Consider the following 139,954-nt stretch of genomic DNA (forward strand, 5'->3'; position numbering starts at 1 on the left):
GTTTGGTTTCAGCAGAGCTGAGAATGACTTTAACAACCTTGTTAATCACAGATTAAGAATGGAAAGGATCCTGTTTGGCACCAGGTGTGTCATTAATAACACCCAGGGATGCAGGGGAGCTGCAGAATGACCTAGCTCAAACGCCAAGGAGAAGCTCTGTGCTGGAGCTGTGCCATGCCTGAAGCGTGCAGCCTGGGCACGGCAGGACAGAGCAGCTCTTGTGCTTCCACAGCCTGCAGGGACAGGAGCTCTGTAAGCTCTGCTCAGCTCGTTTCAGTCTGAATTCCTGTAACCCTGTGCTAGATTCATTGGAAAAGTCAGCAAATATCCCTGGGAACACAAAACTGTCCCATTCTCCAGCCCTAAGGAAGCCCCCTCCCTTTATGCTGCTTTGTGTTCTGGAGGAAACAGGCACGAAGTTGGTGTTCCTCGGACAGTGGCACCACACAGAATCATAGAATCAACCAGGTTGGAAGAGACCTCAAAGATCATCCAGTCCAACCTATCCCCCAGCCCTAGCCAGTCAACGAGACCACGGCACTAACACTTTGTCCATCTCTGGGCTGAGATCAGTGCTTCAGGAGCACAGGCAGAGGCTGAGCATGGTGGAGCTTCCCAGGCTGGCACAGCTGAGGTTCCTGCCACCCTCCTGCTCCCGAGCACACAGACACCTCCCTCTGCGCTCCCCAAGGCCAGGCTCAGTGCCAGGCACCTGGGCACTTCCCATGGCAGCCACTGACCACCCGGGCATTCCCCTACCTTCTACCCTATCTCTCTCCAGGAACCTCCCCTGAGGTGTTCCACAGTGCTGGTACAGGCACCTGAAACCCTCCAGCTCTCCTCCCCAAGAGCATTTTTCTGCTGGGATGCGAGATCAGCTGCTCTTGGTTTATTCAGGGTCTGGACCATGAGAGCCCTGCAGGCACTATCACCAAACCAGATGTGCTGCAGTAGGGAGGTCCAGGCATGCAGGACTCTGAGCCATTAAGTGAAGCCCCCACAAGATCCTCTTCACTCATCCAAGGCAGAGTGCCAGCACCACAGGCTCTCCAGCCCCACCAAACTCTCAGAGGCAGAAGAGAAAACCTGTTCCACATTAAAATTACCTAAATCATTTTAAAGCACAACCATAAAGGTTTTGCCAGAGCAGCCCTCCTCATCTTCACCTCCCATGCAGCCCCAAAGGTCCCCCCAAAACAGATGGGAGGGAATTTGCACATCAGAGCAGTCTGTTTACAGCAGCTGGCCTGGGGATGAGCACTGGGCAGTGAAAAACTTCCCCAGCAGCAATCCACTAGAGAAGCTCCATAAGCTCATCTTCCAGGCTTCAGTTCTTGCTCTGTCAAACTGAGGTCTGGGTGGCGCCTGGTACATCAGGGTGGTGCCCCAGTATCCAAGTGGCATTGCCAGCCACAGCTCATTTCCAGTGTGCACCAAAGGCAGCACAGCTAACCTGACCACTCAGGAGCAAGTTGTCTCCCAGCTGCCAGTTGTAGGGCAGTCAGAGAAGGCAGGCAGGGTGGACTCTTTCTGGAAGATCTTTGCCATGCATCTGACAAAGGCAAAAAGCAGGAAAAGAGACCTGGACTCCTCCTTTCTGCTGTGCAGAAGATAAGCTGTGATTCAGCAGCAAAGTCCTGAGTTTCTCCCAGCTGCCATTACCACAGTGCCCAACTATCCCATTGTGAAGCAAAGGCTCCCCCAGCGCGGTGCAGAGCCAAGGCACAAGAAGCATCGGGGGGGTTACAGAAGAGCAGAGCAGTCCTGGCGCCTCCTGCTCTGGAAATGCCGCACAGCTGACCTTGGAAAAGCTGTTCCAAAAGCCCTCTCATCACAACAGAGGCTCCTAAAATCACTTCTCATATTTTATGGCATCGGTCAGATCTCTGCCCTGACAGCTCTGCAGTGGAATTTGAGTTTATGATCCGTGCTCCATAGCCTCTACTTGCTGGAATTTAATGCGTGCTTGAGACCCAGGCAGTTGCAGAGAGCATGCACAAAATTCCCTTCCTGCTCATGATGCATGAGTTTTACGTTGTGCAGCCCTTACTGTGTTCCATGCTATTAATGCCTTCTGCTTCTAGAGCACCTCTCAGGTGGAAATCTCAAAACACTCAAGAAATGGGATTGAAGCTGAAGAATACCTTTGAGACTGGCAGAGCCTCCTGCTCTGTAACTGCTTTGATAACTTTAAGTTGTCTTGTAACTACTGAGTGCTGCCTTTCTGCTCTTGCATGAAGTTTTCAGCAAAAGGCAGCCAAACTGGTGCAGGACCAGACTAGTTTATCCCTGCAGTTCCTCTGGCAGGCTCTGGGTAAGTGACTCTGAGTTTTCTACTCTTTTCATAGCACAGAGCCAGGGCCTGCATGTACTGATCTCCTTGGGAAGCTCTGGAAAGGGGCAGAGATGAAAAATACCCTGCTGTGCAGCCAGCCCTGAGCCAGCTCTTCTTGCCCTGTGAGTCTTGAGGGCTCTCCCAGCCTGCTCCTGTCACTACCAGAATAAAGGGAAATTCTCCTGAAGGTGCTGTGAGAGTCTGGGAGCCAGGGCTGAGTGTGCTGCTGCTATTCTCTCTGCACACAGCTGCCCTGTGTTCAGGTTTTCCTTGGCACTTCTTTTTCTCTCACACAATTCATGCCTGGCAGATGCAGAGGACTCTATACACTGCCTAAGAGCCCTTAGATACCCAGTGGCCAGGCTGGGAGCAGTGACTGCTGGACTTCTGGCAACCCTTGGCTTGTCACACCCAGAGGGATCGACTCCACCGCAGATGCGATGCTGCTCCGCGCCCCTGCCGCAATCCCCGCGCCTGAGCTTCCCCTGCCCGTGCGGGTCGGCTGCACACACCCGCTGGGTGCTGCAAGCGCTGCGCTCGCCCTGCCAGCCAGCAGACTTCTGCAAGACTCAGGACCTCAGCTTGGCTTTTCACAAGCCTGCCTGCACCTCAGCCTGTCAGTGGGATGCTGTCATCAATCTACAGAGCTGTGTGAACGCCTAGGACAGGTATCAGTTGAGCTGAATCAAAAAGGTCAGCCCAGAGCAGCGCAGCAACACGGGCAGCTCCATCACGGAGGCATTTGTCAGACCTTGTTGCTGTGTGTTGCTCTCCAACACATCTCTCTCTGGGTTGTGATTGGGCCATCACACTTCTAACCATGCCCCCAGCACTCAGACGTGTGTTCAGCTCCGGATAAATCTGACTTCTTGTCGTGTTATGCAACTGAGCTTTTACTCAGTGTTATCTTTTGATTGACTCCTCCACTATTCCCCTCCCAGGGTATTTATCTGAGGCCAGTGACAGCCAGCAAATACTTAGCAGAACTCTTGTCTCTGGCAGCCTGTTCTGGCAGTAAGTGTTTTCAGGCAGTTTGAGAAGTGGGTGTCACTTACATTAGCTCACTCTCAAACCCTGACTCACCCTTCACACACACAACCCCTCCTGCAGATGCTAGGCTGTGGATTGTAATGGGGTTTCCAAAGGAGGTGTGAGGGCTGCTGGCTGTGCTGATTTACTTCCTATTGATTTATCTTGTCTCTGTTCACGGCAGCAGCTTGTAGCTGCTTCTCCTGCTGCAGTTGGTGCCTGCTCCCTGCATGACAAGTCCCTAGCACTGATGGAATGTGCTGCTGAAAAGTGCCTTGATGCCTGTTTGCAATGGAGACAGAGTCACCATGCAGTGACAGCCCCACTGTGAGAGAGCTGCCTCAGCCAACCGCTGCCTGCTCACTCGAGAGGAAAGCTGTGCTCTGTGACACCTCCATAGTAAAGGACACAAACCAATTTCCACAGCAGATGAAATGAGGCTGTCTTTAGGACTGGAGGTAAAATTAATCCCCTGACCCATCACAGCCTGTTCCATCCCCTGGTGCAGTGGCTAATGTAGTTATAACCACAAATTTCTTTCCCTGAAGTCAAAATCAGCTGTTGCAGGCTGCTTCTGGTCAGCAGCAGAACACACCCAGAGCACTGCCACAGGCCTTAGTCCTTCAGGGCTTCAACTTTAAAGATTAAAATCCAATTTTACCTTCTGTTAGAAGTGGCTAACAACTAAGAGCTCTTGTTTTGTCTCCAGCTGAGCTCCTGTTTCTACAACAGGAACAGAAATGTCCTCTGAAGCTGCTACAGATTGAGAGGGGTGCAGGGAGAGCCTGACCCTCCAGTTCACCCTGAGCCACCACCTTCCTCCAAGGCTTCTACTGAGACCTTCCAGGTAACACTCCCAGTTAGCTGGTGGCAAGTCCTTATGTGTTTATTCCCTGCAGACACCTGTGTGGCAGCTGGAGGCAGCTCTGGGACTGTGCAAAAGGGAAGAAATGGTACTCTGGAAAAGGGCCATCTTGTGTCCAGCAGCCAAGGACTTCACCTTGGGACCCTGTGTCCCAGCCACTAGTTTGAGTGACAGTGCATGACTAGTAGGAATATGTGGCCAGAAGCTGGGAGGCAGATGGAAGAACAGGATCTCCCTCTTCCAGCAGCAGCAAACTATAGTGTGGCTCAAACCACACCAAGAAATCACATTTGAGTTCCTGTTCTCAGGAATCATCTAGGCACCAACCTCCACATCTGCTGAGGGGTGGAGAGGAAATCAGGTGTCTAACCTGCTTTCAGTGCTGGAGCAAGGAAGTGGAGGTGCATGGTACAGGAAAGCTGCCACCTCACTGGTGTGAGCAGAGCCATCTCTGGCTAGCCTGTCACAGGCACCTTTCAGAAGCTCTTGATCTGGGCCTGAGCTGGCTGTCTCACACAAGAAAGGTCTGTTCCAATTGCTTTTAGTTCTCACTTATGACTTGGGCACTTACTTTCTGCACAAACAGCATGAAGTATCCCCTAGGGAAGGGGACCTCTAGCTGGAGCCTGCAAAGAGGATGCCTCTGCTCTTTGGCTGCAATTATATATTAGGTTAATGGTGTTTGTCAATGACCAAAACAAGCAACTTAATCTTTATAATTACACATTTGAAAAGAGAAAAAATGGTTTAGGTGCCCTTTGCAGTCTGCTTCCCCTGCCTACTTCACTGAGAATCCCAGCCTGTGCCTCCGGAACAGATCTGCTGGGGCTGGCACTGGCCAGACCCAAATCCACAAGCTTCTGGTTGTGCCAGTCAGTGAATTACAGACCAGGGTCTGCAAATGACTGGTCTGCAAAGGGAGAACAGCCTTCCTTCCAAGGGCTGAGAGAGAAACATATCATAAATCAGCAGAAGTGGGTTGTATTTATAAAGATCTAATTAAACTGAGTTCTGTAGTGTCAATCTGCAGGACACACACACTGAGTGCTGCCTCTTTCCCCCTGGGCCAGAAACGCCAATAATTTACCTTAAAATGCTCTTCCTGCCTCACGCCCCTGGGTTCTGGGCTGCTCAAGTGACACCTTAGCCTTCTGCAGTGCCCTATAGAATTTTTACTGTATGTTCCAGCCTGGGTTGGCTGCCACCCAGCAAAGAGATCTGCTTCCTTTTACAAAGGAGCAGAAGAGGCTGCATGTTGCTGCTGTGTGTGCAGCCACGCAGCGATCCAGGCAGGGAAAACAAACACAGCACTGCCAGCCCTGAGCACTTAGCAGCCCTGTCCTGGGCCACAAAATCATGAGTTTGCCTTACAAACAGATCTGCAGATTTCACTGAAATGTAATTTTGGGTTTTCTCTATCTGCTTCTCTTCCTTTTAAAACTTTTGGGTCACTTTCAAGGGGCTCTGTGCAGTCACTGAAGCTGTCAGCTCACCTTCAGCTCTACAGAACACTGAAACTCTCAGATAACTGCAGGATAGGAGGAACCAGAGCTTTGAAAAATGACTCTAACATAGCTTGTGGTGAAATGGCAAGAGCTGGTGCTGCTGCAGGCTGAAATCCACTAACTGGCACAGAGCTGACACATCCTCATCCCTGTTAACCCTCACCCCACAGGTGTTCAGAGGAAGAAGCCTGCGCTAAGACTGCCCTGAACAGGTGCAGCTTCTCTCTGCTTTCACTTGAAAATCCTACCTTTTCAGCTTACTCTTTGACAGGCTTTCTGCTACCAAGCCAAACTGCACCCCCAGGCTGAAAGGAGTATTTCAAGACAATGCCAAGTATTTTCTTCACCCTAAAATGTAATTGCCTCTAGCAAAGTTATGGATTTGGTTTTCCTTCCCCAGGTAACACTGGGAACAGGCATTATTGACCAGGCCAATCCATGCACTGCTTTCCCCTAGGTTTTCTGCTCAAGCTTTGCTCTGAAAGCTGCTGTTCTCACTGCTCTTGTGCTTCCGGTGCCTGATGGCAAGTATCACCATGCAGACCCATGTGCTGGGTCAGCTCTCAAGGACAAAGACATCCATGGACTTCCTCAAAGCAAAGCAACAGCCTGATGTCAGCGGGTGCTTGGCTAAGCCACCTGTGTGGTAGGGACTCACTGAAGGACCAGAGCTACATGAGGGGTTCTGGGCTGTTGTGGGTTTGTGTGCAAGAGTCACATGGAGATAGCACAGCTCTACAGGAGACACTTTAGTCACTGGCTTTGTTAAAGGTAAAGAGGTAACATACCCTGTTATACCCACTGCAACGGCTTCTGCAAGGATGGCAGCTCCTGAAGGGCTGGACTGGATTCCCGTCCTCCATCCGCACCCTGATCCCTAAGGTTCAGAGGACAGGCCTGTGTATGGAGTGCTCAGCCTTCCCTGGTGAAGAAAAAAGCACTTCACTGTAGGCAGCGTGGCCAGAGAAACAAGCACCCCGTGATGGCTCATCTGTCCTCTTCAGCCCAGGCAGGACTCGAAGGCAGCGCTAACAACCCAGCTGCCAAGCTCCTCGTCTTGGCTCTGCCCGAGGTGTGTGCAGCCAGCTTCCACAGGCACTAAGAGGGCACCAAATCCTAATGCAGGGCAGGGCACAGGGCTCACTCCAGGAAAGGCTTTCTCAGTTTTCTGAGACCCTGTTAAGTCATTTTAACACCGAGATTTGAACACAAGATCTCTTCCCTTCTGTCTTTCATGACTAGGCAGAGATAGGAAACCCATTCTGGAACATCTCACCCTCTGGCCACTGCCAGGGTTGGACTTGATGCTTTCAAAGGTCTCTTCCAACTTCAGTGACTTAATAATAATTCTATGATTCAAAGGGAAAAGTGGGGGGACACCCAAACCTGCAGTCCTTCAATGCTGGGATCGTGGGAAGGCTTTCTGGAGTGAGAAGGGAAGACAGCAGGAAGCTGGTAATTAAAGGGCATCACTCACCGCAGCCCTCGGTGCCAGCAGATGGGCTGCTACAGCAGACACGCTCTCAGTGTTGACGTGCAAGGGTAGCATTGCTTCAGCAGCGACAGGGAGGTGCTGATGGGATAAAGCCTACCCTCCCAGGAACTCCAGCTCTGTAACCACAGCAAGCCAGGAGCCAGCCCAACAGTTCCACAGTCCCATCATTAACACTAAGCAAGTGCCTAAAGCCCCCACAGAGACCTCCCTGTGTGCTCCCTTTCGCAATGGCGAACCTCACATGCAGGCTGACCAGCAAAAAGCAGATGGGGAAAGGAATGCAGGGTCTGGTTTAGATGCCCAGTTCCTCCTGGCAGATCACCTGGGGTTTGAAGGATGCACGTTCCCTGCAAACTCGGGGCCTCGGGGCTGTTGTGGTGTGGCTCACCCTGACCTCCCTGAGATTGCACAGTGGGGTGCAGCAAAGCAGGGGAAACCAGGCCTGTTCCCTCAGCCTCTTCAAACGACACTGGTGTGAGCCAGACAGGTTCACCCTGAAGGGATGGGGGCAGTGGGCTGGAGTGTTTCAGCAGCTAACAGCACAGCTCCCATGTCCACAGCCATCACAGGGCACCCTGCAGCACACTGTGCCCTGTTCCTGCCAGCTGACAAAGGCCTTTTGCTCCAAGAGAAAAAGATACTACTAAAAAAAGTAGCATGGTTCCCCCTGAGCCTCGTTCTTGCCTAAGTATCCCTCTCGCTCTGCAGCAGAGCACCCAGGAGCCAGCCTGGCACGGCGCAGGGCAGTGTCGCAAGGCTGCGCTATGTGCCACACCGATGTCATCAATCACACAGAGCAAACAACCAGCTCCAACAGCCACCCGGCTCCAGCCAGGGCAAATGCCACCCCTGCGCCAGCAGCAGGCCCTTGAGCCTTCCCACCCACCCAGGGCAGGAGTTCCAAAGCAAATGACAGGATCTGGTAAGAGTTGGACCTCACGAATGTGATCCTAACACCACAGCCGCAAGGATGAGTTTAGTCCTGAAAACACAAAGCAAGTTCAGCCCAGCTTGTGGGCCAGGGCAGCTCAGCCAAGCTGCAAGGCTCCAGAAACTGTCCTAATATTTACCTGTGCTCATGTCAAGTCAAGTCCTGATATTCATTTGGTCTGGGTGGCTAAAGCCTGGAGAAGGAGGCAGCTCCCTGGCTTAGCAGAGCTGCAGCATGCAGGGTGCACGAGGGAAGAGTTTGGGGCCAACGTGGAGTGAAGAACTGTTCAAGAAGCTCTTGGAAGCGACCCTGTCAAATCTGCTAGGCTTTAGTCCCCAGCTTAGGAGGGCAAAGCCACAATTAAAACAGACTGTGAAAAGAGGGAAAACAGCAACACAAAGTGCCACAAACCCCCTGAGAGGAGAAATTCTTCCTCGTGTGTGTGGGCAGAGACTGCACAGATGTAGTGGCAGAGCCTTCCGCAAGGTTTCCTGCTGGTCGCCCAGCAGCAGGGCAGCTCTCCACAGGAGCCTGTCCTGCAGTGGATGGGGCTGGAGATAGATGCAGGGCAGGCTGGGCACTACCTCCAGATCTGCCCTGGGGACAGGCAGGGAGGTGCTTCCAGAACAAGGCTTGTTTCTACAAACCCCTCCAGTGCTTTATGGGCCACATCCAGGTCCCAGCTCAGGGTGGGTGTCTCAGGCCAGGGCCCAGATTTGATGGGGCGAGTAGGACACAAAGCTCAGAAGGTATTTCCAGCACTCCCTTTCCCTCCCAACATGTGAGAGGTTCAACTTGTATCCTCATAACCTCTGCTCTGAACAAAGAGGCAAAATCATTAAGTAAGACAAAAGCAAATAAAAGCTGTGGATGGTGAAAGAGGCCATGTGTGTGTGTGTGGAAAACACAGCACTGACCCAGCTGGGCAGGCAGCAGCAGCTGAAACTGGAGCTTGGGACACCACGGACTGGCCTGACCTGAAGCAACGTCTGGGCTCCTGTGCCCCAACAGCTCCTTCTCTGCAAGCACCATGCAGCAAAATGTGAAGTATGATGCCCAGCAGAACCTGGTGTGAGGATGGCAGAGGTAGGTCCTCTCTGGGCAGAGCCAAATACTCCAGAGAGAGCCCTCTTGCTAATTGAGCAAGCAAAGGCTCTTCTGGAAGAAAAAGCAAATATATTTGCAGACAGACTAAAACAAAGAAGGGAAGTTTAAAGGGCTGAGCAGAGGGACCAGAAAGGCAGTGACAGAAGTTAAAATCTCAGAAGCAGCTGCATGCAAGCAGCTTGCAGAGAACTGGCTCCATCCTCCTGAGGTCCTTCACCTGGGGCGGGGGGAAGAGGAGGTGCAGCAAGAGGCTGCTGGAATCAAAAAGATGTTTCAAACAGCAAGAAATTATCAAAGCCACAATCTGCACCTAGGATTCGAAGGCAGAGAAGTGCTGAAGCTATGAACTCTCCTTGGGGAGGAGCCAAACGCCAGGGAAAGTCAAAGCCACTGGGGTCTGAGCCAGGAAGAGAAGCTCAAGGGGGACCTGGTGACAAGAGATGGCTATGAAGGCACTCATGAGCATGGCAGGAAGCCTGAGTCCCTCCCTGCTCCTGCCCTTAAGAGCAGGAAAGGTCATGAAGCTCCATCACAGGTCTTTCCCATCACAGACTGTTCTTCCTCCACCAGTTTCAAGTCCACAGGGACTAAGGAGGTTTTCTTGTTTCACCACGAGGTGATGGCTGGTGGTGGCGGCACTGAAGATGGCTGCTTGGCAGGGAAAGTCCCAGAGCTCTGTTGTGCTGATTAGGCTAACACAGAACAAGGCTCTCTGCATTCTGCCCTGAGTGATGCAGGAATAAAGACCAAAGAGTGAGACCACCCCTAAAATTAAACCCAGACAAGCAGGCAGGAATCACAGGTACTAATACCCAGTGGACATTTCAGGGCTCAGACCAACTGGTGGTCCTCCTGATGAGGACAACTTGGTGAGTGTCTGTCAGCAAGACTTCCACCCCCAAAACATCACTCTCCAGCCTAGAGCTAGGCAACTGTAGTTCAGTAGCTTGGGCTGTGATTTATGGGATGGTGCAGCAGCCCAAACCTCTCAAACGACCTTAAACTATGAGGGGGAAAAATTAATCACTGCAGTTCTTCTATTATGCATGACCAGCAAAGAAAGTACTGCAAGTTTACATAATGGCCAACTGAAAATTATTTAGTAGCCACAGTGAGACTCAGATTCTTGAAAATGATTTCTTTCATCACCAGGGAGGCCCAGGCAATGTTTCAGCACCAAGTCTGTGTAGGACGAAAGGGAGGGAGCTGCTTTGGTGTATTTCTGCCCTTTCCCACAGGTGACCAGGAGCCAGATCTGCCCTGCTATGCTGTGACAATGTCAAATGTCTCCTCATCTCCCCAGAAAAGTTCTTTATCAGCACTCCACCCCCCAGGTACTTTTAGCAGCAATACAGAACAGGCACTGCATGCCACTAATTAATCTCCAGGCCAACCCTGGGTAGGAATGACTGCTCTTGGTGCTGAGCAGGCTTACCTGCAGGTTTCTCAAACAGGCAAGAGAACATGATGGGACAGGAGCTGCCCTGCAGATACCTGCCCTGCAGGTGCTCCCAAAACCACCGCCTGCACAGGACCCAGCTCTGCCTTTGCCAACCACTCGTTTGGGGATGTCTCTGATACCTGCCTTGCTCCATCAAGGCACCTAAGTGACAAACTGAGCCTCGAAGCAGCAGGCTGGTGCCAGCCAAGCCCTGCCCTGCTGCTGGGGTAAACAACCTGTATCTGCATTCCATGTGCTGTCTTAACACCTCTGTCAGGGAAGTGGATCTGGTGCATCCTCATGGACCTCTGTGACCTCCTCGATTCACTGCAGCATCTGATTACTGAAGAAATGGACTGAACAAACTCCACCCTGAGCTACCTGAGAGGACTCAGAGAGAGACACGGCCACGAGAGGTCCCTTCAGAAACCTCCCCCAGCCTCTTCCCCATGGCCCATCCCCAGCCCTTTCCCAGGGCACACCCTGGCCACCCCTGCCAAGCACAGGAGGTGGGGACCATAAATCACCGTGCGGGACGTGCTGCAGCGCTCACTGAGAACAAAGAGGAGCATATTGACAGGGCTGTCCGCAGTATCAATGCATCAACCCACAGGAGATCCCCTCAAGGTAAAGACAACAACCTCCTTCATCAAATCAGCACTTTAATGAGCCAAGATTGCAAATAAGAGGCAATGGTGTGGGCTAAAGCCTTGGTGTGAAACCAGATAAAACAGAGCATGGGCTGGTGTGAGCCCTGCAAAGCAGCAGGCTGCTGGTACTGCTTCTCCTTAACACCACCGACAGAAAAGTCACCCCTGAGAAAGCACCCAGAAACCAGCCTCATCAAGAGCTCAAGGAGTGCCTGCTAAACCATTACCTGCTGCACTGCATCTGAAAGCTGGCATGGAAAAGGATTGCTCCATGGCAGTCCTCACTACCAATTTCATCACCTGCAAGAACTTGGCCCATGATCACACCAGGCAGAGATCAGCCTGGCTGCTCCTCTCTCGCCCTGCTGAGATGGCTTTCAGCTGTGTGCTGCATGGTGTAGCACTGCTCCTCACTGCTGGTGACGCCACACCAAGAAGCCATTGTGGTGGACTCTAACCAAAAGGCATTCCCAGCCCTCCAGAACTTCAGATGACTTAAAGAGTGGGTATGGTTTTACCATCACTTGCACCTACTGCCTTTGGTGACTGTGGGCGATGATAACAATGATGTCCCTGCCCATGGTGGGGAGGTTGAAGTAGATGATCTCAAAGGTCCCTTACAACCTAAGCCATTCTATGTGCCCATTGGCATGGGCTGCCCAGGGAGGTGGTGGAGTCGCCGCCCCTGGAGGTGTTCAAGCAAAGCTTGGATGGGGCACTTAGTGCCATGGTCTGGTTGATTGGCCAGGGCTGGGTGCTAGGTTGGACTGGAGGAGCTTGGAGGTCTCTTCCAACCTGGTTGATTCTATCATTCTATGGTGAAATGCTACTGGACCAAGGCTCAAAGAGGAAAACAAAGATCTGGAGGCTCAGACTTTGCTGGACCATAGCAGGGAAGAGGAGCTGCAAGCCACTCCAGTATATATTTATACATCACCCTTCAGAGAAGAGCAATGCTCAGTTGTCCTCTTACGTTTGTGTGCCCGGGCAGAGGTTTCCAGTTACACAAATTTATTGCAGGGTGACACTACCAGATCTGGTTTCCTGAGAGAGATAATGAGGCCCAGGAGTTTCTGGCAGGGAGCAGAAATGTCAGTATGAGAAGCTGATCACTTACTATACCATAACTTAATACATCCTGTGCGTGTTTGGGAGGATGTTTTTGATGAACTAGCAACCCAAATTAGCAAACAATTTTTGTCATGTGCCTGGGCTTCTCATACGACAGGTATCAGGATTCACCTTGAACAGGGAAGATCATTCCCTAAGCATGACTCCATTTGCTTCAGCACTGCAACTTATGACTCCAGGATGCTTGGAGGGACAAGTGGAGAGGTGGCAATGCCCACAATTATTCAGGGAAGCAGATGCTGTCCGACAGAGCTGCACCATCAGTTTCCAGATCACACAGCTCTCTAAACTGGGCAGCAGAAAGAGCTCTTGACCAGGGTGAAAAATGGTCAGTCATGCCCTACTCTCCAGCTCTGGAGGGATGTGGAAAGCTGGCTGATCCCAGACACTTAACTAAGTCCTTCTGTAAATATCTACAAGAGCAGGAAGCAAAGTTGATGAATTTTTGCATCCAGCAAAGCAAAGGCCTCTGCAGGGGTAAGTTAAACACTGCAGTGGTGGGGCACAGAGGGGCGAAGCGAGAGTGGCTGGCAGGAGTGTTGGCAGTTCCTAACTCAAGCTGCAGCAGAAGGGGGCAGCTTTGTCCCCTCACTGTAGTCAGACCCTGTTTACAAGACTGATGAACACAACAGCAAGAGAAGTGAAACTGTTTACTTGTGGTAAACTGCTGATGCTCACAGCTTGTGCTCCATGGGCCTCTCATGTTGCTTTCCAGTCCTTCCAAATATAGTCTTCTGCGACAGCCCAGGTCTGGAAGGCTTTTAAGCAGGAGGCTACTCCCAAAGGGCACTGTGCAGTGCAGTCTGGGGACACCAGAACTGGACACAGTTAACTTCTGATCTTGTGTAGCCATAGCAAAGCCCATAGCCATCTTTTCTGATTTTCTTCACTGTGTTACCTGGATTCCAATCCAGAGCAAAATAATTTCCAAGAGTCAGAGAGAAAGAACAGCGATGTGAAGACAGAAAAGGGAGTGATGGATGAGCCAGAAAACACAACCAGCAATTCAACAGCACAGAAAAGGTACCTCAGGGACTGCCAGGTCCTATGAGGCTGCCATGGACTGAATGTGCTCTGAGAAAAGCAGCTGAACAAGCAGACAGCACAGTGACAATAACATACATGCTCCTCACATACAGTACTGAGTGAAATGTTGATCCACTGAAGCCCATGGAGATTTTGCCATTGATTTTTCTGGGGCCACAGTTTCACCCTGGTTCTTCATTTCTCCTGTTGACAACACTGTAAGCAGTCTCCCTGAGTTATAAAGCGGGAACGTGCCCAAGGCACTGCTAGTGATGAGCTATATTGCTGTAGGTGGTAGCTGAACTGTAAATAAAGCTGTAACTCTTTGGACTTTGCCCACAACAGTGTTTTTTTTCCTGAGAAATTCAGGCTTGATACAGAGAGGGAGAACATGCTGACTTTAAAAACCTCCTAGGGCAGACTGACATGGAAGACCAAGCTGATGCCAGGAACACTAGTAACTGACCTCTTCATCTTAGAAAAAGTTATTGGTGCTCTGCAAAGCTCCAGTGGATAAAATGTATATGAGCAGACCTGAAAAATGAACCCAAGGAAACAACAACCCCCACCTCAACTCTGTCATCAGCTGTAAAGAGAACATGCTAGAAAGCAGCTTTCTGGGCCTAGGGCTTTTTCTCCTTTCCACATAGATCTTGCTGAAGATAAGTTGACTTGGTTTTGGAGCTGGCTCCTGAGCCCACACCTCCCACATTGCTGGAGTCTCCAGGAACCTGCCCAATGCCTTGATGGAGAAGACACCAAATTCCCAACTTTGGAAGGGAGAGGAGGGGATAATCAGAGTGATAATTAGGAACTTGGATCTACCTTCCTGCTCTCACAATCTGGGCTTTCTTGGTACAAATTCTTCTCTCCTTTTGTCTCCCAAAGCAGTGCTGCCTGAGCAGGCCAACAGCTGGGTGAAGCCAAGCCTGGGTGCCCTCCTGGGAAGGGATGACCAAACAGCTGCACTCAGAAGTGAGGTACCAGAAGGAGGAGAGGAATGGACCCAGTGTATCTATTAAGGAAGGAACCTGGTTTCAAGTTTTAAACAGCAGAGATGTCAGTAAGAATATTATTTAGGCATTCTGAAAGCTAGCAGAGACCCCTGCAGAATGATGAGGTTTGACATGGTGATCCCTGAAACAAGTCTTTCTCCTCTGTCCATACTGCAAATTCCTGCATTTCCAGCCTGGGTTGCTCAGAAGAGCAGCCTGGTTCCACCAGACAGGTTTGCCAGATGTCATCCTGACCACAAATACTCCTTGAGCTATGTGAGCAAAGCCCTCAGCAGAATGCCAGCAGTACACAAACCTACACCTGAGAGACATACAGGTGTTTAGATCTCCTAATCTGAGCTCCAGATCTCATTCAGAGCCATCTCTGGTTCCTCATGCATCTTTTGATCTAATCCTTGTCCTGACTTGTATGGTGATATTGCCACTGGCGAGAGGCAAAGCCAGGAATATGAGAACAAAGAAGACAGAACAGCCAGAGACCAGCCAGACCAGAAAGGAACTTCAGGAAACACTCACCTGCCTGCAAACTTATCTCTTTCTTCTACCCATTTCTTCTGCCTTGTCAAAGAAAAGCTTTTACACCACACTGTAAGCAGCCTGGCACAGCCATTTTCACCTGCCCAGTGCAAGCTCACCTGCTTGGGTTTTTTCAGTCAAAGAAAAAAATCATATCAATGAGACCAAAATTCAACTGGGGATTTTCAACTTGCAGAGTAACAGAAAACTAAGTTCTTGCTAAAAAATTACTTCACCAGGTGGATGTTGATTTAAGTTTGTGAGTGCTGGTGCAGCTGGGATCTCACAGCCAAGCTTGAAATGATCAGCTATGGCCATAAGAGCTCCACTGGCTTCCCTGACCTTGCATGACCACCCAGCTTCTGTGGATCAGTCACAGACTGGGCATGGTCCATGGAGAGGGAGCCCCTCACTGGCCCTCACACATGCTCCTCAAGGCAGCAAACCATGGAAACACCAACCCTGCCTGTCCAAAGAAGATGAGACAAGTAAGGATGTGCTCTGGCAGTGCTGAGGTATTCCAAACAGGATAGAAACAGGAGCCAGCAAAGCAGACAGAGGAGTCACATCAACCACTCTTTGCTGGGACCCCTCTTCTTTTCAGTAGCATCACACATAAAATGCCTGCTCCTGTTCCCATCAAAGTTATAAGCAGAATCCCCACTGGCAGCCCTGAGGATCAGACCCACTGTATATTAAATCAGCAGCTTTCAAAGTCTCTGGAGGGTTTTTATGATGCTGCCTAATTAATTCAGAAGCAAATAGATTCTTTCTCAGGAGGTGAAAAGCAGGAATTATTTAAAAGCTGCCTTTAGGCAAACTACCAGGGAATAAGAAAAATGTAACTACTGGTTATGTCAGATTTCATTTTCCAGATCAAAATTCATGGTGTCAGCTCCTTTTCTTTGTTATGGTTCTTTTGAGACACAAGAGCCCTGGGAGGGAGAAGGCACTGCTTGCCAGGGCAGTGCAGCTCTGGATACCCAAGGTCCACATTTGACTTTTCCCCACCTAACAAATAACTTCCAAATGGGAGTGTGTGGAGGAGGGCAAGCAGTCAAGGAAAGAGAAGACAAAGGTGCTTTCCCTTCATCCCCAAGTTGCCTCTGCATGGGACAGGAAAGCCTTTCACACACTGACTTGTGCAATGCAGGTGATATTTGGGGTCAATTGTTTAAGCGGCGCCTGACTGCAACCCCTTAGATTAACTCCAGCACAATGCCATAATAAAGGAGTCCTTATCCAGAGGTCTTGTCTGTAAAGACAGAGCTGAGAGGACAGCAGAGCTGCAGATAAAGTCCCACAGTAGCTCAGTGACAGGGCCAGAATTAGCCAAGATCCTCTGTTTTCAGCTGCCCACAAAGGCTGCCTCCAGGTTTGGAGGTGCTGCATTGTGGCAGGGATCTGCCGAATCAGCTGAAACCACTCCTGCCCACACCAGCTCTGGTTTGGGGCTGGGAAGGCAGCAAATGCGTTCAGACGTTATGGCTGGAATACCAGAGAGGCACTGAACACCCCAGTGCGAGTGGAAGCCAATAAAGCCAGCATCCCTTTGAAGCTGCCCGGCCCAGCTGGAGAGGGACAGGAGAGCTCTCACCTCAATACCTCACCCACTGGTGACTTAGAAAAGCTTACTTAGTGTTGGCTCTACAGAAGAGGTTTGTGCTGCTCCATCCCAGCTATGCCTCCTAAGACACTGCTTTTTAGCTCAAGGTTTTACAAGGGAAAGTGTTAAATGCTGTCCTGCCCAGAGAGACAAACAGGGCAGGGCTGGAGATCGAAGGACTCTGAGAGACAAACAGGGCAGGGCTGGAGATCGAAGGACTCTGTGGAAGCACAGCAAGGACACTGCAGAACTCAGCTCTGTGGCAGCCCCCAGAGCTCAGGGTGGAAGGAGACAGCGTTGGTAGGCATGACACAGCCTGGCTGGATCCTGCCAGAGTGAGGGCAGATGGGAAGGGAGGTGGATGCTGCGGTGGCAGGTCCAAGGGGGTGAAAGCCTCCTGTTAACTCCAGCAGCTGCAAAGACAAATGCAGCACTTCAGGCATGGGAACAGGCTGATGGCCACCCAAAAACTACAGCATCTGCCCCAAAGGCTGTTGTACTTTGCGACAGTTTCCCTGCTTTGCTGCAGTACTGCCGCAGAGGCTGTTCAGAAGCGCTGCTTTGCCTGAAGGACGTGGGAATCATTCCTATGCAACAGGACTAGCAGAGGCCTCTGCATTATTCAGTCCCACCACACTGTCAGCCTTGCTGGTTCTCTCCAGCAGCAGGAATTTCACCCACAGCAACATAAGCCCAGCTTCTGGAAACCACCAGGCTGGAACAACAGCATCTCTGCAGCAGCTGCTGACTTCCAACCCCACTCCCAGGCCATGGACTGGCCTTCCCGGGGAGCACTGCTGCTGAGCTGGTTCTGTCTTTGCCATGGGGGTGTTACCTGGGAACTCTGAAGATGCTTAAGTATTCAAATTTGGGCTTAACCAGTCAGAGCCAGAAAGTACTTAGAAAACACCAGGGCCTGGGAGGGCTGGCACAGCCTCCTGTTTTTCTGGGATAGCCTCCAGGTACCTGAGGACTGTAAAGCAGAGAAGAGGGGAGGTAACTCAGGCTTCTGCAGGACACAGTTCAGAGAAGCCTGAGCAAGGCAAGCCAACCATGTCCTCTGCTGGGGCTGAGCTGCTTCAGCCCTTAAATATTTTTGGCTGATGACTTCTTTCAATTCTAAAGGAAAATTAAGCAGCTTGCTGGTTTAAGAGGGTTTGTAAATCTCCTTCCTTTAACTGTCCCCATGCACTCTGCCAGGGTGTGTTCTCATTACAACTAGGAATCATAGAATCATAGAATCATAGAATCAACCAGGTTGGAAGAGACCTCCAAGATCATCGAGTCCAACCTATCACCCAGCCCTAGCCAGTCAACTAGACCATGGCACTAAGTGCCTCATCCAGTCTTTTCTTGAAGACCTCCAGGGACAGTGCCTCCACCACCTCCCTGGGCAGCCCATTCCAATGGGAAATCACTCTCTCTGTGAAAAACTTCCTCCTAACATCCAGCCTATACCTACCCTGGCACAACTTGAGACTGTGTCCCCTTGTTCTATTGCTGGTTACCTGGGAGAAGAGGCCAACCCCCACCCGGCTACAATGTCCCTTCAGGTAGTTGTAGACAGTAATAAGATCACCCCTGAGCCTCCTCTTCTCCAGGCTAAACAGGCCCAGCTCCCTCAGCCTCTCCTCATAGGATTTGTGTTCCAGGCCCCTCACCAGCTTCGTTGCCCTTCTCTGGACATGTTCCAGTACCTCAACATCTTTCTTGAATTGAGGGGCCCAGAACTGGACACAGTACTCAAGGTGTGGCCTGACCAGTGCTGAGTACAGGGGAAGAAAGACCTGAGGATCTTGTTTGCAGGCTCTTCAGTGTGGGGCAGATTTGAATACAAGTCCTAAGAATGTGAAAAGAAAGGAGCTAGGGTTGAAGAATTTCCTTACTCACCAGCTTCACCCAGGCTTGACTCAGATCTTGGTGACTCTACCAATTCCTGCACCTGTTCACAACTATGGAGTCCAAATTGTATTTGATGTGAACGTGCTGGAGATATTTACAGCACTTCTCCACAGAGAAGCCTACATTTGATGCTGCCTGCGCCTTAGGTGGCCTTGAGGAAACAAAGAGCTGAGCTAACACCCATGGAGTCATCAGGACTTGTTTTGGACTATGGTGGGGTTTAGATCTCAAGTCGAGGCAGCAAAGCAAGTACTTTAGCAAGCAAGAGTGAGAGCTGTGACCTCAGCCAGAGATGGTCAGGAGAAAAAGACTAAACTCTTCTGCACAATTCAGTGACAACTCCAGAACATCTAAGAGATGCAAAACTCCTTTGCAAACACCGCACAGGTGGAGCTGTTGTGTAGAGCACAGAACTTTGCAAAGCCACTTTCCTTGTGTCCTCCCAGGATGGGGAAGACAGGACAGTGAACTCCACTGGGTCAGGCAGCTTCCAGCTCTCCTCACTTTCAAAAAGACAGAGAAAATTGAAGAAAAAAAGAAAGAAAACCCCAAACACCAAAATCCAAGCCCTTGCCTGTTGAGAGAAGCCCCTAGTTTAGTCAGTAGTCTAAAGAACATTCAGATGGGGACAGGTACTTATGATTATTTTATAGCCTTCAGAACATTCACAGCAAACTAATGCAAGCAAGGACTCATTTCTGTTACACTCACAGAAGTGTTTGTGTTGGCAGAAAATGCTTCTGCTCAAAGCCTCCTAATGCAGCATTACAAAAGAGAGCAGTGAGTTACTCAAACTGCAGACCAAACCTGTTTGCTCTGATGAAAGAAATGCTTATGGGCAACAAAGGGTGCAGCAGCCGACAGCTCAACTGGCCGAGCCAAATTCTGCCAATCCTTCCTCTTCTGCCCAGACGCCTGAATACCACCAGGAACAGAACAGGCCCAGCAGCTCTGCTATTTCTAGCTGAAGTGAGGAACAAACCCAGGCAGGCCATTTGTCAAGGTGCAGCCATGCAAAGCACGACAGTGTTAGTGAGGCCTAAGGAAAAGACCTTTCCATGAGAGGCTTCGGTGGCTTTAGCCAGGTCTTGGCAGCCTCACTCGCTAGGGTGGGGTTTTGATGGGCTCTGCTGGGAGTGCTGGCCAGCAGGGACACCTCAAGACAGCTGATTTCTGTTCTCCCACTCTCAGGCTCCCTTGGGTGGCTTCTGGAGCAGCCATGTTAGGCCAGAGAAACTTGGGCTGCCGCCAGGCAGGGCAACCTGCTCCAGCAGAGCCCCTTGCTCTGCACCATGTGGATGTGACCCTGCTGCTCTCAGCAGGCAGCCCCAGTGTCTCCGTCCCACATTCCTGACACTGGGACACCACTCCCATGCCAGGATGTGCAGGGCTCAGACATCCAGGCACGTTGTGTGGAGCCAGCCTGGATAGGAATTGCTGGCACTGAGCCAGAGCTAATAAGGCTGGTGAGACCTGAGCTGACTCCCGCAGCCAGGAGCGCAGGCAGCCAGGGCAGCTCCTGCACCAGCTCTGCCCTCACTTGGAGCCAGGAGAGGTGGGACACAGCTCAGAGCAGCTGAGATCCAGCAGGTCACCAGCACCAGCCAGATCTGAGCCATGCAGACCTGCCTGGGTAGTCCAGACTGCTCTTCCCAGGACTCACAGCACCTCATGTCTTCCCTTCCCTGAACTGCCCTGGGCTCCCGCAGGTAACAGTGAGCTGAGCTCGCCTGAAATTCTTTTCTAACAAAAGGAAACTCCCTGATGAGTTCCAGCCAACCTGCAGTGCCAGGGCTCAGCTAGATGGCCAGGCTACCATGACTATCTAGAGTATCTCCTAATGCCCTGGTGGGATTAGCTGTGAGAGCCATTAGTCAACAAAGCATGAGAGCAGCACAGGTCTCCATCACAGAATTAACCAGGTTAGAGAAGACCTTTGGGATCATCAAGTCCAACCTATCACACACATAGAGGCTTGTGTGGTGCCATCAGGCAGGATGGGGATTTTTGTCCAGCAGCCAGCATCAATGCCATGCAAAATGCAGAGGTGCAGAGAGCTCAGAGCACTGACAGTCTGTGGGGAGCTGCAGGAGGGCATCAGCAGCCCCTGCAGCCAGCTCCCACTGACAGGGTGCTAGATGGCAAAGTTCTGCCTCCACTGCAAGGAGATCAAGTGGAGTTTTGCTTAAGTAAGGGCTGAGTCAGTCATGAGTCAGGATTCATGGAGTTGGCCCAAAACACACATACATTCAAAAATAATTGCCTTGAGTGCTTGGATAAGTTTTCAGCAACAGTGGGGAGATGTGAATAATTTGGGGCCAGTAGGAAGATCAAAGCCCACTGAAAACATCCATATTACCCAGCCTTGTGGGCACTTTCCAGCCCAACTACAGGAGCTCTTTGCTTCCCAGGGTGAGAACCTCAACCCATGGGTGTCAGAGTGAAATCATAGCTACTCTTTGATGTATTTATATGGGTGGAGATTCCAGGTCATGCAATGAAATGGAATTGCTCACACCCTTTTGTTCCCAAGGATTAAAGCCTTTATCTTCATATTCTCAGCAGGAATAGCATAATGTTTGGGGAGAGAGACCCTAAGATCTCTACCAGTTATACTCTACTGTTCTTTTAAATATATATGATACGTGGTTAGCCTTCAGGACAGAGTACAGCAGCACAGGAGCAAGCAAACGAATGGAGAGTGAAGAATGGTGTGTTCCTGGGAACAGCTAAGCATGGCCTATCACTATGGACTTCAGCTTTTTTTCTCCTCGCTCCCAGAGCACTCATCACTTGCAGTCATATGGGAAAACTGCACCAGCAAAGAAAAGTATCATTAATATTCCTCTGTTGATTCTTTCCTGCCTGTGATATCTTGCCCTAGCTCGAACAGCCCCAGGCACATCTATTATACTCATCCAATGAGGATAGCTCCTTATGGTTTGAAGGTAATGAGGAGATGCATGAAAGGGTTTGCCTGCTTGGTACCAAGCTCCTGTCAGGTGGTGAGCATGAGCCCAACATATAAAGGATCTTTAGGAACAAGAATAATAACTCCAGTTAACAGGTATCAGCCATTCTGTGCTACCTGCCTTTGGGCTTGCTCTCCCACCTTGCCAAATCCAAAGTAAGCAAAAGAAATTTCCCCCTTCCACAAAAAAGGGGAGAGCTGCATTGCCTCTGCTGGGGGAAGAGCATGAACAAGGCAGCTGTGGTGAAGAAGCTGGCAAGCAGGAGCTTGTTAGGCTGTGGTAACTCTCCTGTACGGCAGAGCCCTTGGCACAGACCCAGAACCAGCGCAGGTCACACGATGAGAATGGAAATCAATCATACTGGGGAGGTAAAGCTAGAGGAGCTCAGCACCTCTGTGCTGGGTCTCACAGGGAAACCCTGGTGCTAGGCACTGAAATGGAGCTCAGCCATTTGGCAGTTCGGGAATGATTTGCTTTGGTGGCACCTCCTTGGGATCTCTCTTGGCTGGCTACAAAGGGTGTGAAGCAGAGCAGCTATTAGAGCTCATTACCAGGACTTGCCATCAGCAGGTGCTGAGAGCCATCCCACGGAGCGCTAGGTGCCATGCAGGGCACAGCAAGGAGCAGCCCATGCCACAGAGAATATGCAACTGTAGTGAGCAGTGTGTCTCAACTCCCAGTTGTAAAACATGTCTTGTGGTATCTATGTGCCTCTCAGTTATTTGGTCAGGTGGAACCAGGTGATCGTTAAGGTCCCTTTCCACCCAAACCATGCCATGATTCTATGATTTAGCAAATCAGACTCCAACCACAGCTTCTGCAGGACTTTACTACACAGCCATAAATGAGACCTTAGCTCTCTTTCCATTCCTCAAGCCAAGCCACTAGGTGAGCACCCTGTATCCACTGCAGAAGAACATCCTGTCTGCTGCTCGTGGTTTCAAGGTAAAGTCTGAGTATCTTGAGCACACCTCAAAGCAGAGCAGCAAATCCCAATTAAAGACTTTCATTTCCAAACCTATTTCATTCCTTTATGGTGAGAGATTGGGGTTTGGGGGATTGGTTTGGTTGATTGTTTGGAGAAGATGTCAAAGAAAACAGCCCTGTGAGCAGTGAGGCCAGCACAGCATGCAGCAGCCATGCCAGCAGTGTCTTCCTCACCACTCAGCATTCTGCAGACCTTATTAAGGGATCCCATTCTGTGCCCCTTCTTTGGACAGCCACAAATCACACTCACCTGCCACCAGAGCAGACCACTGACCACAGGCACAGGAAAATATCTTCACAGAGATCTCAACAAGAGCCTATTCCTTGTCCTGCCATTACTGGGGTAACCAGCATGACCCAGCTCTGACTGTGAGAGGGCCAAGGCCTTACAGCAGACTTAAGCACAAGAGCAGCCTGAGCAAAGGATTTCCTAGAGCTGAGCTGAACATCTGCTGGGTGTTTTTGCTGATTGCATCTGCATCAATAAAAGGATTGTTTCAAGAACAAGCATCAGCTGTGTGTTACATGGAAGGGAAAGGTGAAGGGAAGAGAAACCAAGGAGGAAAGTTGGTTGCTAAGGGGAAATGGAGGTCTGAAGAAAGACTTTTTGCCTCTTCCAGCAATTACAGAACCTCTGCAGCTCCCAGAAGGGAGAGCTCAAGTGAGCTGCCTGTCATAGCTGTGACTCTAGTGCTCATAAAGGTCAGCCTGGCCACAGGAAAACAGGCACAGCCAAATGCCAGGCATTTGCTTGGCTTTAAGAGTCATTTACTGCTTTAAAAGCTACAAATGAAAGGCAGCATGAAGCTGGAGCACCCCAGGACTTGAGCTTTCTCCAGCAGCACGGAGCACGTGGGAGGCTGCCTTGTGCCAGTAGCTCAGGGAGGTAAGGCTGGGTGTGGGCCTGGGCTCCTCACCTCCTCCCAGCTATCACCCAGCCTGCATCCTGCACCAGCCTTGGGAATGCTGGAGAAGACTCAGTGACTGGACAGGGATTAATCTGTGATGGAGAACAGAGGACAAGACAAGCTACTGATATGAGACATGCCACTGGGACCTGACAAGCAGTGTCAGGACTCTCAGGACCTCCTTTTTATTCCCAGCCTGCTGGATGGTCATGAATAGAAGCTCAATTCCTCAGCTTCCCCTCTGTAAAATTGACCTTTGTAAGGCGCTGCTACTGGGATGTTCTCCCTGCTGTGCTCTGCCTAGCATTATTTACACACATTAGGGCACAAATGGCTTTTTCTGGGTGGTGCAGTCATGGAGCTGCTGTCTCCAGTGGGCACTGCCTGTGTTGGGATCTAAGTACTGCATTTAGTCAGTTATTGGAAGGATGACCAGACTGCCACAGGGATTTTATTCTTTCTCTTTCAGGGCAGGCAGCCAAAGGATCAGCATCTACCAAGCGCTGCATGGACAGGGCACCCTGAGCACTCCCACTGGGAAGTGTAAGCCAGGATGGGCCCATGCAGGTCACCCAGACACGGAGCCTGAACTTGAATTGCTGAGCCCAGGGTTTGTCCCCATTCCCTGTGAGCATTTCCAGGGCATCCAGATGAAGCACTGAGCAGATCCCCAGCTCTCACTCTGGCTGGTGGCCAATGGGCAGCTCAGCCCTCCAGAAGCAGGCACTGCACCAATGAGCTAAACTTCTCTCTTGATACCATTAAAAACTTACTTCTGAGTAACTTTAAATTTCTCTTCTCAGCCTTTACTAACTGTTGTGACCCTTCAGTCCTTCCATCCCTTCCTCTAATTTTGTAAGTCCCAGGAGTCAGTGCCTGCTCTGGAAGCCCACACGAGTGCTGAGGGCACAACGCTGCAGCAGGAAGGAGAGCACCATGCTTTGTCTCTCCTCAGCAGTGCAGCTATTCCTAACGTCTCCTGCCTCAGCACCAAGCAGGAACTGGGGTTAGGAAGATCACGCTGTGTGAGAGCACCTTGGTGCCACATTTATCCTTGGTGGGCACAGTTCCTGACACAGCTGGTCTGGGATCAGTACACAGGACCAGACCCAGGGAGGGATTCGCAAGAGGGCAGGGGGCTGGCCGTGGAGTTGCTCAGCCCTGAAGCCTCCCACACTGCCCACTTGCACCGACACTTGCCAGGCAGGGTAAGTTCTCCCCTGCTCAGGAACAGACCAGCTTGGGTTTGCCACAAGAGGGAGCAAAACTGCCAGCTGGGCACGGTGGGCAGAGCTCAGCCCCCAGCCTGGGGACTCCTCGCCAGCCCTCAGCCTCTCATCACACCTCCAGAAGGTCACCAGGCAGCACTTCAGCAGACAACCTCATTTCTACCAAAGAAAGGTCACAGGGAGGCAAACCAGGCACAGGAAGGAGCCATGGAAACTAAGAAAGCAGTGAAGGCCGATGGGCACCTCCAGATTTCCCAGCTCCATGTATCTGTGTCTGGATAAACACATCCCCACACAAACACGTACACATCTGCAGGGAACCTTCCCTTCTGCCCCTAAAGGCGTTTCATTGTTTTGCTAATTCCCAGGATGTAATCTGGTTTGCATTCAGTGGGATGTTAAGCATCTAATTGTCAAGTGCTGATAAGCCATGAGAAATTTTATGACAAGATAGGCATCAGCTGAAAGGAGATAAAACACCTCAGATGTCAAGGTGTGATTTCCAGGTGAGATCAGAGATATTGGAAACAGAGCATGCCAGGGATGAGCTGCTGAAGTGCTACAGGTGGAAATGAGCAGATTGAGAAGTTTTGGATCAAACTCTGCTCTTACCAACTGCTTTGCCTTCCCAGCTGCACCGGGCACCAGCAGCACACACCTGGGTGATGTCACCACTTGGAAAAGGCCTCAAATGTCATGCTTTTCATGTAAAACCTGTCATTTACAGCTGCCACAGGTCTAAAAATGCTGCCAAGCATCCAGAAGTACCAGAGCAGGGCTATAAACATGTTTTTCTGCCTCCTTTCGTCTCTTCAAATGAGATGGAACTCACAGCGCAGCCCCAGCCAGTCCCTCATCAGCCCTGCCTTGTGCCCTTGGAAGTGAAGATCAGACACAGCTTTGCACTTCAAACTGACTTGTTCCAGCCCAAGTAACTTCTTGATCTTGTAATCACCACTGTTACCTTCTGCCCCCTCCTGCCTCTGTACACCACCAGCTCCTACCATGGGCAGCAAGACCTCTGAGCCCACTTCTCATGTCTGCCATAGAGGCCCCGGAGCTGCGTGACTCCCAGCGTGTCCTACCACCAACTTCCAATATGAGGGTGTCAGAGGCCACCCTGGGTCTTGGTCTGTTGCCTTCCCTATTACAATTCTTTAACTGTCAGTAGGCTGTTGAGCAACTTTGTCTGGAGCACCAGAACACAAGGGAAAGGAAAGTGAGTCCCCTTGGCACTGGGGCTTGGGTAAGAGCTTCTCCACCAGACATAGCATTGCATTGGTCAAGTCCTACTTATCTCCATGACCTTCTGATACTTGCTGCTTTCTGCCATGACTTTGGAACAGCAGATGCAGAGATTGGATTCTGTGATACTAACACACTTTGAGCTTTTGAACCTCAAGTACCACTTGTTTTGCTTGGCACTTCCTCTGTGACTGACCACACAGAGGTTGGTCATCTCGAGTAGTTCTGTGGTTAGGAGCTTCCAACCAGAGACGGCAAGTGACTGTGCACCTCTCCTTAATCTGCTTTGTGAGGGGGGAAGCTCAATAGGTAAGGGCCTTAGAAGTGCTGGGAACTTAGTGCAATTACTGGGAGGTGGTGAAGAAGAGGAATCTGCTCTGTGTGCCTCCAGCACCCAGCTGATCAGAGGCTACCTGCTCAGCAGGGACAAATCACCAGCTTGTGCTCTGCAACATTTGCACAAGGGGCTGGACAAGGTGACCTCTGAGGGTCCCTTCCAACCCAAGGCAGGCTGTGATTCTGTGAAATGCTCATCTTAGACACAACAAGAATGAAACAAAAAGGGCAGAGGAAAGATGTTCCAGCCAGTCCCTGGAGGTCAGAGAAAACTGGTGGGGCACACCAGAGAGGAGGAAAAGATGATTTGGTTCCCAGCTTTCTCAGCCTGCCCTTGTAGGAGAGGTGCTTCAGCTGCCTGATCATTTTTGCGGCCTCCTCTGGATCCAGGTCCATGTCCTCCTTGTGTTGGGGGCCCAGAGCTGGGCACAGCACTCAGATGTGCCTGCCATGTCCTGGTTACAGACCACCACAAAGTGGTAGGCAGTGCATCCGCTCCTAGTTCTAAGGAGCTGGTTTTCCCCTGTACTTTCTTTCCTGCTCTTTGCCAGAAGGTGGGAGAGGAAGGTGAGAAAGAAGCACTGTAAAATTCCCACATATTTTCGGGGCACAAAGCAGTTGTCAGTTGAGGAGGGATGTCAGGAGGGATTTTTAGAGCTCTGCTTTCAGCAGGTGCCAGGTGGCTCTGCGTGCAGGCGCTGCAGGCGCACTAACCGCACCGCCTGGCATTAGACTGCACACGAACATAAGCTCCAATTCCCAGCTGAATCAGAGCTGCCTTCAGCCCAGGGCTCCACCAGCCCTGACTGCCACTGGGGGCTGGTGACTCAGCAGCCACGGGTGACTCAGCACCAGAAGGTCGATGGAAGTGCCTGCAGCACTCCGTACCAGAGCTGAATCAGGCCCTAATTGCATTTTAGCCTGGAAAGTGAAACGCTGCTGCCAGCCCCACTCGGCGCTCCCAGGCACTTTGTGTATCTGCTCTAAACCAGCTTCGACTGTCTTTTGACAAAGGCAGCATTTCCCCACTGGCTGCTTGATCCAAAACGGGATGGATTTCAACACTTGGAGCTATTTGAGCTCAGATCTTCTATGTGTTGCCTGCAATTACTGCAGGGATCTGAGAGACTTTTGACATTAAATTCTTTGGCTTCAAATGAGCAGTTAGGGACACAAAGCTTTTTTTTCCTCTCTCCTCTCTTTTTTTTCCCCTTTTGCCTCAAGGTGGAATGTACATTCTTTGGGTCAGAAAAATCTGTGTACAGCCATTAGGACTCTGGGTACCCTCACTTAACATGCAATTAGGCATGGCCACAGCAGGTTTAGCACGACACAATTACTGATTTGAAGCAGACTCATCTGCTCACTCCTCATCTGCTCAGTCCATGGCCCATTCCCTGGCCACTAATCCCCCTTCTCCCTATTTCCACACAAGCCCTCTGCTATGCTAGGTGGATTTTTACTGACAAATAAAATACCTTAACAATACCAAGTTGTAGCTACTGCAAAGTGTTGTTGCTGCATTAACTAGCAGGTCAGGAAGGTTTAGTAAATTCAGATGATGAAGCAATTTCTTGCTTGCCTTCCTTTCAGAGTAAGCCCTCTCCTAGTTTCCTTCCTGGTGAGCTGGAGGTGTACATCTGCCTCTCAGATATCTGCTAGTTTTCTCTTGGATGAAATTCTTAGTGGTAAAAGAAGGTCATTAAAAATGTGACAGGGAGGGAGGTAAAATATTCAGTTGCTTTGCAAATAATTTTGCTCTGCTTTATTGCTCCTGATCATAGAATCATAGAATCAATCAGGTTGGAAGAGGCCTCCAAGATCATCCAGTCCAACCCAGCACCCAGCCCTATCCAGTCAACTAGACCATCATTGGCTTGCAACATCACTAACAGCCCTGCTTGGTTTGACAGAGGTGCCACAGCCTGTGAATTTCAGTCAGTCAGAAATTGACCCCAGTACATGGGATACCAGCAGAAGAAATGTCTACAGCATGTGTTTGTCAGAGGACAAAAGTCATCACAGGTCCTTTTCATTCTAAAAAAGGTATGACTCTGCACTGTGGAGGATTTAAACTGCAGCTCAGCTCTGTGTCTCTTCCCCATGTACAACCCAGAGGCACCCCACAAGCAATGGATCAATGCTGAACTAACCCAAGTAGCTCTGGAGACCTTATAGTTCAAGGGCAAAGTCCTACCACAGCAGTGGGCTCCTGAAAGCCATGTCTGATACCTAAAGCCATCCTTAAGAAGCATCTCCTGCATTTCTGATCAGCTTTGGGTCTGAATGGAGATCATGGAGGCCCTGACATCATTTTTTGCACTTCCAGAGTGGGGTAGTAGCAGGTGTGAGGTGGAGGTGCCACCTCTTAGAGCCTTTAAAAGAGGCAGGCCCAGGCTGTGTGTGCTAGGCAGCCCCTCTTGCAGATGCCAACCCTGCCACTTGGTGCCAGCTCTGACACTCAACCTGCATGTGGAAAAACCACAGCACACCCACACAGAGTCACAGGCTCCAGCCTCAGCTGGGTCAACTCAGCCCCTTATTTCTGCAGAGAAGATAAGCAGAGTCTGATGAAGCTTATCACCTGTGCAAGGGCAGCTCCTTGACATTAAAGAGCAGATAAGGCCATCAAAGTGCCATCTTCAGCCATTGCCTGCTTGCTGCCAGACCTGCTCGCTGGGGAGCTGAGGCTCAGAGCATCTTGCTGCAGTGACCACTGCGACGTGGCTACTGCTCACCACGCCTGCAAGCCTGAGGAGTCAGCACAGCCCTGGGGAGAAGACTCATTCCTGCTGTCTGCTTGCACATCAGCAACACCTTAGTCAGAAGCTTTGCCTGGAGATGCAACTGTTGTACCTACACTGTGTAGTACGCTGAGTGTGGGTAGTGGAAGCCCTTTACTTCCCAAACATATCCAGTTACTATTGCCTCCCCACCCTTCTGTTCCCTACAACATCACGTGGATAGGTTTGGGAAGTAAAGGAGTTGTGTCACATGCCGTGGTCTAGGAGGTGAAGATGGCCACCTGAGGAGAGTCACCTCACTAATCCCATTCCAATACCACAAGTGGAAAGAGAAAGCAGGCAGGTGAGCTGACAAGTTCCCCACCCTGGTGAGAACAGGAGATGGGAGGCACCACCCTTGGAGGCAGATGGGATGCCAGAGAGGAGGCAGAAGTGGATGAAAACAAAGTGAACCTTCTTGGGTGACTCAGGGGCAGGAGCGGGGACAAGACAATTCTCTGCCAAAGGCTTCATTTCACCCAGCACCACCTCGGGAGGACTCAGATGGAAAGAATTTCACTTGTGGGCAGGAGGGCAAGTCAGATACAGTATCTAAGCACCCACCCCACCCTTCCCTAGGCTTGTCCTAGGTTTTGGTACGCTGTGTGCAAATCTGGAATGCATTGGTAAATAGATGTCAAACTCTGAGCTGCATTGTCAGCCCCAAAGACAAGAGCAGCCCTCACTGCAGATCCTACTCTTTCTTTGACTCACGACCTGAGTCACAGCCCCAGCCTGGCTGGGTTTCCTCTAGCGAACACACATGGCACACCAATACAAGCAGTACTTAGCAACTGCAAGAAGCCAGCAGGGAGATACTGCTGCAGAATCCCACCCTGAACCGCAGCAGACAACCAGACCCACAGAGGGCACAGAAGGCCCCCAGCCCTTGCACACTCAATTCGTACTAGCCAGTGTTAGCCTGCGAGAAGGATTCCTCCAAACCACAGCCAGGTGCACCATTTCCATGGCCTTTGGCTAAGGTCTGGTTCAAAGTCCTTCTTTTACCTGGACAACCTCATTCCAGACCCAGACACTGGTTTGTCACAAAGCCAGCAGCTAGCATCCAGTGACTTCAGTAGATGTAAAGCGCATCTGTCACAGGCAGGGTGAAATGGGAGGCTGCAGGCATCACCTATAAGCTTCTGGGTGAGGCATTCTGCTGCTGGGCAGCAAACTCTTTGGAATCACAGATTTGTTTTGGTTGGAAAAGAACTCTGAGATCATCCACCAGGCAGACACAGGCTAGGTAGCCTGCCAGACATATTTCCTATTATTAGAGAGTTGCACCATTTTACTGTATCTTATTGCTCCTAACAAATAAGGCTTACTGTCTTTAAGGCTTGCCACTAGAGAAGAGGCTCTGGTAGCTGCTGCTGATACAGAAGACAAGGACCACAGGCCAGCTGCTGCTGTGGTGACAGCATGTTTCAGCACTGGCAGTGGACGCGTAGGAACAAGCAGAATACACCTTAGCACCTTTGCAAGCTCCACTGCCAGGAAATCGACCTGTTGCAAAATGCTCTCTAAACATCACACAGTTCTAACATCTGCACTGCCCGCTCCTGACCATGGCTGATAAACCCAAACCATCTCCTTGTGCAGAACAGCAATGTGGGCTGTGTTAGGCTGCTGGGAGGAGCTTGGTCCTCCCTGTTCCAAGACATTAGAATTTAGTCATATAAATCTTACTGAAGTGGCTGCACTGTGATACCAGTGTCACCACTTCCCCACAGAGGTTATTTGCCTTCTCATCCAGACACCAGACACACAGTTCCATTTAAAGCACACCAAAGGGCAGTAGAAATTTCCCCATCAAGTTCCAGGGTCCTATCAAAGCAGAACTCACTGCCCCTTTTTTGGTTTTGTTGTTGTTTTTCTGCTAGACATGATTTCACCCAAACCAAGCTGAAGCTCAGCAGGCTCAGTTCAGCACATGGGCATGAGCTTTAGTCCCAAGATTTCAGAATGTGCTTAAAAGCTTGGCTGGTACCAGAATTGAGCATCATTTCATTCATTATTTGTGGCCCCAAGAGTACTTGAGCTGTCTCTGGAGCTTGCCTGCTCCCCAGTACTGCTTTTGGCCTGTGGAGTTGCTTGCAACAGCAGCAATCCTCCTCCATTCCATTAATTATGGAGCTTGGATACGAGTGGACTTCCTCACGGTTTCTCCTCTCGCTGTGGAGAAAGCAGAGCCCCTAACAGGACTCAGTGGGGCTATTTCCTACTTCCAAAATAGAGAAAACAAAAACTCAGTGATTTAGTCCACTGTGAACCTATTGAAGACCGAAGGTCAGGCTCTAACCTCAGCTCCTCCACTGCTCGCCCAGGACGCATGCTGAAAACTTAATGGACTTGCTTCAGACGTTCCCCGGCACGGCTGAGATCAGACACTGGCCCACACGGTCTGGGCTGTGGATATTCTGAGCCAGACTCTTCACCCTCAGCCTTGGGAACGTTTTCATAATGGAGCATGATGTTTGCAAAAAGAACCAGTCCGAAGGTGGCTTCTCCCTCTGTAAAGATGCCGAGAGCGAAGGGGCACGGCGAGGGCTCCGTCCCCGCAGCGCGCAGGAGATAGCTGTACCTGCACCCGTCCGTAGGACAGACAGCTTCATTCCCACCGCCCAGAGGGGCTCTGCCGTGCCGTGCTCTCCGCAGCACCGAGAGAGGCCCTAACACACCCCGGCAAGGGCTTTCAGAGCTCAGCCCAAGCGCTTCATTAGGAGCTCATTAAAAGATGCCTGTTCCCTCAGCCTGGCTGCGGGCAGGCAGCAGAACAGGAGGTAATTGGAACCACTTCCCCGCTCTTGTATAAATGTGTAATGTAGCAGTCAACGTAAACCTTCGCCTCGCCTGCCAATGTTGCCATACAAATCAGCACACCAGACTTGGCAGCGGCTCAGCCGCGTTTGGCACAGGCTCTCAGCCAGTTCGTTTCACAGTTGTTAAGAAAAACAAATCTGTATCATGAACGTGCTTCACAGCACTCACGTTTCTGCTTTGCTGCTGCGGAACAGAAATGCAAACAGCAACAACAGCAACAACAAAAAGGAGGCAGATTCTGCCCTGATTTACTTTGGTGCAAAGCCAGAGCAACTCCACTGGTTTGATTTTTCCCGGTTGAGGCTGCGCTGTCCTTAATCACACTGTGGCTCTGGCTCTGACATAAGGGATGATTCAATTAGGTGAGATCAGCCTTGAGTTGGGTTTCTTTTTTCCCACCGTGTCATTAGCATCAAAATCTTATTCACAGAAATTAACAGCATTCCTAACAGGGTTATTGATTTTGCTACATTCCGCGGCAGAACTTTTCACAACCTCATTTCAAAAGTTCATTAACTGCTGGCAATGCTCTGCTCTCCGTTAAGACAAGCAAGAAAGAAGATCATTTGGTTTTAACTTTGAAATCATTTTCTAATTTGCATCCACTCAGGAAAAGTGTTTTGATTTGATTTTTTTTTTTTGTCTTGTGGTTTGTTGTTTTTTTTTTCTCAGCAAATATCCTCAGCTCTCTGTGAAAAGCTATCACTGCCTTAAATCTGGTTATTCTTTGTAAGGAGAGAGATACTGCAGACTCTTCTGTTATAATTTGCAGCATCAGATAAAAGAAAGTTAAGGATCAGATGGTACAAAGTAATGTTGTTTGTAAGAGGTTTTAAGAGGAATCAAAGCTATGTTCAGTCCTAGGGCGTGCATACAGCCAGCAATTTGTCACTCTGCCAGTAACAAGGGTAACTTCAATAGCCAATAAAGTAAGTTCAATTTCATTTAGAGTCTAATTAATTTCGATGGTGAGGACTGGATGCTATTTGAATCACATATACTTAATTTAATGTTAATTAAAAGCCTAATACTACACTTTGTCCACCAGCCAGCTACTGACAGCACTACACGGTGGCAGTTGGAAGCTTATGATAAAATCCAACACATGTACCTCCTGAAATCATGTCCTTCCTACATTTAGGACATGGATTTTCTATACTTTAGCTGCTTACAAACAATACTGCCTGTAAACTCTGCCCACTTCAGAGCCCTATCAGGAGAGCCTGAGGGAGCTGGGGGTGTGCAGCCTGCAGAAGAGGAGGCTCAAGGGTGACCTCATTACTCTCTACAGCTATCTGAAAGGAGGCTGTAGCCAGGTGTGGTTGCTCTCTTCTCCCAGGCACCCAGCAACAGAACAAGGGGACACAGTGGTGTCCAGGGGAGGTAGAGGCTGGGTGTTAGGAGGAAGTTGTTGGCAGAGAGAGTGATTAGCATTGGAATGGGCTGCCCAGGGAGGTGGTGGAGTCACCATCCCTGGAGGTGTTGAAGCCAAGTCTGGAGGGAGCACTTAGTGCCATGATCTGGTTGCTTGGCTAGGGATGCGTGCTAGGTTGGAGTAGATGAGCTTGGAGGTCTCTTCCAACCTATGATCCTTCTTTGCATGGCTGGAGGCTGAGGGTTTACCAATACTGCATGCCACAATGCTCTGCAGAGCCCACAGCAACTCCTCCTCCAGCTCCATGGCAGTACACAGACAGACCCCTCCTTGAAAATGCAAAGTGAAACACAGCAAAGGAGCAGAAGCTTTGAGGAAGAAGATGAGTCTGGGAAAGCAGAGAGGATCCTGGCCCAGCCACATCAAAGCTGGTTGCAAGACACAGCCACAAAACCTGAACATCACCAAACTTTAGTTCAGCCACAGGGGCCTTAAGAAAGAGGTGTTTTAAGCATGTGGTCTGCAATGAAATGCACCATGCCTGGAAATCACACACCCCAGTAGAAAGCCATTGCAGAGGAAGCATCAGCCAGCCTGGTGGGTCTGTAAGGCCTGTCAGTAGCCTCTGCCACACAACAGCCCCCAACAGTCAGTGATTTGGACATGTCTCATCTCCTGGAAATGAAGCTAGGTCAGAAGTGAAGAACAGTAGTTGCCTAAAATAGGGTTTTCTGCACAGCAGTTACGGGAAAAGAAGGAATGTGGCAGGCCAATGCCCTTTGCCTGGCTGCTGGGTGGGAAGGGTCCAGGGACCTTTTCTTAGCTACTACACACCCAACACCTTACAAAGGGAAGGCTTCTTCTTAGCTCAATCAAAGCTCCACCTTACTAAGACATTCCTTCCCCTCCCCTTTTGCTGGAGGTGGCTCAGAACCTCTCTGCTCTTTACTTGGAGCCTGTCCTCTAGCTTCCAGCTTAAATCCATCCAGGGCCAGTTAGAAATCCTTGTCCTCTGGCCAGAACTGGGGTTCAAACTGATTCAACCCCATAGAAATTAATGAGGGTTTGTTCCCCATTGACTTCAACGAGCCTTGAATTAAGGCCCTGTGTGTGGACAAAAAGGTTTAGGGCAGTTTTTGTAAAAGGAGAGTTTTATCCTGTTGATCTTGGCCTCTTTCCTCAGCCTGCTGTGAACTGTCTGCCTTATTTTAATGCTGGATTCTCGTCCCTCTCTAGTGCAGAACTCCAACTGAAATGCAGGACAGGCTTGCCAAGTTGTTATTAATTACTCTAGTTCTCCAGGCTTAGTCCTGGAAACTGATCTGCATGAGCTCAGAGGTCTCTCTTCAAGGATCTCCTTTCAGGACCTAGGCTGTAGGACTACAAAACCCAGCACCAAAGGGACCAATCTGATACCATTCCACTCTGTCACTGCAGTGCCACTGTGACTCAGAGGAGCACACAAGCACAGCATGGCTGTTTTCATTGGAAAGGAGGAAACCAGCAGGGAAATGGTCCTGTCCAGGCAGCCTTGCCCTGGAACTGAGCTCTCCATGCCAAAGAACCAAGCCTTTTCACTTGTCAGGGTCTCAGCACAACTCGGTCGTGCTGGAGGAGGGCACAGCTGAGCTGGGCTGTGTTCTCTGCCAGGCCTGCCAGCTGAGGAAGGGAACAACTACTGTGGAATTTGACTTCTATGGCTGGAGCACAGAATCCTTCTTATGCTAGGGAACAGCAAGCTGTGGCACAGGATGCAGTGAGGTCAGGGGTGTATCAAAGACTGGATGAGGCACTCGGTGCCATGGTCTAGGTGACTGGACAGGGCTGGGTGCTAGGTTGGACTGAATGATATTGGAGGTCTCTTCCAACGTGGTTGATTCTATGATTCTATGAATATGTGGGCACTGGGAAATCCTCCTTTAATTACAGAATGGGATTGGCTTGCCCTGCCATCACTGTTGTGCCCAGTACTTGGTGGTGCCAGGACCACATTAAAAGCAAGTCTTGGATACATTTGGGTTGTTCATTTTAGGTGAGTGGGGGAGGAAAGGGGGGAAAAACCTGCTTTGCAGTAGAAACAGAAAAGTCTCAACTAGTTTAGAGAAGTCGTGAGCTCCTCAGCTAGGCCACAGGCATTTTCTAAGGCAGGTCAGCATGTACTTTGCTCCCCAAACCTGAAATGCAGAAGTAGCCACGTTAGGTATTTGCACAGTTACGTAGGCTGAGCTTAGACCTCACTTGTCCAGCAGGTCAGATGTCTGCAAAAATAAGTAAGAACCCAAAAAAGCATGACATCAGCCAGAACTGCTTATTCTGCTCCAGATTTGGCAGGTAAAAATCAGCAAGAAACCAAGTGCATTATGCTGCCTGGGCTCTATGCCTGTTTCCCATCATGTAGGGAGACAGGCCAAATCCTTGACACAATAGCAATTTTTGCCCCATGCCAACTATTCCCAGCCCAGCAGCGTGAATGCAGAGCTGTCTCCTGAGGTCATGGAACTCTAACGGCATCCAAACTTCAACGACCATCCCTGCTGGGGAAGGTGAAATGGCTCTTACACGTGAGACTGTTCCCACCAAGCCTTTGGATTCATGCACAAGCTGTCAGAAGAGATGTTAGAGTGACAACAGACCAGGACACCCTTGGCAGAGCCATGGCTCACGCCAAGCCTCATGTAATGCATGGACCAGTGGCCTGCAGAGAGCCTGGAAAACAACTGGGTCAGAAGCACTGCTAAGCAGCCCAAGATCAGGTATCTGTGAGATGTGACATCACAACTGTCAGTCAAGTGACAAATGACTTCTATTTCAATGTGCTCCACTTGGTGCTGTGATAACAAAAGCACTGTACTGTGATCTGCCATGGGGACAGGGACATCTGACAATGGCACAGAGAAGAGTTCAGCTGCTTAACTGCTATTCCCTGCAAGCACAGAGAGCTCTTCCTCACCTTTCTGGCTTATCATCATGTTCTCCCCGGTAAAACTTGAGGCCATTTGCTCTGGTCCTGCTACTTGTTACTAGGGAAGAAGAGACCAACACCCACTTCACTACAACCTGCTAGGGAAGAAGAGACCAACACCCACTTCACTACAACCTGCTTTCAGGTGACTGCAGATGCTGGCCACAGCAGGTGTGCACAAGGCCAGCTTATGCCAAGGGACTGCAACCTGCCTGCACAGCAGAAGGGAGCAGCCAGGCTGCTTGAGTCTCATACCTCCAGGACACAGCATCCAAAATATGCTCCTTCTGGTTAGGAAGCTCCTGTCCTCCACTCTTTCCACTCAGTTGAGTCAGCTGGGAAAGGGTTCCCAACACCAAATAAGCCTCAGGCAGACATCCAGATTTCCAAGCCCTTTGCCGAAGGGGAAACTGTGCTGCTGCTCTTCTAAGTGCTCTGTGATCTTGCACTTGCAAGGCTTCTGGAGGCTTTTTCCTCCCACTGCACATTAGCAATTCGTTGAGTGGTTTCTAGAGGTCTGAAAGAGAGCAGACAGGCAAACTTCTACCACAGGGCAGGACAGCATGGAAGCACTACAGAAACTTCCCCCAGAGACCATCAGTAAGGCCAGAGCAGGAGTCAGTGGCCTCTGCACCCTCCCAGAGATGGCACAGCCAGAGAGAGTGGAGATGGGCACAGGTAAAAAGCCTGCATCTCCCCAGGGAGAAGAGCTGTGCATCTTTCAAAGCTCCTCAGACATCCTATGTGACCTCGGGTAAGTCACTTCACTCGCCCAGGTTCTCTCCAGGTAAAGCAGTAATAAGGCTTCACAGGAGACTCAATTCATTAACTCTGAAAGGATTCAAATACAGCAGCAAAGATTCTTTCTGAATATGCAAATCCACAAATGAAGCAGCACTGGCAGAGGAGGAGAAAGCATGGGTGGGGCTGGGAACCTCCAGAATCTGAAGTCTCCCCCAGCACCCTCCTCCTGTGACAGGTTCCTGGAAAAGGTTGTTCTGATACACACACTGCTCTGGAAATGGGAATTTGGTTCAACAGCTCAGTATTACCAATTACCACTTCTAAATTTACTAATCCTGGACACAAACCCATCTGTGCTCAGCAAAACCTGCAAGCTCCCAAGCTCTCACACACAAACAGAAGCCATTCCAAACACCCTGCTACATTTAGAAGGCTGCTCTGAAAATCTGCCTCTTAGGATCACCTTCGGTTGCTAAATAAACTTGTCTGGAGATTAAGCATAGCCTGCACAAAAATAGTTACAAACCAGCTTTATGACTCTGAGCAGAAATGGGGGTTGGGAAAGAAGCTTGCTGCATTCTTTTCACTTAAGTTGAAATGGTAAAAAAAAAAACAAACCAAAACCCAACAATATAAACTCTGTAAGCAGATTCTTCATGGTAAATAAATATGCAGAGATGCAGAGAATGCTAAGTGATCGTTTTTAGAACATTTATTTTTGGCAGGATAAACACTTTCAGACCCCAAGCAACTTCTCAGTGTGTACAGAATCTCTCACTGTGAAAAGAAAACAAATAGCTGAGTTCCATTTGTTGAAAGCAGGACTTCTTTTCCTGACTGTTTAGAATGAAGCTGGCTCACATTTGGAGTGCCTTGGACCTTCATTGTTTAGGCATCAGTCCCCAGTGGTAAACATCCTACAATATGTGTATAATACAGCAACTATTTTTGTACTTCAAAGCCTTCCCTCATAATTTGGGAAGGTGCAGGATACAAACAACCTCTTCTTTCCCCTTCTAGGGCACAGTGGCTTCATTGCTTGTCTTGACCTAGCAGAGATCCTTTGTTGTCCCACACTGGACTCCAACTACTCAGAAATTAAACACAAACACCAGAGAGCAAATGGCACTTGAGAACTGCAACTCTCTTGAGAAGCAGCAGTGGAATCCAAGAATCCTAGAATGGTGGGGTTGGAAGGGACCTCTGGAGATCATCCACTCCAACTCCCCTGCCAATCCCTACAAGGTCACCTAGGGCAGGTCACACAGGAATGCACCCAGATGGGTCTTGAAAGCCTCTAGCGAAGGAGATTCCACAACCTCCCTGGGCAGCCTGCTCCAGGACTCCAGCACCCTCACAGTAAGTAAGTTTCACTCTTGTTGAGGTGGAACTTTCTGTGCTGCAGTTTGTATCCATTACCCCTTGTCCTGTCACAGGACACCACTGACAAGAGTGCCCCACTCCTCTGTGCACAGGGAGGTTTAACACTGGAACTCACTGTTGACTCTTCAGGATTGAATATCCTGCAGATGAGGAAATCTGGGACAACAAGGAGAAGTGCTTGGCTGGTATGGAAGATCACAGCTCCATGGGCAGTGCCCAACCACAGTACCAGCTACCATCACTCCCCTCTCAGAGGACGCAACTTTCTTCACGTTAGGTAGAGGAACACAAAGCTCAGGAGCAAGGTTGAGAAATGCATCTTCTTATTTGGAGCAGCCCAGTGGAAATCTGGCTGCTCAACACTCCTGCAAACACCCAGCTGAACTGTCCCATGCGGCGTGGCCAGGCAACCAACAGCCAACATCAGGCAGGGATCTGGGAGCCATGGGCTTGCCAGGAGAAGTAACAGGATCGTCTGGCACTTCTCCTGCTTCTCAGCCACAAAACCTTCTACCTCTCCTAACAATTACATATGTGGGTTTCCTTAACAGTTTCGTTTTACATTCCTGTTTAAACAGCACAGGGAAAAGGAAGAGGAGACCTGATGTGGAAGATTGGTTTTGGAAATGTTGAGCAGTGTGGACTTGCCAACTCCTGCTCCTCCACTCAGCTCACTGCAGACACACTGGGCTCTCACCGAAGCGCTATTTTTAGACTGGACGTCAGATTTCACAGCAGAGACTGACAAGGCTTTTCCCTGAGAAAAAAAACAACCTGGAAAATCTGCTTCCCTCCTTGTGCTGCTGGGAGCTCCACCACTGCCACGCCAAGCAAAGCTCCAAAGGACCCAGCTCCACAGGAGTGGCTTGTTCAGCAAGCATCAGGAGGTTCCCAGCACTAGGGAGATTTGTAGGTCCTTTACACCTGAGACCTGTGGAACCTGAAAACGCTCTGGGGAGATACTCTGCACCAAAACCCAGCACAGAAGCCAAGCAGGGCTTCAGAAAATGCAGCTTCCCAACAAAATCCTTCAGCTGCAGCCAGAGTTTCCAGGCAGCTCCTCTGGGGCACAGGTAGCTGTGGAGCCACAGCGTCAGAAGTTTTTGCTGCTGCTGCTCCCAACCCAGCTTGGGCACCTCCCAGATCTTGACCACCACTTTTTCACACTGCTCAGTGGTGTGGCCCTTAAATGAGAAGGCCATAAATGCAGAGCTGGCACCTTCTGTAGCACTGGAAGAGCAGCAAAGCCTCTGGCAGCAAGAGCCACCTCCACTGCGCCACTGGGTGAGCATTTGTCACGCTGGAGACGCGCATTAAGGAATTACAGTCTCTGCATGGTTGCTTCCTGAAGCCAACAGGTGTCTAAAGACAGCTTCCAGCTCTGCTTGCCATCCAAATCTAAGGAACTTGAGCAGGTTAAACTTTTGGGTTAGGGATTTTTCCTAGAGAGAGACTTTGTGCTTCAGATCCTTGCCATGGCTGTTTTGATCAGGCGTGCTGAGTGTACTCAGTATCCACATGGACACTTGCACCTGCCTGATGATAATGCAGATTTCTTCCAAAATTCCAGGACCATTTATCCATAAGAGGCTTTGGAGAAGTAATCCATTGAGATTGGAGTTTGCAGATCAATGTGTCTGGATATTTGATTGCACAGAGGAAATGGAGTGTGTCTATGCTAGATGAGGCTGGTGAGTCCACACAGGTGTGACTGAGCACAGAATCCACCTCTCGAGGGTTTTCTGGTGCTTCCTGAAGCTGACAAGATTGATTTAGTGATCTGGAAAGCTCTTGCCAAGCCAAAGTCCCCAGAAGACTGGAGAAGATTAAAAGCAGATGGTTCAGCAACCATGGTTTTATAGTGAAACTTTTAGCAGACATAAAATTCCTGGACTTCATATCATCATCATCGTCTTCATTCTTTGCTTCAGTGCCACATATGTTAGTATCTTCGAAGCCCTTCCCCGGGAGGTGAAGCCAAGCACATCTTGCTAACAATATGACCTCAAAAAAACATAGTACCTTTATGACAAGCTTAATGAGAGGTTAAGGAAATGTTGACTCTAGCTCAAGCAAGGCTCTGTGCAATTAGGCCATCTCCATGGCATTGTTAACTTCCACAAAAGGATGCTGGAATGTAAAGTACGAAGCGAGAACATTTCCGGGAGCAGCTTTAGCAGCTGAGCCTGTGACACAAATTAAACAAAAACCTCCTCATTAAAGTGAGGCTTTTGGGAAGGGGAAGGGTGGCCCCAGGGAGCCGACAGCACCACACTGCTCCCAAGTTCCCATTCCCACCAGAACCACTGGAACCCTCTGTTGAGGGCAGCAGGAGCAGGGGTGAGGCTATTGGCACCCCCAGACCTCTGGAGATCTGCGAGGGAGAGGAGCAAGCTGGGAGCAGCCAGAAACAGGAACAGTTCTGGAAATGACCTCTGCCTGGCCTGGGCACTCTCCTCTCCCACTGTCCTCCCACTGTCCCAGGCCAGCTCCGTCACTGTTGTGCCAAGGTCCCTACTTCAGGCTCCTCTCCAGGTAAGCAGGAGCTGGATCCCAGCCGATGCAGCTGCAAACCTCAGCATGCTGCAGTGATCTCCTCTCTACATCTCCCAGTCTCTGCTGCTAATCCTGAGCACTCGCGTGAGTGGGACAGAAAGCGAGGCAGGTCCGAGCCAAGAACGTGCCTGGCTTAATCCTCAGCGACTTGGGCCAACCCCCAGTTAGTATCAGAAATGAAAGCAGAGCAAGTGTCTCCCATCTGTCAAGTCAAACTCTCCCCTCTCTGCAGAAGTGGCAGTTAAACCACCCCCCAGACCGTGCACATGAGGCCCAACAAACATCAAACATACTGAAAATCTCTTCCCTTTCTGGATCTCAGGAAGCACCTTTACAACACAAGCCCAGGACCACAACTGACCTTGTGGCCACCCCACACAGAAGCTGAAAGCTGATGCAGAGCCACCAGGAGCACAATGCCTCTTTCTTCACGTTGTCTGCACTGAGCAGCCTTGGGGTGTGGTTGCAGAGGTCATTTCAGTTGCCTCTCATGAAGGCACTTGGGGGACCAAGCAACACCTATTTCTCTCACAAATGACAAAAAAGAGCTCAGCTTTAGCAGCCTTTCTTGCTCAGAGCACCCTGTGATCCCAAAGCAGACTTCCACACTACCAGCCTCAGGGTGCCCAGCTGCAGAGACAGGTTTCCATCCCACAGGTCATGCCCACACCAGCACCCCCTTCGCTTCAGTGCAAAGCATGAGAAGCATCTGCAGCACCTGGTAGTGAAGCCTTCGGCCAGAGGGCACAGCTGGTCTGATCTCTGCCATCCCTGCAGAGGTTTGCAGAAAGGTTTCAAAGCCACCCCAGGTGCCTGGATGCCCTTGGGCTGCTCTGCAGGCTGTGCTGAGCCCTCTCCAAACATCACTCTGAAGGTAGCATTTGTTGCAAGGACAAAAACCTGCACCTGCAAAAGCTGAGAGGCCTGCCTTGAAAACCCAAACTCCAGAATACTTTTGGACACATAAACAGAGTGGCCAAACCTCAACTTAAATCTTCCATATGAAGTGTAAGGAATCAAATAACCACCCAGAAAAGATGTCTGCAAAAGAACTTGGCTCAAAATAGTCTCATTTGGGTTAAATTAAAACAATTGTAAATCTTGGGCACGCAGCACAAGAGCTCCATTCCCTGTAGCACTCTCCATATCCCAGCAACCTTTGTACTCACTTCAGGCCCCCAAAAATGCTTTGAACCCCAGACTTGAGTTGTCTATCCTTGGGCAGCTGACTACAAAACTGCAAGAAAGAATGAGCTCCACGAGTGAACTTCCTCCACTGCAGTTAACCAGAGCTGAAAGGGGCAGGGGCACAGAGGGGCAAAAGAAACATCACTTGGAACAAAGTGGCAAAGCATCAGGGTTTATGCAATGATCCATTTGTAATGGCTTCTAAGTTGTGACTTTGTGGGCATCCTGGGGGTTTAAGGACAGAAGATTTCCCACCTCCATCCTTACACACAAAGGAATTGAGCCCTGCTGACTGTGGCTCAGCTCTGTGGACAACATTTGCCAGCCTTTTTGCTCAATCCAAAGGATCAAGAAAAAGCAAAGGAGGTGAAAAATCAGCTCCAGGCACAACCCTGCTCAATCACTGCTCACCACTACAGACCAGATTTTAGTAACACATCAGAAAGCTCAATCCAGACATTGGAAGGGGAACTTACAACACAACACACATGCAGATGCCTGTGAAAACCACACTGATTCCTGCTGCTCCTCCCCTCATTTAAGATCATTTTGTCTCCACCATCCTGTCTTGACAACCTGACCCCTGAGGGCTCCCACAGAACCAGTGTGGGTGAAGCACGGAAGGCAGAAGGGTGTTTGCAGACCCTGCCTTCACTACCCAAGGATGGTCCCAGCTGGGGGAATACAGCCATGTGCTGGGACCCCTTGGCTCCTTCCCATACACAGTACAGTCATGTCTGACCCTGTGGGATGAATCCACATGGCATTGCCTGTGTGTCATGGATCACCAACAGATCACCTGAGCTCTGATCTTCATGCAGTACAGGAAGCTGCCATGGAGGTCAACCTGACAACGCTTGGCCCTGTATAACAAGGAAATTGGATCAGGCACAGCACTCTCCTTGCACCCTGTGCTTGCACTGCACAGGGAGCTGCAGCTCGCTCTCCAACATCCTGACATTCCCTGTGCCACTCCTGAGCGTCAGTTTGAGCTCTCCTGGAACCTCTCAACTCTTTTCCACAGCACCACATTTTGTAGGAGCTCAGTCCCCGCCACACAGGTAGAGAAGAGTCATCACCCATGCTGGGTCTCACTGAAGCTCTCATTGACTGTGTGAGGCCTGGAGTTATCACTCCATTTACATTCCAGCTGTAAACAGAGTGTTAAAATTCCCTCCCCACAGCTGTACTGGCACCAAGTGCCAACCTCAGAGAGGGTTTAGGAATCTTTGTTAAAGGTGGCAGAGAAGGGTAAAGGTTAATGATTAACTGGCACAACTCTGCTCATTAGTTCTTGTAGAGGAAGAGTTCAGAGTACGTTAAACCCAAAGACGTGAATTCATTTCCAGAGCTCTCTCTGAAATTGCTCCTTCGTATTGGTGCCAATAAATCTGACATTCCAGCCATGCCTCTCTAATAGATACAGGCATAAATTCTTATTTCTAGCTGCCCAGATTCGTGACAAAGAAAAATGGAAGAATGAAGCAAAAGCTGCAGCTAGCATTTATCTGTCTTCGTGCTGCAGCCTTCTTTCTTCATTACTCCTGCAGCTCTCCACTTCAGAGACAGCTCTCCCCATGCTGCTTTACTGCAACACCTCTCCCTCAGCATCTGACTGCAGCGTTCAGCTGGGACCACAGCTGCAGACAAAACCCATCGTACACTTCCTGAGCAAACACAGCAATGCCAACAATACCTCCTAGTGCTAAAACCAGAGCCATCCAAAGATTTCAAAGTGCTCTAAACCATTCATCATTGAAGACAATCCACACCCTCCTAGAGGTGACACTTTGCAGATGGAGAATGGAGGCATTAAAGGATTAAGGGATTGAGCGGCACAGAAGAGGAAGGCAGCACTGAAGAGGGCACTGCTCACAAGCCCAGCCAGCAGCTGGACTTTGGGATAGCTTCTGCAGGCGCTGTAACCATCACCATAGGCTTCTAACATTTGCTTTACCACTGCTCTCTCTTCTTTCCTGGATTGCACTCATGGATAAATCCCCCCCTATTACCCTCATCATCTTCTCTGATCTGAACCCTGCTGTTTTCCACCAGTAGCAATTAAACAGTCTCTATTACACTGGCTGAAAATTACTGGTGACACTGGAGACCAAGGGCATCTGCTGCCTGATTATCAGGCAGGCAGGAGCTGCTTTGCTGAAACAGTGATGAAGTTTTAGCTCTTAGCTGTACCTCAGGTATCACTGACAACTTATTTCACACACCCTGCTTTTGCTGACTTTCCTGCCCAGGCTGTTTCCACTCCAACACTGCACAAGCTGTGGCTTTAATGAGCTGAGCCTGTCCTCTCCAGAAGGGAACTGGGAAACCAGCCTTGTTAAACAGGGGCTGCTCTAGCCCAGGGTTTTCACTCAGTACAGGTTCTGTTCCCTGAACAACCCCCAGGTTAAAAGCTTTAATTGATGCACACACAGTGGTTTGATGAGGTGCTGTCTCCTGATGGATCTCTCCCTGAAGACCATGGGACTGGGGAGTTTAAAAGCAAAGATTTTGCTCTTCCACTTGACTGCCGTGCAACAATTCTTCTCCCTCTGTAATTAATCCCAGGGAGATGAAGCAGCCTGATGGATCCACCTGTTGTGGTGCACAGTGCAAAAAGGCTGATGGAATAGACAACTCCAGAGGTGCAGTTCAGCTTTTCCCATGCACCTCTTTAACAAGCATCTTGATGAACACCACAGAGCACAGGACAGGCCAGAGAGACAACAACAAGAAGCTTCTACGGCACAAAGCAGAGGAGAAGCAGCACTGCAGTATGCTGAATTATAAATGAGCAAAGCCACGGTAAGAACTCTCTGTCTCACCAACAGCCAGAGCCGAACACAAGGCTCACTCTAGCCAAAGCAAGCTGAAAACAGACAACCCAGTTCACTTCTGAGCCGACCTGAAACAAAAAGCTCTCCCTTTCCCCACATCTCACCACAGGAATAACTCCCCACAGGGATTGTTCTAGCTCAAATCTCAGGCCCACGACTCTGGCTGAACAAGCAGAGTGATGTATTAATGAGGTGATGAGGGCACAGCCCTCCCCTGCCCAGGAGTGTCCAACCTCTAACTTGCACGCTAGGACAAGGGCACAACCAAGCACACACCAAGGACTAGAGGAGCAGATCAATGCATTGTGCTGGGCACCCTGTGCCCTGTGCTTTTACCCTGAGCAGCTCCAAGAGCACTCCAGAAACTACCTGTCCGCCTCTGCTCTTATCCAGAACACATCCTTCAGATGACCATTTCTTCAAGGAAGAACAGTACCTGAGACCACACAGAAACCAGGTAGCAGTTGATGGAGCTTGAGAGCATGCCCTAAAAGACAGAACTCTGCCCACCAGAAATCAAGGAAAAGTTCTTCCTCAAGGTTACACTGGCACTGTGCTGAGGACATATTCACCGAACCAAAGAATGGTGAGGGTTGGAAGGGACCTCTGGAGACCATCTAGTCCAGCTCTCACCTAAAGAAAGTTCACTCAGAGTAGATTGCACAGGATCATGTCCAGGTGGGTTTTGACTCTTCAGAGATGGGGACTCCACGACCCATCACCCTTAAAGTAATTCACCAGGGTAAGGCATAGACTGACAGCTCAAATTCAACTGCAATGCCTACACCTCAGCTCTTGATAAACACAGACAAAAAATGATCCTCCAGATGCTGCTAGAGACAAAAGGCAGTATGATGGAAATAAAAAATGCTATTTTATAGTCCAAATGAGTGAGACACAAAGCTGAGATTCTACTGATGGACTTTAGGTACGGAATCAGTCACCATTAGCCAACAGCAATTTGAATGTCCCAGTAGAGAACGTGTGTCAAGAAAATCCAGTCAAAGCCTGGCTGCATCTGAGCTCTACCAGTTGAGCTCTACCAGTTGAAGTTGTACAACATAGCAAAGCTTCAGAGACCAAAACTGAGTACTTAGTGCTATTAAACAACAAGGATTTGGTTTAATTGGAGAGTAAATGGAGCTGGAGGTTGCTAAAGGAGTTTCTAGCAACTGAGAAGATCACTGGAGCAGAACAAATTGTTTTCCTGTTTTGTGTGTCTGTATCTGAAGCCTTCCAGGCACTGCACTGAGTGTAATAACAACTCTGTATAACAAAGAGGAGTTGGAATAAAGAGTTTGGGGTGAGGGGGTGAAGCTGTGACTTGTGCAGCAGTATTTCACCAGGGAAGTGGAGAGAAGCTGACAGTTTCTTCCTGGAGAAAGATGAGGAAAAGTGAATGACTGGGATAAACCAATGGAAATCCTCCAGAAGCAAAGGCAGCAGTTGAGATGTGTAGGGCCAGCTTGACCCAGACCCAGCAAGCTGCTGCAGTACCAAGAAAGCTTAGTGGTACAGCAGGCAAAAGTCAAAACTCCAGGAGATGGTGAAAAAGGCTTGGACAAATCCAGAACTCTCACAAACTTCCATGCAGCACTCACTCGAGCGGACAAGGCACAGCAGCACCATCCTTTCCAGCAGAGCCAGCCCAGAGCCAAGCTCAGGAGGCTGCTCTCCTAGCATGAACACATCCTCACGAACACTGAACACTTCCCTCAGCATCTCTGTTAGCAAAGCTCTGCTCCTCCACACCTCCAAAAGAAGCTGCAAACACCATCTGAACAGATCTATGGGCCAAGTTAATTCACCAGCTGGAAATCTGACCCAGCTCTTGAACGCAAGGGAACAGGCATCACTCCTGCTGCACTGACTGAACTCTCCCTACCCAGAGCTCTCTAGGCACTGGAATATCAACCACAGCAACCCGAGTGGAAATCCCCAGCTAGGAATAAAACATATGTTTAATAACAGATTCTTCAGGGGGAATAAAAATGAAAGAGGAGGAAGAAAGGAAAAGGTTTGTAGCTGTGAGATCATAGGACTCCAGCCACAGAAGTGATGACTAAGTGTAACCTTGTGTTTCAGCAAGATGAATTAAAACATGGTTTAGACACTGTTGAGTTTGGTGTTCCCTGCCAACAGATATTCTTTTATTGGCCTGCAAGTGACCCTTTCAGCTTGGGCTTTCCTCCAGCCTGTGGGTCCATGGCAATGATTGGAGAGCCAAAAACCCCTGCTACTGGCCAGCTGTGCTCCAAATTACCTTACTCAGCCAAGCCTATAAATGTAATTGCTTGTTTCTATGGAATTACAGCAGAGTGACCTGCTCACCTCTCGCATAATTCATCTATCTGCGGTCTCTGTCTCTGCAGATAAAAATCTTCCTTTTGCACACGTCTGAAAGCATTGTGAGGACAGAGTCAGTTGCTCACTGGGCAGGGAAATGGAGACAGCAGATAGTTACAGCAAAAGTGTGCCAAGCACAGGTAGAGAATGTGCCAAAATGTCCAACAGGAAGAGGGAAATAGGGAATTGTTTAGCACTGCTGCTGAGTAGAGACATCAACTAGAGACTGGCAGGTCTACACCAGGCAGCACAGCACCCGTGGCCATGGCATGTTGAGCCCAGCTCATCAATAACCAGAGACTGGCAGGTCTACACCAGGCACACAGCACCTGTGGCCATGGCATGTTGAGCCCAGCTCAATGTCTCTAGTAGTTGAAGGACAGTCTCTCTAGGGGTAATTACAGCTTTGGCTGGGGGTGTACAAGCCATGTGGACAGACACTGTAAAAAACCCAAGTCCCAGTTGAGGTGAGGGCAGAAATGCCTCCTGCTCCCCCAGAGGAAGGGTTCTCCAAACTGGGTAACTCAGTGCTCACAACTCTGCCTCTTCTTCCCAATTCACTCCTTCTCATGCCTCTTTTCTCCCTCCCTATTCTTCCACCACATGCTGAAGGAACTGCTACTCCTCAGCCAATTCTCAATGAGTGCTGTTCCACCCTAAAGCAGCCCACAGCAGAACAGGCCCTCCCATGGTCCAAGCAAAGGCGATAGTCAAGTACAAGCAGAGACAAAGGAGGATGTTTTGGTGGCTTCAATGATAGCAGAGTGCCCTGGTGCAACCTGCAGTTTGGGCCACTCCATAGGAGGAGAAAGAGAAGACTACGAAGCTGTTTGGCAAGAGTCTGGGTGGGCTAAGCAGAAAATGTTGGATCTAAGACAGAGAAAACCCAAGGTTCAGTTTCAAGATGGGTCAGGTCAGCCACGAAAAGAGATGGAGACAGAGAGGAGGTAAGACCTCACCTCCTTTGTTCTTAGAAGTCAGAGAAAAGTCACCTACATGCAACAACCAACAGAGTAAGTCAAACATATGGGAGGAGATCTCTGTATCAGGACAGAAATGTGACTCCCACAAAGATATAAGTGAACTCTCTCCTTTCAAAGGCTGCCATAGGATGGATATTTTCATGGCACCCTCTCCCTGCCCCACCAGACCACCACCATCTCCTGTCAGGCCCTTGGCCCAGCAGGGCAATCCCACTCCTGACAATGACTGAGGCTCAGGACTATTGTAAGCAAAAAATCAAACACGTTCTCATTAAAAGCCATGGATGATAGCAATTAATTCCACATTTTGGTGAATAAATATCATGTGGTTTGTGCCAGAGCAATTTGGCTTCTCCACAGCAGCCCAGTGTGACACATAAATCTGTTTTCCCTGTTGCTCAACAGCCCAGCTCACTCTGCCCACCACACCGTGCAGTGCCAGAGCTCTTCTCTTTCTATCTTCAGTCAGCACCTTCAATGGTGCTTGCTACCCATCACCACATCGACCTGTGGGTGGCAAAACCTACTCAAAGCTGCTGAAGTCAAGGTAGTCCTGTGACTGCTTGGGGTTTTCACCAGCCACTGACACCAGTTGCTTTGCTTCCACTGTTTCCCAGCAGTGATGTCACTCAACGGGAGTCAATGCCCAGGATTTCTCCCTTCCTGCAGCCAAACCCAGCAGAAGAAAGGTGCTGTGAGCATCCCTGCCACCATGGCTGTGCTGAGGTGCTCATCCTGCAGAAGAAAATGCTTCCCCAGCAGAAGAGATAGGTGGGCAGCTAGGGCCTGTCAGCTAGAAGATATCACGCTGTAGGGAAAGATAGGGCCCCTCTCCATACTGCCATAACCAATAACATTCAGCTTATGCTGTAAGCAGACAGAAATGATTTATTGAGCCACACTATATAACCCAGCACTGCCCACTAATAAACTGGAAACAGAATCACAGAACCATAGAATGGTTTAGGTTGGAAGAGACCTCAAGGATCATCCAGTCCTGCCCCCCTGCCATAGGCAGGGATACCTGGCACTAGAACAGGCTGCTGAAGGCCTCCCAGGGGAAGCAGTGGATACCTCTACATGGGACAATTTGAAGACTCAGCTTGCCAGGGTGCTGGGCCAGCTCATTCAACTCCACTATCACCTGGAAAGGTTAGACCAGATGCTCCTTGAGGTCCCTTCCAACCTGGCATTCTGTGATCCTGCTCTCCGTGTCACACAGCTGTGAAAGAGCTCTCCCCTGGCACTGTGCTGCTGCCAGTGAGGAGCAGCACCCGAGCAGGGCTGGTCAGCCCACTCAGATAACAGCTAATCCAGCCTTGTCCTTCCCAGCTGTAATTGCGTTGTCTGACTCCACTGATTCCAGCACACTGAACTGCAGAAGTGCAAAACCAAGGTGAAGCTGTATGGATTGGACTAGATGATCTTGAAGATCTCTTCCAACCAAGTGCATTCTGTGGATTCTGGCTGCTTTGAAGCTTCACAGATGTTTGCTGGCCCTACGTGGGAGAAGCATCACTATTATATTGACCAAACTACTTTTTGTTGTTTTAATATGGAAAATCTCAGCAGCACTTTGCTCTGTTTGTCTTCTTTCTCCTTCCCCCCTCTTCTTTAGTCATATGATAATGTACACTTAAGAGCAGTGAATCATCCCCCCAAAAAGTCATACAGAGAAAAATAGCTGGTAGGGCTTGCATGCCTCAGCGGTCAATGAATCACTGCCGACAGGTACAGTGGGAATAATTATCCAGGGCTGAGAAACTTCCCCCAAAGCCCAGCTCAGAAGGCTAAGTTTCAAAACTTCAGAGCCCTGCAGTTGGATCCAAGGTTGTGAGTGCCAGGTTAGGAAACAGTCCAGGAGAATTGCAGATTTGTGTTGCTGCAAGGAAATAGCCTCTCAAGTGTCTGTTATGTGTTGACAAATTGTTTATACTCAACCAAGCAATAATAATGAACAGCCTAAATAGACATTGATTGTTGTGTTTTTAATTCACTTTTAGTGGGAAAATCTCCTGGCAACAGAAAGATGGGTGTTGAGCTTTGGATGCCAGCCACTGCTTTAGAACTAAGCTATTTTAAGCACTACTATGGATTATTTAGTACAACAACATATATTTTTAGGGGCTAAACCTGGAAGTTCTTACTCCAATGAGCTCCAGTCTTCCAGTCAAGGTTTCTGGGATTACACATATGAATGTGAATTGGTAGCAGACAGTATCCAGACATAAAAAGGTTTTAGTCTTCATGCAGTTTCCCTGCTGCCTCCTAGAAATAGTCAAAATACAGATGTGAGGCAATTGCTCCAGAACCCAGGTGTAAAACCCTTCCCTAAGGCAGCTCAGAGCAGACATGTCCATGGTATCAAGTGCAGCAGCAGAAGGATCTGATATCCCAATGCAGCAACATTACTTGTTTTGAAGGGTGAATGTTGCACACAGTAGGCAGGATCTGCCTTAGCAGCCTGCAAGAACTGCTGACTCCGTTTCTCCACTGGCTCTGTGTCCTGGGCTGAGCTCGGCCCCAGTGCCAGCTCTCGTTGCCCCAAGGTCTTGCACATCAGTGTGGAGCCAGGTCCCACAATCAGCCTTGAGAGCAAAGACAGCAGCTATTTTGTTCTCAGACCTGCTGAAGCCTGTCAGAGAGAAGGGATGCAGATGTGTGTCCAGCACTGTCAGTCTGCAATAGGAATGACTTCAAAGTGCAGAATTCCTCACACAGGGAAAACGAACCACATGGTCTGTGGATGGATTAGATCTGCCATGTGCAGCAGGGGCCCAGCCATCTGCCAGTGGCAAACCCTAAGCACCAATTATGCTCTTCCTCCCAAACACCTCAGTGGCACGAGAAAATAGGGCCCAGCACCATCCTGCTCCCACCACAGCAGTGCAGAGATGAATGCAGCACCAGCACTTCAGTCAGTGAAGCTGTAATGCTCATGGCCTAGGAGGAGAAGGTGTTTACAGGAACTCCTTCAGTGGAGAGAGAGAGAAAGAGAGAGGCACTTTCTGAGAGCCACCAGATCAGTCTGAGGTGTCAGCTTTAGGATAAGTTGAATCACCCTCTGGGGATTCCCATTTCTTCTTGTCACCTGCAAAGGAAGTAGAGCTCTGGCCACAACCAGCTCAAACACCAATGTCTGTGCTCTGGATGCCTTGAGTTAGAGCAGAAATATCTCCCTCTCAGCTGGGAATGCAGCTGAAAAGAGATGAGTGCTTGCTGTTGCATTTCTGGGAAATGTGAGATATTATATGACCTGTTAATTTATTCCAGAGTTTCCCTTCATGCTTCAACAATACTGCTCAGTGCTCAATTCAAGCTGCAACACTTAATGGCTTGTGGTCAGCTCAGCTTATCCTGCATTTCTGTGCCAGCTTCAAAAATAAACAAAGCCCTGTCTCCTGAATAGCACAATTAGAGGGATTTATCCTGCTCTTACCCCAAAACCTGTACCAGGACATACAAATATTGCTTCAGTTCAATCCAGAGAAGAGGGGGAAGTCCTTTACATCTTGCCGTGATCATGAGAGATGGTTTGGAAGAGACCAGCTGGATGGGGACCCAAGTACTGGGGACACCTTCAAATGAACACTACTTCACAAACATCTAGTGGCTTCAGGTAAGACTGAAGCAGCAATGTGCTAGGGGCTGCACAGTGACTTAGGACTTGTTTCTGCCACTGAGTTAACTCAGCTAATGCCATGAGTCTTGTCCCCACTCAAAGTACTACTCACACAGGAATGTTTTGAGTCTGGGGCAGTGTGGCATCACCACTCTGTCAATTCCCTGTATGGCTCACTGGAGAAGAGCTAACTCCACTGCAGAGTTAACTCTGCTGCAGGTAATCACTTTAGTGAGAGACAACCTGAAGAACTTACAACCAAAACCCTCACACAAGGGGTGGCAGGAAGCACACAGGCATACAGAGGTGCAGCAGCTCTTACAAAAGCCTGTTGGTTGCACAGCTGGGAGCAGTATTTAATACCCAGCTGGCAAAGAAAATAAAACAAGCAACCCCCAAAACCCAACAACTTGCCAGAGATGCTCCATATCTGAGACAAGAGGAGCAAAACCAAAGCCTCTTCAGCTGAGAAAAAAATACTCTCTCAATGTTGTCAGCTCTTCAGCAAACTAACACAATTGTCTGAAAGGAGGAACCAAAGCTGAGAAGCTTTACTCTGAACTTTACTCCCAACTCCCCCAGTTTCTCTGCAGGCCTCTTCCACTGTCCCTGGTTTCAGGCACCAGCGGACCAGAGCAGAGCCCTCCCATGCTCAGCTGTGTCACCAACTGAGCAGTTGCCCTGCAGAGACACTGCCTGAGCACAGGGGGATCAGTCAGACAGCCAAACCTCCACCTCTCTGGAAGGCTGAAGATGTAAGCAAGGAGCAGCCAGTGCAGGTGCTGACAACCAATGGAGGCCTCCCAGCCATGCAATGTTAAGTTCTGGCCAGCAAAGGGATGTGCTGTGCCAAGCCAAGCTGCTGTGGGTAAGCTCACCAGCAAGCCTCCCTCCTTGGCACCTGCAGCACCTCAGATGACAGCCCTCCCTTACAGGCTCTGGGCACGCTCAGCTGCTTCCATCACAGCACACAGAGGTAGGTTGCAGTTTCTTGGCCCCAACAGTTCTCCAGACACACCCAGTCTATGAATCTGCTGCATGGACCTTTTCCATGTGCTCAGCTTCCTGATTTAAAAGCCATCAGCCAACTGAAATGTCTCCATTCCTTCAAAATTCTGTTCTAATTTAATTCTGTTGAAAGCTGGTTTGTGGGTTGTGTGCTTTGAAGAAGAAACCATTACAAGAGACTTCTGAGCATTTCCACTTATCCTCTGTTGTTTCTCTGCCCTTATGCACCATTCCCAGCAGCTGCTGGAGCACCATCTGCCATCCCTCCTGCCTCCACCTTCTGGAAGCACCTCTGTCTCCTCCTGCATTCCACAGCCAATGGACTCCTCGGCACTCAAAAGCTCTCTCCTACCTGGTGGTGCCTTTATGAAAGACAAATCATTTCTGTTGTTTCCATTCTAAAGGGAATTGCTTGGCCCTCTCTTTCCAAACACAGGGCATATTTACAGAGCCTATCTGCCTTCTCCCCCTTTGCTTGGAAATCTGCACAATTATCCTCTTGGGGTGGGAGTGCATTTGTGGGCAGATCAGGCAGTGAGACAGACCACTTGACCCTAAGTGTCTGTGTGGAACTTGGAGTGCTTGCTTAAATCTATCGCCATAGAAGCACAGAACCAAACTATGAGGCCAGCTCCACAAACTCAAGCTCTTTCACAATCTAAAGCAAACTCTGTGCTAAACAGGATGCAGTTGGCTGACTGGAGAGCCACAGGGTGATGAAGAGAAGTCTTAAAAGACTTAATTTTCTACCTACTCTTCCCTATCTTAAACTATACAGTTCAGGTTTCACCCAAATGCAGACACTTCACATTGCACAGGGTCCTTTTCCCCTTCTGGCCCAGGAACAACAATAGTTAACCACTCAGGCCTTTGTTTTCTGCTCTAAATGGCCTAAGCACCTACAGCTCCTGCAGCTACATCCTTGTAATCCATAGATTCCAATCAAATAATTATCAAAGCTCTTCTGGAGAACCTTCTGGAGCAGGACTTCCAAGCTGTGCACTATATGTAACATTAATTTGTAGATCAAAGCTGCCACTGGCACTACATCAAAAATCAGCCTGGTCAAAATGATACAGCATTGGTTCGGCACAACCTTTGCCTCCAGCCCTATCCACATCATCTGGTGAGCACCTTCCGATCATAGAGAGGGCTCTCAAACTGCTCAGTGACTCCTGCCAACCTACCAGCATGGCTGCCTAGTTCTGAGGACTGGCTGATATGCTGCAGGTGTATCCCACTCCCAGTTTGTCCCAAGGGAAAATCATAAATGGAAACAAAAGGAAACAAAAAAAAACCCAGCTCATGGAAGGGGCCTTGCTCAAGCCTCAGGAGAGGAATCAGAGCATGTGGTAAACAACACACAAAGACAGCAGATGAGTGGGGCATGTGACAGCAGGCTCTGGTGTGACAAAGCAGACCTAGCAGCAAACCTTGTTAGCAGCCTCCCCTTACACCCTCCCAAAGGTGCTGATGTGACAAGTTCTGCAGAAGACCTTCAGGTGCAAGAGAAGCTCTGCATGGGGAGGCCAAAATGCCACCAGGCCTTTGCTCATAATTCCCAAGGGCTGCTAAAACTGGATGCTAATCCTGCAAAGCCTTCTGCATCCCCTGCTAATGGTGCACATGGAAATCTGCTTCTTACCCAGCAGGAGAAGCAGCCTGTTTCGCCCAGGTCGCTTTGCGAGGTCATGTCCAACACACCAGGATACAACATCACACCACAACAGGCATGTGATGAATTCTCCTTCTGCCACCCAGCAAGTGCCTTATCCTTGTCCTGGCCTAGTACAGTACTGCAAGGCTCCCAGCAGCCAGCCCACGAGCACAACCCCACAGGCATGGCAGCAGCGAAGGAAGGAAGGAAAGGAAGGAAAGGGAGGAAAGGGAGGAAAGGGAGGAAAGGGAGGGAGGGAGGGAGGGAGGGAGGGAGGGAGGGAGGGAGGGAGGGAGGGAGGGAGGGAGGGAGGGAGGGAGGGAGGGAGGGAGGGAGGGAGGGAGGGAGGGAGGGAGGGAGGGAGGAAGGAAGGAAGGAAGGAAGGAAGGAAGGAAGGAAGGAAGGAAGGAAGGAAGGAAGGAAGGAAGGAAGGAAGGAAGGAAGGAAGGAAGGAAGGAAGGAAGGAAGGAAGGAAGGAAGGAAGGAAGGAAGGAAGGAAGGAAGGAAGGAAGGAAGGAAGGAAGGAAGGAAGGAAGGAAGGAAGGAAGGAAGGAAGGAAGGAAGGAAGGAAGGAAGGAAGGAAGGAAGGAAGGAAGGAAGGAAGGAAGGAAGGAAGGAAGGAAGGAAGGAAGGAAGGAAGGAAGGAAGGAAGGAAGGAAGGAAGGAAGGAAGGAAGGAAGGAAGGAAGGAAGGAAGGAAGGAAGGAAGGAAGGAAGGAAGGAAGGAAGGAAGGAAGGAAGGAAGGAAGGAAGGAAGGAAGGAAGGAAGGAAGGAAGGAAGGAAGGAAGGAAGGAAGGAAGGAAGGAAGGAAGGAAGGAAGGAAGGTCTTGTTTCTCCAGGTTTCATATGTGTGCTGTTTGGTTGTGAGAAGTTCCCTGTTTCCTTCAGAAGAATGAGCCAAGGACCAAGCACCAGCCAAGGAGGGCAGCAGGAAGGAGAGGGAGCACCATGAGTGTCCCACACCATCTTCCACAGCTCCTAGATGAGAAGCTTTAACAAATCTGCTTCACAACACCTATTGCTCTAAAATGGAAGAAAGGAAGAGAGGCAGGGAGGGCATCATTAAATCCCAGTGACAGGGATGCAGGCAGTGGGGTGAAAGGAGTCCAGGGATTCACTCTGAAATCCTGGGGCCATGCATGAGGTCGCTGGAGCTCCTCAGCTTGCCACCGACTGCTGAGTGGCTACAGAGCAGGCAAAGCCTAGTGCCTCGGTTCCCAAAGCTGCCAGGGCAGGAACAGGAGCATTTCCCCCGCTGCAGCAGGGCCTGTTGAGGCTTGGAGGTTTGCAGTGCGCTGCAAGATCAAAGGATCAGAAGGATCTGACTTTGTCAGCACAGGTCTGCGTGCAGGGGCTGCAGGCGTGGCAGGCTGCTTGGCTTGCAGAGCAGGGGAAGAGCTTGCACAAGCACTCAGGCTGCAATTAGCTGAGCTTGGACTGGGCCTTGGCAAGATGGGCATGCAAAGGCTGGTATCTCCCACAAAGCACTAACCTCAGAGGCACCAGAACTGCCAGATTTGCCCTAGTGGTACCCTGGAAGAGAAGACACTGAGCTGGTTCTTCCCTCTGTGAAAACAGCATTTGTTCTACAGTTTCTGAGCTGTCTCTCAACCCCTTTCAAGCGTCTCTCTTTCCTTTCCTGTGACCCTCTGTTTGTGGGGAAACACAATATAAATCCTGGCATTTGGAACACTGCCACAGGCTGTGGCACCCTGAAAGGTCTCCTGTTTCTGGAGGAGTAATGACTCGTTTGTGGGGCACCATAAGCCAAGATCTTCCTTACAGCAGATGTGAGCACTGAAGAAAAGAAAGCAGAGGGATGAGCTCACAACCACAGATGGGAGTGAGGCAGAAGTCCTGCTGCAGCTACCATAAATGGTCACTTCAGTTGGCCTGCTAGACTGGGGACCTCTGGTAGCAGATGGACTCTCTTCTTCTCATTCAGCCTTCAGAAACATGTTCTGGTGCCAATACACCCAAAACTGGTGGGCTCTGACCTGCCTGAGGCTTCTTAAGCCTGCAGACCCCCAAGCTCCTGCTTCCCAGTCCAGGGAGGGGTTTGCTGTTCACAAGAATGCCAGGATTTTCCCTTTTCCCACTTCAGGTATCACTGAAGTGCTCATGGCACACACACCCTCTGAAGCCCATCTCCTGCTTGCTGCCAGCTCTTCCTACCCACCACATGTGACACCTGAGGGACACAAAAGACACCACTGACATTGGAGGGGCTCCAGCTGCCACAGCTCTCTTTGGTTCACTTTAAGTATCTTAAAATGTTTGGCATTAAAGTGTTTGTCCAAGATTAAATGTAGATCCAGCCCTCAGCAAGACCAATGAGGACTGGCCTGAAGAGCCTTACACACAACGAAATCAAACTGCAAAGTGCAGCTGCCAGGAAAGGCTGGATTTGGTGCATTAATAAAAAGCATCAGAAAACAGGACTGAGTGGTGGAAACCTGGGGAGGGAAGCCAAGATGGTGCAGATGACTAAAACTGTGACAAGAGTATTGCAAGAATACGAAGACTCATATGAACACTAAAACCAGCAAAGCAAACAAGAAAAGTCTTGCTTGGCAAACCTTGGAAAGTGGTCAAATGAAAACCCACATCAGAGCTGGCATCACCTGAGATCCTCATTACAGAAACAGTGCTCCTGAGCTGACAACAGCAGCCCTGGCCTCCAAAAGCAAGGACAGCCAAGATTCTACACAAAGGTTTCTCAGCTGATGCAAACAGCAAATAAGTTTTTTGGGAGTGATGCCAAAGGCAAGAGGAAGGACAACAAAACCAGAGCTGAAAGAAGCAGGAAAGAAGTTTACATGGATACTGTGGGCAGGTTTGGCAGCAGGACTGAAAAGCAGCACCCTCCAGGCAGTGCACACAAAAGGCCTTGAGGTAGCTTTACACACACCAGGACCTGAGCTGCTCATCTCCCAGCTGGAATGATGCTGGAAGGCTTTACCATTGAGGGGCTCAAAATGGAATGAGCTCCTCAGTGTCTTAATCTGCTGCCTCGGTCAAGTAGAAACAATAAAAAGCAATAAAAAGGCTGTGACTACAACTAAATAAAACCTCACTGAGGCATGAACTGATGCAGAAGCTCTCCACGCTAATTAACAGCTGTGGGCCCTGGGAGTGGGACCCTCACCTGAACGCTTTCAAGCTGAAGTACTCCAAGGATCCTGTGCATATCTGGAATATGAGGAATTTATTTCCTTCTGATCCTACAAGGTCCTTTTTGATAGAAGAGGCTGGATGCCGTTCTCAGAGATCTGCTCCAGTCTCAGACCTGTTCCAGCTGTGTGTCAACAGCTGCAATGCAGAAAACTCCGGCTGGAATGCCACAGGCTGTCACATGCAGGTGTTCAGGCAAGGGAATCACAGGAGTCCCCATGGGCCTTGAAATCAGTGACCTGTGCAGAGAGCAATTAAACTCTCACAACTGGAGATGACTTTGGTTTCCTTTGCTGAAAGCCTCAGCATGCAGCTGGTCACCTTCTGAAGCTGTGCTCAGAAACCCTAAGCGTGAAACCGGCCCAGAATCTGAGGTATACATGCATGTGCATACACAGACATGGACACACACAGCCCTCTTGTGTGACACCATGGAGAGCATCAGAGAGATGAGAAAGCAGGAGACGATCTCCTGGAGCACTTGCAGCTGTGCAGCACAGCACAGCACAGCGAGCCAGCAATGCTGTGCTCTCTGGTGATGGTCAAGTCAGAGCTTCAGCTTTGCAGCCAAATAACAGCTCAAGAGAAAACACTGTTCAAGTAAACTCAGATCCAGGGCTCGGGGAGCATTCTGCATCCCTTCCACCTGGGTGTTACTGGTAGAGAATTTCACCAACTGAACTGCCTGAGCCAGCAGTTCAAACCAGAATGTGTCCTTACAGTGACCAAAGAAATTCAGCTTGGCTTGACAGCCTGAGAATTTTGCAGGTTGCTTCTGCTTGGGAGAACATCTCCATTCACAAAGGCACTCAGAGACACACTTACAAGGACACTTTACATGCCAGCTGGATAACGAAGCTCTTAAGCATACACTTAAGAGCTTTCTCATGCTAGGTATTTGCAAGTGCACTGGGAAGCCAAGGAAAAGGGAACACGTTTGTCCTCCTGCCAGGACTTTCAAGGAAGACACAAAAAGACCCCAACCCAGACATTATTAAGTAGTGATGCTGTGGTGGGAACATGGAGACTGACATTTCTATATGCTGACATGAGGGGCACAAAGGATACTGAGTAATCTGAGTGCACAAAAGAAATTCATTAGAATTAGGGTGGGGAGACAATGGAACAGGTTGCCCAGGAAGGTTGTGGATGCCTCTTCCATGGAGGTGTTCACGGCCAGGCTGGAAGAGGCCATAAGCAACCTGGGTTAGTAGAAGGTGTCTCTGCCAATGCCAGGGGGAGTGGAACTGGATAATCTTTGAGGTTCCTTCCAGCCAAAACCATTCTATGAGATTATGAATGCAACACTGTGCATCTGTATGGCTTTTCTCACCCTACTACCCATTGACAAATTGGTGTACTCATCTCCCAGAGGGGGAAACTAAGGCAAAGAACAGTGACATGACTTGCAAAATGCTGTATCAGATGTGGGAAGGTGCCCTGTGAGGCTGACTCACTGAGCTCTGCACCAACACCCCAGCAAGAGGAATTGTTCCCAAGCAATGGCCAGGGGTCACTGAAGCTGATAAGGAGGCAGGGCCAGAGCTGTCCCTGTCTGCTGTGAGCACTCACATGGCAAAGCCTTGCCGATAGCTGCCACAGTGCAGAGGGTGACTACTGCTGATAAACGGTTAGAGCAGAGCACAGCGAGCCCACACATCTCAGTCTCATCTGGAATGAATCAGTACCAGTTCAGGCTTTATTTAAACATATTGTTTAAATACAGTTTATCCCTCTCGATGCTGGGTTGAGAAGTTCAGGCTTTCAAGTCCAGCTCTTCTGACACTGACATTTTCTTCTATTTAAGAACAGCTTGAAAATGCAGAGCGGAGCCCTCGCAGCCTTAATCCTGTTATCAACAATCTGGGATGCTTTTCACAGCCCATTAGAGGGACAGGTCTGTGGGACTGTGCACCCTGCCACAGCAGCGTCTAGCCACAGCTACAACAGGGTGCATATGAGCTCTCTGAGCCACAGGCACAGTGTGCCCAGCTCCAGTGCCTGCAGAGAAAGCTCCCAAACTGCCCGAGCCAGGAGAATTAAAAGCAGAATTCACAGCACAGCTCTATCATCTCATTTTTGTAACAGCTTCCCAGAAATTCGCAGCTCAGCTTCATGTAAGTTTGTCTTCTGAACAATGTTACTTGCTGTTTCTCCTCCAGACTGTCTCCCATTGTTCCCTACCCTCACTCTCTCTCAGTGAATACCTAGTATGGGCAAACAAACCACAAGCAACAAACTTTCTAAATTTGAGCATAAACCTATCCAGGACTAAACCTTTTAAGGACACTTTAAGGAGATAGAAAATTAAATCTCATTTTCAACAGTACTCTAGGGCCACATTGTAAGGCTGCATCGGCCTCTCAAGATGTGCAGCAGTTCCTATTTTTACCCTAAGTATCTCTGTGGCCCCCAAAATCCCACTGCTCCAAACCCAAGGCTGTGCTTACACTGCCCGAGAGAGGAGGATCTCTGAAACAGTTCCACACTCCAATCCTTCCACATGCTGAAGGAGGAAACCATTCAGGAGAAGAGGCCCAGGCGCTGCAAGCCAAAGAGTCACACCAGCGGGGCTGTAACAGCCCAGGACTGCTGCTCAGTGCCACAACTCTGCTCTCCAGAGCTGGTATTGTGCCTGATCGGCCCCAACTCCTTCTGAAATGGGTTGTCAAAGTCTCACCCCACACCCACCAACCTTTTTCTCTCCTTAACACAGCTGAGAGTTATATCCTTAAAAAAAGCTATCTAACAAACAGCTAATCGAGGGGGTTTAGATGCTTATTAGCTGCTATGAACATTTACAAGTGTGAGTTGTGTTCCAGACTCTCAGCAGCAGCAGCTGCTGTCCAGCCCAGATGTCCCAGCTAGAAGCAGACAAGGTTGCTTTCCAACCATTCATCAGTAAATTCACTACACTAAACTCAGTTTGACTGTCACAAACCTAACCTACTTTTAAAAGCAATGTCTGAGAGAGCTGTGAACACTGCCAGTATCAGTGGTGTGGAAGGTCTCAGAGGCTCTGCCACACACACATCAGAGGTGGCTTTGTCCTCTGCAGAAAGCAGTACCAAATGACACAGGTGTTGTGCACATTGACACTCCTTGTGCAGCTCACCTGAGTGACAGTGTGCAAACGCTGGCTGCACTGAGGGCACAGCAGTCCTGGCACCATGGGGACCTAGGCCTTACCAGAGTGGACACCATGAATTAGGGACCTTCTTGCCCAGCTCTAGAGTAAGCAGATCATGCACTTCAGTTTGCCCTTACTCAGCAGCCACACAGTGAGCAGCAGTAGGACTGATAAGGCCATGCCTCAAGTCGACCACTTCCTAAAGTGTTTCCCTGACCAAATCTGGATCGCAGGCTGAGAAGCAGCAGCCACCTTCTGCCACCTCCCAGTAGGCAGGAGAGCTCCTGGCTCTGAAGAGCAACCCCCTCCTGATTTCCACAGCACCTTTCCTCTTGGGTAAGCAGCGGCAAAATCCAGCTCAAGAGTACCACCTAGCCTCCCTGCAACACTTTACAAACACTAACCAGTGAGCTCCACACTGCCCAATCAGGTAGCTGCCAACTCTTCCACCTGTCCCTCAAAAGGCAAGTTTAAAAGACTGGCTGATGACTGGCAAAGGTCTTGCTCTATCACAACATTAAGGAGTGCAAGAAATTCAGCCCTTCCTCCTATGTACCCCAAAGCCTTTGCTGGCAGAGCAAACTCCCCTCTCCACCTTCCTCCCAAGCTCTCTGCGGGAGCTTTGCTCTGCCGTCCTTCAGAACACCTATGTTGGAGCTGAGTCAATAGAACTGACTGGCCCAGCAAGGGATGCTCAAGCCTTTGCTTGGTGGAAGAGGCAGAAACATCAGGCCTGTGGCAGTGCCTTGGAAAAGAGACAGCTTGCTACAGCCCTCCTTCCCCATAAGGGTGGACTGAGAAGGTTGGAGTGTTTGAGGAAGAATCACAGCACGGTGGAGCAGCCTACATCTAGTATTTGGTAACCTCCAAGCCCTTTGATCCTCACACACTCCAACTGATACCCTGCCTCTGTGCAGGCTCACTATGCCCACCAGTGACTGCAGTCACTTCTGAGCTGCAGCAGAACACACAGCATCAAACAGCAGCAGCTGCTTATAACTTAGCCTAGCCTCAAGGCCACGGGGCCAGGACAGGTCTAACTCTGGTGAGTAGCTACACCTGGAGCACAGCCTTCCCACGTAGCCTAGTTAGTGGGAAGTAGGATATAAAAGCACCTAGGAGGCGTGCTGCAACCTCTGCATCGTGCTGGGCAGAGGGGACTCGGGCTGAACCTGGGAGAGCTGCCCTTGTAACAGTGTGGTCACCACGCTGCCAGACACGTCCTGGCCATGAGGTAGGAGCCTGGGTTGTGCCCTCTCTGGACTTACTGCCTGCAACCATTGATCATTCAGGAACCGCTGTGCACAGTGTAAACATGGCCAGAGTTATCCAACCTGGGATCAGGCCAGAACTCTGGCATCAGATCCCTTTTACTTGGGACAAAAAAGAACTGTGGAGATGTTCTGAGTGAGCAAGCAGAGACACGTTGCAAAGGCGGCGCAGGAGACCTGGGGTTTGTTCTTAGCTCCACCCAGCCCTGCTGATGCTAATCCTCTGTCTGCCTTCTTTCTCCAGCTAGATTGTAAGTTCTTCAAGACAGAGACAGTCTCCTGGTATTTGTTTATACAGAGTTTAAATATCAGTCCCAGGGCTTACTGCAATGATTAGAATAACCTTTAATGACCACAAAGCACTGCAGCCCCTCTTTTATGAAGCCGTTAAGGACACGCACGTCAAATAGGTGTTCAAAAAGAGTCTGAACTAATTACAAGCTGTAAGATACACACTACAGAGTTTCTCTGTTAAGTTCTGTTCTGGCATATCCAGCCAGGAATCAAATCCCTGTATTCTTGGCTGTAACCTACTTCCTAGAGGAGACTGGTAAAGGAGCCTTAGTGTGTCTGGGAACTCGGTGTCTTACCTCCAGCATGGTCACACCTGACAGAAAAACGAGAGCAGTCCCTTCTCTTTTCATCCTATTCAAAACAAAACAGTAACAAAACCAAATCAAAACAAAAAACCTGCCACAACTAAACCAGAAAGAAACCCAGCACTTGAGAGGAATTAAGGCAGGCAGAATCCCCAGGTAACTGGGAGCTCTGAAATAAAAGGAGGAAGGCCAAGGCAGGGTGGTTGACTTTCAGTGTGTTCCTGGGGCACTGACAGGAGGAGAGGCAGGAGCAGAAGAAGAAAGGTGCCAGGAGAGGAAGGGACTCACTGAGCTGTTGAACCCAGGAGTGCACCTTGAATTTGCTTTTTATTTCTGAGCAGGAGCACTGAGAAGAAGCACTGAAGGATGGGGAGGAGAGGAAATGAGCAGCAAACCATCCCTCAGCCCAGGCAAAGCTGGCCCCACAGCAGCCCTACTGCCAGGTTTGTTCCTCAGGGACTGCCTGCCTTTCTCCAGTGGCTGAGCATAGATCCTCTGACTTCCTTCTTCTGCTACTGATCACTTCAGTCCTAGAGCTGAAGTGTATTAATAACTGAATTCCATAGTTACAAGTTTTCTCTAACCAACAAAAGCCTGGCTCAGAGGAGTTTCCATCCTATGCATTTAGAGGAGTTTCCATCCTACATGTTCTCCACAAATGGTAGCAGGAACACTGCAAGCCCTGCTTTTAACACTTCCCAGCAGCCCCTTTCTGACCTCTGTTCAGTGACAACCTCCTGCTTATGAGTGACAAGTCCTTGAGCACATCTAACCCACCACTGCTTATCCAAAGGCCTAAGGAGTCCCAAGGAGCATTCACTCTTTTTGCAGGCTTTGGCTCATGCCACAGAGAAGCAGCTCTTTGTCCTAATGACCTGGGACATGCATTTCAGCTGCTTCTTGCACATCCATGGTGCTGTCCATTCTCTCACACAGCACAGTCCTGCAGCTGCAGCAGCTCCTGGGGAAGCAGGATGAAGCCCAAGCAGTGCTGTTGTGAGCTCAGCACAGATGAGATACAGCTCTGCCTGCGTGCAGGCTGCAGCCTCTGGGGCTGTTCAGAACATGGCTCTGGTTTGCTTCACGTTTCCATGCCTTCCAGCTGAGATCCTTAACATTCTTGAGGAAGCATTGATTGGGCTCTAATATTCCTTCAGTCCTGTAGAATGAAGCTCATTTTGGTTCTGAAGCAAAGTGTTTGTTTGCATTTCAGATCTTACTGGATGTTAAGATGAATCAAGGTGCTTGGGGCTGTCAAGTTGAAAGCTTAATATCTTCAAATTGCTGCCCAGGTTACTTTGAAATATTTATGTAATGCACCTTTCTTTTCTGGCAAATTACTATTAATGGGAACGGAGCTTGGAATTACCTAGGAGAAGCACCAAAGTCCCTTTAATGGAAACAATTATTCATTCTAACCTTGCTTTATGTATTACTTTGCCTGTAGTGCCTTCAAAATACCTGCAATTCCAGCAGAAGGTTTTATGCTAATCTAAACTCTGATTCCATCTTCCTCATTTTTCTCAAAGCTGTTGCCTTGAGGAACCAGGCAAAGCGAGAGATAAACACTGATCTCACTCTTTTGCTAATGCAGGCTGGTTTAAAAACCACTTCAGCTGGCAAGCATGTAGTGTGGTCTCCATCCAAGATGTGATGAAGCCAAATGCAAACATTCCAAAAGCTGCATCTCAAAAGGGTTAATAAGTCAACAGTGGATATTTTCAGAAGGAGTTAACTCAATTCTGAACAATTATCATAGTCAGAAAGGTCAACAGGCTTTCTCCCAGCTATCTAGGATGCTCACTAAGATATTTATTCCCAGTTCAGCCTTTTAAAAAGCATCCATTTGAAGAAAATGGTGAGTTTTCAGGTGAATAATGACCAGCTAAACATTTCCATGCTGAAATACCTCCACAATGCCTCATCCCCTCCTCGAGGGGCAAAGTCTCCTACTGAAACTCGTATAAGAGAACTGCAGGAAACTGAGAATCTGAATTAAAGCAAAGAGGAAGGGTGGTTTGGGCCTGTGCCAGCAGACAGGACATTTGTCAGACCTGGGTTCATTTCCCAGTATTGCCACAAATTCCCACGTGAGTCTGGGTGAGCTGGAACCCCTGCCTGGCACCCACCTCTGCAGACTCACCAGTCCTCTTTAAACTTCCACTTCTCTGGAGCAAACAAAGACTCCCTCAAAACATACCAGCAAAGTGGGGTTTAGCACAAAAAGGCTTCATTTTGGAGGGAGGGGTTGGCTCTCACTATAATTCAAGAGCAGCTGCCTGACACAGTTGTTATCCTGGTGTGAGAAGTACAGCAAAGCAGAAGACAGAGGAGCTCTGGTTGGCGATGACACCACTGTAGAGCAGCCCAGAGCAACTCCACTGATTTGTCCCCCATGCAATTTTAACAAGGCCACTACCTCACAGTGTGGTCACAGGGCAATTCCTGCAGCAGCCGTGAGGCAGTCTCAGCTCTGCTGGGTCAAGCAGCCCCAGTAAGACTTGCACCATCAGCAGAGCACACACAGGGACTGAAGCCAAGGTAAGCAAACATCTCCTGCAGGAGACGCAGGTAGCATCACGGTGATGCTGCCTGAACAGCCACACATGCAGCACTGAGTTGAGTTCAGTTGATATGTCCAAGTCTCTGACCTGTGGAGTTCCTCTTTTGCCCTGGTTTAGGGCTTCCAAATAGCAAGGCTGATGAAGCTACAGGAGAGGTGCGGAAGCCAAGAGGGCAAGTCTGCCACGGGTTGCACTTTTTACTGCTCTCTTAACATTCTGTCACAGCATTAGGTTGGGGCTTTTTTGCTTCAGTTCAAAACAAGAGGAAAAAGCTGCTTGGAAGTGACCTGCTGCTGCCATGCTGGAGACACTTCAGGGAAGATGGAGACCCAGAAGGATTAATTCTTCTCACTAAAGGGTTGCTTGAGAGAAAAATGGGAAGTGCAGCTGCACACTAACAAGGTCCAGGATCAAAACAAGTTCTTGCACACGTGGGTGTATTACTAACACACCCACTAGTACTAATGTATTACTGCCCTGCAGGAGAGCAGAAGCAATGTGAAGATAGAAGAGGGTGATGATTTTTGGGAAACACCAAGCACTGCACCCATGCCAGGAACACTGCAAGCAGTCAGGCAAACAACAGGCTCAGAACATGCTCTGCTTTCTTCCTTAAGCTGATGGCAGTGAATAGTAGCATGCTGAATTGCTGTTTTCATAGCAGGACAACACAAAATAAAACCAATAAAAACCTGCACCCCTCCCAGAACAGCAGCCTGTTTATAAAACCCAAACCCATTAAGGCTCTTGGAGCAACAGAATACTCAGGTCCCATCAGAATTGAGCAGGTAAGCTTGAGAGAGATCTAAAAGCTGTGTAGGACTCTACAGCTCAGCTGCAGCTCTTCCAGAATCGAGTGCAGGTACTTACCTTCCCTGCTTCTGGTTTCAAATCAGTCTCCTATGGCCTGTATTTACCCACCCGTGCCTGTGCTCTGGCCTCTCTCAAGACTGAGGATGCACAGAGTTTGTTCTATTTTAAAACAGATGTCTAGACAGCTCTGTGTGCAGCAGCCAAAGGCAATCCAGAGGAAAATGGACACAGGCTGCTACAACACACAGGCACTCAGGATGATGGCAACTTTGCTCCCCGACAAGGCTCCCACCATGGGCTGGGTGGCTCATCTGCAAACTCCGACCACCTGCCACCACCATGCCCCACTGGCTGTGCCCCCAGGCTGAAGAAAGCTAAAGGGATTGTTCAATCCTCATCTGAGCTCCATTCCACAAATCCAAGAGCTCCAACCAAAATCAAGGAGATGCCCCATGCAAACCACCTCTGTGTCAGTGGGTGCATCACTGAACATCAACATCAACCACAGGGGCCTCAAGTCAGCACTAAAAGAGAGAACCAAATGGAAGTAAGAGTAATTCCCATCACCGGGCAGCGAGTGAGAGGGAAACAGATACTAAACTAAGCTTCTGCTCTTTCTCTCTTTTGAACAGTGTGTACTAACAAAATAGATCTTTGAATCATCTCATGATTCATCACAGCACAGTATCAAGCATTAAGTTACCTCTCAGGTTCCACAAGCAGGTGACACATGATGGGAGCAAAGTTTGAAGACCAAAGAAAGAATCTGGCTGGGTTAAAAAAGCAGGTGTGAACTCCACTCATTTATTTCCATAGAAACCACGCTTCCAGCTCAGCTAATTAAAAAAGAGGAATGGAGAAGCAGTTTAGATCTTTTCACAGCTACACTAACAAAACAAGAGCAGCCCTGATACTTATTCTGATTTTTCCTTTTCTGCCTCAGGATGTAGCACCACCTACCAAGTCTACTTCATCACAAACTGCCAGAGCTGCCCAGTGTACAAAAGGGAGGGACTGTGCAGTGTTCCTTTGCTCCTCTTTAAGTGTATGTATCATGTAAAACTGTTGATGACACTTCTCTGCAGACTGTGGTAACATTCGAAATGAAAAATTAAACTACAGTCAAAGATAAATATTAAACACCCACTTCTGAACAGCAAAGTTTATTTATTTTGAAGAGCAAAGTTATATTTCTGTGATTTTTTTTTTTAAGACCACTTGTCAGAGAAAATCTTTTCCCAAGTCCCACTTCTGGCATGTTATTGCTTTCAAAGTTCTAGGAAATGAGGGGAAGGAATGAAGGAGAAGGAGGTTTGGACACGGAATGCCTCCCTCTCCTTTAAAAAGATGACTTTTGAGGGTCCCTGCCAACCCGATGCGTTGTGTGATTCTGCACAAGCTCTTTATCAGCTGCTGTCAGTTCCCAAGCCAATCTGACTGCATAGTGGTGGCCTTTAAGATAACAAAATTTGTCTTTAACCATAACCTTAGCTAACTGTGGAGTGCCTGCAATTAATAATTAAGTGCTTAAACCCCCCAATAAACTCCTGTTGTTTGGACAGGAACACCAAATTAATATGACCATTTTAAGGCAAAAATGATTCCTGAAGGGCTGCTGGCACCCAAAGGCCAATGTTTTAAGAGACTCTAGGAATAACTCTTCCAGCAGCCATTGCTTCACCTTCTATAAAAAGTCCTGCACGGCACCCAGTAAGAGCATTCACTTCAGAGCAGCTCAAACTCCCAAAGCAAACATGAGATGAGGATTCCTCACGAACCTTTTAATGGTCCCATAACATTTTTTTTTGTCCTTGCCTTTTTTGGTTTGCAAATAATACACAGCATTTTTTACTGCCAATAAAGTTTACTGGTATTTTCATGGCTAAGGGTCAGTCGTGGTGGAAATCAGAGCCAGGGCTTAAAGAGGATGCTATTTTTATAGTTCTTCTGGCAGAAATTGCTTCTCCTCCATCTGAGGAAGTGAGCAGCGGCTGGCAGGTTCTCCCGCAGCAGGTAAAGCCTGGCTGCAAGGGACAAAAGCAGAAAGCTTGGAGGGAGGGCAAGTTTTCTTAACCACAGCGAGCCACACAGGCTGAAATAGATCCTTTTAACGAGAAATGAGCCAAAAAATTAGACACATATCATGTATGGCTGGTTTGGAGAGTTTAACAGGGAGATGAGTGGCAGGTGAGTTTCAATTTCATCCAACTTGAGTCAAATCCAGTCAATAAAAGAATTGCAAAACCAGATCAAGGGGCAGAAAATCCTCATTTCCTTACAGTAACCCCAGGAGAGGCAGGCAGGGCAGGTCCTGCTGCCAGGCACACGGGCGCTCCACACAAGGGTGCCATTCTTCAGTCATGCAAAAAGCGAAGGAGAAAAGAGTTCTGTTGGAAACGCTGGTGCTTGCAAGTCAGCGACGTGATCACACCTGTGCCCCCCCGCAGCTCTGGCCTCTTCCTTCCCTTTGTCACATATTTGCTAACCTTTCTCCGGTCTTCTCCAGCTGTGGCTGTTCTCAGCTCTCAGCCAGCGCAACCCTGCCGAGGGCACCACCTCAGCAGCAACAGGAGAAGAGACAAAGCCTGCCCAGTTATCACAGGAGGAGCATTAAATGAGCTGGTGTTTAACGAATTTGAAACACAAAGATCTGAAACACAGCCGATCAGGTACCAGTGGTGCATAAGGCAGGGGGAATCACGACCGAGCACCAAGGGAAGGAGCCGCATGCGGCACGGGAGGCACCAGCCTGCCACACAGAGCCCAGGCAAGGCTTCCTCAGCGCCCAGCCCGGCAAAGCCCTTTCTTCTCTGGTGCCTCAGTTTCCCTGGCACTGCATGTCCCAGCCATGCAGGGAGTCTCAGTCAATGTTGGGAGGCAGGGAGAAGCTGGGGTAGGAAATGAGTGGAATTCCTGAGCCCGCTGAAAGGCTGGCGGCAGCAAGCCCGCAGCCCGGCTGGGAGCAGGCGTGGTGCTTTGTTTACCTCAGGCTTTGTTTTTTAAAGCACCATGACAGCTCTGAGACTCTCTCCGTCTCAGACTAATCTGTTTTCCCCTCAACACCTTGCAGCAAACTGTCTGCCAGCTTCCCGTCCAGCCCGGGGCTGAGAACCTCCCGCGGGGACGCGGGCGGCCGCGAGTGCCGGGCGAGCCGTACAGGGGCAGCAGGAGCAGCACAACCTGACCCTCTGCTATCAGCTCGCCACGTTCAGAAGCTCCCCAGATCCCAGGCTGGCTGCTCATCCGATTCCAAAACTCAACTGATGTGCCTCCAAGACGTCCCACCTCCTCCAGGAGCGGGGCAAGGAGGTGAAGAGCTCAGGGCAGCCGAGGTGAAGGCTGCTTTGTTTGCTGGCGCCTTGCTCTGGTACAGGTTTGCAGTGGGAGGCTCCATTCTGCACGGCTCGCTACGGAGAACCATGGAAATCTACCATGCAGCCTTGTGCTAGGCTGACTTTACCTCCTGAGCATCTCACCACTATTTCTAACATTAGATACGTTAACAGTCACAACCCAGGCTTCTGGAAGTCACAAACTGGGAGTTCTTTCAACATCTCAGTCGTGTTTCCAAGCTCCTTCAAAACCCACAAAGACAAGAAACCTGCTGGGATCTTTTTATATGAACGCTGAGTCTGAAGCCACAGCTTCACTCGAGGTGCTGGGACTTCCCAGGAGCACTAATTACTGCAGCACTCCTGATAAGAGCCCCAGAACTGCTCCTGTAACTTCTGTAGGATAAACAACAACATAAATCCCTGCTAGAATTGTAAGAAGATGTGGGGCTGCAGATGCCTCACCCAGCAGATCACTCAGAAATGGGAAGCGTTAACTTCTCCTAGGCTTTGCTTAAGCCCAGTTTGTTTTCTACACAGACTATAAACCTGCTTAGGCTGAATCCTGCTGATAGAAGACCTGGCACATGGGGCTAGGGCACCTGATTCTGGTTAACCTGTTGAGAACTTCTAACCATTAACAGAGAAGGAGACATATTCTGGATCTGAAAACACAGAGGAAGCTCCTTGATGAGGATTTTCATGGAGTCACTGGGCACATTCAAATCTTTTTTATTAGTTGCTTTTACTGGAGCTGTTGGGTTTATCAGCTCTTTCCCTGCAAACAGATGAAACAAATCTCAGCCATTTGGGATTTTACAGACAACTAGAAAAATGAAGCAAAATAAATTTCTAGGTGTTTATGTCTCTTCTTGCACAGCTGCCCCCATTTCAGGCAAAAAAAAAAAAGGGTTAAAATATAGGTTCTAATTTGTGACAGCAACCTTGACCTATTGGCCATCACACTTAAAACCAAGCAAGGGGATAAGTGAGCTTTGCTGGCATAATGCAGTAGATAGCAAGCTAATTATATCATTAGAGAAGGAATGAGCGAGTAGATTTGAGCTGCAGGACATTGGCAATGGCCTAAGAGGAGGCACAGAACCTGGCATGGCTACGGTTAGCAGGCACTGGAGTTTGAGGCCATGCTAAGAAGAACACCAGAGCCAGCTGCCCTGCTCCTGCCAAGGCACACCTTGGTCCTCCTGCACACACCCCATAGAAACAAGGGGACAAATCCAGCTTCTCTGCCCTTTCTGGCTGGCTAAGCAGAACTGATCCTTCACAGCTACAGAACAGTCTATGGAGCACACAGTTAACACTTCAACTGGAATAATCCTAACGTGTCCCAGCCAGGGGTCCAAGCAGACAGCAGGGTTTGCTAATTAGGTCATTTTTCACTAGACTTATTTGAGTGGCGGTTTGGGTTCTCTTAAAACTGCTGCCTAATGAAGTAAATCATAATTAGCACGCTCTTGTCACGTAGGAAATAATTATTTCATACAGCAACACAATCTACATTTCTATCCAGGGGGTTTCTGTAACAGCCATGCAGTCTCAAAGCAGTAGAGCTCACAGACTCACTCCCTGCTCAAATTCAGTTATGCACCAGTAGAAAAGGTAGAAAAAGAGCTGGCAGCTCACACCATCAACATCCTCTCTGCTACTGCAGCCCAAAAGCAATCAGAGCAAGGAGGAAAAGAAATCAGAGCCATTTAGGGGACAGGAAAGCCTGTGAATGAAGTAAGGAGTGTGCCAGGTCATCCTCCTAACTTTCTGGAGCCCCTCAATGAGAGGAGCCCACGCACTGCCACTACCGATGACATCCAGGGAGAGTCCCTTCTCTGGCTCCCATCAAAGCCTGGGTTTCAGCTGGGAGAATGCAGAGCATTTCCATCCCTCTCCTCTGTACATCTGTGTTTGTTATTTTTTTGCCTACAAGACTGACAACGAGCAACCCTGTTCACATATTTTCAGAAGGGGAGCACAGTTTGTTTATCTGTCAGCTCTAGGTGCCAGTGCTTAAAATGTCTGGGGTGACAAGAAAATAAATGGCCTCACTATGCTGTATTTAGATCCCCTTACCAGCCCTCCCCAGTCCCTCACTGTGGCTGGCTCCTTTTTGCTCTCACAGGGGACTTGTGGCACACACAGAACTGCACCCTCGCCTGTTTTCCCTCGGATGCTCAGAGGGCATTTTTTAAAGTATAGGATACTTTTTAAAGGATTTGAGCATTTCTAATCCCAAAGGAAGCAGCTCTCAGTGGTTTTGTGAGGCCTGGCCCTTCCACGATGACTGAGGCAGCTTGTCCAGGCTGCCCAGATCCTGCCACTTCGACCACTTCCTCACAGAGACGCCACGGAAGAATTTCATCAGATTTAAAGCCTGCAGTGAGTTTTCTTCCTGGCAAAGGAGCCAGCCTGAAGGGAGGTAAAGGACCCCAAGATGTATTTGTGGAACAGCTCAGACTTTTTTCTGGGCGTTCAGTTCTTAGACATACAGACTAGAGCCTGAGGGTGAATTTCTCCTCAAATGAATTTTTACACAGAAACTCCAAAGAACCCCAAATTCGGCAGCTGCAAGTCAGAAATGATCTTGTCACAGAACTGGCCCTGGCTGCAAGTTTGCACTGCTGCTGCCCTGTGCACCAGGGATCTTCTGCTTTGGTGTTTGACAGAGCCTGAACTGAGCCAAGGAGAATTAAATGTCTCAATTTCCTCATCCTAAAGGAAGTGTACCAAAGGTCTGTCTGTCACATCCCTCTAGATCAAATGACACTTGGCATTTAGATGTTCACTGCCTTTATACTAATGTGGACAGTAAGTTTAGTGTTGACCTACAGGCTAACACCATTGTGAACACCATAAAGGAAAAAGGCTCTGAATCACTTTTTGAAAGTATTTCCAAGAGCCAGAGTCCAGGGGGAAAGGGAATTCAGCAAGCTAAGTTAAAAAAAACCCAAACATTCCAAAACTATCAACTTAATTAGCTTCAGCACAATATTTAATGTGGTTGAACAGCATGGGATGGTTTGGGCAACTTAGCATCAACTGCAGCAGGCGTGCCATGCCTCAGAGATGGATGAATTCTCCTTCTGCCACACAACAAACTTACTGGGAAACAATATCTGGCCACAGGGCAAATCTGCTGGCCAGTTTTGGCCAGCGGAAGGGACTAAGGACAGCATTTCTCCTTGGTTGGTCCCTGCATGAGACCACAGAGTCCTTTCTCTTCGTGTCTCCCTCGGGAGAGGCCACATCTGGAGTACTGTGTCCAATTCTGGGCTCCCCAGTTCAAGAGGGACAGGGACTTGCTGGAGAGGGTGTAGCAAAGGGCTGCAAAGATGCTGAGGGGACTGGAACACCTCTCATGGGAAAGAATGAGACAGTTGGGGCTTTTCAGTCTGGAGGAGAGCAGACTGAGAGGGAATCTCCTCAGTGGTGAGGTGTTCAAGAAAAGACTGGATGAGGCACTTAATGCCATGGTCTAGTTGACTGGATAGGGCTGGGGGATAGGTTGGATGATCTTGAAGGTCTCTTCCAACCTGGTTGATTCTATGGTTATGCAAAGTGGAGCACTGAGGAGAGCCTAAGCAAGTTCTCCACTTTGAAAGGCCTTCCAGGCTGGTAGGAGAAGACTAGGACAACTCTTAGATGGAAGAGGATCAAACCTGGGTCTCCCAGACTGGATCTGAGTCTCTCAGCCGCTTAGGCGCAGTACACACCAAATGCCAGCATCTCTTCCTTGGGCAGCTTTGCATGTCTTATTTCCCCTGCCCCAAATGCAACATTCCCCAGAATGAAACATCTAAAGTGGGCCAGAAGGGTGGCTGGAACATCTTGGTGGACACAAAAGGAATTCAGGGTGGGTGTTTCCCCTGTCCCTTTCTGTGTCGTGCAGAGGGCATTAGGGGAGTAGGCAAACCATTTGCAAAGCCTGAGCATTCAGCCCAGTATGCTGGCACTGTTATCTCCTGTGTGCCAAACAGTGTCAAGAGAGCTTTAAATGGTGCAACCCCTGTTTGTGTAAGGGGAAGAATTCAATGCCAACCAAGAGGCTGGCCCAAAATTTCCCCATCTACACAGACTGCTAAGGAGTGTTAAGAGGACTGGCTTTAAAGATCACTGAGAAACCAAAACCTTTATCTTAGAAAGTGCCCCATTTCCTGAATGCATCCAGAAGTGCTAAGCTCAAGCAATTTGTCATCTCTACAGTCATTCCAAAAATATGTGAAGAGGACCATTGTATTAAAATGGCTGAAAACTGCTGCAGTCAGCATCTTCTGCTGGGAGGAGGAGGGAAGCCATCGGTGAACAGAAACATCAAATCCCTCCCTAAAGTAAACCCACAGCTACGTTTATGCTGTTGCACCATCTGAGAGGCCTGGTTCAAGGAGGTCAGAGAACAGGACTGAGAAGCTTTGTACCACTTTCCTAATAAGATTGCCTCGTCTCACATTTCTGCCGATTTGTTTCATACCTTCCAAGCTGTTACAGCAGCCCATAAGGAGAAAACAAAGATTAGACACAAGCCTTTGCCCTTGAGACCATTCCCTGACCTCTGCTTTGCCATTTCCATTTATTACAAAAGAGCCTGAAATGCTTTTGAGTCACGGAGAAGCAGCATCTGATGGCTGCGGAGAGTTTCACACCAAGAATGCTCTGCTGGGCTTCCTCAGACAGAACTTTGCAAGGGTACTGAAACTCCCTCAGTCTCAGGCAATAAACGCAACTATGCCAAAGTTGGGAGGAGGGGCAGGAGGGGGATGGTTCCTTGCACACCACTGTTTTCTTATCCATCTGGAATTAGGAAAGCACGCCTGGAAAGGAAGAGCCAGCAGCGCTGGAGCAGTCAGCCCAATTCCTGGGCTATGACATAGTCAGTGGATGCGCGCGGGAGAATGCGAGGAACTCCTCCGGCTGCGGTCAGCCGTTATTTGAAGGAGAGTCAGCGAAAAGATGCAGCAGCCAGAGACTCCTTTAAGGGATCCACTTGCCAGCCTGCGCTGGGCTGAGCTCCCTCCTGCAAGAAGCAGCCCTGAGTTCAGAACTGGAGTTGAGAGGAGCTGGGAGCGCTCACATCTGGTAAAATTTGACCCCGGCTCAGCACTTCCCTGCAGGCTTGTGCCATTGAAATAATGGGAATTACACTGGAGACATAAGTGTGGTTAGCTGGGAGTCACAGCAGAGAGAGAGCAGGAGAGAGCTGCCGTGACTGGTGGGCTTCTGGAAAGGAGCATCCTGCCTTGCTTCCCTCCTTTTTTCTGGCCGCGGTTGTCTTTATTCAGCGAGCTATAGCTGGTCCTTGCAGAACAGCTACAGCTCCCTTTCATCTGCCACTCACAAACTGCCCATTGCTACCACATGCTGCACTACAGCCTAGAGGAGAAAGAGAAACTGTTCCTCATGAGTGTTCATATATTCGTTTCAATTCAATTTAAATGTGAGCTTCATTATGACCTTGTTAGCACCCTCTCTCCTGTTTACTTTCCATTAACATTCAGCCTGTCAAACTTTATTAGCACAAATGACCATAGAAATTGGGAGCTGTTTGAATTCTCTCAGTCTGAGGCATATTTAGAGGGTGAAATTCAATCTGGCCAGTAGGCCAGGGGAGCTCTCTGCCGTGCCCCAGCCTTCTGCTGACTTGCAAATTTTAGCAGCGTTCACAAGCAGAATGTGATGACAAGAAAGAGTCTCTGTGAGTTAGGGAAAGCAGAAGTGACACACGGAGGACTCCCCCAGGTATGCACAGTCTGGATTGGCACATGAAGAACACGGCAAAGGGAAGGAAATAATTTTTTTTTCCCCTCTGAGCTAGGGGGAAAAGAAATTAGGTGATAAAAGACTTCAAACCCAAAGATATTTTACAAAAAGATAAAAAGTGGGGGGGAAAGGTCAGATAAATTATAAGATTCATGGAGCTCTGCAAACCACAGAGGTGTTTTGTATGCAGCCCATGCTGTCACCTCTGTCTCAAGAGAAGATGACTTCTTTACTGAACTCACCCTTCCCTGTAGTCTCAGTCAGATTTCTTGTCCCCAGAAGAATATCATAACATATGGTTGACTTTTCCACATAATACCTGGCTCACAACCTCACACAAAAACTTCCCCAATCTATGTCACTTTGACATGGGTTTAAAGATGATAAACAGGGTAATCCAACCTCCAGCTGTTTGAACAACTCTGCTCATAAAGTGCCTCGCTGCCCTGTCATCAGTCTCGCTTCTGCGTCAAGCCTTTGTTCTCTTTTCTTCCCCACATTGTTTCCCTTCAGAGATGTTTCCAGAGGAAGATGCATAAATGCAGTGTTAAAACCCAATGCCCCCTTGGGCCTTTTACCTCTGTGCAAATAGGAGCTTCAATTTTAATTTTTTTTTTAAATCAGAAATGGACACACAAAAAACCCAAACCCAAACCCACAGCCTGTGGCTTTTTCTTTGTAAATCTGGTGAGGCCATTCTGAAATACTGCCTGTGACTTCTCAACAAAGGCTTGGAGAAAGCATTTCAAGAGTGGGAGAAAGTGCATGGAAAGAAAATCCTGAACCATGAACCCATTCTAATTTTTCAGCTGGAAAGACCCAGGCCAATATTTAGTTCACCAATTAAACGATCCAGAAGGCTGCAAACAAAATGTTGTCTATTTATTAAGCTGTGGCAGACAAAAAAGCTTTGCTCTCAATTGGCTGCAGTAATTTCTTTCTCAGCCTAGAAAGCAGATAAAAACTTCCTGTTTTCTGTGCAGCTCCAGTAAAATAAACTTACCAGCTACCAGGGCAGCAGCTGTTGCTCACAAGAGGTTAATACCCACTGGCACACTGTCTGCTATCCCCCATCCCTGGAGATTCCCTGCACGGGTCGGTTATGAAATCCTATCTGCCTCTGCTCTAACGAAACAGCCCTGGCAGGAAGCTTCTCTGCTCTGAGCGCTCTTGTGAGCTCTGAAAATCCTGCAGAATACAGATGTGCCTGCTGCTCTTCTGTGATGGCACAGCATACAGCACAGCACTTAAAGAACAGAGGAAACAAAACAGCAAAGATGAGACCTATGAAGACAAGCTCAGATCTGGCTGCAGTTGCAGGGGGGTTCTTACAAGCCCTTTCCCATGGAGTTATGGGTTCCTTCAGTGCTCCAGTGTGGCTGAAAAATGAATTTAAATCCTTCCCTGCTGGCCCAGGTGCAGAAAAATATATTTTAATATCATAAGAAAGACAGAGAAAGGGGAAAGGAGTATTTCACTTCATTAGTGTGATTTAAAACGGGAGGATCTAAGATAAAGATGAAGGGAAATTTAGGGTAGGCTAAGGAAAAGAGTTCCCCAGGGAAACCACAGAAGCTCCATCAACTGAGATGTTCAAAACTAAACTCAAAGCACAAGAAAGTACACAGTGCAAAACAATCCTGCATCAGCAAAAGCATCAGCCACATAAAGTATCTTTTTTCAGTCCTGGTTTGTGCTATCTGCCTCTTACTCCTGCCCAAGTGTCCTAGGAGTGTCTGCTCCCACACAGCATCACTGTCACTGCTCCAGCAGCCAGGGGCAGCTCCACTTAATTGGTTTAGTGTCATGTTAAATCCCTGCCTATAACTGCAGATGGACACCTCGTTATAGGTTTATTTGTGCTGAGCAATAACTTACTCTAGGCTGCCTTCTAACTCTGCTCTGAATAAGGACAATCACTGTCCACTGCTCAGCAGTGAAGGAGCTGGAGCCTCCCATTAGTTCTTGCTCTTTGTATTCCCCTCTGGCCATGAGGCATCACCTCGGGGACAGTCAGCAGGTCCCTGAGCCAAGGCTTTCAGAGTTCATTCTGCTCTAAGTCAGTCTCTGATGGCAGCCAGCAGCCAAGAAACACCAGACTGCTGCCTGTGCAGATAACTCAGTCCTGTCACCATGCAAACTTGGGGTGAAACCAGGGCAGCTCTGGTTTGCAAACACAACAGGCTTGTTCCTAGTGTTAGGGGAAGAATTACCAAAATCAGACAGATTAAAACCCACGTTGGCTCATGCCAGGAAAGCCATTAATATAACTAAATACTGTCGACAGGGAAAAAGATAAAAATCACATGTCAGAGCTGGGGAGAGGAGGATTTGATTAAAGATGGCCTCACAGATTCAGCAGCAATTAAGGCTGCTCTTCAAGAGTGCGGCTCGTTCCTGCCAGGAGGAAGGCAGTGAGTCCGACTCCCTCCTCTCTTGCACCAGCCTGACACTAGTGAAAACCTCATCTCTGCTCAGAGAGCTGCTGCCTAAGCTCAGCCCAGAGCTGAGCAGAATCCAGCTCCAAGGGTCTGTGGTAATTGCATAGTATCAGATAAGACACCTCAGGAATGCAGCACTGAGAGCACTTCGGTAATGCTTTAATTTCCATCCTTGGCTTACTCAGTTCCAGCTTTCACAAAGAGACTATGCAGGGGCTAGAGAAAAAGTTTTACATGAAATAGTGTAAAGGGCTGCCATGACCTGGTATCCTGAGCCAACTCTAGGCAGTGGGGAGGTTGTGCTGAGATTGAAAAATTCCCTTGGAGGAAATTAAAGCAAACCACCTGATGAGTGGGGTTTGGTGCAACCAGTGGAAACTTTAGGTAATGGACCTGAGCAGGGGGAAGTGGGAAGAAAAATGAAAGGGGAAAAGTGGGAGGGAGAGAGAAAGAGTTAAGAAATCAGGGAAAAGACAGCTATGAGCACTCCTGGCATCCAGAGTCCAAGTCCTTCAGTGGCTGGTGTTCAACTCAGCAGGGTCTTTGGTGGTAGATGCAACACCTGCACCTGTGGTCCTTTTACACCCTTTTGTTGGTAACAAGGAGAGGTGTGCAGGAGTGAGGTGTGCCCTGCCACACACACTGTTCTGAGTCAGAGTCATTTTGGGCTATCCCAAGGGCAAGAATTGCATTCACATTTTAATAGAAGAATCTGAACAGGGAGCAACAAACATGGGAAGAGTTGCTCCATGTTTTCCATGCACCACTTGATTTTCTTACTCAGCTACTCCTCCAGTTAGCTGGCAGCACTCTGCACACAGATGCTCTTTGATGCAGTGCAGAGGATCATTTTAACACTTGTCCTGGGGGAGCAGCTGAGAGCTCCTGTTGAGCTCAGGCCCGCAGCCTGGTCTGACATGGTAAGTGATGCAGGAGAAGCAGGTAGCACCCTCTAATGTGAGATGCAAAGTGAAGTCATCTCTCCACCCTCACACTCCATCAACATTCGCCTTCTCCAGTGCAGAATCCAGACCAGACTTTAAGGAAAGGCATCAGAGAACCAGAATGAATCCCACCACTTTCCAGGACAACTCCTCTCATCCTGACTAGTCTAAAGGGCTTTACAACTAACTACTATTTCCACATGCACCTGCTAGAAAGTTAACATTTTAATCTCCTTTTTATCAATATATAAACTGAAGTCACATGGGAGTGGAAAGTCCTGGGTGGAGCTGGTGTCTTACTTCCTCCTTTATCTATCGTGAAAGATCTTCAGGTCTAGACTGCTGAAACTGCAAGACATGAGCTCAGAGCAAGAGGCCACAGGCAGCTGTGGTATCTTATTTGTGCTTACTTCCAATCAGGCTCCTGCCTGAAACCTCAAAACCACAACATCAACCACTTGGAAATATGCAATCGCAACCAAGAGGCAGTGCTGCTCTTTTAAGACCAATAAAACATGAAGCTGGATGGATGCCACCCACAGAACTGATTTCTTCAACATTTTGCACACAGAAGCCTACCTACTGACTTCAGCAAGAAGGGTACATGTCCATAGCTGCAAACCTGAACTCCAGTTCCTGAAATCAGAAATAAAATCTTATGTCTAGCATCAGAAAGAGTTTGGTGGTTGTGCAGACTCAAGCCTGGCAGCCAGCCTGCATCTACACAGCCTGGCCTGGGTGAGGGGACAAGGCAGCTGCCCTCACCCCCTCCCAGTACCGAGCAGTTTCTCTATAGGAAAGCAAACAGTGCCATCGCCTCTGGGAGCTCTTTTGGTGTAACTTGATTTTGGTTATGCTACAGCTCTTGGTCTTTGAAGAGAAACGATCACAAAGAGCCTGGGGAGTGCCTGGTCCTCAGAGAGGTCTCCATCACTTCAACTTCATCGACTTAGAGAAATTCAGGGAACAGCAACTCTTTGGCTGTTTGCTAGCTGCCAAAAGAGCATCGCACCCTGCAGCAGCTCCAGCAGGACTGGCAGGAGGGCTGAAGATGTGACAGTGCCATCTGCTGATGGCAGCTCCACCAGCCCCACTAGCTCTGCATGTGGTGCTTACATGGCATGCTCCAGAAGCTTGAACTGCAACCAGCAGTTGGATTTCTTCCTCAATTAAGTGGTCTTAAGGTATGCCACTAGGTAAGGACATCATCAAAGTCTACCATCAGTTTTGTGTTGCTGACAGATGCCTCACACTAAACAGAAGTACTGGCCTGACTTGTCTCAGGGGTGCTGATTCCCATTGCAAATCAGTATTCCTCTAGGGAATGGGGCCTCACCAGCTGAACATCAGTCTCATCATTAGAAGCAGCAATTTGCAGCCAGCACAGTGCACCCCCACTACCTGAGAAAGACCCGAGGACACACAAGGAAAGGAACACACACAGCTTAGTTAGTTACTGAAGCTGCTCTCTGTAAAGCAAGCAATGAACACAAGCACTAAAACTCCAGACTATGAAGGAAACAAAGAGGCTTGGGGAAAACAGAAGGCTGACCTGGAACAGACAAAGGGACTTTGGTGTTTACAAAGGGCAAGGACAGGAACAGCAACTACGTGAGCTGGGAGATGTTCTAGGATGGCACGGAATGTATAACTGATGGTCATTAATCTCTGCAAGGGAAGGAGCTCTTCTTTGCTGCCATCTGTTTCTAATTGCTGCCCCACTCAGCTCTAGGCTTAAATTGCACAATCCAAACTCGATTCCAAACCACCCAAAGTGCTAAAGGTTTTGGAAGGCACAGGAATGGGAGCATCGGGCATAAATTGCAGAGTTTATGGTATTTACACAAGAGAACCCAATTAGTTCATGCATGAGTGCCAGAATGATCACAGGAACACCCCATCAGGTCACCACCAGTGCCAGATTGCTTCACCCAATTAGTTTATGCAGGAATGCTTCAGCAGTTCATGCATGGGCACCCAACAAATGAATGCATGAGTGGCAACTTAGTAGACACAGAGTGCCTAAGCAGCCTGTGCAGTTTACTCAGAGGTGCACAATTAATTCATGTATGAGCACAGGACCAGTTAACTGCTTCCCAGCTGGTGCATACGTGAGCACCCAATTAGTTTGTGCTCAAGTGCCTGATCAGTCTGTGCTTGAATGCTCTGTTAGGCCATGCTTGAGCACTCAGAGGCTTCATGCATGAGCACCCAAATAACACCTGCCTGAAGGATGCATTTTATGCATAAGCACCTAATCAGTACAAGCCTGGATGCCCCAGGAATTTCTGCTTGAGGGCCCAGATCCTCCATGCAGAAGCTGTAGTCCCTTTGTGCATGAGCAGCCTGTTGACTCACCTGAGTGCTGCACTGGGTGAGTACAAGCTTTTGATACCTGAGCCTGCAGTGGTACCTCTGCCAGGTGCTGGCCACTGCCAGTGCCTAAGCAGCCCTGAAACTGCTGGAAACACTCAGAATGCCCCAAAGCATCAGTTCATCAGAAGAGCCCTCAGTACCCTAGCTCAGGTATATTTGAGGAAGAGTGGCAGCTGCAAGCTGTGGAGACACACAGGAGAGAGTGCAGGTGTGGGGCTGGAGGTGCATCCTTGGAAGGAAGCACTCCATGTGCAAGGACTGCAACCTGAGGGACTGGCTCTGGGGAGAGACGAAGGTATTTTTCATTTCTTTCCTTCTGCATGGCTTTTGCAGAGTGTCAGACATCACATCTGGAAGCAGGACTAGAAGCTGTCTAGCAGCTCTGAAACAGGCCACCTGCTCGTGATTCTGCAGCATGCCCACAAGAAGTCAAATCCAGCAAGTAATGACTGGTAGCCTCTAGAGAAAAGTCTCACTCTAACAAAATGTTTTGGCTTAAGAAGGATAAAGGATGAAGCTCTACAGCCTGTGCTACACAGGAGCTCAGATAAGATGACATAATGACGCACAGAGGTCATAAAATCTATGATCTTATCAGTGCAGCTTGCTTAGGTCTCTTAATCACTGCTAAGTCCAACTTGCACGACTTTCCTTGTCCAGGCAGGAGCAAACAAGGTGCTGTGTATTAAACCTTACTCATGCCAATAAAAATGTACTACAGGAATGGACGTATTTATTAACTCTCAGCAGTGATGCCAGGGGGCTTGGCTCAGCTGCACTTTCCTGGCTTTGGACACAGGGTCACAAGTCTCTGAGGCTGTTCAATCTTGCCCCAGAGTAAGGAAACTTGGGAAGCCAGAGCCGGAGCTGGCTGCCACCGGCGACAGAGAGCAAAGCTTAGGTGTCCTCCAAACACTGGGATTTTGTTTTCAGAATTCAAACAGCACAATTTACTAATAAAAGATCTGCAGAGGCAGGGGAAAGGCTTCAGGATAGTTTGGATCCTCTCTTGGCACTTCGATGCAGTTAGATGAAAAGGAAGGGGCCAGCCAGAGCATTCTGCTGAGGAAGCTGCCACAGCCTGCAAGGGGACGCTGCTCCTGAAAGCGCACAGCAATGTGCTGGAGATCCAAGCCCCTTCAGGAGCATGGCAAGTGCAGGACAGCCAAGAGGAGGCCTGTGTCTACCTGATTGGCAACCAAACTCACAAATGCAAAATATTTCTTGTCTACTAGAACCAGTTATGGCCTGGTAAAACTGGCAAAAGCTACAAAATTAGTGCTTTCAGCATTTGATTAGTGATTCAGAGTTACTATGGAAGGATGGCAGGAAGGCCTCCTTACTAGCCAGAAACCAGTAAATGTGATCATAAACTTGCTCCAGGTGTTGAAATCCCAGCTGTGAATGCTGAAACATAACCCATCAGAGTCTGCAGTTAGGGAGACCATCTCGAGTCCGTGGTTAAATGCCCCAGGGAGGTGAGGCACCTGGACACCTGTGAGTGCCTGGATTTAGAGGCCTTCAGCAGACCCACTCTCTGCTCAGAGCACTTAACATAAACATGAGCTGCAAGGAGAGCCACACAACAGCCAACTCCCAGCTTTCTGCTTTTGTCTTCCCTGCCTACATGGGAGGTTTTCAGGGGAAGCTGGCCAATAATACTGTGAGCTAATAACAGCATACTTTAGACAAAGAACAAAAAGAGGAGGGGAGGGGCGGGGCAGGGGGAAGGGAAATCAAACCAGAAAGATTCACATAATTAGGCTAGGATGTGATGTCATCAGTTACATGAAGCATCCCTAAATATTTTGGCCCAGCTAATGAACTGCAGGTTGGTTTTACAGGCAGGGAGAACCTTCACATAACTAAATGGTTCCCAAATCATTGGCATTTACTCTTAGATTTATGTGTCTCTGAGTTTCCAGATGAAACGGAGGGAAAAGGAGGATGTTGCAAGAAAAATCACCAAAATGATTGAGCAGCCTTCTGCCTGGATTATTTTTTAAGCAGAGTTTTGCAACTAGGCAAGATGATGCCTTGGTACATGTGGACTTAGTGTGCAGACCCAGTGGTTGAGAAATATGTCCTAGAACTAGAGGTTCAACCTACTGCATACAGACAGGAGAGAGCCCACACTCCTCTTCCCCTCAAGATTAAATAGCAAAATTCAGACCATGCACACGGAGAGCTCCTCTGAGTTGTTGCAGTTTTAAGTATTTGCCTGACCCCACTTACCACAGCATCTACTCACTGCTTTGTGGTGCAATGCACTCCAGCAGTACTGATCCCCCAACACTGCTGTAAGGTGGGAATTATTCTCACAGTGATTTTAGAGATACTAAAGGGAAGTATTAAGAGATGAAGTGACTTGCCAAAAGCCACAGAAGGTACCTGTAGAACAGCAGAGACTGAACACAGATGTTTCACACCATATTGATGCCATGAGTTTGCACTTCTCTTCAGAGGTACTTCATGAAAGGCATCTTGGCTGTAGCCTTTAAATCCTCTCCTTATCATAACTGATTTGTCAGTATTTAGGTTGCCCATCAATCAAGATGAAATTATCTCATTTTCAATCACAAACTCCAAACATGCCAGAGTTGAAACCAAAAGCAACATTCAGTTCTGCAGTGCATGTTTTGTGTTCTAGAAAAGGTTAGTTGTGCTCTTGTTTAAAGCAACCAGTCCTGGTTTTATCTTCGTACACAAGGTGTTTCCAAGGGTGTGTTTGGCCCCAGAACAGCTCTGGATCAGACAGCAGCACAACACATCCTCTGGCAAGTGAAATCTCTGCACATTTGGGAGCTGTAGGCCTGGATGAAGCATTCAGTGTGAGCACCTGGACTCTTCTCCAGGGCTGTTTCAAAGCAGACAACAAGTAGGGTCACTGGCTAGTACAGAAGAAGTTTGCATGGGGCTGGAATCTGTCAAGCTTCACAGTGAGACAGAAGCTTTAAGATTTGCACTTTCAGTGTACTTAGACTCCACTAGAACCAAGGCAGAAAGACAGCAGGGAAAAGGCTCAGCAGCTGCTTCCATGCTGCAAGGCTGGAAGGGCAGAGGTGCACACCTTACTCTGTGGCACAGCATCTCCCACAGCTGGCAGCAGTTGAGCACTGTCAGTCCCACAGCTGTACTCACTGCTGTGTGCCACTTCCTCCTTGCTATGTTTTCGCTCTTCTCAAGAAAGGTTTGACAGAAGCATGAAAAAATGCAAACAATAGCTCAGAAAGGAAACACAGGAATGATATTCTGGTGATTCCCAGCTCTACCATCATGCTCTGTTTCAGACCATTCCTAAGGACCCCAATAAGAAAACAGAGCTGTCTGCACCACAGGCAGTGTTTTTAAACTTCATTCCAATCCCTGAAAATTCCAAGCTAGGGGAGCAAACTGGATGTATTTCCTACCATAGCTCAACTGACCAAAGGCCCAGCACTGTTTGTTGCTTTTCAAGGCATGTAGTGGGCATTGCATCAAGAGCCTCCAGCAGTAACTGTGAAGAGCCCTTTACTTCTCGTGACCAAAAATGCCTGATGAGGGCAGATCTTTGGAACAGAAAACAGCAGTGAGAAGCAAAATACTTGTCAGAGGAAGAGAATCACACACTCATACTTCACTAAACCTGCTTTTGTCAGAGCAGACTTTGTTCTGCAAAAAAATATTCCTGGCTCTGGGAAAGGAAACACAGTTATCAGATCAGTGCTGTTTGCAAAGGAAACGAAAAGTGGTGAATGTTTATAACTTAAAGTGTTTTTAATGAGCTTAACTGCTGTGTTTGGGGCTTGGAGGAAGAGTAAAAGCACTTAGGAAAACAAGCAGTGTAAGAGCGATGAGATCTGTTAATTCCCCTTGAACCACTTCGTGCTGGTATGGATTCTTTCACCATCTTCACCAGTCCTGTTTTATGACAGAATAATTGCAGTCTGGCACAGAGGGAAGAAGCCTCTTGCCAATGCAAGCTGCTGCACCTGGGTCACCTCCCTGTGGGACCCAGCGGAGCTGAAGGCTGGATCACTGCTGCCTGCTGCCAGCCTGCTCACTGTGTTTAACTTCCCAGTGGGATTCTTGCAAGACAGTCCCTGAGGACAGCAAAGCACCTTCCCATTTTCCTGCTTATGTGGCAAAAGCACAAGGGCTGTTGTGCAGGTAGCAGTGCTGATGACTCCAAGGTGGAAAGCAGTTAAAGGCAGCAAGTTGGAACAAGAATCTGGGAGTGCAACAATTTCATTAATCATCCTCATTATCTTGGTGTACATCAGAGACTTATTAGCAAAACTTAGGAGCTAAGCAAAGGGGTCTGAATGCCCAAAACTCCAATTAACAGAGGACAACACACACCCACGGGAAGATCAAATGAACACTAATCTGTTAGAAAGGAAAGAAGAATAGGTCCTCATAGCCAGTGTGTACAACACTGCCAGCTCCTGCTGCCTCCACTGTGCACAAACAGGTTCCACTGCTCCCTTCCAAGGCAGAAGTGGAGCTGGAGAGCTTTGAGAAGCAACTATGGGAACAAGCAGAAACTGACCATAGACAAGGTGGCCATGAGCAAAGAGCAGGAGGCAGAGAGCAGCTGGGTCAACCTGCAGTGGGCTTTGTGTCAAATCCAAGACCTCAGTGTTTCCAGGTTGCTAGTATCTCCTGAATCCCTTACTGGCCTCCACCACAGATGCCTGTACAGACTGGAGGGAGAGCCCAGCCCCTGCTGCCATTCAGCCTGAATGACAGCTGGAGGCAGATTTAAGAAATCTCCAGCAGGATTTTCTGGAAGAGAGGTTCCCAGACAAGCATTAGAAAATAAATCTCTCTCATGGTATGTAAAATCAGGCAAATTTGGACTAGGTAGAATGCCAACTGCTTGGGGAATTTTGTTTGGCTTGTGTTTTTCCCAGATGTAGTTTGAAACACTCTTCCTGCTTACATTTCACTGAGAGGGAAAAAGCCACAGTACCAACCTGGATTTAGCACAGTGAATCCAGGGCCTGGCTGGGCTTCCATGGGAAAACTGAGACCTCAAGGAACCCTAAGCCATGGGCAGCCCCATGGTACTGTGATGGCAGACACTGAAGTCTGGGCAGGCCATTCTGTTGTGGAGACACCAGGTGACAACTCTGGCTGAGCCACGCTGGCAGTTGCTGCAGTCTGACATCACTGAGCACTGCAAAAGCTGCCCCTGAATGCCAGGCAAAGGCTGGTGCAGGCATTTCTGAAAACCCAAAGCAAAAGGACCTTTATTCCCTTCCACGGAACAGCACAGCTGCAGAGCAGAGACCTGCCTCCTTATGGCACAGTGAAGATGGAAGTGGGATATTCCTGGCAGCACAGGCTCAGACACAAGGCAACCTCCTGTACTGGGGACTCCAAGTACAGGACAACATCTGTCTTCTGGGAAATAATGGGCAGGGTTCCCATTGACTCAGAATGGGCAGGGGCACTCTCCAGAATCCCTTAAGCACAACTGCCCAAACCTGCACTGCCTAGAAGATGCTAGAGAGAATCAGTTGGGCTATTTCTGATTAATAAGAAGTCAGACCCCAAAGAGAAAATAAAATACAGAGGCCATATTAATCACCTTATAAAGACAAGCAACAAGAAAGCTCCCATGCTGCTTCCTCCTCCAAGTACCCAGCAAGTGAGTGAACATTTCAACTCTAACCTCATATTTAAACTGATACCTGTTTACACCACCTTGGGGGTATACAAAATGGCTTAAATATGAGTATAAATTATTATGCATAATCAAGAATTCAGTCTCCCTTGCCTGAGGTGGAAAAAGTCCATAATCATTCCAAATCCAAATTCATTTTGGAAATGAATTTTCATGACTGATCAGCTTATCTGCTTGATCAACATACCTGCAGTCTAGCCCCACAGCCTTAGTGCCAAGAACAGACAGTGCTGATGGCAAGGGATGATACAATCTGCACGTTCATTGAAGTGATCAGAGTTTGATGGATACCCTGTGCCCCGGGCAGATAATTAAACCTGACTGATTGGGGCTGGAATGGACCAAGCTGAAACCCATGTCAAAAACCTGCTCTTTCCCCAAAGCACTAGATGAGAGCAGTGCCCAAGTCCTCAGCACAGAGTCTTTTCATTCACTGCAGAATTCCCAGGTTGTTGTGCTCTACTGGGAGCCACAGGGAGATCTGCTGTGCCTGTGGAGCAGCAGATCATCACTGCAGACATGAGTTCTGAAGATGCAGTTGCAGAGCATCTTGCAGGTGATGGCAGACCACCAACTCTGACCTCTGACAGATGCTGCCAAGACAAGGCCACCTGAGATACTCAAGACTCAGCTCCTGGAATCTGACTTACACATTGGAATAAAACTGTGGTAGTTTCAAAAGGTGACAGATAAGCAATACAGACCTCCTCTGCTACACCAGCCCCTGCTTCCTCAATCACCAACCTCAGCTCTTTGCCAGAAAGCTTCAGTATTGCATTTAAAATCCTACTGCATGTCCTTCGGTGCCTTTGGCCAACACTGTTATGTGACTGACACCCTACAGCCCTCATCTATCAGAGCCCTGCACAGGTAGTTCATCCACCAGTAACTCCCTGGACCTGGCAACCCACGAAAGCACTCAAGTGTTTTGGACAAGCAGAAGGACTGAGCAAGGGAGCATGCAGGCAGAAATCTATGCCATGCTTCTAAGTATGGCCAGAGCTTACCACCAACACACCTCCAACACAAACCAAGTTTGTAAGCTTACTGAAGCTTCAGCAGCTGAAACCTAGAAACTCTTAAGCACAGAATGCAAGCCAAAAGTGCCTGTCTAGTTATGTAGACACTATTAATGATTAATTAGGATTTAGGATCTAGCCTTTCTTACTGCTTCAGTTCAGTTACCTGCTCATTAAAAAGGACTGGTTCACAGCTGTAAGCTTCTCAGTAACTCACCCTTGACAAATCCCATTTTGAGTTCTACCATTTTCTTGACACTACTAAAAATGAGAGTTGGAAAGAGAATATAAAGAAGCACTTTGGATTCACGGTCTCTTGCTCGGCCCTTACTTTCTGCAGCCTCACCAAAGCAAAAAAGGCAGAAGCCCAAACACGTGAGAGCGTTTCAAGAGCAATCTAGTTAGTGGCAGTAGGTTTGGATCACTCACATTCTTGGCACCTAGCATTTGTGACTGAACACATGAAAATCAGCACACAGAAACAGGGATTACTTTTGCCATGGCACTCCAAAGTAAAGACTGAATCCTGCCTGGAAATTCGCACTGGATGAACTCATTTGTTTGCAGTCGTCAGGCTGTAGACAGCAGTGCTGCTGGCAAACAGTGGAAATCCTATTTAAAGGGAAGAAATGGGCCAAGTTTGGTGTTTGCTGCACTATGCCTGGGTCTTCATCCTGTACTAGAAGACTGAAGAGGAAAATGAACATGTACTAAGTATTTAAATCTAGAAATGGAAAGGCAGCATCAGCTGGCCTAACTCCCCTATCTGTCTGCACCCTGGAAATACTCTGCTGTGGCCTTTGACACTAGTAGCTCTCCCAACAAACTGAGCACTAAGGTACACAGTCTGTAATGGGCACTTAACTCTGGCTTGTAATGGCAAACATTGAGACACGGCAAATTTTCCTTCTGGCTCTTCATTCCCATCCCCTGACTTCAGAGCCGGTAACATACTTGCTGTGTAAAGTCATCCATTATTCAGTAGCAAGGATTAGCTGCTCCTGCCAAAACCTGTGTGCCCTGACATCAGACCTGAGTGCAGAGCCATTGAACTGGGCAACTAAAACCTGGTGCTTTAGTTTATAATGGAGATAATTTAAACAACCACTCTGGGTTTGAAAATCCCAAGCAGAGAGAAGGAACAGGCCCAGCACGTCCACTTCACTCCCCACTGCTGCCAAGATCTCATCTCTACCGGCACATCAAGGCAGCTGATCCCTTTAAATGGGTACTTTTAAGTAAGAAAAGCTCTCCCCCAGACAATCCCAGCTCTGCACAGAATCCCCTGTTAGCCCTTCTAGCTGAGCAGGCTGCTGCACATCCACTTGGCACAGCCACAGGAAAGTGCACTTTATCCTGCATCCGTCAGCATCAGTGACAAGCAGACTCCACATAAGGGCATGAAACAGCACATATCAGGGACAAGGTACTCGTAAGAAATGGGGGAGATTTAAACAGGAATTTCCATCTTTGCACTTCTGCCCTGGCAGAATGGACTTGAGATGCTGCACAGGAAGAAGAAAGAATTTTCCAGAACTGCCAAAGAAGCTTCTACAGAGTCACAGCAAATGTTCCCCTTTCTGCACAGATCCCACACACGTACACTGCAGTGAGCAGGGCTGAGCCTTCCATAGCTCATCTGAGCTCTCACTCACACCAGAGATCCCTGCAAACAAATCAAAGAATGTTAGGAGTTGGAAGGGCTTTCAAAGCTCTTCCAGTCCAACCCTCTGCCAGAGCAGGGTCACACAGAGCAGGCCACAAAGGAACACATCCAGAGGGGGTTTGAATGTCTCCAGAAGGGGAGACTCCACAACCTCTTTGGCAGCCTGCTCCAGGGCCCCAGCACTCTCACAGCAAAAAAGCTTTTCCTACGCTCATGTGACCACCTCCTCTGCTCCAGCTTGCGCCCCCCTCCCCTTGCCCTGTCATTGGACATCTCTGAGCAGAGTCTGGCTGCCTCAGATATCTTTACCGGCAGCAATGAGGGCAGCTCTCATGCTCCTCTGCCCCAAGCCATTGCACCATTGGCCTGTCGTCACAGGAAGATGTTCCACACCATTCAGCATCTTTGTGGTTCTGCCCTGGACTCTTTCAAGCAGTTCTCTGTCCTTCTTTAACTGAACTTGAAATGCAAGCTCCTCTGGTCCTGAAGGAAGGAGCTCAAAGAGAACAGCACCTCAAGCTAAAGGGGAAGTTTTCAGATGCCAAGGTCCACAAGTTCTCGCATCAACAACACCCACCCCCTCCCCCCCAGCTAATCAGTTCAGACTATGTATGAGCAGACCACTTCTGGAGTAACAGATGCTCCTAACCCTTCCTTCGACATCACACCTAGAAATTGTCACAGTTGGATGCCAGAGCCTCCAGTATGGAGCCTTGCCTGTCAGGGAGCAAGCTTCAGAGCTGCTCTGCCATTCAAAAAGGAAAAACCAAAAAAATAATCAAGGCAGAAATCCCTACTCACAAACACACATTGCAGGGAGAGGGCAAAGCTGCAACACCTTAGCAAGAGCTGAAAATCGGGCGGAGGAGAAGAAGAACCAAGCACAGTCGATTAGCGAATCAGAGACATAGGAGGAGAGACAGTGAGCAACAGAAGAGCATGCAGAGGAGCCCTCTTGAAAAATAAATGCACACATTATCAAGTACAGAAAATAGAAGGGAGGCTAAAATAGAACTGCTCCAAAACACATTTCTTTGGAGAGAAACAGTTTTAAATGATGTTCTTCACACTGAGTCCACATGGTTTGGTTTGTATTTGCTCTCTGTGACTCCTCCAGCAAATGAAGTTGTAAGTAGGAATGTAGTAAACAAGAGCATTTCAATCACATGTTGGCATATACCCAAAGGACTCATATGCAAAACCCAAAATCCTAAGAGTTACATTCATTCAGTCCAAGCAGAGAAACCAAATGGCATGCACAAAGTGAAACCTTAGCTGAACTGAAACTGTGGTATTGCCAACTCCAGCCATTCCAATGTCATCAGCCAAAGGCTTAGCTTCTCACTTCTCTCATGGAAGCTGATAGTAATGAATTAAAGCAACACATTAAACAGTGAGGCACAGATGTGTAGAGGTCAGAAACCTGCCTATCTTTTCCCAGCAGTTAGATCAGTGGGACTAACTCCTCTCCTAGCAAAACCTTCTCTCTGCTGAGCTAGGCAGGTGGAAAAAGGGAGAATGAATTCTCCTAAAGGGTGTGCTATAAAGAGCATCACTTACACAAGGCAGGCAGACAAATCTGGCCACAGCTGGAGCCCAGTTACTGGAAAATAAATGAAGATCTGAGATGAGATATGCCTTGACACTGAGCCACTTTCCCAGTGGCTGATCCCAGTGCTCTTCAGAGTAAGTGTCAATGAGGAACTGATGGCACATCAGCTTTAAAAATTATCCATGGCACCCAGGCAGTAAAAGTGGAGAGGTTTGTGCAGCCATAGATCACACATAATGAACACAAAGGAAAGGAGTTTGGAAGTAATTTGCAGGTTTTTTTATGTGGGAATTGAAATGAAAACATTGATTTGCTTTACAAGGAATCACTGAATTATGCACTAGTCTCAGGATATCCTGGCGCAGTAATTAAGCAAAGATTTCTAGAGCTGCAGCCATTCCAGCTTGGAAGGGTTTAAATTAACTGAGAGCAGGTTATTTGCCAGTCTAGTCTAAAGCAAAGAGCTGATGTAAAGGTACGGAAAACACAGGCCCTGTCGTGGGATGAAGTCTGATTAACAAAGACATGGAAATCAGCAAAGCTCAGTCGGAGCCTTCTGCCAGACCTGACTCCTTCCGGAGTGCTTCCACCACTCATGTCCAGCTCTTGGGGGAGTCACTCTCACCTTTTTGGGGTATAGAAACCAGTGGGTGTCGAGTGCAGGCTGAAGCCACAGCCCCACTGTGCACCTTGCCAGCGGAACCCCTTGGAGAGGAGCAGAGTTTGTTTTAATTTCCTCAGATGATTTGGTTCCACATTTAACAAAAGTAGTGGGGACTTGAAAACATGAACTGAGTCGCATACTGCAGGTTTTATTTGCTTCTGCATTTTTATATATAAATAGTAAAAAAAGCAATTTTTAGTATTTATTTCCCGACACAGATAAGGGAGTTACCATGGCTACCAGGCTCCAGTGCTGTGGTTTAAAAGGACAAAAAAAAAGGAAGCCAGACTGAAGCTTGAAATAGTCAGGCTGCTCTGTGCAATACTCACACCATGCATGTTGTGATAGGAACAGAGGACTAAAATCAGTCAGGCTGGAAAAATACAACACTGACAACAAAAACAAGGAAAAGGAGCCCAAAAGGTATGTGAGCCATGCAGGCAAGTTCAGATTCAATGTCTTTTCAAGTAGACAGAACATCTCAGCAGGACCTGAGCAGCCTTGGATTTAAAGAAAACACAGTGAAGCCCATGAAACAAACTCAAAGACAAGTGCTTCCCAGGAGATTAATTCAGCTCCACAGGCACTGTGCACAGGGTAGCCCAGTCTAAGGGCTGAGTCTCCATTTGAAGGCTCAGGAACAAAGACTAAACACTGGCCCAGCTCCTGAGGGTATCACAGCAGCTGTGAGTGACCCACAAAGTATCTCCTAATGCCCATGCCCTACATCCCCTTCAAGTAAAACAATGGATCAAGCTCCCTTCCCAGTGCTGCAGACACATGCTGGAAGTTGTGGCCCTGATGTGCTCGGATGCCCTGGCAGCAAAGCCAAGCAGGGAGTGCCCAGCAGCACTGCTCACTGAGGCTGTGCCAGCGGGATGTGGGATGGCAACGCCCTGCATCATGGGCAGAGAATGGCATCTGTGCCATGGGAACAACCCCCCGGGACAGAACACTGCTACCATGCCACTGAAAAAAATCAGCTAAACACTTTCATGCCCACACAGGCACCACCTCACAGATGGTTTAGATGGGAAGAAGCACACAACCCTCTGCCCCCTCCAAATACCCAAGGAATCCAACTCTAACCTTTCCACTTTATCATAGCAGCCCCTCCAGCCTCCAGATCTACCTCATACACATCTCCACCTTGCTGGGAGGTCCTGCCAGCTCCACCCACTGCAAAGCATCATACCAAGGGGCATCCAAAACATTCCAGTCCCCAAAACCTGAGCTGGAAGCTGCGGCTGGACATCTTTGAGTGCACATCAGCTGCTGTATTCATCTGTGCACGTTTGTAACAGGTCGTCACCGACAGAGTTGGGGCAGCAGTTTGGTGTGCCTCCATTTGCAAGTGAAACCAGCAGAACTTGTTCCTATCAGAGTTTTTTCAGCCTTTTGTTTTTATTAGAGAAAAGAGTTCAAATTGTCTTCCAAAAAAAAAAGGAAATCTGATGCTTCATACACTTGATTTTCTGATGCACTGAAGGCCTTCAGACAGATGTTTGAACTGTTTTATTGACACGGTACAAAGGATTCTTTGTACGCCAGACTCTCCACTAAGAGAATGAGCAAAGATATACTCTTACATTTCAAAAGCTGAGCAAAGGAGGTGTTAAATAAAGGCCTGAGAAGAACGAGAGAGTGTGATTCATTTTATATGGAAACACACATTGTTCACAAAAATGGAGCCTCACTTAAACAGCCTAAGATATTTGGAGGAGGAAAAAATTACCCAGCTGCAGAGGATGATGCAGTTCCCAATTCATAGTCAGATGAGTGAGCTGAGTGTGGTGATAATTTATTGAGAAAAAGAGATTGTTTGTGCTTATACAATTGGGTTTTTAATGTTTATTAAATCATAAATACCACTGTGGGCCTCAGGGTTTTTTCCCCAAAGTATCTTTCTTCCCCTGGCAGCAGCTTTAATGTTATCCTTACCCTCCCTTCCTACTGACAGCAAGCGCTTCGAAGGCATCTGCCCAGCCGGCGACAGGCCCTTTGTGTCCACATCCAAACACAGCTCAGCACGGTGGGGAAGGCTCAGTCCTTTCACAGGGGCTGCTTCCTAATTTGTTGCATTCTGAATTTTCTCATTACTTTAAATCATATGAGCAAAGAACAACAAGATGCCCCCTTGGCAATGCCAGCAGTGTCAGCAAATTCTAACAATAGTTTGTTTGTGTGCTTTTCAACCTCGCCATGGCCTCTGCATGGTTGACTCAAAAGCTTGAGATTTGATGGGAATTCTGTAGCACCAGAAGCACAATCTTTGTGGATGAGTTAGAAGTATAAATTGTTTCCAAAAGCATCACAAAAATCCCTCTCTGAAAGCTGAGGGGACAAGGGGCTAATGTATTTATATTTGAAACAGCCCTGATTCTACAACCAAAAATGAGCTTTCTGTCCCTCACTAACTTCACAGAGTGTAAAGCCCAGAATGCTAGGGGCTGGAAGGGACCTTGAAAGATCATCTAGTCCAACCACTCTGTGCCACCCTGCCACAGCCCAGGGAATGGCAGGGGCATCACATGCTCTGCAGGGAAGCCCTTCTTCCTCCAGCTGCTAAAGCAGCACCTTGTGCAGAGCTGTGCCAGTGCAAAGTGTGGGGGGCTGGACAAAACGGCATGGACAACAGACCTGGGAATTCTCTTCTCTTGCCATGTTCTGTGTACCAATGAGTGCTCCCTTCCCCAAAAAAGGGACAGCTCAGTCAGATGTCTGCTGCAGCAATTGTTCTAACAGCCACCCCTGACAGCCAGCCTTCAGTCTGAGGCTCTGATTACCACAGCCAAGCCCATGGGCTCATGGGTCACTTGGGAATTAGCATCAGATCATATACATTTTTCTTAGAAGGCAGAAAACCAGGATAGGATGAGTAAGTTTTGGCTCACTACCAGCTGCTTTTTTTTTCTCCTTTACTCAGGTTTCTAATGAATAATATGTAAATGGCTGAACATGGATGGAAGAATTAGGGAGGGACAAAAACAGCAAACAAGAAAAGCAAGTCAGGTGTACTGGAAAACAACATGGGGACTGACTTTAGCAGAGCAAGACACAGCAGAAGCACCTGAACAACCCCCATGTCAGTCAGGAAGGGTGCAGAGATGTGCTGGAAGCTTTGTGAATATAAATCTGTTAGCTGGCAACTTTGTTCTCTCAGTTCCCTGTGCTGCTCTGAAGGGCACTCACAAGAACAGGATCCTGAATTGCCAGGGCTGAAAGACTGAGAGCATCCTTCTACAGTGCTGCCACTCTGCTAACCAGGTGCATGGCAAGGATACTCTACTCCTCTGCACCATGTCACTGAGTCCCTGGGTTTTGGTCTCATGACTGATCAACCACCTGAGTCTAGGAATAAAGTCTGAAGTGTGAGAAGGTTGATGAAGTCCTTTACCTATTGAGTCTGCATAAAATGGGGAAAAGACTCTCTGCTGCAGCCCTGTGAGGCTCTTCTCTACTTAGAAGCTTTTTGAGACTTTCTTTAGCTGAAGAAACTGCAGAGTTCAATTATCATCTTGTAGGCATTACAGGAGGCTGGAGAGGACAGACATGCACCAGTTTTACTCCTTGCTGTACCAGCAGCTTCGTGTGTGACCTTAGCAACTCATCAGCCCCTCCTGGGCCTCATTCCCTGGTTCACTTTTTAAGAAGTCTGTGGGTTTGACACAGACAGGTAAGATCAAGTGAGCCAGCTCACTGCCATTATAAAGCTCCCCAACTCTGTTTCATATCAGCAAGGAATTTGGCTCAGCGTTTCTGCTGGAATAGTTCACTGCTGTTGGAAACAAAATAATCAAAAAATGGAGAGAAGCTGAGAGAGTAAGAAAGAAGAACTTTAATTTAAATCTTAGATGGTGAAGTGGCAAAACACACTTAAACCCTCTGGCCAAAGAGATTCCTAGGAAGGGCCTCTAGAACAAAGAAAATGGCTTGACAGGAAAAAAAGGCCAGCAGAAGTGCCCGAGGCAAGCAGTGCCTTTTCGCAGTCCTTTGGCTGTCTATTTCCACCCGGAGCAGAACCAAGGGAAATAAGATCATATTATTCACCAGATTTACCATGAGAGACAGGGCTGCACAGGAGATAAATCATCATTGTCATTATCACACAGATCAAGAACAGCATTTGACAGCCTGCAGCAGGTTTCATCTGGAATACCTCGAAGCACTCTGCCATGCCAAGGAGAATCACAAATGTCATCCAGGCTTCCCATCAGGATGCAGCACATGCAGCTCCAACAAACAGAGGCTTAGGTGATGTCATGCCAGCCTGGCACTGCCCTGCGGCTCCCCAAGGAAGCACCACACACCTCTCTGCTGCTGTACTGGGAGGGATGGGTCTTGTCAGAGATGCCACCCTCTTCCACAGGGACAATTTTAAGTGTCACTTGTCTCCTGTCAGGGTTTTCAAGGTGGGCACCTGCCAGGGGAGAAGTCAAGCTTCCTGTAGACATATTCATCCCTCATGAATGGGCACTTCTAGCCCTTTCCCATGTATTAATGTAGCACTTAGTGTGCTCACTGAAGACTGGTATGTTTGTATCAACCACCTCACTGACACTGCAGGGCTTTGCACACAAATTTAGTGCAGCAGCAGTGTTTCAAAGTGAAAAAAAAAGCAGCAGGACTAATATTTCATGGCCAACCAGTTTCTCCTGAAATCAATTTTATGATTAATTTAATTGAATCATTAAGAGGAAAGGAAAGCTTGATACATCCCAGTACTCTGCAGATTACTTAGCTGCAAACAAACAGAAAAGGCAGAGACCATGCAAGGAGGGAAAGAGCAAAAGAGGAGGCAAAGGAAGTAGATTTTCAAGGTTTTGTCATTTTCTAGTTAGGCCAGACGAGGATGGAGAGCACACCAATAACCCACTTCAGGTGCAACCCAGTCATTTGTGGAAGGACTTTGGACTGAGCTTTGCTGATGCACAGACTCAATACCTGCTGAGATGAGCCTGTTCCCTGCACTGAGGACAGGTGACAGCTGCCTTCTGGGGCCTAAATTAGAAAGTAGAAAAAAACCAAACAATGGCACAGTGCTTGATGAACATCAGAAGAAAGAGTTTGGTTCACTGAATTCCTAAGAATTGTCGACATTTAGCTTAGAAATGACATGCTTAAAAATGCACCTAATTCTTCTTCTAGGCATAAATTTTGGGGAAGAAAAAGACTTTGCTAAAATGAAGCACTTCAGAGATTTGGTTGTTTCAGTAAAAAAAAAAGACAGGGAACTGAGTTTAATCTCAGCAGATTTCTTTGCTTGCTTGTTTGAGCACTCAACTGACCAAAAAACCAAAGTCCCCTAAACCCAAACCTCTCCACAGGGCTCAGGGTGATGAGTCAGGACATGCAGTAACCTCCACCAGCACATTACTGCACTGGTCAAACAAATGCAGCCTTCAAGATGAGTCTTAAGAAAAGCTCTAGCTCACTGCTGCCAGATGCTTCACCTTACACATCACTGCACCTGTGACTCTCCAGTTTTCCCACTCTCCTCTCAGTGCACAGCTATAAAAAGGAAATGTCTTCAGCCCATGCTACAGATGCGAGGCACAGAAAGATTCCAGTGACTCACCTGCAGGCACACAAGAGTTGTGCCACAAGATGAGAAACCAAGCCTAGGTTCCCTGTGCCAACAGAGTACTGGGCATAAAGCTGTTTAAAAAGGACTTGAGCTCCAGCTTCACACAGGCACCACCAAAACACAGAAGGTGTTCCTGAGAGCAGTGCCTTGCAGATAAAGGAGTCCTGGTGCTGTTACCTAAGCCTTACAGACACTTACATACATAGTCAAGTGATTAAATTAACAGTGATGCCTAATTTCCAGTGCATGGCATCTGTAATAGATCTCACCTTATGAGCTGAATTCAAGATTGAAAAATAAGTTAATCTTGAGGAGGTGGAAGAGAAAAACAAAGAAAAAGAGGAAACAAAGATAACAAAAAGAGAGGAAAAAAAGGAGAGAAAAAAAAAAAGAAAAGAAAAAAAGCCACTAAACCAAATTCTCTTGCTTGGGATTTATGACTCTCAATTTCTATCTTCATTATTGTTGAATTCACATTTTTGTTCATTTTTACATTACAAAATATGGACTTAAATTCCATACTTTGATACAGCCCCACAACGAGCCACTAGCCCAATGAGAAGAGAAACTGTGACTATCAACAGCCTCCTCCAAGTCACTCATTTCCAGTGCCACAAGGAGGAATTCCCAAAAGCATCCTCCTAGGTTGAGAGTTTGTTGATTTATGTGTAAACTCATTTAAAAAACCCTGAATCTCCCTACATAAATAAAGGGTATAAAACAGGAACTCCAAAAGACTTTTTATTCTGTTAATCCAATAATGCATTTTCTTTTCTTTCTCTTTCTGCCTCACTTGATATTCTTTTCCACCTATATTTTAAAGCAATTTCATGACAAGTAAATCCAGGCAATAAATATTTTTGTTGAGTCTGATCTGTGAATTATCAAACCTAATGATACCCTGACACAGAGCCTTTTTCCTGCCATGTCAAATTTATCACATGCAACTGGAGCACCTCGAAGCAGGAAGACTCTACCACGCCTGATTTATGTGGCTTGAAAGGAAGCGGACACGTTTTAAAGCTGCGAAGCTGCAGCCCCATTTCATCTTCTGCTGGGCGTGTTTGATCAAATCAGAGCTTGCAAGCCAAGCTCTCTGCTGAGGTCTGCGCTGGAGAGGGGAGAGGGTTGTTTTTGTGGGAATGATGTAGCTGGGGAAGAATGCCGAGGTTAGCACACCCTTGTGTGGAACACATTGCCGGCATTGCTTGGCACTGCTGCCGGCAGGTCAGGCTTCTGCTCCAGTCAGCAGGCTTGGATCTTTTGGAGGAAGTTTGGCAGGATGATGGAAAAAAATTGTACATCCCTGTTCACTGGATCCTCCCCTCCTTGCCCTCTGGACAGCCATAGCTGCTCACCTGGGTACAACATCATCTAACACTATTTTTAATCATGCCTTTCCTTCCAGGGGAATAAAAGCTTGAGTCAGAGTTTCCTTTGGTACCTCCCAAAAAGTTGTAAAGCATGGGAGAGGAGAAGTAGAGAAATAAAGAGAGAGTATCACTGATCACAGCAAAAGCAAGGGCAGGTTCAAAGGGCTGATCAGAAGTAAAATCATATCCTATTGACACGCTGTAAGCAGAGACAAGCAGTGAGCAGAGACCATGTGCTGGTACACGAGCACATCTGACATCACTCTCGGTGCCCCTAACCAGCAGCAACACACGCGGTGAAACAGCAACTCTTCCAAGGAGGGTTAAATGTCCTAGGACTGTGCACTGGCTCTGAGAAACTGCTACACAGAGGTAAGGTTGACTTGGTGAGAGCAGACCCCATGTCCCTGCCTTGCAGGAGATAGGAAAGCACACAAAAGATAAAGGAAACGAAATCAGGACCAAGACTCAAGAAAGAAATCTGCTCTATCAAACCGCAGGTCCATGTCACGGGGAAGAAGTGTTTAACACCAAAGCAAACCAGGATTCAGCTTCTCCTGCTCCATAAACCGAACTCTTGACTGGAAACAAGATTTTTGGCGCACCGCCGATGCCGGGAGCAAGCAGCAGAGTTCTCCTGCTCTCCACAGGGGGGCAGAGCCGCTCACAGGCAGCAGGCACGGCACAAGAGCAGCTCCCCTTTTAACACGACAAGTATGTAACTTCAGCGCTAAATATCCTTGCACAGCTTCAAACAGCTTTGGTCAGAGGAAGCAAAACTCTTACCTTTTTAAATAGATGTCAGACAGCTGGAGGAGCAAACTCACGACTCAGCTCTTCAGAGATCTGCAAGAGAAAGAAATTGAAGTCTATTAACTCAGCTGCAGTCTCAAAGCCAGGCTTAGGAAATTCCAAGAATTGATGATTGAGGTGGCAGTGAGATTGCAGGAAGAATATTTACCCAGGAGAAGAAGAAAAGACTATTTACACAATGGTATTAGGCTTCTTCTTGAGCACAATCATAAGGGCTTTAGTAAAAAGAAAGGGCAAGCTCAGAACTTCCCCAGCTAAGTGACACAGAATGACTGGGACTGCAGGCAACGCCATTCGACTTTGCTGTCTTAGCAATGAAGTTACTGAGATTTGTTTGCAGAGAGATTGAACAATCAGTCCTTGCACACACACATCTTCAAACGACTGATCTAATGTGGCTAAAGTATTCCTGGTTAATTCTTCATCATATTGTAAAGAAATTCATAGAAATCGTAGGTCTTTTCCAAGCTTAATGATTCTGTGATAAATCAGAGGCTAAACGCAGTTCTCAGTAACCACAGGGATTTCAGCTCATGTTATTCCTGTCACAGATGGAACAGACAGTGCATAAACTTCTGCTCCTCACACTTAAAAATAACACCTCTTATCTATTTGGACTTAGATTTTTATGCCTTTTTGTCCATATGGAGTAAAAACATCAACCTCTTAGCTATCAGGTCCAGCTCAGAGAAGAAAAAACAAATGAAAGACAACATGCAGAGCAGTGCACAAATGCAGAGCACGGCTCTTCCCCCAGCAAAAAGCAAAGCATATCCTTTCCACAGGGCAGTTACATTTATTTGCATTACTTCCCTAAGGCAGATCCAAGTGCTGCATTTGGCACACGTTGTCCAGCAGCCCCTAGAAGAATTAAATCAATCAGCAGAGCAGCATGGAGGCCCCAGCAGCTGGTCTGAGCAGCCATGTCTGCAAACATGCAGCTGCCTGCACTGCTCATCCATACAAACACACAGAGAGCAGGAAGGTTCACATTAAGCCATGTCACTTTAAAAATCCTCAGGTATCAGAACTGAAACAAATATCCCACAGTGGAGCAATTCTAGGGAGCCAAAGATTTATTCGGCAGATCAAGTTCTTCTCTTTGGGTCTTTCCACCTGCCAGGCTGTAAGGTTCCTTGTGTGTTTTATCCAAACAGATTCCTCTTCTACTCCAAAGTCAAGGGAAGCTACCCAGGAATTTGCACCTCCTGGAGCCAGGGCTGTTCAGTGAGATGAGGTAACACATCTCAAGCTTTGCTACAGAGGAAACGGAGCTCAAATACAGCACAGCAAAGAAGCTCCAAACTTCCTGTAGTGTAAAACCTGCACAGCTGAGGGAAGACACAAGGGCAATGTTACATGGAGATAGCAGAGATAGGGCTTCTGAGAGCTGCCTATGGAAAAGTGTTCACACATCCTTTGCACACATCATTGCTGTGATTAATTTCTTGTGCATGCATGAAATACTCAAAGCCTGGGCTTGAACTTGCTCACTCCAGCAGTATAAGAATAGACTCACACAAGGGATCCTCAGCTGGAGTAAATCACCACAACCCCATTGAAACCAAAGGAGCTACATCAATTTATAGCACCAAAAGATGTGGTCTGGAGGCATTCAAAAACCACACGAGGAAAACAAAACCACCAGAAAAAGAGGAAACACATTGCAGGGAATGTGCTTTTCTATCCTAAAAGGCAACTTACATCCTTGGGGTTTTCCTTCCCCAAAGATGTGCTTATTCATCCCACTCCTCTGGGAGCTGCTCACAAAGCTTTCTTACACTGCTGTCCATTTAGCGTCAGGTTTCACTCCCACCAGCCATTCAGTTTAGGGGCTCCCTTGCTGATTAAGAGACTTACAGTAATTCAGTAAGAGTCCAGATGCTAGACACTGCCTCTCTAGGTAGCTATTTGAGGCCTAGTAATTTGAAACCTTTTATTTAAACCCCCATCATCTTCCAAAACACAACTTTTGAGATCTAACTTACTGTGCTTTCAAATTACTGAAAGCAGCAGGTGGGCTATAAGGAAGCAATTTGTTATGAACATGACGCTGCCTCCAGACTGGTAGTTGGTTAATCCCTGCAGTGGTTAAGGGCCAGCCTGCTGGAGAAGAGCACACGACCATTTATGAATTCCAGATATGGGGTCTGCAACAGAATTCTGGCAGCTGAGTAATGTGATATATGGAGCCAGCTACTCTGACTATGCCCCAGTGAAAGATTTTAGGCTACTCATAACCTGGGCTTGGTCAGCAGCCTCATCTTCAGACTGGAAACACCTCGAGTCCCTGGGGTCAGTTTTGCTTCTCATCTTCAGCAGCTCAATTTCTTTCTTGACAAATACAGCAATCGGTGTTGGCCTACACAGCAAACCCAACAGAAAACCAGCACCAATAGCTGACACTGGAAGGTCTGTTCTGCTCTGAAGGGTTGCAGTAGGAGTCTAAGCTCTTCTGAAAAGGCACCACTGAAGACCAGCACTGCAGAAAGGACAGCAGAAGCTCTGTTAATGAATCTCAGTTTCAGGACTGAAGCAGTACTTTATAATGTGCATGGCAAAGAACTCAAATGTGCAGAAGAGGAAAGAACCCCACAAAGAGAATAAGGGGAAGCTTCAAAGTGATGTCCCTTCTAAATGAACTGGAAAGAAAACGCACTCATGGCTCTGACAGTGAATCACAAGGTAATTGTTTCTTACCACAGACATTATTGTAACATAGACAAAAATTGGTCACCATTAAACAAAGTTTACTCAGTGGCATTTTAACTGACCTATCAGCAGAACAGTAAAGAAAACACTGAATAAATTATGAAACAATAGAAGGGAGATGGCTCTTTCTAAGCAGCGTTCGATATAACAATTTTAAAAGGCTGTAACACAAGTTTATTGAACTTGGCAGGGCTTATAAATCCCAACTCCCATTACTGCACTGCAACTTCCAAAGGACTGCTCTTCAATTTGTCATTGGGCACTTCGAGTTTAAGTGGTCTCAGTGCAAAATAATAATACACCACAGGTCAAACACCTGGTTAAATGCTGCTCTCTGTCCTGCAGCCTGTCCTGGGTATGAAGGCAGGGCTGAGACGTTGGTCTTTATGTGTCCAGCTGACCAACTACTGATCTTATTTCAGATCTCCTTGGCATCGTTGTTTTGTATGAGTTGGCTTTTTTATTATTTGGTTGGGTTTTCATAAGAATCCTGACCCTCTTGAATCACTTTCTAGAATGATTTAATGTTTGAAAAGCTCAGGAATCACAGAGCATTTCAGTTAGGATGCCCAAGAGTACTCTCAGCTGATTTCAGACACCAAAGGGTGTTTTGGGACCCTTGAGTTCTGTTGCAGGAACTGAGGTATTTGCCTACAGACAGTTTCTGTCATGCAGTGATCTCATTTTGTGGAGTAATGCTCCCCAGTAATTAACCTGGACTTGCAAGACCTTCTTCCTCCTTCTCCTCCTCCAAAGACCAGGAGACCTTCAGAGCCTTGATTTGCAGCAGGAGAAAAACGAGATACACAATGCATTTAGCCCCAAGTCAGACCTGTAGAACTGAGTCTGAAGGATGCCCAAGGGAAGGAGTTCTTTCCCCCCTTCCCTGCATAGCAAGCATGCCAGAATGAAGCTGTTCTGAACAGGAATCTGTTTTCCAGCAGATTGACTTACAGGTAAGTCCAATTCATTAAGAACAGGACTGGAGCATTTAATATTGATTTTAAAAGCAATTAAATATTTTTTTAATGTCTATATATAAAAAAGAGGCTTAAGTAGTAGGAGCTGCTAGAAATGTAGGTCCTCCAAGCCTGAAATGCTAAACTGCAACTAGAAGTAAATTATTCCACAATTTGCCAAGAGAGCCTGAAGCTTTCCATTTTGCTTTTGTTCTGTGGAGGTGTACACAGACTTCAGAGGAGAAGATATACATATTTGGTACTAACAAATTCACCTCATCCTGCTGTAATTTGCTATTATTTTCAGATGAAAAACTAAACATAAAATCCAGGTTGCAATAGACACGAGTAAGAACTTTCTGTAGAACAACATAACCTTGGAAAATACTCAACTAGGGAAGGGCTCAAACCAAAGACCAAGAGGAGCTGATGAAAAAAAAATCTGCACACCTTTATCAGTTTCTGAATCAAGGCAACGAAAGCTTTAATTGCTCCCAATTACACAGGTATGTTGCTTTATGTAGCTACAGGACAGACAAACTGCTTTTTCACTGAGCAAGGACTGGGAAATAGGGACTTTTACAGGGACTAGCCTCCAAAAAATGTTTCCCAGAGTTACATACTTTAGACCTACTCTGAACAAAATACAGCACCACTTAAAAAGAGGGATGAGAATATCCATAAAAAAAACAAATCTGTTTCTCCAGAGATGCAAAGAGTTAAATTAGAAGGGTGAAGCTCATCCCTTAGCACTCTAACTCAGCAGACAAGCCCCACGTTTCAGCAGCAGATCAGTGGTGCTGTGATGGCTCTTGGGCTGTGCTGGCTTCTGAACACCAGCCTTCATTTAAGAGCTTTCTTTCAATACAAGCAATAATATTTGGACAGCTCCAATAGAGCAGGATTTACTGCCCTGCCTCTCCAGGCCCCCTCTCTAGGAGTGCTTTTGAAATACTAATGATTTTTTAAGCCTCCTTTTCTCAGTGAGGCACGGAGAGAGTAACAGCTTTGCCCAAAGTCAAGTGAAGTGACAGGAAAGTGATATTCCTCGAGGTCACACTGAAAGCCCAAGACAGACTAAGAGCTGCATTCAGATCATGACTCTCAGCTCTGATTCAAGAGCTGCTGAAGTTGGTGCAAGTCTCCCTGCTGACTTCAATGGGCCACAGACAGGACCCTTTGGCCTTAACCTATGGGTTAATCCTTGGCACAAGCCTGAAGATAAGTAAATGCAGAGCAACTGCACTTCTGCCAAGGCAGCACATCACAACAACAGTCAGATTTGCTTCATGGGGACTGGGAATGTGCAGTGCATTAAAAAGCACAATTCTCAGTATTATCACACTGTTGAAACCTTTAGTTGAAACCTGCACTTTATCTGAAAGTGCAATCTGCTGCTCTGAGAAACGATCTCCCTGCACACATTTCATGGCACATCCCTTTGTTCTTATGGGGTCGTGCACTGACCGAGCTCTGTAAGCTCTCTTCATGTTTAGGTCTGCTAGAAAACACTGATCAAAGCACACTGAGTTCTTGCCATTTGCTCACCTAGCAGTACCGATAGCATTTCTAATTCAGATAGACTGACAAGGAACACAAGTTGTTGCATGCAAAGAGATGAAATTGCAGTATAAAGAGGGAAATTTAGCTCTAACCTTTCATCTTGTTTATTGCTTATAAAAGCATCGAACTCCTACTGACCTGAGGGTCCAGCTGTATCCTAATGTAAGGCACCTTAGCCCAGACACTGGCTGTATCAGGTTTTGCAATGTGCTTTAAACAACACATCATTAGGCTAAATACAAACAGTACACAAGCCCTGATGAGCTCCACACAGGAAAAGAGGATTCCTGGAAGTTGGGACATATCACATGCTGCTGCTGTCCTTGGATGCTTTGCCACAGCCAAGATTAATAGACCATTTTAAAGCCTGCAAGTGTTTAAGAACTGAAATGCTAGTGCTGATGGCTGGGCTCCCTCATGTTCCACTGAAATCAATGAATTTGAAAGCATTTGGCATCTCACATGATGGGTGAGCCCTTCTCAGGCTACCAAATCTCAATTAGACCGAAAGAGAGGAACTTCAAACACAGTCTTGGAAGAACATAGAGGAAAATGTGAGCTGTTGTGGAAGAGAGGTAAATCTCCTTGATGCCAGCCACGGTAAATCTCACTCTCACTCATCAGCTTCCCCTTCCCCCCACAGCCTCAAAGGAAAAAAATAAATTGATCTTAATGGAGAAGACTGACCCACCTGACAGTGTATTTCTGACCAGCTATCTACAGCCTCCTGGGAATCTCAACAAACATCATAAACAAAACCAGGTGGGAAACTGCTTTCATTTATTTTGATTTTACAGAGAAGTTCAGACTGAAACTGAGTTGTTTACAAAACTACAGGACCTTGAGGGGCCAGGAGAGAAACCTCTGTCAATCTGAGATCCACAGTCCACGTCTCTCTAAAAGCGAGGGTATATTTATGTATGTGCCCAGAACCAGCAATAAATAAAGAAACTCTGTTAAGATGCATAGGCAAAAATCCCAGTTTACACAGCTGCACCAACCCAAAGCATTTTATAAAGCTCTGCAGGACCTGACAAAGGTTGAATTGCAGCCTCCTATGAAAGGGAGTTTCACAGCAGTTCACAACAGGATGTGAGGGTCATCGACACTGCCAGAACTGCAAAACCATTTAAAAATAGGTAGAAGCTGGAGTTTAGCCTGAGCAGAAAGATGACTTGCACCACAAATTCTTTAAAGCTGACAAGTCATTTGAAATGAACGTTTCATCTCCTTGAAAGGCTGGAGAGGACTCACTTGCACTACATGAAGAAGGGCTCAGGTGGAAAATGGGAATGTCTGGTACCTGCTCATCATGAGTATCCTCAGAAATCTCTCTCCAAAACATCTCCTGAGCTACTGAAAGTAAGGGTAGAAAACACAGAATGAAAACTTTCATCTCAGAGATCCATCCGTGGCCATACTTGCAGTTGAGAACAGCATCATCTCAGCTAAGATATCCAGCTATAGGGTGATAACTCAGATAAGGCTGTGGCATGAACTCTGAACAGACTCACCCTTTGCTTGGAGATCAGCAGCTCCACACCACACACGCACCAGCAGCCGAGGCAGGGGCGTGCTCAAGTACAAGCCAAACTTCAGGCATAACCACGTTAGGCTTCACAGCCTCCCCAAGATTCTTGCTTAAGAATGAGTGACTCTTTAGAGTCATTGTCATGCTCTACCGTTAACTGCAGGGCACAGACATCAGTAGTTTTCCACTCTTCTAGACGTGACAGCAAGCGCATGTCAAAGAGAGAGTGGCAACACTTCTTTAATCAAAGCAAGAAGCAACTTTTCGCCAGCTGAAAACACAGATTAAGATTCAACTCTGATGAAGCTGCTGTCAGACCAGAATGATTGAAAAAAGATTCACATCCGTGCAGAAGTTAGAAAATGTCATTTAAAAGAAAAAATAGTTTGCCAGCACAAGCTGATATGTGTGCAGCTCCTCTGCCATTTTTCATGCAGATTCAGAAATGCAATTTCATGAGAAAAACTGCAGCCTCATAAGAGCTGAGAATTCAAAAGACCAGGTCCCCTTTTACAGAAAACAGCCCCTTTTTGTCATTTAGCTGAGTAAAGAAGCTTAAAAATACATTAAATTTAAATTTACTTTAATATCCTGTTAGACTGCTGGGGTGGTACAGACAATTTTCCACGTAATTCAGAACCAAATCACACTGCAAGTCACAGAGAGTCTTGAACACTCCGTTTTATAGCATATAGAAAAGCAACCCTCAATACCAAATAGCTTTCCACTGAGCTCTCGCAAAGTCCAGACCCTACCTGCACATATTCACCACTGTCCTATGTCATATTTCCTTCTGAGAGAGGAGAAAATGCACAGACTGGGCAGAAAATGGATAGATTTCCAAACTGAAGCAAGAACATTTATTTGGGTGTGGTGTTTTACCCTCTTCCTCTCTACACCTAAGTCCCTTCTTTCCAAAACAAGGGGGGCGGGGGGGATAGAGAGAAAGGCATCTTATTACTGTATTGGTTCTGTTAGCTATATTTTTGAGGCTCTGGGAAATTTAAACTAGAACCAAGACACACCACTATGGTCACTGAACCATGTCCTGAAGGGCCATGTCAGCTAATGGTGAAAGTGGCAATATTCATCTGAACAGCACTGCCACCCCCTCCCACTGCATTACTCTGTACAACTCTGTTCTCTGCTCCTGGCACTGAACATATCTCCACATTTCAGTCACAGGAAAGGTTCTCCCAGCAGACTGAGTGTATCAATTGCAAATGTTTACAGGTCACATCACGGAGATAAAAATAGAGATTAGAATAAGAGTCAAGAAGGAAGTACAGAGAATTAATCAATAGGTAACCAGCATGGCCCAGAGACCTTCCCTAGCACTGATAAGTTCTTGCTAATTGCTTCAGTGTCAACTTGTTGGTCATGCAGCCACCTAGCACAGAGGAATTGGCTCCTACACCCTGCATTAATAACTGACCTCGGCCAGCCTCCACAGCCCTGGCTTTGCCAGAAGCTTCCTCGATCGCTCAGCACCTCCAGCCAGTTAACCTACAGATGTCTGGGACTTCTCTCTTCCCTTGATCTGCAGACAGATCTGCAGCTGCCAGAAAATGTAATATGACAAAGCCAGTTTGCACCACTGTGTAAACTTTTGCATTCTCTAGGTTTTGAAAGATGAGAATGCACAGGACAAAAGCAATAGATTGAAGGCTGGGTTGGAAGACAGGCAGATGGACCTAATATGCAAAATACTTTTGGTGTGAGTGTTCCAAAATGACACATAAAATAAACCTGAGGAAGATAATCTGCTTCTCCTGTGCCCCAGCTCCCTACCAGCAGGGCCTGATCAGCATGTTCAAAGTCATGATCCATTTCCATGCAGTCCCAGAGCAAAGAACATGAAATGCCCTGGAAACAGTTTGACATCTCGTAAAAGAAGCACATTTTATTTCTGAAATAAGTATTTCAGGTCTCAGAAATTAGGATTTTCTGTTTAACAAGCAGATAAAACCTCTAGCAGAAGGCACTTTTCAACCCCCAAAAATCCAATCACAACAAAAACTAACTTCCCTCAGATTTTTGTCAGAGCATTTCTGCTGATCTTGGGAACAAAAAGACATCATTTCTATGTAACATGAGGATAACATAGTTCACTATTTTTCTGTGAGTTTTCTGTCCCTCAGCCTTCCAGTACCCTGAATCCCTTTGCCTGTTGTGTCCATGTCCTGCCCTCCGTTTCCTATCTAAACTAAAGCCCAGGCACAATGACAGAACAATGAAGCCTTGATCAAGCACTCTGAGCCCTACTGCAAATATATCGGATAGGATGAGATCTTCCCATTTGCCCTCTATAAGCTCTGGATCAAGTCCAGGACAAAGAGAAGTTTATTAACACACACACACATTCCTACTGGCCTTTGAGCTCTTTGGCAAGAAATTGTTTTAAACAGGCCCCTGTAGAGAGTGAATGAGCAGTGCTCAAATATTTACTTCCAGCAACAGAGTTAATTACACTTTAAGACATTAGTAAGATTCACTTCATTGCCGCCTCAGCAACACACTGCAGCAAAGCAGCAACATAAACCATTTTCTGCCATCTGAGGTGGGCAGCTTTCCATCTGGGTTTCAGCTAAGGCAGGAATGTTTCTGTCTACAATAGAACCTCACTAATCAGCACTTCACTAATCCAGACATTTTATTAACTTCGCCAAAAAACTCACAGCCTCTCCCTGCCCCTCAGCGAAGATTTAACAGCAGAGACCTCAAGCAAAGGTTTTCAGCACCCAAACACATTTTCTAGGCAAACGTCGTTCGAGTTTGAGTCAGATATTACAAAGCAGTTTTGATAAATAATTTGAGCAAAACTAGAGTTGTCAAAGGCAGAGCCAAACCTTATGTGTATCTGGACAAGAAAACCCAAGGCAGTTTGGAAGCTGAATCTACAGAAGAACATTTTATCAAACTGCACTTAATCCTTGCTGTCTCTCAGGATTTGCTCCTTTGTGAACAAAATGAGACACACAAAGGAAATATCCTTTCTGCTAGGTTAACGCTACCTTTGCCCACTTGACTTACTGGCTCACAATTCAATAACTTCCAAAGAAGTCTCCCTCCAGCCACTTCTGACACTTCATTCTTCCTTTCACAAAGCACTCTGCATCCTTTACATGTAAGCCAACAGAAACAGCAGAGCCAACAATAACATTTGACTCTACCCGGGAACACAAGCTCTGTCCATCCCACTGTCTTAGCTCTGTGCTTAGCAACTGTTTGTGCCTCTCTCCACTAACCAGCAGCACTTAAAGGCTGTGGCTATGGCAGCTTCATTTTTCAAAGCTACCAGATATTACCCACATGCCATCTTTAAAAACCAAACTAAACAGCAGCACATCATTCATTAGCCTTCCATTTCCAAGGGCATTTTTAAACAAGCGAGGAAATAATCAAATATATTAACTTGTTAGGGGTTTATTTCCTCATCAATTAGGCTATTGATACAGAATGTGAATAATCCAATGTATAAATTATGTGCATGCATCTATAGAGGGACAGAAGGGAAAGTGACACACATTTCTATTGATCCAGTTCTACTTTTTGTATGAAATATTTAACAACACAAAGAATGATGTGTCAATTCTACACACGTGATCTCACTACATCTATTGAGGGCTTGACTTTTTAGTTGCAATTGCTGTTAAGGACTCAAGCAACTAAAGTACACACAAGCTGCCTTCACCTGTGACACCCAAAAACCACCCAAAACAACACAGACCTGAAGAAGTTCTTATCTTGTATTATCATGTTTGGATCTGGAAGGAGAAAGTAATAGGGTTTACTTTCTATATTTTAAACAGTGTATTGCTAGAGATTTCTTCCCTGGGTTTATATAGTTAAGGCCTTTATTAGCAGTGAGGTACCAGTGCTCCTCTGTGAGTAATGGCCAGCACACAAAAGACACCAAAGTGAACGGCTCCAGCCATCAATAACTTCTGAGACTGTGTCTTTTCAGGTCATCAGCTTAAACTGGAGAGTCACATATACTAAAAGCTGCACCTTCCGCTAAACGACTTGTGAATGGCTGTTTGGCACTGCAGATTTACACCTGCATGGATTCTCAGCAAACTGGCCGAGCTCTCAATCTATGCAAAGGCAACAGGCAGAACGAAGGAATACACAAAAAGCCCCTTATTCTCCCCTGTAAATTAAACCAATGGATTAGAAACCAGATTTGTTCAAATTACAGTTGGACATTCCTATAAAAATTCATTATTCAAGAGATTTTGTCCCCCCCAAGCAATCCTCCAACTGCCCTGGCAGTTACCTGGCTGGACTGTGATGACCTGAACCCACAGGGATACTGCCAAGTCCACTTAGCCTACAATCAGATTCCTTTCTCGCCAAACCCACCTCTCCCTCAGCTTCCCTGGTGTACAACACAGTGCAAGCAGTCACAAATTCTCTGTGGAGTGCAGATCACAGTTCCAGGCTAAAAGAGGACATAGACCCCATATACTCTCCTTTATCGCCAAGAAAAACAGAAAGGAAGTGTCAGCAGATGGATGGAGTACACAGAGGAGATGAGGAAGCTGTGATCACGCACAGTCAATCCCAAACACCTCTGCTTCATGTACCATCCTCTGCACAGGCAAGCCCAGGAGATCACAGAATCTGGGCACAGCTCATTTAGAAAGCCCATCTTTCAGTTAGCATCTGATGGTCAGAGTAGATGCAGCCAGGTTCCTCAGTCTAGCAAAGTTCAGAGGGATACATTAAGAGCTGCTCCTGAGCTCTCAGCCCTGGCAGCATTCCTAGTTGCAGCTGCATTGTTCTGGGTTTACAGTGAGTAGTGCCACAAGCCTGAGGAATGAAATAATAGCTTGTCTGTTACTGTTCTAGCTCAGTTTGTTATAAAGATCTTGACATTTTAAATGAAATTACACTCTTAAAGAAGCACACAAGAAACCATGACAAAACATAACTTTAAGTGAGACCAATAAGAGTAATCCTTGTCCCTAGCAGTAACACTGCCTGACTGCAAGTTCGCTCCCTATCACCACCTCCAAGCCAGGTTTCTCTTCAAACCTTGTGATTAGCTCAGCAAGACAAACCTGGAAAATACCACATTGCATGTAAATTGCTGAATGCTGCTTCTGTCCTTGAGAGTTAAGGTAAATTAAGATGTTCAGACCGTCTAATCCAATGCTCCCCTGTGCCTCTACTTGAACGACACTGGCAAGACAAGCTGCATACATCACCGGCGGCAAGATCCATACACCCACGTGGATGTCATTCTTGACTTCCCACTAATGTTTACTGGAGGATATTTTGATTTATTCAGATAGATGCCCTGTAAAACACCCACCTCACCAGAGCTGACATGATACTGCAACAGGCTTTGCCTCTGCACACTTTTCATCACTCCCTCCCCAAAGCTACTCTGCTCATTGCCTCTTCATTTGAAATGTATTTAATAATATAGGTTGGACTAGATGATCTTGGAGGTCTCTTCCAACCTGGTTGATTCTATGATTGATTCTATGATTGATTGATAATCACAGCACACCTTCTGACCTTCTGTGGCACACACTGATCATGACAGACAAACCAGGTCACACACAGCTCTTCTGTGTGAGATGGGAGATTTTGGCAGAATTCCAGCAAAAGGAGTCCTGAGAAATCAAAAAAAAAATACATCCCATAAGTACAAAGCTACCTGGTAAGGAATTGAACAGAGAACAACCTTTCTCCTGCTTTAAACTTAATCCCAACTGTCCCTTTTAAGAAGGCAAAGTCCTCCCCTTTCACAGCAACTTTCACCAGACCAGCCTTGAGATCACCGAGCCAGGGAAAGCTCCCATGATCTGCTGAAATCACTGGGGTTAACGGCAGATTGCAACCTTAGCTGAGCATGAGGGACAGCTGTGAAAAACCCTTCTCTCCTAAGGCAATCCTGCTTTGCATACAACAGCAGAGACACCCTACACTGTTCCACATCTGGAAATCCATCTCTGGCATGACCATGTCCATCAGCTCCAGAACACATGGTATGACACATGGTAGAGAGACTTCCTCTATCAAAGCAGCATCTAGCAGCCCGACGTAAATGATACTAAGGAGAAGATGAAAGAAAAAAATGTATCTGCAGATTATTTCTTACTCCAAAGAGTCCACCAGTGAATCTGAGACACTTGTAGCTCGGAAAAGCAAATCCAATAATCTCTCCCACTTTGCAGGTAACATCCCATTTACTCTCACCAACTAACGTTGTAAGATTTCAGCTAAATTCAGGCAGAGGCTGGCACTATATTCTGAGTGCTGCCAACCACGCTGTAAGCACACAGACACCCACCTGTAAACACACACAGGACTTAGATAAACAGAGCTACACCTACAGCTCCACTCCATAAACAGAGGCAGACCACACCTCAATCTTCCAGCCTGCACAGAGATCCAACTCCTACACCACTGGGAATTTCAGGATATGTTCAAACTTGAAGTCAGTCCTGGGCGTGCTCTGACCTCTGCATTTCTGGGCTTAAGATAGATCTGGATTTGCAGAGGAAGGCTTCACAGATATCTCCTCCATCTCCAAATCAGACCTCGTATTGGAAAGAACCAATTTATCGATAGCAGCCAGCAAAATAATTACAGCACTCAATGTAAACAGAAATTAACAACCTTTGGAACAGAAATGTTTGATATTTGTTATTTTTAGAAAGGAATTCAATAGTACCAGAAACGAGGAGGGACCTAGCAGAGCTAAGTCAGTCTGAGGAGACATTAAAACTTCACTAGGTCTTTGTCTCCACCTACTGTATGGAGGAATAATGTCTAGAACTCCCTGAAGGATCCAGAGATACTGAATCCTGTTCTCATAAACCCCAACATCTGTTCTATATAGATGATAGAGTCATAGAACGGTTTGTGTTGGAAGGGACCTCCAAAAGTCATCCAGCCCAACCTCCCTGCAGTCAGCAGGGACATCCTCCCCTACATCAGCTTGCTCAGAGCCTTGTCCAGCCTGACCTTGAATCTTCAAGGATGAGGCCTCAACTCCCTCCCTGGACAACCTGTTCTAGTGTTCCACCACCCTCATACTAGAGAACTTGTTCCTAACATCCAATCTAAATCTGCTCCTCATTTCAAACTATTGCCTCTCGTCCTGTCTCTGCAGGTCTTTGCAAGCAGTACCTCTGCAGCCTGCTTGTAGCCCCCTTCAGCTACTGGAAGGCTGCTGTTAGGCCTCCCCAGAGCCTTCTCTTCTTCAGGCTGAACATCCCCGGCTTCCTCAGCCTCTCCTCACAGTGTCCCAACCCCCAGATCATTTTAGTGGTCCCCCTCTGGACCCATTCCATCCAGGGCTCCAGAGTCAGATGAGGTGAGGTCTTACCAGAGCAGAGTAAATTGGCAGAATGCCCTCTCTCCATCTGCTGGTCCTGCTGCTTTGGATGCAGCCCAGGCTGCCATTTGCCTTCTGAGCTGCAAAGTGTACACAGTCTGCTCACATCCAGCTTCTCATCCACCAGAACTCCTCTTCCACAAGGCTGATTTCTATTGCCTCATTCCCCAGCCTGTATTGGTAATGAGGATTGTTCCAGCTCAGGTGCAGTACCCTGCACTTGGTCTTATTGAACCTCATGAGGTTCACCTGTGCCCAATAGTTCAACCTCTACCAACAGCTACAGCTGCTGCTATTAAGATCCTGACACTGAGAGACAACGACCACTAATTCTACTTAGAAGAGACAATTACCCCATAATTATTGCAAAGTGGCCACTGGAACACTTTTGCTTTATCACAAGGTTTTGAAACACTGAAGCACTTGAAAATAACTTCTGTAAGTGTAAGAGGTGATTTGGAAACTTTCTGACCAGCAATGAAAATTAAAAGGCTTCATAATACTTCAGTTTTTTTTAATGGCCATCAATTATTTTCAAACCTCCCCCACAAGACTGCAGTGGAAACCTGCAGAGGCCTGTGAACACTCTCAGGTGTAAAGGCATAAGGAATTAAACAAAACACTCTTAATTAAAACTGTCAATCTGTCAGAATGTGCAAAGGATCAGAGCAGCCTGATCTCTGGCTGCTCTGTACTTTGCACTTCCTAATCTGACAACACAAAATGCAGGTTATGAATTGTTTCCAAAGATGGCTCTTTCTTACTATTTTAGCACTCATCCAACACCTTCATTTCTTTCCTACCTGTCACCAAGTTTCTGTTTAATCAGAAGCTAAAATCAAGCTTTTCATTGCTATGGACTTGGGAAGAATGGTGCCAGACTCCACTCAAATAGAAACCAGGGAAGCCCCAGGAGCCCATTAAAATCTTGATTGAAATGGTCAGGCTGACGGCAGCGAAGAGCCAACCTGCACAGCAAGGGGGCACGGAGGCACCCCAGGCAATTTGGTGGTTTATTTATTCACACCACATGAAGTTTCCAATCCCCAGAATGTGCTCAGGCAGCAAATTCAAAAGTGACAGAAAATTGAACTTTGAGACACTGGTGTTGGTGAACCACCTCTTGCAGAAATAGGCCCTGGACACAGCCAAGTGTCCACCTGTAAAGATGCAAAGGTAGGTGTTTTGTTTTCAGAAACAACTATCTTGCTGCACCTCACAGACCTGTAAGGGCTTCAGCTATTTTCAAACCTGTTTGTAGGATTTAAAACAATAAGCCTCCTACTTATTGATCAGGAGAAAAAGGATATGGATCCTGCATCAATTTCACATTGGAGTCCCTTTTTCCTCTGTGTACAAAATTCTATGGATTCTTCTTACTCCAACTCTAGAGCACACAAAGTGGATAAAGGCTCTTAGCAGAGCAGATGGACCTACATCAAAGACTTGAACATCTTCCCTTCAGCTCCTCATAAAGCTCAGGAAGGTTGGTGTAAAGATTTTAGCTGAAAATGAACAGGGAGTTCACATCCCAGCTAACAGCCTATGTTCTCCAACAGACTCAGGAACATTCTGCAGCAATAGGCCATGATGATAAAGGTGCAACACCCGAGCTTCAGAGGAAATGAGGCCTAAGGGAACCATAAGGATGTATCTTGCCTCCTTAACCTTCTCATTGACTAGTCAAGGTGTACTTTACAGAAGAAATAGCCTGAAGTGTAATCCCAGTGCCAAGATGAGGTGGGTAGAGATGCCCTTTCAAGGTCCCTTTCAACCCCTAACATTCTGTGTGATTCTGTGATGTGATTATACAATTCTTTTACTAACACACACAAGAGACACACAGCAGCATCTGGCAGGGCTCTGCCCACATTCTGGGAGTCACTGTGAGTCGTACTTGTTCTCCTGGCCAAGGGATGCTCCCTTCTGTCCTGCAGAAGAATAGGATTTAAAGGCACTTAATCCAAATATGTTGTAAAATACAGGATATATTTGGGAGCATCTCTACTTCCAGCTTTTCCAGCTCCTTGTGGCAATGAGTTCCACCAACAAATGCACACAAATTAAAAGCACTTTTGAAAGTTCTATTTGATTGCACTGAAAGAATTGGGAAAAACTGATTCTTCTTTGACGCTCAATGCACTGCGGTCATAGCAACATAGTAACTTTCATTATAAATTTTAATAGATATTTAATTGAGCAAATCACAGACTGACATTCAAGCCATTTTTATCCAGCAGAGCTCTGTGCTTTACAGTGCACAGAGCTATTTGTGTTTACTAGCAGTGGCCTCTGAAGCTCTTTACAAGATAGCTACCTTCCAAATAGAATTTTCAAATCAGCCTTGACAAAGAAACTTTGCTAAGTGGTTTCTGCTTCTGCTGTTACTGTCCTTGACTACCACTTAAAAAAAAAAAAAAAAAATGAAGACTTTGTAAATGTTCATTTTTTCAGAAGACAGAACAGGCAATGTTCCTTGGTGACTAACTCATAAGCTGAGAGTAGCTGAAATACTTTGTCTTCCAAGTGCTGCCAAATATCCAAGTTATTTTAAAAGTATGTAGCTGTATGGATAGAAGATTAATGAAGAAAAGTGATGCTGAGCTATGGCAGAATGTTCTATCAGAATAAAATCCACCTGCAAGAGGCTTTCTGAAAGATGCAGAAGATAAGACTGCTAAGATATAAAAGCATGCTGTTTATTATGGTGAATTTGATCAAGCACTTTGGTAGAAGAGTACGTTCCTATGGCTAAGAATAAATTCCATCCCTCTGCTGCACGCTGCACACTGTAAAAAGGTTGAAAACAAGCCTTTTACAAATCCAGAACTTTCTCCAGATAATTATGCCAATTCTTCAACATGACAGACTTTCCACTGAAAACCACATCTTTGTCAGATCTTAAGTGTATGATGGTTTAAAAATCCAGTTAAAAAATATCAGCGGTGAAAACACTAAGACAGAAGGAGCCTGGGATATGTCAGGCAGCACTATCATGACTCACAGGATTTTGTTCTACAGCTCTAGTTTACTAGCAGAGTTCATGGTACCCTGCTGCTGGGTGGGACCATGCAGATGAGAGGTCTGCTATGATGTACCTGTGTTATGGCCTTTCACTTAGTGTGGCCCCTATGGACCACCTGAAGGACAACTTAGCCTTGTTCGACAGGGTTAAAAAAATAGATACCACTTAACAGTGGTGCAGGAACCATATTTTGCCAGATAATAGCAGAGAGACACCTCCTGAAAACTTAGACCATCACTATAGTATCAGTTTTGTGATAGTAAACAATGGCAATATTGAAACTGGAGCAGGGTGGGTTTAGGTTGGACATCAGGAGGAAGTTCTGCACAATGAGAGTGGTAGAACACTTCAACAGGTTGCCCAGGGATGTGGTTGAAGCCTCATCCCTGAAGACATTTAAGATCAGACTAGATGTAGCCCTGGGCAGCCTGACCTAGTTGGAGGTGTCCCTGCTGACTGCAGGGGGCTTGGACAAGATGACCTTTTAGGGTCCTTTCCAACCTGATGCAACCTGTGAATCTGTAAATGGGCAACCAAGTGGATGAGAAACAATATTTAGGGGAAAACAAACAAACAAACAAAAAAACAACCAAAAAAATCTTTGAATAGCAGCATAAAAAAAAGTCAACAGCAGAATTAATGAAAAGAGAAATTAGTCTGATTCAATTATCCCAGCAGCATCGGATGGCAAAGCACAGTGGTATACAGAACAAGAAGACAGTTAGAACTACTGAGCTGTTAAAAATATTAGCCCTAGATGTCACTCTAGAAGTAATGACAGAACAAGATTAAATGAATGCTAAATCCTCACTTACACATGGGGGGTTTTCTCAAGCAAAGGCTCCATCTTACCACAAGCACCTATTCCTAGATTGCAGTTCCCACAAAGATGCAATGAGATGGCTCAGGTGGGAATTTGGAAGAATGAAGAAACATCTTTGTTATTATTAGAACATGGAAGATATTTGGTAAGACATGGAGAAAACAGTTGTTGCCTACATCATTAAAATAGCACTGAACAGCCAACCAGAACCTGCAAGGATTAATCATGGGAAGAAGTGCTAAGAATAGATATTCCTCTCACATCAGTGTCATGTCTAAGGTAACATGGCAAGTACAGCAGAAAAGGATACAAGGCACTAAAGCAAAGAAGGGAAAGGAGCAGGGAGGTCATTCTGCCCCTGTACTCTGCACTGGTCAGACCACACCTCGAGTACTGCGTTCAGTTCTGGGCCCCCCAGTTTAGGAAGGACACTGAGATGCTTGAGTGTGTCCAGAGAAGGGCGACGAGGCTGGGGAGAGGCCTCGAGCACAAGCCCTACGAGGTGAGGCTGAGGGAGCTGGGGTTGTTTAGCCTGGAGAAGAGGAGGCTCAGGGGTGACCTTATTACTGTCTACAACTACCTGAGGGGTGGTTGTGGCCAGGAGGAGGTTGCTCTCTTCTCTCAGGTGGTCAGCTCCAGAACAAGAGGACACAGCCTCAGGCTGCGCCAGGGGAAATTTCGGCTCGAGATGAGGAGAAAATTCTTCACTGAGAGAGTCATTGGGCACTGGAATGGGCTGCCTGGGGAGGTGGTGGAGTCGTCATCCCTGGGGCAGTTCAAGGCAAGGTTGGATGTGGCACTTGGTGCCATGGTCTAGCCTTGGGTACTGTGGTAAAGGGTTGGACTTGATGATCTGTGAGGTCTCTTCCAACCTTGGTGATACTGTGATACTGTGAAAGCTCTCAGCTCAGTTAGGTGAGGCTTCAATTAAAGAAGTTCTCAAGTTGAACTTGAAGCATGCTCCAGTTGTCAAAATGAGCACAGTAACTGCACACTCTGTGTCCTCCCAGATTTACCATTCACCCTTCTCCCTCACTCACTGTCAGTGCAATCCAAGGGCTGTTACACAAGGTGGATGATGTCATAACAGAGGACCTATTTCTTCTTTCCTTTGAGTAGCATCCATTGCTGCATCTTTTACAGGGAGAAACAAAACCTGAACTTAACCCTAGGCAGAAGCAGCTACTAGGTACAAAAAAGTCGTTCCAAAATGGAAAATTCAAGCAGAAAGTGAAACATAAACCATAGAAATAAACCTTGAAGCCAGAAACATCCTACTGCCAAGCCTGGAGGACTGAACTGTGGTGAAAGTGAACACTAAAGCCTTAGCAATACCCAGTTCCAAGTTAAGATGAACAGGCATTACTAAGCCAAACTTGAAAGTATATGTAGCAAAAAGAGGTTGTTTCCCAAGTACCTGGAATCTCAATTATGGAGCAGTTAAGTCCATTAGCAGGACACTGAACTTTGCCCTTCTGTTTAAGGCAGTCAGGATCACAGAGGCTGGGTGTTACCGATTCCCCCCAGTCCCCTAATACCGAGGAGCCACACTACTACATGCTGGAAAAAGGTCCACATCTGTCTCCTTTTCAGATAAAATCTAATTAAAAGTACATGTAATTAAATGTCAGTAGCACAACCTGTAACACCAAAGACAATACATCTTTTAATCAGCTACATATAATGGAGGAGTTGGAAGGTGGTTTGTGCAGCCCAAAAAGGGCTTTCCTTGGCTGTGTGTTCAGTGCTGGTTTTAGACAGGCTCTCTTCTCTGCACAGCAGAAACCCTGCTGCAGCTAATGGGACAGATGATGAAACTCCCTGTTCTTTCATCTAAGAATTTACCTCTGTACATAATTAGAAGCATGATCATTAAAGTCAGCATTCAAAATTGCAGGCAGGAGCCAGACACACAAAGTACTCCTATAGGGCCTTGGTGCACTTTCTAGACCACAATAAAAGCCTGTCCTTAAACCAAATCCCAGTTCTGTCTGAAGAACATTCTGCCTGTCTCTCTCCAAAAGGCCAAATTAAATCTAATCCACCTACCAACACAAGTGCAGGTAATAGAAATAAATGTAGTTCTTACCTAGTAGACAGGCAGTCTCTGCCTGGGAAACATTTATCTAAGTGGCTTTATCTACAGTGCCTGACCAACCCCACTGAACAGACCAGACTTCTGGAAGCCACGAGCAGCAGGGTTAATAAAACAAATCGAGCAACGAGTGCAGAAAAGCTACAGCTAAACAGACAGAAGGCAAGAGGTGTTCCAGAGCGGTAAAGAAAGCCTCCTACACGAAGAACTAAACCCTACAGTAACAACAAAGACTGAACAGGAGATGACACAGACATTGCACCGGGACACAGCCTCTGCTTGGGTCATGATGAGCTGCCACAGTTTACACCACCAGAGGATCTGTTCCAAGTGCATAAAGGAAGCTGTTTCCCTCACTAACCCAGTTACTAGGGTTGTGTGCTCTGCAGGCTTTTTCAGTAGGTGACAGTCTCTCCTGCCAAGCTAGGAAGCCATGCTACAGGCAGCTGCTACTCCCAGGACTAACAACCTCATCACAGTTTTATCCTTTAACACTCACGCCTCTGATATCTATGTTTGCAGCACAGCACCACAGAGGGTAAGGACCAGGAGTCCTCCTCCATGCCTATAAAGACTTACCCACTAGCTTCACAAAGTGACCTTTGTTACAATGAGATTTGCACTGGAGTCCTTGGAAGCAGCAGATGGTCAGGATGAGCTGCTGCCATCAGCATTTTTCCTTGAGTCTGTGAAATTATTCACATAGTCCCCTCAACAGTGGAGTAATTTTCTCAGCTTAAGAACCAAAGGACACTAGTTAAAAGGAGGGACAAAACAAGCAGTAGTGTCTTTAAAGGACACTGAAATGGGCTGGATCTTGTAGTTATACAAGAGCAAGAAGCCATTACCTCAATCTGATGAATGAATTAAATGCTACACCTTATCAACAGGAAATATGAAAACATTTCCTGCAGTGATTTCCTCTTGCAAATCATTCCCTGCAGGTTTCAAAGGAAACAACAGATGCACCCAAACCAAGTTTTTTGTTTCTTTGCTGGCCTGTACAAAGAAAATGCAAACCTCTGTTGGTTTTGGGGGTTCTTTTGGTGGTGTGTCTCATTTAGACAAACTTTCTTGCTCAGAGAATTTCCATTCTTTGTGGACGGATTGCTATCATCATCTCTGACTAGAAAATGGGGACATGAGTAAAAAAGCAAGGGCACCTTCAAGTTGTGCCCAGACTTCCTTCTCAGTCACCATATTATGCCACACTACTGAGCTTCCCCCACAACAGAGCCCCAGCAAGTACATTAACCTGAGCAGAGCCTTCTGTCCTTTGTGTGGGATCTTTTAGTGTAGGTGGAGAGGGGGAAGCCTTGTTAGAGATGCAAATGCATTTAACAGAGAAATCTTGGTCTCTGCTGGTAAGTTTTCCAACTGATGCATGTACTGCCAATGTGGGTTTTGTAGGTGTAGAATATTTACAATCTTAGCCCTATAATGGGACTCTTTTCCATCCAATAATTGGAGCAGGCTGAAGGGCTGACACACTTGGCTTGAATTATTGGCTCATGTATTACCTTGTGTTTTGTTCAATTGCAAGGCATTCCTGCCTAGAACGACACACTTGTGTCAACACAAAACAGCCTCAGTGCAAGACTCACAATGGAATCTGAAACACTCTGTAGTGCAGAAATGCTGGAATCTACAAGCTTGGATTCAGATCCTTCCAGGAGATGCTTTCTGAGAAGACTGCATCTGGTTTTCTAATCCCCCTGCAGTTTGAGAGTATTCAGATCAGGATTTACATTAAGCCTCTTCCCTAACAAGCAGGGCCAAGACAAATGAAGCTACATTTGCCAACATGTCCCTAGAGAGCTCAGCACATCTCTGCTGCAAAATTCTTATGGTGTTTTTGCCAGAGCTGGTGGGAGTGTCAGCTCTAACCTACAGCAAAACTGAAAACAAATCTTATAAGTTTACCATCACTTACAATGCAAACAGTTCAGGAAGGAGACCTTTTCTCCTCAAATAACAGGACAGCCCAGACAAGGCTGATTGCAATTAAAGGCACGGGCTGAAAGAAAACCACCTTGATTTATAGAGCACATAGAAAATGGCTGGAAAACTTTGGGGCTGATGGAATTTTGGGACTATACAGGAAGAAGATCAAGCCAATCAATGTCACAAAGGCTTTTTGGTTACCCTTTTAAAGCAGTTCTAAAGAACGCAGGTTGGCTTCCACAGACAGAGGTTCATCTTTATTCAGTAATATGCTCTCACAAGCATAGTTTAAAAAATCTCTCATGCCCCAAGCCAAGTGATGTTCTTTGTTCAGCCATGAGAGGTATTTTTCACTCCAGGAAGAATAACTTCAGAGTGAAATCTTTTTTAAAATTAGAAACTAATCGCTAGGGAACAACAAGGCTGTGCAAAAGTGATCTAAATTCGATCTGAATTACTCTCAGCAGCAGCCATCCTGCCCAGGTTGCTGGCTTTTGCCGTGGGAGCTCGGTGCCTGGTGCCAGCCGGCGGGGCAGGCGATTCCCTGCTTCCCTGCTGCCCTCTGCAGCTGCTGCCCAGCACTGCCGGCTCTGGCTCAAAGAGCTCACAAAAGAAACTGTGCCTTTGCAGAGGGACTCTGACCATTAACTCTTCGGTTCTCTGCCCTCTCCGAGGTACGGCACCCACAAAGCTTACTCAGTGCCCTGGAGAGCAAAGCGAGGGCTCTCTTGTTACCCTGTGCTTTCTCCTGCTGTCTGATGGAAACACTCATCCTTAGATCACTCCATCATACAGGAATGAAAGAGCAAGCCTTCTTTCTTGCAACCTTAACACTAAGCTTTCTCTCTCTGCTGAAAACTTCCAGGCTCCACCTCTCCTCTGCTCTCTAGGAACTAAGGAGCAAGCAAATATCACTTCCATTACCTCATGCACACATCAGTCTGGTCTCACGCACTGGATGTGGTATTCAATCCCATGCTGCTGTCACACCAGCTTCACAGAGAAGGAATGGCTGGAACAAAGTATCAGGAGGCTTGAAGTTCAGATTGGAAGATGAGAGGCTTCCTGTTCCAGCTGCTCCTTCCAGTTTCCAGGGCTGGGGTGATGGGCTGTGAGGGCTGCTGTGTGCTTGGGTGAGGGGAACTGCACTGTGCTGTGCTTTTCTGCAGATAGGCTCAGATCATTTTGCATTGGATCATTTCCAGTAAAACTCAACCCAGAGTTTTGGGTTATTCTGGGTGTTACTTTCCCTCCCATCTGTGTGGGGAACAAGGGATTTGTGAGAGGGGGCTGTGTTAACCCAGGACAGTCAGTGAGTGCCAAAACAGAGCCAAAAGAAAGTTCTTGAGACAAGGGACCAATAAAACACAAGTATAGTTGAAGATTATTTTTCCTCAAGTGCCCTACTTGTGGATTGAATAATCCACTCACATACGCATTTGAGAATGGGGGAGCAGGTTAAACACAACAGCACTAGAAACAAATCAAAGGAGGCTGAGGGTGGTAGGCCAGAGACAGGGGTAAAACCAGCAGGCCAGCTGAAGTGTATGTACACTAATGCACACAGTTGATATGGGAAAAGGGATAGAGAACACAGAGTGCAAAAGCCTAGTTAAATCATTAACTGTGTGAGCACTCATACAGAGCATCAGCAATCAGATAAACACAAAGGAGGTGGGTTAAGCCTGAGAGGGTCTTACTCTCTTGGAGAAAAAGAATACTGTATTCAAAGATGAGAACATGGGATACTCCAGCCAAGAATGTGACCCACAACTGATACCAGGTGGACGAAAGGTAGAGAGATCAGAATGAGGAAGACGTCGGCCTTCCTCCCAAAGGCCCCAAAAGATGACCACCAGGTGGCAATGAGCATCGTAAAGAGGTGGGACAGCATGGAAATGAGTTCCAGGAACTGACTGTAATAACTCCACCCGTTCCCAGAACTAACTGTAACAACCCTGCCCTTGTACTGAATATGTATGATTTTGTAGTGTAAATATTTTCCCTGAACAAGGTGAAGTGGTGCAAGGGCTTTGAGGGATGACCCCCCCTTGTCACCCTGCGCTGATTAAACATGCCTCACTTAAGAACACTTTGCGTGTTGTGAGGCCTCATTTCCCATATCTCACAGTATGGGCAACAAACAAGAGGAGCTGGAAGCCTTGGTACAAGAGGAAAACTAGGATGTTGTTGCCATGACAGAAACATGGTGGGATGACTCACACAACTGGAGTGCTGTAATCAGTGGCTACAACCGCTTCAGGAGAGACAGGCAAGGGAGAAGGGGTGGCCCTATATATTAGGGATGCTGTGGGTGACATGGACATAGAGACTAAGGATGATCAGGTCGAGTGCCTATGGGTGAGAATTAAGGGAAGGCCAACAAGGCTGACATTCTGGTTGGAGTCTGTTCCAGAGCACCCAACCAGGAAGAACAGGTTGATTTATCATTCTTTAAGCAGGTGATGAAGGCTGCCTCAAGATCACCTGCCCTTATTCTTGTGGGCGACTTTAACCTGCCAGACATCTGCTGGGACTTTAATACTGCAGAGAAGAGGCAGTTTAGAAGGTTCCTAGCTGTTACGAGAGCCTACCAGGGGTGCAGCCCTGATTGACCTGCTGCTCACAAATAGCGAGGGGCTGGTAGGGGATATGGTGGTCAGAGGCCGCCTGGCATTGGAATGGGCTGCCCAGGGAGGTGGTGAAGTCACTGTGCCTTGAAGGTGTTAAAGATAAGCCTGGATTGGGCACTTAGTGCCATGGTCTGGTTGCTTGGCTAGGGGTGCTAGGTTGGACTGGATGATCTTGGAGGTCTCTTCCAACCTGGTTGATTCTATTCTATTCTTTACCTCCAGAGCAAAATCCAGAAGGATATGGTTCTGCTCCCAGAAACTCCTAGAAACTTTATGGGGTTGCTTTGAGTTCCCATCCGGAGTCCTGGATAGCCCAAAATTCCTCTCCCTCCATGGTTTGAATGGGAGAGGAAAGGCTTGAAAAACCTTCCCCCAGCACACCCTGCAGGCGTGAAAGGGAGGAGCAAAGGGCCCTTCGGGCACAAGAGGTGACCTGTGCAGATGCCCGCACTGGAATTGGGCTCCTGATTGGTTGTGGTCTTCACGCCTAGGAAGTGGTAACTCAACACTTTGTCTAGGAAAGGTATAAATATTGGGGTACTTCCCACCTTAGAGTTCTCCCCCACCTGGATAGTCCCTGCACAAAGAGTCCCCTGATGCACTGAAGGACAAGCTCCTGAGGGACAGGACTGTCCCTACTTTGGACGGCTTCCCACCCTAAGTACCTGCTTTGTGCGGGCTTGAGCGGCCTAAGGAGCCTCAGCTGTCTTTCAAAAGAGAGCGAGCTGGCAAGCATCTGGGCCACCCTTTCTCTCAGCCAGCCTAACTCACCTGTGAGTAAACTTTTGGCTCAGCCTGATTAATAGTGGGGAATGCTATGTTGAGTAGTTTAGCCTTTTTCAACTCCTGACTTCTAAAATACTCAAATTTATCTATGGTATCCTTGTAAGATCTTCACAATCATACTGAATCTGCTAATTAAAACTAAATTAATTTCTGTATATAGTTTTGGGGGCAGGTTTCAGGAAAATAAAATAATTCTATTTTTATATATATTCCTGACTTGGCCACATTAATTCCCTGCCCACAACACATCCCATTTGCCACAACTTAACAGCCAATCAGCAGTGTCAGGAACCTGGTCCTGTCTGTGGGACACAGAGGTTATACGCTGCAGGACACTATATAAGCACAGGTATTTACCTCATCATTACAGGTTTGATGTTGCATGAGGATGTTATAAACACAATGGTGAAACTGGAAGGTAATACACTCATATACAAGAAGGTCTGATGTGGAGAAATCTTAGTTGGGAGGCTGTCTTGAGTACCTAGCATTCCTATTAGATGTGCATAAATCTATCTGCAAAATGGGTATCATTTATTTGTAATTCCTTTATACTGGAAACAGGTAAAAATAATCCCAAACCAACTCATTCTGTATTTGTCATGACTGATTCTGTTATTGGATACAGAACCATGAACGACAACATGGAAATACAACAGACAGGCTGGAAGAGGCAACGTTTTTAAAGCTGTTGGAACAAATTTGACAGCACTAAATGAAAAAGGGAAAAAACTCCAAGTGACATCAACACACAGGGACCTGCATGTCAAGCTGAAGTTTGGAAAGTAAGTACTTCCTCCCAAACAATTAATTACCTACAACACAAAAGAACAGAACATAACAAAAAGTCCAGAAATGCATTGACTCATCACAGCCAGCACCTGCAGTCTCCAGAGGGCATGTACTGTCTATGTACAGGCAGCTCAGAAGCAGCCTAAGCCAAACTCAGGAGATGAAGGAGCATTTCTGGCCTTAGCGAGACAAAGGCCTTGACATGACTCAGTCAGTGAAGAGAATAATCCAACTCAGAAGGCAAACTTAGTTCTGACCAGCGTCAACCTCATTCATCAGCATCATCAAACTGGCCAATCTCAGTCACTCTAATTGGTGGTGCAAATGTAAGAGAAGCTGCATGGTGACAGCTCGGGTTGTAAAATGAATCCTCTTGCCATGAGTATGAGGCCAGAAGATTATTCTCCTGAAAGCTTCCACAGTGGAAATCATCAGCATCTAAAGATGATCAAAGAAAAGATTTAACCATGGGAAATACTTGGAAACTATTTGAACAGTCTCCTGCAAAGCAGCTACCCCCAGTCACACACCAACTAAAGCTCACATGGAGCACAAGCACATTGGTACTCACCATAAGGGTTACATTCAGAGTCCTCCAATTCTTTATCCCAGTCCTCAGCTTCATACACAGCAGCAGCTTGCAGCACTGGAAAAGTTTCAGCCTCAGACACAGTGGAGATTTCACCATCCAGGTGTTCCATATCAGAATGTAGATCATAATAGTCAATGGGAGAGCCACTAACATCATGTTCATTCTGAGAGGTGTCAGAGAATTCACCTTCTTCACACTCATTATCAAGAATATGTGGAAAATCCTTCAGCAAATACTCTAAAAACGACAGCAAGAGCCAACAGTGTTGATTAATTACTCTTGCCCCAAGGCACACACAAAATCTCCATGAAAATAGTGCAGCCATTTGCCATGCACCACCCGAGATTTCCTAAGTACATTTTCTTAAGCAGAGTCCAAATTTTGTTACTTAGTATCCACTCTGTCCTGCCCTGATATTTTAGGCTCACCTTTTTGAGGTTTCCAGGTCGTAGCTTCTCTCTTCCCAAGAAGCTGTTCCTCCTCAGAGCTTGCAGGCTCAACGGCAGCAGCCATCACCTACAAGACAGTTTAAAAGGAGGATTATGCAACTTCTGCTGCATTCAAGTGTTTCTGGGCCCTTGAGCCTAACCTCTCTGTTCCCCAGGTACATCAGGCCAGGCTTTCAGTTCAGAAAGCAAACCTGCCGAGGGCTGGCTCACCCAACACAGCACAGGCAGTGCCCTCAGTCACTGCTCAATCCACCTACCACCTTGAGTCTGGGAACAAGTCCCCAGATTATTCCAAAATGGGCCCGTTTGCAAATGGCAGCAGACTGTGGAAGCTGCAGAAGCGATGAAGACCCAAGAAGAGCAATGCATACAAGCTCCACAGGCTACCACCGAGCTCCTTGTGGGAGACAACATGCCAAAGAGGCAGGAGAGGGCCAGACCCCGCAGCTCCCCGAGGAGCTGCAGAAGATGGTGGAGGTGCAGCTGGAGCACAAGAGGGAACACCACCTCAGTGGTCCCAGCGTGCCCAGAGGCGGTGGCAAGGGAACGCGAGCTCCGCCACCTCTGAAGGCTGCACCCGCTCACGGGCGCAGCGCGCTGGGCGCGGCCAGAGCGACCCTCGCCCTCCCGAGGCCCACCTGCTGCACGGAGGGGCCCCAGCGGGTCGCGCCCGGCGGCCAAGGCAGCACGCTACAGGCTTCGGGCGAGACCCGATGCCGCTTCCCGGCTAGGAGAACGCAACCCACCTGTCCCCGGCTTCCCGGAGCCCGACACACCTGCCGCGGTGACGGCGACGGCAGCCGCACCGAGCCTGGGGCGCTGAGGGAGAGAAGGGCGAGGCACCGCTGTGAGGAAGGCGCTGTCCGGCCGCGGGTCCTTTCCGGCCCGGCCGGAGCCGACCGTCCGCTTAGCGCCGGACCCGGCCGGTGCCGGCAGGAACGCCTGCGCCCGAGGCAGTCCCCGCGGGCGGCGCCCGAGGCAGGGCGGCTGCACGCAGGGGCCGCGGGCGCTGAGCGGAGCGCGGTGCACGCCAGGAGCCAAAGAGGCGGGAAACGAGGCCGCGCGCGGCAGCTGCGCTGCTCCCGCTGCAGCCTGGGCGCCTGCAGCGCCGCGACCGCCTCGGCCCGCAGCGGCCGCTCCGCTTCTGCCTTTTGAGCACCTGACTTCTTTGCTGCCGGGACCTGTGCTCAGAGAGCGGCAACAGCCTGGCCGGATGGCAGAAATAAGCCGTTAGAGACAAGAGGCGGAGAAACAAAGGTGAAAAAAATAAACCCCTTTACCCTCCAAAGTTGTAAATAAAGTATCAATGCCTCTTCGAACTGTGCTACTTTTTAATCTTGACCTCAAACTAACTATTTGATGAAAGCCTCTGCTCAGAGGCAGCATCAAGAGCTGGGAAGCACCTGCACGGAACAGAGCTGGCAGGTGCTGCATGGAGAGCCAAAGTTCTGCGAGCAACCAGGAGCGGTGCAGAAAAGGCTCACACTCAGAAATGGTGGCTAGCAGCTGTGCTGGGCCACAAAGAAACCCACAGCAGCTCTGCTGGGCCACAAAGAAACCCACAGCAGCTCTGCTGGACCTCAAAGGAAACCCACAGCAGCTCTGCTGGGCCACAAAGAAACCCACAGCAGCTCTGCTGGGCCACAAAGAAACCCACAGCAGCTCTGCTGGGCCACAGAGAAACCCACAGCAGCTGTGCTGGGCCACAAAGAAACCCACAGCAGCTCTGCTGGACCTCAAAGGAAACCCACAGCAGCTCTGCTGGACCTCAAAGGAAACCCACAGCAGCTCTGCTGGACCTCAAAGGAACCCACAGCAGCTCTGCTGGACCTCAAAGGAAACCCACAGCAGCTCTGCTGGACCTCAAAGAAACCCACAGCAGCTCTGCTGGACCTCAAAGGAAACCCACAGCAGCTCTGCTGGACCTCAAAGGAAACCCACACACCAAAAAGAAGAATTCCCCAAAGTCAAAACTTTATCCTCTAAAAGCTTTTTGCTGTGCACCTGGCAAAGACAGGTAGTTCTGGGAGGGGATGAAGTAATAACAGGATATGAGGATTACTAGGGCAAAAGCACGAGGCAGCTGGGAAGTTGTGAGACAGAAAATGGCCTTGCTAAAGGCTTGGGAGACACAGCAGCACGCACCTCAGGTGGCAAAAGTTGCTGTCTACAACTACCTGAAGGGAAGCTGTAGGCAGGTGGGGTTGGGCTCTTCTTCAGGCAGCCAGCAATGGAACAAGGGGACACAGTCTCAAGCTGTGCCAGGGCAGGTCTAGGCTGGATGTTAGGAAGTTCTTCCCAGAGTGAGTGACTGGCATTGGAAGGGGCTGTCCAAGGAGGTGGTGGAGTCACTGTCTCTGGAGGTGTTCAAAAAAAGCCTGGATAAGGCACTTGGTGCCATGGTCCGGTTGGCCAGGGCTGTGTGCTAGGTTGGGCTGGATGAGCTTGGAGGTCTCTTCCAACCTGGTTCTATCATTCTAAGGAGCAATCAGTCTTGCTTCAAACCCTGTTTTCAGAGATGTGCTTTCCACCTGTGTGAAAAACCTTAGAGGACTGTTTTTTTTGTCACCCTGGAGTCACTGGAAGATCAGATAAAGGCACTCACTGTTGAGCCAGCAGTGTGCACTTGCAGCCTGGAGGGCCAACCAGATCCTGAGCTGCATCAGAAGTGTGGCCAGCAAGTTGAGGAAGATGATTCTCCCCCTCTACTCTGCACTAGTGAGACCCCACCTGGAGGCATTCTGGGGCATCCAGTTCTGGAGCTCCTATTACGAGAGGGTTGTAGAGCATGTCCAGAGAAGGGCCACAAGGATGCTCAGAGGGCTGCAGCAGCTCTGCTGTGAGCACAGACTGAAAGAGTTGGAGCTTTGCAGGCTGCAGAAGAGGCTTCCAGGTGACCTTCTTGTGGTCTTCCATTATCTGAAGGGGGCCTACAAAAAGGCTGGGGAGAGACTTTTTAGGATACCAGGGAGTGACAGGACTAGGGAGAATGGAGCAAAGCTGGAGGTGGGTAGGTTCAGACTGGAGGTGAGGTGGAAGTTGTTCAGCACAAGAGTGGTGAGAGGCTGGAAGGGGTTGCCCACGGAGGTGATTGAGGCCCCATCCCTGGATGTGGTTAAGGCCAGGCTGGATGAGGCTGTGGGCAGCCTGCTCCAGGGTAGGGTGGCCCTGAGCATGTCAGGGGGTTGGAACTGGATGATCCTTGTGGTGCCTTCCAACCCTGACTGATTCTATGTTCCTGTGCTTTCCCTAGTCACACTCTGCTGCTCCAAGGAGAGCATCTGTGCTGATGTTAAGAGTTTGACAACAGAAAAGGTGGCCCTACAAGCAGCCAAGGACAGCACTCAAAAAACTGTTAGCCATTTTCCAGACACTGTGGACAGAAAGTGGAAGAGCAGATCATAACTTTGTGCTCTCACATCAGGTACATTTGTAAGAAATCTCAGCTCCCCTCCACACTTGAGCCCCTCTCAGAATTACAGCCTCAGAGTCAGACATCAACACAAGGTGGGTGCAGAGGCTCATTTTTTTTTTGAGGATTAGGGATAACTTCAAGGCCACGAAACAAATACCAGAATTCTACAGCTTGCTTCTCCACTGTTCCACCTTTCACCACTCAGCTTAGTAAACCACCCAGACCTCCCACATGCGCTTTTGCATGTTAGCTTTCCAGACTCCTCCATCAGAAAGTTTAGGCAGAAGGAAGAGGTTTGTTCTCAGGAGCCTAGTGAAGGACAACTTCAGAGATACCTTCGCTTTCTCCTCTTGAAATTGCCTCTGGCAGAAGCAACAGGAGGAACAACTGCAGTGGGGCAGATGATTGCATTCTTGCAGAGGTGGAAAAAAATAAAGGCTTCACCGCTTTAGTCATGTCCAGGAACATATTTTTTGTACAAAGCAACTTTGAAAAAGAGCATTATCATGTTGTGATTAGTTATAGTTTTTTATAAGTGTCCAGTTTGCAATAAAGTGTGTTTGGAAACAAAGTCTTCCACCAGGTCACCCTGCAACATCTTCATGGCTCGCCAGTGAATGTTCCCACAGTTTTCTGGCTTGCCTTGGGGATGACTTAGCTCCTCTTTGATGTAATCCAACCAGAGATCTTTAAAAGGCAAACAGAAGCTGTGGTTAGATTGGATGTTCCTCAAACACACCAAACCTCACCTAGAACCTTGTATTTTGTCAGTGTTGCCAGTATAAATGCACTGAGGTTTGCTTTGTGGAACTACAGCCCTTGCTTCTTGAAGACTTAAAGCCTAAGCTCTGTTCCCAGCTGGAACAGCAATGTCTTCAGGAAAAAATGCAGCAGTTATGGAACCATTTATGTTCTTCAGAGGAAAACTGCAGCAATCTTGATTATAAAAGCAGAACTCCATACTGCTTGCAAATCCATATGAAAGGTGACCTGCATCTCTTACTGCCGGTCAGTTTCAAAGCCTTATTTACTACTAGTTCTGCTGAAGCCATCCACTGTGACCAGCCACCCTGGACTAAAGGGTTGCTGCAGAGTGTCATTCACATAGCAGCACAGAAGAGCTAAGTTCCACTGTACAGGACAGCAGTCAGAAGGGCAGAACAAACAGCTACTTTTTGAAAGGGACAGAAAGAGGCAGCACTGAATGAATGAAATAAATAGAAACCCGTTACCGGAATCTGCTGAACCGAACTCTCTCAAGGCACGTTCATAGTATTCTCTCAGATGAGGCATTTTGCAGGCTTCCTAACAAAGGAAGGCATTAAGAGGCCATTTATTTTGTACAGAAGCGAATCTGCAGCTTGATTAGACTCTTACAAAGAAGAAGAGTCATGGTAATTACACAAGCACGTGCACACAGCCAAAGATTAGTTACCATGGAACTTGAGCTTGCATTACATGCTATGAATCAGCTTTATACAAACTCATCACAAACTAGTAACACTACTCACAACTCCTCAGTTTCCTGTTACACTTCTAACTTTGGATTGAATCTCACAAACATAAGGCACTGACTGGATGTTCAACTTACTTGCTCCTTTTCTATCTGGATCATCTTCCTGAAGAAGTCAATTGAAAATGGACGATTTTCACACAAGCTGAGGTAAAAACAGAAGGAACTTTAGACTTCAAGCCCTTTAACACATGGAACAATCAAGTTTGAAGGTTTGGTTTGTCACCTGGTAAAGACTTTTTTAACTTTCTTATAACCATGATTTCTGTAAGTCCAGTCAAGATACTTTTCTTTCATGGTCACAGATTCAGCAGGAGTTGTGGCATGTAAGGATCTCTGCAGGTTTGAAGAGGAAGAAAAGGAACAAAAACAGAAAAACAAACCAACCACATAAGCTACAATTAAAAGGCAACAAGGGAGAAGAAACCAAATAGCACCTTCTCCCTAATTAGACATATGACATAAGGCAGATCTCATTAAGTGAGACAAAGCAGTGTGCAAAAGCATCCAAATGGTGTCTGACAGGCATCATCAGGTAACATAGCCAATATTTTTCAAATGAAAATACTACCAGTAACCTAAAATAATCTCCTCCACTATTCCACACACCTGGCAACTGGCATTTCCCCAACAACCCTCATGCAGAAGGTTTCACAATGCTCTGCAAACAACTGAATTAAAGCTTTTACCTGAAAGACATCGTTTATATTGTAAACTAGGGGGGAATACCCAAAGCAAACTAACATGCCAGGCAAGGAGAAAATGTTTTGCCCCAAGCTATTTAGGGAATTTACAGTGAGATTCAAGTCCCACTTTTCTTTAACCAGGTTGATGTTTTCACACAGATTGGACAAATTTCTGTGTTCAGATAAACATCTGAAAACAGCAAAAATTCTGGACCACAAAGTAGAAGAAAAGTAGGAGTTCACTGTTGGTTGTGCTTACAAACATCTGGATGTCTTGGAAGCATGGGGACATGTATGAGCCCATGTCCAACTGACTTTTACTAACATATGGAGCTTTGCTTTCAAATTCTTTCATATTAACACATCCATGAGAGATGTGCAGCGTAAAGCAATTGTTACATGCTCTGTCCAGACACACTGTTCCCGTTTATTCATGCACTGCCATCAAAAGCAGATTTCTGTTAGCTAAGTACCTGGTAGAGAGCTTCTGTGTCTTCCTTGCTGTTTGTGCCTTCACTCCATTCCACCCAGATAGTCCACAATGGCAAAGTTCCCTATGTGGTAAGCAGATAAATGGTTGAAATACAGAAATAGACAGCAACACATCCACCATGTTCTGCATTACAGCTGCTGTAAAAAATGTCCTTTAGATGTAGCTCTGAGAAGACAACTTTGGACTGCACCCTGAAATCACTTCTTGTTTCCCTCCCTACTCACAGGACGAGTGCATACTTTAAAGGACAACTGCAAGAGGTATTGCAAGGGATGACACAAGCTTCTCTGCATCACCAAACACTGCAGTGCCAAGGTAACTTCAGAGAACAGCAAAAGGAACCTTCTTGGATGCTCACTTCTTGTGCTCAGGGATTCAAATGGAACAGTAAAAGCATACAGATAATTCAGACCTTGAAATGCCACACACACAAACAATACTACCAGGACAGTGAAGGAAAAGAAACATTTTTTCTTATAAGACAGAATGAATACCAGCTGACTGCTAGAAGAGTAGCAATCACACCTTAAAACTGAATTGGAAGTGAATTTACAATTCCCTGATGCTCCTGAATGCAATGGGTATGGGAAATGTCAGGTTGACCTTAAAACGGTTAGGGAATTTGAATGCCTTGTAAAAGCAGAAGCACAGAATAAATAGCAGAGCTTTCCTGCCCAATAGTAGTGCTCATAAAATCAGCAGACCTTGGATTTCATGTGCTTAATGGCTTCTTCAAAACACTGGGGCACATGATCATTCTTCAGCTGGATCAGCACCTGCAGCCTCATCTGCCACACTTCCACTGACAGGCTGAAGCGCTTGGTTGCAGCTTCTGCCACCTCTGCAGCCTTCTCAGAGCAATTGAACTCCAGCAACAGTTGAAGCTAAAACCCAACAGATACAGCTCATCACAACAAAGAATTTGCAATGCCTTGTTAAAAAAATGAAGGCCTTGAATGCAGTATTCCCTGCATTTCTACCTACTTAAAAGAGTAAAGACTGGCACACAAACCATGCAGCTATTTTTGTGTCAGTTCTTACCCACGGCTTATAGAAAGCTTCTGGCAGCAAACTGGACTCGTGGGCTTTGTCAAACACACTCAGTGCCCTCTCCAGCCTCTGAAACCAACAAAGTAAAGAAGATAAAATGTTATTCCTGCATATAGCAGATCCCAGCACTACATGAAGCCCAGAGGGTTACTGTATCCTCACATCACTGAAATTCAGTGTGCTCTGTACCTAATGCTTTCGGCACCTTCCAAGAAAAAGGGGAAATCTGAACACCTGAATTACACAACAGTAATGCTCTCTGACTGTATTAGAAGAGAAGCAATCTGCACAGGATGATGAGTTAATTCACTGAGTCACACATAAGCAGAGATGCAAAAATTGGGATGCCCATGTGGCAGCACCAAATACTAAGACTTACTTGCAAGACTCATTTTGTTTCATCCTGATTTTGAGCAAGCACAAGTTTGCAGGACTGGCAGTGAACATTAACGAGCTGGCTCTCAACTTCCATCCTAAGAGGCCACTCTACTGCCATGGTTGATTTATGCCCAAAAGTTACTCATGTTGTGGCAGGCCACATGTAAGCCTAACAGTAAAAGCAAACCCCTCGGAGACTAAATAATTTTTAATGCTGGCCACAGGTCAGTATTGTGACAAAATGTCAAAGTACATTTGCTCCTTCTCTGACAGACCACAGAAGTCAGTAAAACCAGGGATATTTGTTACTGTGACATCCATAGAAGCTTTTACCTTTTGCTTTAATTCTGCACTGTTGGTTTTCCTGTTGTATCTCTCCAAGCAGAAAGCGATGTAGCATTTCCACATGTCCTCTGTAGAATCAAAGGGATGATATCACACTTTGTAGAATCACAAGAGTAGGCACAAATATTTGACTTTAAGGAACAAAGAACACAAGCACTAAGTGTTCCTGCCAACTTTCTTGCAAATGCTGTATTACAGAAGGTATCCTGCATCGTTAACACCCACATTTAAGAACTGCTCCCCAGTACAGCTGCAGCCAGGAACAATTTCTGAAAAGCATCAAGCCCTTAGTTCAGCTGAGACTTCAGCACACACTGTCAAAACTGATGTTCACTGCAGCCTTTACCTGTTTTTAACAGGCCTGCAGGAGTGAGGACACACACAGGCAGCTGAGAAAATCTCAAGGGCCATAAGACCACCATGACTGAGTCCATTCCATGGATAGACCCTTCAAAGCTTCCTTTGAGAGTAAGAATGCCAGATGCTGCAGGTGGATATCCACTCCACTAGCAGCAAGAAACCATGGCTCACTCACAGCTAATCAGCAATATACTTGAGATCATAGAATGGTTTAGACTGGAAGGGAACTCAAAGATCATCCAGTTCCAACCCCTTGCAATAGGCAGGGATGCCTTCCACTAGCGCAGGTTGCTCAAGGCCTCATCCAATCTGGCCTTGAACGCCTCCAGGGAGGGAGCATCCACAACCCTCACTGTAAAGAACCTTTTCCTAACAAATGATCTTAAATAAAAGCCTGTAGAAATGCTCTCAATTTATAAGTCCCAAGCCTCTCTTCATGTTTGAGCTTCTATTTCCCTGGCAGGGAAATAGACTAATAAAGCAAACAAGCAACAAAAAACACTTTCAGTTAAGCAGCAACTTGAAGAGCATAAATGTGTTGGAAAATAACCCAAATAACCGACAAATTAAATCCCTAAAAGACAGTTGCTTGTCTTCTCTTAGGATAGTGGAAGCTGCCAGCACCTATTTTGCCACTTTCACAGGATGCTAAAGTACCAGGAAAAAATGATACTGAAATGCAGGCAGAACTGACCTGTTGGCACTGCTCCCACAGCCTCTTCAAAAACTGCACAGCAGCGTTCCTCCCTCTGGGTCATTTCAGACACTTTCATCTGCTTGGTGCTGCTGTGTTCTGTGGACTGCAGAGAGCCCAGCTCCAGTTCTCGACGGGCCATGTAGTCCCATGTAAGAGGATCATCAGCAAACTTGGTCTGCAAACTAAACATCTCACATCTGTAATGCCCCTCCAACCTCTTGCAAGTATGTTTAGAAGTGCATTTAATTTCTAAGTAACCAAACACCTTCTTTCTTTCTGAACAAAACATAAAAAACAACTCAAAGCCATGACCTCACCTTTCAAGAATTTCTTTTTGCAGATCTTGGGTAAAATCAAAGAGCTTTGCAATGGAAAGCACAGCCAGATGGAACTCAGCACCTGCATTTCAAAGGAAGAAAAAAGACTATTTAAGCGGAGTATGACATCCACTGCACACTTTGCATTTCTGTGTCTCTGCAAGCTTGTGTCAGGACCATTTAAGCATCTAAAGCACACACTTGCTGTAAATCTCAGTGTACTACTGAAGAAAGAGTGCATTTGAAAATGTATCTTAATGTGTACCTTGGAGCCAAGTCTGTCTATAGTAGCTACTGGAAAGTTAAAAGTGACAATTTTTGCTATGAAGTAAGTAGCAGCAATGTGACATCACCTTTAATTTTCTGAGCAGCATCCCTGTAGATGATGCGAGCCATTTCCCCATTCAGAATCTCTTTAGAGTAACTGGATTCCCCCTGCAATACCAAGCACAGCATCACTGAAAAAAATGCTTTCCTTTCTCAGCTGCCATTTTCACAAAGATGGAAAAAACATCATGAGACATTAATGTTTCTCTTCACTTCAACCTATCTTTGTCTAATTTGCACATGTTAACTACAAAGAAACAACAAGTTCAGGAATTCCTTTGCAGAATTCACTGTTAACTTTCAAAACAAAGGAGGCTACAAAAGGCTTTAAAAACTTAAAGAACAATCAATGTATGAAGTACTTGAGCTGAGTAAACACTTGAAAAGCTTAACATAGGCACAGCACAGGAACAGAATGTTTCTCTAAGCTTTTCTCAAACAAATCATTAATACAGAGCACATGAAACTAGGCAGTGTGTGATGCACAAGCAGACAGAATCCCTTTATTAATCTTAGCTGGCCTACCAAGTCCATCTTTGCTCGTTCAAATTCTTTCTTTTCTTTCCTCTGTTTTTCAGCATTCATCAGCTCCATTCTGAAGTACTGCAGGAGAACAAAATGAAATCTTTGTGTGAGTGGGGATAAGCCACAGAACATCTCGGAACACAAACATGGTAAAATTAGCTCTAGTTGAGGAGCTACAACTCAAGACTTTGCCAACGCTGCACAGTGCCTGAGAAACATTTTTTTTCCTCTAGTTTTCTCAGACTGATCTGAGACACATGATGGACTGATCTACTCGGATGGATCAAGTCATAGATCAGGAACTCACTTCTTGATAAAGCTTTGGGCACTCTGGATGGAAGCGCAGAGCGCGGAGGAACAAGTGCCGAGCGCTTTCTGACGACAGCCGTGTCTCCATTTCCCATTTTGCTGCCATAATCCACAGTGCTGTAACAGATGATACAAACAGAAGGCAAAATGGCTGATCACATGAACCCACATGGAAGCTGCTCTCCAGGTTGTTTTTATTTGGTGTACCCACCCCAACATAATCCATTAGCTCAGCAAAGGAGTAAGACTGATTACCTCTCCTGTAAAGGACAGAACTAAGCAGCTAAACAGATCCAGGAAGTTCAATATGGTATAGCTACAGATCCAGTGCTCTACAATGAGGTTTTCAAAAGCCAATAAGCAGCTTTGAGTACTCAACATCTCCTGCCTCTGAAACATTTACCTGGACCCCAGTCTGTGTGGGAAATGGTCACTTAGATCGTGGGTTGTCCTACCTCCCATCACCTTGATTACTCAGCACAACCCCCACCAGAGCTCTTCTCTCTGAAGTAGCAGCAGGGTAAAGGAAAGACAGCAGGAACTCTTACCCAACAGAATGATCTGCAACCCTACACGACCTATACTTGGTCATTTATGCAGCACTCTCCATTGGTTTATTTACCTGGCTTGTTGGGATGAATGGCCAACATGGAAGAGAACACTTTACTGAGCTGATGCTTTGCATTCTGTAAAAGAAAACAGGATGGTTTACCTGCTCTAGTAGCAAACTGAATCTCCAGCACCACACTTTGATTACAGATTACAGGTTCTAATGTAATTGTACTGCAAAAGACTCTTCTCTGCCATTTCATCTCCAGTGGAAAGCTTTTCAGGTTTGCTCACTGCTGACCAACTAGATCAGCACAGTTAACTCAAATCTTTCTGAACTACACAGCTAACGTTGCCTCAGGCTCAAACCTATAGTCTCACTGGCCACTTCTCAGGTAAAGGCTACATGTTCCTTTGGTCACCTGCATCACTCTGAAAGGTCATCTTCTTCAGAACTCTTAAGGACAGTGACTGAATGCCAGTAACTCAAAGTCTTGCACAGTTAAGTTTATGAAGCACAGAACTGCCAGAATTACTGTTTTCAACATAGCCTCTGAAAGAACTGTTTGGAAACAGCCCACAACTCACAGGTGATCCATTTGTTCCAGAGAAGGTATAACCAAACCAAACAGTACTCCAGCTTCAATTAGCCTCACCTTAGCCACCCATGCTAACAGATCCTGAGTCATACCATCGGTGAAAATCCTAGGCAGCTCCAACAGTGCTACCAAAATCATTTCAGTATTACAGCAAGTGGCAGTAAAGATTTTGTAGCCTTGCCTTGCAACTCAAGCTCCAGACACCTGCTCAAACACCAATCCAGTAGCTCAACTCAGGCAAGATTCAGACTGTGAACACTTACCCACTGCTTGCAAAATGCAACATGTGAGAGCCAAAGCTGCACATCGTCCTGTTGGAAATGAAAGGGGGAGAAAATCAACCTTACAATAAGGCAAGCACAAAATCACTTGAACGTTAACAAGCAAACATTATGTCCTGGTACAATCACCTGGCATGCAGAGAGAAGGAATTTTGAACCTCTAATTCCCCTTTTTTCACTCCAGATCTTCAACCTCTTGCACAACACCCAGGGAAATCCACCTCTCCCACCTCAAGATACACCCCTGCAGCCTTTCCAGTCAAATCTGTTACTCTGAACTCTACAGCAAACTCACTGCAATGCTTCTTGAGGCATCTCGTTCAGGTTTTACTATTAGATGAAAGAATCTTCTCCTGAAGCAGATGAAAAGTTCATTTTCATTCCATTTCTAGTCCCAGCAAGCAGACAAATCAAACTCACGCTGCAATATGTGGCTCTAGACAGTTAAGGACTGTCCATTTTGTCCATCTGAGTTCCCTAGACAGTTAAGTGCTGTCCACAGGACTCAAATGGACAAAATATTTTTTGTGTACAGAAACAAAAAAGTATCTGATAGGAATGATCTGCTTCTAGGCTACTGCTACCTGCAAGTCCAGAAGTCCACTTCATTATTTAGTGCAGCCTTCCATCATATAACAAACACTTAATGATATCCAAGTAATTTTATGCACCAAAGGCACATTTTTCAACCTCTCAGTACAAAAAAGACCCAAACTTACTTTCCATTTTCCTGTAGCACGCTTGAAGAGGCTGTGAACTCTCTGCAGAATAGAGAACTCAATTTCTTCCTTCTTAAATGAATATCCAATGCGCTGGAAGGAAAAAAGGCAACTTTATTGCAAGGAAAACAACTTGGCATGAAGGATTTTGCATTCTAAACAATTGACAAAACTTACTGCTCTTCTTTTTTTGATCAGTTCCAGCAGATTAATGTCATACTAGGAGAAAAAAAAATATTTAAAAATCAAATGAAGAGACACAGAACAGTAAGGAAAAAGTAAAAGTTTACTATGGCTAATCAGGTGCACAACAAAAATGAAACACAGGAAAACATAAGCAATGACTTTTCAGTCAGGTCACTGTGTTTCTAAGACTGACTGAAAGCAAACTTGCATATTTGTCTGGCACATTATATTTTAGATTTGAGCTGTTAGCATCCCACATATTCCTGTATGCATCATGCACAAGCCCAACTTGTAATGCCATGAAAAAGCTCATTTCTCTTAACTACAATTTACACAGCACGTCAGGGAACAAGAGAAGAGAATCTTAGGATGGTTTAGGTTGGAAGGGACTTCAAAGATCACCCAGTTCCAACCCCTGCCAGAGGCAGGAACACTTCCCACTAGAACAAGTCGCTCAAGGCCTCATCCAACCTGGCCATGAACATCTCCAGGGAGGAAGCATCCACAACCTCCCTGAGCAACCTGTGCCAGAGTATCACACTCTCACTGTAAAGAACCCCTTCCTAACATCTGGTTTCAATCTCCCCTCTGCCAGTTTAAACTCCCTCAAAACAAACTCAGGCGACAGCTCCTGACTGCTTCCTCCTCTGGCGTGGACAGTCTGTGCCAACAGACCCCTCAACGACG

At 47.4% G+C, this 139,954-nt stretch overlaps 2 protein-coding genes and 2 long non-coding RNA genes across 4 annotated transcripts in view; 1 reads left to right on the plus strand and 3 right to left on the minus strand.

Moving 5' to 3' along the window:
- Window positions 1–23,040: 23,040 nt before the first annotated feature.
- Window positions 23,041–25,615, plus strand: LOC135179683 (uncharacterized). Its single transcript, XR_010304072.1, has 2 exons — window positions 23,041–23,400; window positions 23,892–25,615. It is a non-coding gene; the product is annotated as an uncharacterized LOC135179683 (long non-coding RNA).
- A 10,407-nt stretch (window positions 25,616–36,022) lies between these two features.
- On the minus strand, window positions 36,023–113,553 carry LOC135179135 (uncharacterized). The gene is made up of 4 exons (XR_010303925.1): window positions 113,371–113,553; window positions 99,231–99,290; window positions 36,434–36,695; window positions 36,023–36,236 (listed from the first exon to the last, which is right to left on the minus strand). It is a non-coding gene; the product is annotated as an uncharacterized LOC135179135 (long non-coding RNA).
- Window positions 113,554–125,198: 11,645 nt separating this feature from the next.
- Window positions 125,199–127,952, minus strand: COPRS (coordinator of PRMT5 and differentiation stimulator). Its single transcript, XM_064151726.1, has 5 exons — window positions 127,872–127,952; window positions 127,265–127,699; window positions 126,498–126,585; window positions 126,049–126,123; window positions 125,199–125,915 (listed from the first exon to the last, which is right to left on the minus strand). The coding sequence occupies exons 1-5, from the start codon at window positions 127,950–127,952 to the stop codon at window positions 125,746–125,748; spliced, it is 849 nt and encodes a 282-aa protein (XP_064007796.1). The 3' UTR covers window positions 125,199–125,745.
- Window positions 127,953–130,015: 2,063 nt separating this feature from the next.
- Window positions 130,016–139,954, minus strand: part of UTP6 (UTP6 small subunit processome component) — a 10,341-nt gene continuing 402 nt past the window's right edge. Inside the window, exons 3-19 of the mRNA XM_064150530.1 lie at window positions 139,259–139,300; window positions 139,082–139,174; window positions 138,345–138,392; window positions 137,556–137,619; window positions 136,932–137,050; window positions 136,625–136,702; window positions 136,126–136,207; window positions 135,773–135,854; window positions 135,453–135,637; window positions 134,387–134,466; window positions 133,667–133,744; window positions 133,330–133,509; window positions 132,606–132,686; window positions 131,673–131,782; window positions 131,525–131,591; window positions 131,166–131,238; window positions 130,016–130,620 (exon numbers count right to left, since the gene is read on the minus strand). Of these exons, the coding sequence (XP_064006600.1) occupies window positions 130,463–130,620; window positions 131,166–131,238; window positions 131,525–131,591; window positions 131,673–131,782; window positions 132,606–132,686; window positions 133,330–133,509; window positions 133,667–133,744; window positions 134,387–134,466; window positions 135,453–135,637; window positions 135,773–135,854; window positions 136,126–136,207; window positions 136,625–136,702; window positions 136,932–137,050; window positions 137,556–137,619; window positions 138,345–138,392; window positions 139,082–139,174; window positions 139,259–139,300 (1,620 nt within the window). The 3' untranslated portion in view covers window positions 130,016–130,462. The remainder of the gene's footprint in view (window positions 130,621–131,165; window positions 131,239–131,524; window positions 131,592–131,672; window positions 131,783–132,605; window positions 132,687–133,329; window positions 133,510–133,666; window positions 133,745–134,386; window positions 134,467–135,452; window positions 135,638–135,772; window positions 135,855–136,125; window positions 136,208–136,624; window positions 136,703–136,931; window positions 137,051–137,555; window positions 137,620–138,344; window positions 138,393–139,081; window positions 139,175–139,258; window positions 139,301–139,954) is intronic.

Source organism: Pogoniulus pusillus, chromosome 11, assembly GCF_015220805.1.
Source record: "Pogoniulus pusillus isolate bPogPus1 chromosome 11, bPogPus1.pri, whole genome shotgun sequence".
NCBI lineage: Eukaryota > Metazoa > Chordata > Aves > Piciformes > Lybiidae > Pogoniulus > Pogoniulus pusillus.

Excerpts from the sequence above, each read along its gene's own strand:
- COPRS (XM_064151726.1), bottom strand. The coding sequence starts at position 127,952 with ATGCAGCACCTGCCAGCTCTGTTCCGTGCAGGTGCTTCCCAGCTCTTG. Across the intron at positions 126,124-126,497 it reads GACCTGGAAACCTCAAAAAG|TGCTGCAAGCTGCTGCTGTG; the intron begins GTGAGCCTAAAA and ends AAACTTTTCCAG. Across the intron at positions 125,916-126,048 it reads CTCTGAATGTAACCCTTATG|ATGCTGATGATTTCCACTGT; the intron begins GTGAGTACCAAT and ends GATCATCTTTAG.